At 44.9% G+C, this 105,012-nt stretch overlaps 3 protein-coding genes and 1 long non-coding RNA gene across 7 annotated transcripts; 2 read left to right on the top strand and 2 right to left on the bottom strand.

Annotated features, from left to right (window-relative positions):
- Positions 1 to 11,747: 11,747 nt before the first annotated feature.
- On the top strand, positions 11,748 to 33,152 carry FFAR4 (free fatty acid receptor 4). Its single transcript, XM_008520673.2, has 3 exons — positions 11,748 to 12,366; positions 21,282 to 21,410; positions 32,475 to 33,152. Exons 1-3 carry the CDS (start codon positions 11,800 to 11,802, stop codon positions 32,862 to 32,864), a joined length of 1,086 nt encoding a protein of 361 aa, XP_008518895.1. The 5' UTR covers positions 11,748 to 11,799; the 3' UTR covers positions 32,865 to 33,152.
- PDE6C (phosphodiesterase 6C) lies at positions 11,786 to 101,695 on the top strand. Of its 3 annotated transcripts, XM_070609402.1 has the most exons (24): positions 11,786 to 12,366; positions 21,282 to 21,410; positions 52,827 to 53,304; positions 59,342 to 59,494; positions 59,599 to 59,688; positions 60,643 to 60,783; positions 64,531 to 64,605; positions 65,597 to 65,661; positions 65,765 to 65,831; positions 70,788 to 70,835; positions 74,482 to 74,631; positions 75,221 to 75,364; positions 76,585 to 76,653; positions 80,816 to 80,962; positions 81,202 to 81,309; positions 81,933 to 82,042; positions 85,673 to 85,760; positions 94,455 to 94,555; positions 96,337 to 96,444; positions 96,530 to 96,593; positions 98,529 to 98,603; positions 98,720 to 98,803; positions 99,165 to 99,321; positions 101,361 to 101,695. In XM_070609402.1, exons 3-24 carry the CDS (start codon positions 52,846 to 52,848, stop codon positions 101,420 to 101,422), a joined length of 2,565 nt encoding a protein of 854 aa, XP_070465503.1. In that variant the 5' UTR covers positions 11,786 to 12,366; positions 21,282 to 21,410; positions 52,827 to 52,845; the 3' UTR covers positions 101,423 to 101,695. The 3 variants fall into 3 exon arrangements, with proteins under 3 accessions (XP_070465503.1, XP_070465506.1, XP_008518897.1); XM_070609405.1 differs by lacking the exons at positions 11,786 to 12,366; positions 21,282 to 21,410 and adding an exon at positions 51,908 to 52,725; XM_008520675.2 differs by lacking the exons at positions 11,786 to 12,366; positions 21,282 to 21,410 and having other exon boundaries at positions 52,819 to 53,304; positions 96,322 to 96,444.
- Positions 36,020 to 46,675, bottom strand: RBP4 (retinol binding protein 4). The gene is made up of 6 exons (XM_070609409.1): positions 44,470 to 46,675; positions 44,255 to 44,382; positions 44,002 to 44,138; positions 43,748 to 43,854; positions 37,790 to 38,002; positions 36,020 to 36,316 (listed from the first exon to the last, which is right to left on the bottom strand). Exons 1-6 carry the CDS (start codon positions 45,023 to 45,025, stop codon positions 36,279 to 36,281), a joined length of 1,179 nt encoding a protein of 392 aa, XP_070465510.1. The 5' UTR covers positions 45,026 to 46,675; the 3' UTR covers positions 36,020 to 36,278.
- On the bottom strand, positions 53,818 to 79,880 carry LOC103551252 (uncharacterized). Of its 2 annotated transcripts, XR_011537329.1 has the most exons (5): positions 79,768 to 79,880; positions 67,469 to 67,575; positions 60,733 to 60,822; positions 56,695 to 56,818; positions 53,818 to 55,564 (listed from the first exon to the last, which is right to left on the bottom strand). It is a non-coding gene; the product is annotated as an uncharacterized lncRNA (long non-coding RNA). The 2 variants fall into 2 exon arrangements; XR_544966.2 differs by lacking the exon at positions 56,695 to 56,818 and having other exon boundaries at positions 54,775 to 55,564.
- Positions 101,696 to 105,012: the final 3,317 nt, after the last annotated feature.

Genomic DNA, 105,012 nt, shown 5'->3' with positions numbered 1-105,012 from the left:
TAGCCTACCCAGAATCCCTTCCTTGTCTTTGGTCTCAGTGGTCCCACTTTTTTCTGTGGAAGCTGCACTCCCTCTGTCTCAGTGTAGATTCCAGCAACGGGCATGTAACTCAATCCCGCCCATGAGAGCCATCCTTGGAAACTGCCAAAGTGTCAGAAAAGAGTTTGCTGAGTTGGTAGGAAGTAAGCAAGAACTGCTATGGCCTCTTTGCTCCCACTAGGGGATTGATGGGCTGCCTGAAACAAACCAATCAGAAAAAAGAGTCAGGAGGCAAAGACACATGCCCGGACGCATTGTTTGGGTACCTGGAATCTTGGGGTACCCAAAGATAAATCCACCTACTGGACTTTTTGCTCACCTGAGCCAGTACATTTCTTTTTTTCTTCCTTCTTCTTCCTCTTTTTTCATTCAAGTTTGAGTTGAATTCCTGTTAGTTGTAACTGAAAGACTCCTGACAATGATACTCTTCCGTCTCAGTTTTCTTATGTGTAAAATGGGGATACTGTTCACCTCCGATGTAGGAGTGCTGGGAGATTTACATGAGTCAATGCACATAAAGCGTTTGTCACATAGTAAGGGTCAGTAGATGCTACCTATTATTTTTAAGGAGTTAGGAAAAATCGAATTCAGAAAATCTCATTATCACCCCAAAAAGAAAAAGACTGCTTCATGCAGAAAAATATAGAGAATATAATGCAAGTTGTGAGAAAAGAGAAAGAGCTGTGTCACCAACTTCCACTGGGAGTCGTCTTTTTTTTTTGGTGAAGAAGATTGGCTCTGAGGTAACATCTGTTGCCAATCTTCCTCTTTTTGCTTGAGGAATATTGTCAGTGAGCTAACATCTGTGCCAGTCTTCCTCTGTTTTGTATGTGGGATGCTACCACAGCATGGCTTGATGAGTGGTGTGTAGGTCTGAGCCCAGAATCTGAACCATGAACCCCATGCTGCCAAAGCAGAGTGAGTGAACTTAACCACTACCACACCAGCTGGCCCCAAGGGAGTTGCTATTTCTTTTATTTCTTTTTTTATTTTTTTAAAGTTATTGAAGATTTTATTTTTTTCCGTTTTCTCCCCAAAGCCCCCTGGTACATAGTTGTATATTCTTAGTTGTGGGTCCTTCTAGTTGTGGCATGTGGGACGCTGCCTCAACGTGGTTTGATGAGCAGTGCCATGTCCGCGCCCAGGATTCGAACTGACGAAACACTGGGCCACCTGCAGCGGAGCGCGCGAACTTAACCACTCGGCCATGGGGCCAGCCCCAGGAGTTGCTATTTCTTAATTTATAGTCAGGTAGAGGCTCAGCTAGCATCAGGCCCCGCCCTCCCATCTCTCCTGCGTGGGAGCCACCGACCCCACCTTCTCACACACTCCCACACACTCACTCACTGGCTCAGGGCCCCTTTTCAATGCCAGGTGATGCTGGGTCTGGGAAAAATGTTGTGTTGGCAATTGTTCAAGCAGCAGGAATTGCAAGAGAGGAGGAGAAGAGGGAGGTGAAGTGGTTGGCAAGACAGGAATGGCTGATTTTGCAATGCAGTTTGGAGAGAGAGAAAGTAAACTAGGAGAAAGTTAGCCAGGCCTTATAGCCTTGTTCCTGCATTGGTTACAGAAAGAAAGGGCATGGTGCCCACACTCTGCAAATGCTCAGTTAAGGCCACTTGTCTTTTCAGGTAGCTGGGACTCTGATGAAGCTGGGCCAGAGGGCTCTGAGGCTGAGCAAGACATCAGCACAGGAGGAGCAGCATTCACCCCCAAACCCACTCTGCAGGACTAAACAGAAAAGGGCATTATGGAGCTCACAGGATCTCAGAGGGGAGAGCCAGGGAACTGCTCTTGGAGACTCCTCGGTCTAGAACAGTGTCCTCACAGTGGGGGCTGCTCCGGTGGGGTGCCCACTGTCACTACCCCAGGGCCTAGACCCCTCGCATGGTTCACACCACTGGTGCTGGCCACTGGGTGCCAGAAACCCCACAACTGTGCCCTAAACCCTTACACCAAGATGGATTCTGTGCAGCCCCAGCTCCCTCACGTCCTCTCCTGGAGGCTAAGTCTGTCATGGACATCTGATTGGCTAAGCCTAGCGTACATGCCTTGATGTAGTGTCAGCCTTTGACCTTGGGGAGGCAGGACTCATAATGTGGGAAATTTCCCAGTCATGGGATAGGGTTCAAAAGGGCAGTCAAGTATGCGTACATCCTCAGCAGAATTTCTACAGTGTGTGTGTACACATATGAAATAGGCATATGATCCGTGTCTCAAGGTACCCTTTCCAGGCTGCTATCATCCTTAAAAATCCAAAGAACCATCACTCAAGCCCCCACCAGCAGCAGGAGCCCAGTCTCCTCATTTGGGTGTCAGCACCTCCGAGTTCAGACCGCAGCTCCAAGTTCCGTCTGGTGACCCCTGCTCCTTGCAGCTCTGCTCCTTCCAGTCGTTATCGCCCCCCTGACATGGACCCAGGTCTCCTTCTCCGCCTCCCTCTGACATGAAGAGCTGACACAGTCCTCAGAGACGTATCCAGCCCATGGGGAAGACACTTGCCTCCAATGCAGCAGAGCAGTGGGCTCTGATTTGTCACATCCTCTCCCCTTAGCACTCAGTTCTGGTTTTCCCCCTGCAGAAGCAAAGACCTATTAAAGTGGCCTTAAAGATGAGTTCAGCCACCAAACCTAGGATGCAAGGACAGAAGGAATGTTTTTTAAGCTCTTGGTTTTGGTCTTGTCCCAGGTGAAACTCCATTTTAGGAGAGAGAGTTGAGAAACCTCTCTAATGGGTTTCTCCTTTAGAAAAGCCCAGAAAGAAGATTAAGGGCAATGCCCCAGAGCAGTCCCTGTCCCACACACCAGGGTGACTGTGCATGTCAGGAGCCCCACAGGCCTGGACAAGGGGAGGAGAAACTATGGGTGGAGAATGATTCTCCTTCCTCTGCTTTCCCGGGTCTACCCTTCCCCTTCGAGTGACGTTCATGCACTGCCTGTGTTTGCTCGTGCCCCACCCCCACCCCAACTCACTCTGTATGTCACTCAGTGCTTGTCTGTTGAATGACCCACCAGCTCCTCTATGCATTCTGCTTGAGTCCCCCAGGAGAGCCAGCTACTATCCCCACCTGTCCCCCACAACATTCTGTCCAAGGCCCCCTTGGAATATTTAGTCGGTTGTTCCATATTTATCTATGTTTTGTGAATTTACCTTTAAGACAGGGAGAACATATCATTTTCTCTGAGGTCCTCAACAACTGACAGACTGCCTACCAGTGTTTTTGAATGGAAAGGAGGATGGATGGATGCATGGATGAGTGGACTCCGGAGCTGTAAGGAACAGTGGTCACTGCAGCCAGACACCACGAGGGGGCGGTGTGGAGCAGCTCTGCAAGGTCTCCCCAGACTCTTCCGCCAGACCGGGTCCGGCAAGCTTGCTACAGGTTGTTTTGGTGAACATTTATTTTCATCTGTGACAGGAGGAGTCGAAGCTTGAGAGGGCAATGGCTGTGCCCAGGGGCCCATCGCTCCCGAGCTGGGCTCTTGAGTGGGCCCGGCACTCTCCATTACAGCACGCCCAGAAACCCAGCTCCCTAGGCGCCTCTGGCCCTGATGCCGCCCAGCCCCTGGCAGCTGTCGGTACCCCTGGAGCCCTCCCTGGAGCTGCCAGCGGCCGCTGGCTGGTGAACACGTGCAGCACGGAGCAAACGCAGCTCTGAGTGCACCAGGGCCTGCTGGTCTCCCTAACCCCTCAGCGGGGTCCCTGCTTTGGTGACTCGGGCTCTCACTGGGCTCTCTCTATTCCTAACAGACAGGCCTCTTCTTTCCTTTTGGGACCCAAGTCACCTGAACTCCTATTTCCCTGGAAAGGAAGGACCCATTCTCAGCACATATCCTACACCAAATTATCCTTTTCTCCTCAAATCCTACTTCTCTCTGCCATTTCCTCTAGCCTTGCTTTTTAATTTCCTCCATCTCTTTTTTGGTGGGTGGGAGGGGTACTGGGGAGAATGCTAGGATGGTGACGGCTCTCTCCCTCCCCCGTGGCTGCACACATTTTCACAGGAGGCTCCAGAGCACCATGCCTTAGATAGCAGAGGGAGCTATCTGGAGGGCACATGAAACCTCAAAATTTCCTTTTCATTCATGCATTCACTCATTTATTTATTTACTCAATTATTAAAAACATTTTTAAGCATTCAATATGTGTCAGGTACCGAAAAAAATAACACAATCTTACATTTATTAAGCCTTTGCTATGCACTAGGAACCATGCTAAGGGCCTGACATTCATTATCTTTACACAAACCTGTGAGGGAGGTATTGTTAGTCCCATCTTGCAGATGAGGAAACAGAGGTCCAGAGAAACGATGTCACTCGTCCAAGGGAGCACAAGCTGGTGAGCTACAGAACCAGAAGTCACACCTTCAAGGCTGCCACCCCAATGATCAGGGATTTCCTTCGAATGTTCGTTGTTGGGCTATGTCTGCTCATGCCCCTGGCTCTCCCCTGAGTCTGCACCTCTGCAGGCAGCCGCAGTGGTTAAGCACACAGCCCCTCGGGTGAAGGGATGAGCAGGAGCAGCAGAAACCCCCAGGCCTGGTAAGCCTTAAGTGTATTGTAACTTTGTAGCTCCTAGAGCAGAATTCCAGAATGTTCCATCAAGTTTGATTCTGCAACTGCACATCTATACTTTGTGTTGGGGCCCAGCATCACCTCAAAGCTGTGGCTCAGAGACGACCCCTTCCAAGGTCACTGGGATGGGAGTCAGGAACAAGGGTCTGCTCAACTGGACCCTAACAAGCCACTTGAGGTAGACCCTCTCCCTTGCATGCTGAGCCCTTCTGCTGCTTCATCTGTAAAATGGGGGACTATGTTACCTGCCCTGGAGAGCTGTCCTCCAGGTGAGGCAAGAGCATGAACGCAAGAGGGTTGTATTATCACCACAAGCCGAGCTGGTGTGCCTTGACTGGGTTCTCCTGGGGGTCCAGCACAGAAGCTCCTGGCCTTTGGGACCGCACAGGTCAGGATAATTTTTTCTATTATAAATCTCAGTAAGTCACATAGAGTTGTCAACTTTTTTACGTAGAGTTATTTCTTTTTTTAAATGACTGCCACAAACCCTCTGTCCTAAAAGAGAAAGAAGTTTAACAAAAAAGCAGGCAGGACGTAATCTTGCAATTGGAAGTGGGTGTATTCAGCCTCGTGGAATATTACACGATCTATGTGTTTCTCATTTCACTTTAGACCAGTGGAAACTGAAGCAAGGATGGCCTCGGGGGGCCCTTGCTGGAGACTCTGTGTGATTTATAGGTGTCCTTCCACCTTGCAGCCAAGCCCTGCGCTGTGAGAGATGCGCCTACCGTGTCATGGGGCAGTCATGTGCGCTGCAGGAACTAAGGGACAGAATAGAAAAATAATCTTCCAGGAAATTTTCTTAATGCATATTACAAAATAGCTTGCACACCATGACTCCCAGTTTGTAAAATACCTGTATGCTTACAGACAGCCCCAGATGCTCAGAAATACCCCAGAAGGCTATACAGCAAAATCCCACAGCGTTATCTCTGCATGGAAGAATGAGGGCTACGTTTATTTTCTCTGAGTTATTTCTTGCATTTTCCACATCTTCCTGTTTTGTAATCAGAAACAGAACAAATAAAGGAGCCAAAAAAAAAAAAAAAGTGATGCAAGAGGAATCATGCAACACACTGTATGAGACCTTGGCCAGTGGTCTCCTTGGGACATGCGGAATTTCCGCGAAGCTCCATCTTGGACTGCAGAAGACTCCTTTGGCCTTGTGCTGGTGTCACTCACCTCCTGTCTTCACACATCTAGGGCTGGTCCTGGTACCTGGCCCGTGGTATATGTTCCATCGGTGTGTATTGAGAGGACTGCTGTCCTTACAAGGCCAGTCACACTGGCCAAGAGGGGGTCACAGAGAAAAGCTGCCACTTAAGTAGAAGTGGACCATCCCTAAAACGCTTTCCTTTCTGAGTCCAAAAATTTGTATCTGAAGACTTTGATTGCGTCTCTCCTCAGAAGAATGGAACAAAGTGATCCCCAAGGTTCCTTTTATGAGTTTAAGCTCCTGTCTTAGAGGCCATCTGGCTGCTATTAAATGAAGACCGTCTTTAAGACAACAGGGCTTGCGGAGGGTGGGTGTCAGGTCCTCCATTGATTAGGCTTCTTGGTGACAAGCAGCAGGAGTTAATTCTGGCCAATTTAAGCAGGAAAGAATGCATTGGAAAGGCTCCTGGTAACTCCCAGTTTAGACAGGAAGACTGTAAATGGGCTGGAGCCAAGATCAGTCGAGCTGTGGGGCCCACTGCTGAGGTTCCTGAGCCCTGCCTCCTGTACAGGCCTCTGTTTTCTCATGATTCTGAGTCTTGACAGGTTCAGTGTGGGGGTTAAGAGCATGGACCCTGGAGCCAGATGGCCTGGTTTCAGATCACACTTACTAGGACCTTAGGCAAATTCCATGACTTCTGTCTTCTGTTTCCACATCTGTAAAATGGGGATAATGAAAGTATCGACTTGCATCCATTACCTTTCGCTGTGAAACAAATTACCGCAAAACTTAGTGGCTTAAGACAACAGTAAACATTTATTCTCTCTCAGTTTCTGTGGGGCAGGTATTGGGGAGCAGCTGAGCTGGGCAATACTGTCATGAGGTTCCCATGAGGTTCAGTCTGATGTGGGCTAGGGCTGCAGTCATCTGAAGGCTCAGCTGGGGCTGGAAGATCTGTTTCCAAGGTGGCTTACTCACATGGCTGGCAAGCTGGCGCTAGCTGTTGACAGAAGGCCTCAGTTTCTGCCTAAGTGGGCTGCTTCGGTGTCCTCACAACGTGGTGGTTGCCTCCCCACCAACAGCAAGTGATACCAGAGAGAGCGAGCCAGGCATGGGTTATATGCTTTCTGTGACCTAGCTGGTGAAGTTACGTAACATCACTTCTGCTCCATCCATTCATTAGACGAAAATAAGTCCAGCCCACATGCAAGAGGAGGAGAATTAGGCTCCACCTTTTGAAGGGAGGAGTGTCAAAAAATTTGCAGCCGTATTTTACAATCACCAAGTTACCTTATAGGATTGTCATGAAGATTAAATGAGTTAATACAAGTAAGGGCATAAAACAGTGCCTGGTATATGGTAATTACCACATAAGTGTTCGATTGCAATATTATTATTACTACTGTTATTGCTGTTATTCTCCCCTACCCACACTGCGAGTCCACCTGCTCCTCACTCTTCCATCCCAGTTACCTCTGAGGCGAGGGCTGACCCCTTCTTGACTTGTTGGCTCCTAACAGCCCCTCAGGGAAGCAGAGGCTCTTTAGGACTAGGTCCCACCCTCTTTATCTGCCTCAGGAAACAAAGCTTAGTCACACTGGGACTCCAGCACGAGGCACCAGCCCCTTTTTCTATGTCTCAGTCCTTGCAGGTGCTACGAGGCTGACCCTTGCTCTCCTCTCTTCATCTCCTCAGGCAACACACTCACAACAGTGAGCTTGAGGAAATCTCCCAGGCAAATGATCAGCTTGGTGGGACATGCTTCTGCCCAGCTGGCGCCCCTATTGGACTGGGTCTGGGGGTGGGCTTTGAGGGCTTGAGCGGAAACCACCACCAAGTGGGCAGGAAGAGCGGGTGAGAAAGGCCCTTGCTGCCACAAGCCCACAAACCACAAGGCAGAGCCACAGCAAATCAGCATGAGGGCGCTCCTTGCAAAGGACACCCACCCAAGGGGTGCACACGGGGGCTGAAGTCCAGCCAGGCCCTGCCTGCCAAGCTCGGACCTTGGCCGCATCCATACTGAGGAAGGGCTGCCTTTTCCCAACGGTCTGCTCAGAGTGGGGCACTTTTTTCTAATTTACACAAAGCATTGCAGGTGCTAGCTGTGGCCAGGCCACCAGACCTCATTGTAAGATACCTGCCCGGGGCCACTAGTATGCAAGTACTTTACAACCGGGTGGCAAGTGATCGCTCGTTCCCCTTGAGTTTAGCTTTTTCATTTTCCAGTTTCTACTTGGATTCTTTTCTTTTGGCTGATGGCTTGATATGGACAGTAGGATGATTACAGGCCCGAGCACACAGAGCCCTTCCCCTTTCCCAGGAATGGCACGTTCTCTCACGCCTTCCCACTTTGTATGTGCTGGAACACCACTCAATCCTTGTCTACTTGGGAACTCTTGGGTCTCCTTGAAAAGGGAGCATGAGGAGCCTTTCTCAGAGCACGAAGTGGCCCTTCCTTCACCCCAGGAGCCTGGCTGAGGCGGTTCCTCAGCTGTGAACGCTCTGGGCAATTGGGCCTGGGATCTGGTGGGACCCGCCTTGACAAGATGGGAGGGATGGAGGTACAGAGGCAGGAGGGAGACCCAAAATCCTTCTACGGGGACAAGCACCCTTTGCATTCTGCTCTAGAGGAGATCTGAATTTTGCAAGGAGATACTCTGATCTCCGTAAGGACTTATGTCTCAAACCCAGTAGACATAGATAGATAGGTCAACAGATAGATGATCAATAGCTGCTCACGGAGAGGTTTGGAGAGGAAGCAATGGGCCAGTAAGCATTTTCATATGAACTTTATAAAACTTTTCCAGAGGAAAATTCAGAAAACCACACACAGAAAAAGATCCCTCCTCCTGTTTGGTTAAAAATGTAAAATAAACAGGCACAGAAGTCGTCCCTCAAGGTGGCCTTCCCTTTAGCTCAGAAACTAGACTGTCCCTATTTATATTTGGTGGATCCGTGTCTCCATTTCTACCATTTTATCTAAGAGGCCAAGGAACATGATAATAATAGTAATTAATGACCATGAGCAATAAATACAACTCTCACAACAAGGGCTCAGCCGGTGGTTTCCTGCCATCTTGTCTCCAAGGAACATGTGAGGTCTGTCCACCCTGACGACTCCACACCCGGCCCCGTGGACCAAGGGGATTCCGCAGCCGTGGAACGAAGCTGAGCCTCGGCGGGGGTTGGTTAAAGGGGTTGCGGAGTTTGTGGTGAAAACCCTACCAGGAAAATAATATTTCTGGCTTTCGCCACTGAATGAGACTTCACCACAGAAATCAACAGTCAGAGGTAAAGTCTGGTGAGGCCCCAAGAGGGCACAGCCTCTGGTACAGAGTTCCTCAACCTCAGCTCTATCGGCGTTTTGGGCTGGACAATTCTTTGCTGTGGGGCGGTCCGGTGCATTGTAGGATGCTCAGCAGCAGCCTAATCTCCCTGCCCTCTCCCCTACCCGGTGCCTGCGACTTGACTTGTTGGAGACTGAATGAGTTAATCAACATAGACATAGGCTGACCACATCCTTTAGCCTCCAAACCAGGGCAATTTCTGAGTGAAAGAGGGTTCTAATAATAAGTTCACCACCTGAGACTGTCTCCGCAAACAGGGATGTGTGGTCAGTCTTCCAGGTCAGACACAGTGCTGAGCACAGGGCCCGACCCAGTGGCCACAGGATGACTCTCGTGATAAGTGCTTTCCATGGAGGAGCTTCATCGAATCCCCCCCAAACCGTACGAGATAGGTACTATCAGTGTGCCCTTTTTATATATGGGAAACAATAGACGCTAAAGTAACTTGTCCCGGGTTACACTGTGAGTTGTACAGTCAGGATTCTGGCCTGGCGAGTTTCCAAGCCCGTCTGCTTGACCACTGTGCCCACGGGTGCTTGGGTGCCCAGGGGGATGCAGCGCTACTGGACAGCCATCGGACTCCACACGAACCGGTAGCTCTAGGTCCTTCACAGTCTCAACATTCAACCCATTGACAAAGCTGAGTTTTCAGGGGTTGCTGTGGTAAGAAGCAGACACATGAAAATCCACATGGAGCAGGAAATGAGAGTGGCAGGTCCAGCCTGATTCCCGGTTTTGCAGGGCTCAGAAGGTGCACCCACCCCGTTATGAAGTCATTACGGTTATTTGAGAAGGAGACAAAAATTTTATTTTTCAATTCATGTCTATTGTTCTCCCAGATGGCTACTAAGTTGTTAGAAGATAAAGTCTTATTAAGTGATTTGGACCCAGCTGCTTAATAAATCGAACGGTTAGATATTGCTCTTGGCCTAGGAGTGCCACGAAGGTGATGTGAAAGGAGAAAGTTGAGGAGCTTCTGTACTCACCATGTTGCCATTGGGAGAACTCTGGAGGGCAATGACGAAGAGGACCTTCCAGCCCACAGACCGCACCCTGGTCGTCCGCTCTGGGGAAAGCTCTCCCGTCCCCATGGCACATAGAATCCTCTCTCCCTCCTTCTCTCTCTCTCTCTCCCTCCCCTTCTCTCTGCCTCTCTCTCTCTCACATATGCGCAGCTCTCCTTTCCCTCACACAGAAACGAATGTGCCCTGACCCCAATCAGACAGTTGCCAAACCCCATCTGAGTTCCTTTTATTTCAATCTCTTGCCCTTTTTCAACTGCGTCAGGAAGCAAACTGGTTCCGTTCTACAACTTGAATGGAGTCAAGATTCAAGCTGGACATCTCCCATTGACATCTCTGCCATCTGTCCCTCAGGCAGAGATCACATTGGCAACTCAGCTGCACATGATCCAGTGATAAGAAGACACAGAAATGCACCGCCTCCCCAGACAGCGCCTCGGACTGGTGCACCAAATCCTTAATAAATACACAGAGACGATTACAAGACAGAAGGGGCCACTGGGAGGGGCCTGGTACTATGGCAAAGGGGAGAGGGGGTGAGGGCGTAGGTGGTGGGAGGGTGGCTGGCCAGGGAAGTGATCACCAGGTCTAGGGTCACAGCACCCTTTTCACTCTCTGCCTAATTTACTGTGACAGAAGACTAGACAGCAGGGATGTGGTGGAAATGTGTGGGGCAGGGACAGGGGACTTGGTTTTTATTACCTACCAGGGGCCTCCTTGGACAAGTTACTTGTTGCTATAACTCAGTTTCCTCATCTGTAAGGGAACTGGACCGCCCAGTGCTTCTCACACAGGGGTGCCTTAGCACATTCACAGCCCGTGTGTGTACTTGAGAGCCCTGGAGTGTCTGTATTGCTGGGGTGTCAAGTTTATTCAAGATTTTGGGGGTCCCCACTCTTTTTACATGAAAGTGTTTTATATCATTGCTCAGAATGCAAAATTGGCACGTTTCAATTATAGTAAGTAATAGTTGATGACATTTCACAAGCAATTAGTGTGCCAAGTGTTAATCTCTTTATATGATCTTCACAATTACCCAATGAGATACTATTATTCCCGTTTTATATATGAAAGAAACTATATATGAAAGAACAGGGAGATGAAATAATCCACCCAAAGTCACATGTGACTAAGCAATGATAAAACAAAGGATTCCCCTTCCCTCAAAAGATAAAAGACCTGGGCCCCCTGGGAGGTGCCTTGGAACCAGCACAGGCCCGCGTCATCTCCAAAAGTCCGCTCTGACACTTCTCAATCCGTTTCAGCTAAATCGGTGGATTTAGGGCTTCGCACACCGGGTCGCCCCGGAGGGTGGAGGCCGGAGAGGCCTAGCGGAGGTTTCGGGGGTGCTGGTAGGGGTTCACTAGGTGGGTTTCCCGGCCCCTAGGGCGCTCCGAAGCTGGCCAAGGGCAGGAGGCCTTTGACTTGGCTGCCGCCTCCCACCCAGCCGGGGTGTTTCCAGCCGGCGTCGCCCGGCACTTCCTCGTTCCCGTGCGCCCCAGGCTCAGCTCGCAACGCCCAGCGCCAGCGCTCCTCAGGCGGGAGGGGGTCAGAGGAGAGATGTCGCAACCGCCTCTCTCCCTCTCTTTCCCCGCCTAGGCGCACAGTCACCTCCCAGATGAGCGCGCTCGCAGACGGCTGCGGGCCGCCGGGCGCCGGGCATGTCCCTTGAGTTCACGGAGGCGGTGGGCACCGAGTCCCCGCGCAGCCTGGAGCGGACCAACCGCACCCGCTTCCCTTTCTTCTCCGACGTCAAGGGCGACGACCGGCTGGTGCTGAGCGCCGTGGAGACCGTCGTACTGGTTCTCATCTTTGCTGTGTCGCTGCTGGGAAATGTGTGCGCTCTGGTGCTGGTGGTGCGCCGACGGCGCCGTGGCACCACGGTCTGCCTGGTGCTCAATCTCTTCTGTGCGGACTTGCTCTTTACTAGCGCCATCCCGCCGGTGCTGGCCGTGCGCTGGACCGAGGCCTGGCTGCTGGGCCCGGTCGTCTGCCACCTGCTCTTCTACATGATGTGCCTGAGTGGCAGCGTCACCATGCTCACGCTGGCGGCCGTCAGCCTGGAGCGCGTGGTGTGCATCGTGCGCGTGCAGCGCGGCTTGCGGGGCCCGGGGCGGCGGGTGCGGGCGGTGCTGCTCGCGTTCATCTGGGGCTACTCGGCGCTCGCCGCGCTGCCCCTCTGCATCTTCTTCCACGTCATCCCGCAGCAGCTCCCCGGCGCCGAGCAGGTGAGGGCCGGGCGGTGCGCGCGCCGGGCTGGCAGGCGGGGATCCGACGGAAACGGTGACCTGGGATGATGATTAACAAAAACAGCAAAACAATAATAGGCCATTTGTTGCACTTAATCGTTGTGTCACTGTGCTCGGTACCGTAAAGTTTTCTCTCTTAAATTTCACTGCAATCCTGCGATGTAGGTGCTGTAAACACCCTCCAAAACGTTGTCAGTGGAGTCCCCAAAATGCCTGTAAATACACTGACTCTTTGTTGCGAGGTTAATGGAATAACGGAGGGCTTAGCAGCCAGCCAGACGGAACTTCGGGGATCCGGAATGGCTACTCGCATTTTATTGAATTCTGCTTTCTCGCCTCGGGTGCTACAGCCCCTCCTTTGCAAAAGAGGAAGCCGAGGTGCAAGAAGGAATAACCTCAGGGTATCTCACCCTCAGTCCGAGGAGGAGCTGAGATCGTGCTCAGCAGACTCAGTTCGGGCTGGGGAAAGGGTCCTGCTTTGAGAACCCGCAGGCAGGTGCGAGTGAACGGGCTGGGGAGAAAGGGCTTTGCAGACCCAGAGACGCCAGACCCAATGCTGCCTCTAGGAAGACTGTGACTTCCCCTCCCGAAGCCTCAGTTTTTCCAATTGTGAGACGGAAGGATTAGACTAGGTAACGGGATCTTGCGCTGGGAGCCTTAGATGATGGGTGGCTTCAGAGTATCCTGAGCGCCCGAAATGTTCCGCAGATCCCAGAGGCTGGGCCGATGAGCTTTATTCTGGGCAGCACGCTCACAGATGTCATTAGGATCATGGCGGGTGAGGGGGGGCTACTGTCTAAACAAGGTTCTGCGGACAGTTTCCGACCCTGGCTCCGGTGTTCTCGAGTCCCGCGGTCCAGAATCCCGGGTGCGGCGCGCACTGCTGTCCTACTGCGCGACTGCAGGGTTTGCGCGCGGAGATTCACCCCCGACGCCTGACCTGAGCGCAGGCCATGGTGGAGGACAGGGGCGGGCGGTTCTGTCATCCTGGTGTGCTGGGTTCCCGGCGCCTCGCGGGGAGGGAGAGGGAAAAGGCTTAGGTCTGTGCGCCCTGCAGGAAGGCTCTAGTCCTGGTTCCTTAGCCTCCCCGAGGGTCCGCCCGAGGCGCGCTTCTCCACGCGCTCCCTTTCCCTACAGAGGTCGCTGGTTTTCTGGCCGGGGACTGGAAAGTCAACCTTGGCCTGAGCAGGGAGTGCGGGGCGACCTGAGCAAGCCCGGCACAAACCACAGTCCCAAAGCGAGGCCTGTGCATTGACTGGAGCGGGTAGGAGGGTATGGAGGCAGGGGATATGAGATGTCACCCGGGGGAAGGCTTCTAGTTGTGTTGGTGAACACAGTCTGGGGAGGGGCTGCCCCCTTGGGTGTGTCCTCCAGAGCCTGGACACAGAGGTGGGCTTCTCTGGGGGTTTCCTCAGATCAGCCTCTCCCACAGGCCTTATACTGTGGAGTGAGGAGAAGTCTGCATTCGTGTAAGCAGTATCTTTCTTCTTTTTAACACAAATCAAACCTGAAGGTCTCTTTCTTAATACTTTATTGCTTGTGTGAAATACAGTGTGGGGTTTTGGTTTGTTTGTTTTGTTTTGTTTTGTTTTAAGGCCTCGAATGACTAACAGGCAGGAACTGTGTCAGGCCTGTGGCACTTAATCAAAGAAGGTGTAAGCCTGTGGCCACATCAGCTCAAGTGGGGGCCAGGAAAGCAGGGATTAGCTGAGCGGAGCTGGTGGAGCGCCACTGGCATGGGCAGACCAAGGACCCCAGCTTTCTGGGCAAGTCTTTCCTTCTCAGCTAAGATACACCTGAAAATCCAGGTGGGTCACATACATGCTTCTAAATAAGTGGGAGACCAGGCCCCACTCCAGACCAATGGGATCAGCTGGCGGCTGGGGTTCTACCATCAGCTTTTTGATTTTTTAAGTTATTCTTTCACTGAGTTACAGTGTTTCTGTATTTTTCACAGAATTTGAGGGATTTCTCCTCATTTTTTTCTGTAAGAAAAAAATCCCTTGAGAAAAACTCAGAGAATTAAAGCGCAAATGGCATATATCTTAAAGGGGTCTTGTGTTTCCAGACGTGTATCTTGTGCCTCTCCCTTTTACGATTGTTTTAGGTACACTCCTACTTAATGGGCAAATTATTCTGAAAAATGAGGCTCTTGTCATCTCCCTGCCAAAAGCTCAAACTAAAACTGCTGGCTGACATGGACACAGGGGGTTGTTTGAACGACAGGGCCTTCGCACAGGTGGGGGACCTTCCACATCTTGCCGCTGTGTATTTTACCCCTGGGAGGGCCTGTGTGTGTGGTTGGTGCCCTCTATAGCACTTCTGGAATGACCACAGTTGTACTGCAAGGTGCCTCTGTGGAGATCTGGGTCGCGGTGCCCTTCCCTCAGGCCCCCTTGGGGCTAGGCACACACACGTCTCAAGTTTTAGTGCAGAAACGCTTCCTTGGTCTTAAGAGCCTTTGGAGAGGAATCTGGACAAAGCCGCTGGGAGAGAATGGGCCCGCACAACACCTCAGAAGATGGGGGCCAGGGCACTTGTAATGAAAAACTGAGCCAGTCCTTTCCAGCTCTCCGTCATCCTCTTTGTCTTTTCCCCTACCTGCCCTGCCCCCTCCTGCCAGTAAACCAGCAAACAGAAAATGTCCCTGCTTCGTCAAGAGCTGTAACCTGAGCATATAGGAAACATCTTATTTTACAGGTGAGCAAACTGAGGCTCTGTGGTTGGAGAAGTAAGTTGAAAAGAACGACAAACAGTGGGAAAAAAAAGTGAAGAGTGCAGCCATTTAAAAAAAGAGACAGAGAAGGATCTGGTCTAGACTGAACTGAGTTTCACATTTAAAATTAGCAGAGGCTTGTTTTCTCAATCTTCTGCTCCCAGCTTCCTGGCTGTAGATTCTGCCTGCCCCCTCCCACTGGGACACTAAATATGGCGGTTTTGGATGGGGGACATTTTCCTACCCAAACCACCAGCTTGGAGAACGAACTAGGCCCAAGCAGACACCGGCTCCCTCCCCTTGAGGAGAGCTGGCCAGGGAAGCAGTGGCTGTCAGAGCTTTCTGCTTATCTGAGCGCCCCCTCCTCCAGACGGGACCCTGATTACCTTTGTCCATGGGGGCAGTGTGTGCCCAGCAGGCCAGAGTGAACAGACTCTCTAAGACTTCCGTGAAGGGAGGATGACATGAAAGATAATCTAGAAAGTGCTAGATAATTTGTTATTAGGAGTGTGAGGCTTTGGAGCCAAACGTTCTGAGTCTAAATCCCGTCTCTGCCACTTAAAAGCTGCGTGACAGAGGCGAGTGGTTCCACCTCTCTATACCTCCCTTTCCTTATTTGCGGAATGGGCAAGATAACAGCATTAACCTTATAGGATTGTCATGGGGACTAATGTTCAGTAAATGGGCTAACACCTGGCACATACACAGTTAAGCACTCAAGGATTGCCAGCTTTTATTAGTTTCCTTATCTTTGATTATAAACATTGTAAACATTCTTTAAACAGTGTAATTCTTCTGATTGCTGTAAAATAATAGACTGCCATTGTAAAGGGTGGACACAGCCTGACAACTTAGACATCTTAGCCAGCTCAGCTCAGCCTGTTCCAATGGAATTCCTGGCCGTGTGTGCGGTGGCCCAGGCAGGGTGGTTTCCTTCATTGGCAGGTGGAATGGACCATCCACCCTGGCCGGAATGTGCTGCCCATTTATTCTACAGACATGTACCCAGCACCCCTCTCCCCATCCCCCAGCAGGAGTCACATGACTAAGACACTGTCCTCCTTTTCAAGGAGGTCCATTTATTGAGCAGATGGTCCCAGACCCTGGCACAATTCTGTCCTCACGGTAACCCCACAGTAGGCATTCTTCTGTTTATTTTCTGAAAGAGGAAATGCCTGAAGTCACAGAGGAGGCCGAGGATGGAACCAGATTTAGTTCGGGCCTGTCCGTTGCCTCTGGTGCTCTCTCTTATGAGTTCACACTTCCTTAGGAGTGCCTGGTCCCACAGCTCCACCCTGCCCTGATTTAATACCAGGCCAATAACGCCATCGTGTCTCTACTGAGTGTGGATTGGCTGAGGAGACAAACATGGTTTGCTTGCCTTTGTAAATATTAGAGGATAGTTGTAAGAAAGTCAGTCCATCTCTTGCACTGATATTTTCTTTCTTTTCTGTTGGGAAGCTGATGGGAGAAGAGATATCCAGCTAGGGTTCCTAGTTCCTTAGAGTGACCTTGAAGTCTTCCATTTTGTTTGAAGAGGTGGGGCAGGGAGAAGAGTTTACGAAGGGGTTCCCAGGGGTACTCCGGGAAGAATCATTAGAGAGGCTGACAGGAAACAGCTGGAATCGGCTGGCACTTCCGAATAAGTCAGCCTGTGTGGGGAGGGGTCAGCATTTGAGCAGTGCCTGTAGACAGATGTCCCCAACCACAGGAGTCTTCTTAGAAAAGGAGTGATACGTCAGCTGAGTGTGAAGGTGAGAGGCAGTTTAGGCAGGCAAGGACGTGGGGGACTGGAGGGGCGTCACACGCAGAGGAATAGCCTACGTGTTGGCAAGAGATGGTGCTGGCAGGGGCCAACTGGAGAAGGGCCAGGTACACCCCTTTAGAGAGCCTAGATGTACGAGATGAGAGATGGCCTGGTCTGGGAGGAGGTGGGCCAGCAAGAATGAGATATGTGTGTGGGTTGGATAACCACTAAGGCAGATCTTAGAGGTTCCCCCTGAGTGGACAGGGAGGAAGAAGAAGGCCGAAGGCCAGTGCTCAGGTTTCTGGCAGTTTGGGGAATGGCACCTCCATGCCTTGAGTCGGTGACCACAGGAGATGGAACCTTCTGGGCATGGGACATTGGAGGCTTGCCGTGCCTGTGAGGCATCCTGCAGAGATGTCCCCAGAGCAGTGGGGCGAGTCTGGGTTTCAGGAGAAGACTGGGCTGGACAGAGTAGATTGCAGCATCATCTGCAAGAAGCAGCCATGGAAAGGATGAGATTGCCAGGGAGAGGTGGGGGTTGGGATGGGGATACATGTCACTCTTAACCACGCTTAACACCACTGTTCGTGGCCTCCCGCCTTCAGCCCTTCTGGTCCTGATCTGAGCTCCAGCCTCCCTGTTCCCCTGGGTGAAGCCCCATCCTTCCAGCTGACACAACCCCTCCTGGATGCAGCTTTCCCAGGTGGCCCTGTCACCTGTAGCTCTCTGGGCACTTCCAGCTGGCTGCCCTGTATTGAAGTTCCCCAGTGCTCTCCTCCCTCTGAGCGCACGGTAGCCTCCTTGAGGGCGGGGACCAGCCTTGCCCATCCTCACTGTGGCCTCACAGTGGCTCATCCTCCATGGTCCTGAGTGGTTGAACGAATGAATTAAAGGTCACTGTCGTTGACTCGGCTGACTCTACTTCTGTAGCTCAGTAACAAAGTAGGCCTGGCAGTTCTGGTTTTCAAATTTCCTTCTTAAAATCAGGGAACATTCCAAAGGTGCAGAAAAAGTACAGAGAATATTATAACACTCATGCCCCCACCTTCCAGATTTGACTTATTGCCAAACTCCTCTGCAAGTCACAGCCTGGAAGAGAAAACCTGGAATAAAATGACTTAAGTCAAATGGATTTTCCCACAGAAACAGAATCCTAACATCACATTAGACCTCTGACTGTGGGCCTGCTTTTTTATTTTTAGTTTTTAATGTTTGTTTTTGTTTTGTTTTGTTTTGTTTTGTGAAGAAGATTGTCTGTGAGCTAACATCTGTGCCAATCTTCCTCTGTTTTGTATGTGGGATGCCTCCGCAGCATAGCTTGATGAGCCACGCATAGGTCCGCACCCAGGAGCCACACCTGTGAATCCCAGGCTGCCGAAGCAGAGGACATGAGCTTAACCACTGTGCCACCAGGCCAGCCCCTGCTTTTTTATTTTTTCATGAAAATAAACATTGCATAACCAACGATACCATATAAAGCTTTTTAAAGAGCATAAAAATCGGTCATTTAGTCCACACAGGCTAGCCACACTGTCTCTTAGTTGGTGTATGGGGCTGCTGTGCAGAGTTCCTATCTTCCTTCCTCATCACATTCTGTGCCTGGAGTGATTGCCACAAGTCAAAAGGTGAAAAAGCATCTTCATCAGAGTCATGGAATTTGAGAGGCTCCTTGATATGAGTTTATTGTCTTTGTTGAAAAAATAGCTGGTTAGATTTGCTAAACTATCATGATAATCTATGTTTCATGTTGGATCATCACTTCTCTTAAAAATTAACTTCTCTTAAAAACTGACTTCCATTTTTTCAGTCTTATAAAAGTAATAAGGGTACATTATGGAAAATTTAGAAAATTCAGATAAGCCAAAGAATAAAAATAACTTAAGAGTCCCCTCTAGAAGCAGTCTCTCTTCCTTTTCTGGAGTGTATCCTTCCAGTCTTTTTTCTACGTATGTGTGTGGGTGTGTGCATAGGGGTGCAGCTGTTCATTCAGGCCTACACATTTTCTTCAACAGCCCTGGGCTAGTTCATGCATATTTAGGGATCTACATTTTTGCCCCTAATGTAGGGAGAACACCTTGTTTTATCATTAGACATTCTCCTACAAAATCTTGTCAATCCTGGAGCGATTTTGGCAGACATTCTGGAGAAGAATTTCGCAAAGTGTTGGGGCCTCTCGGGAGTTTTAAGAAATGGTTCTGGGGTCATCTGTTTTTCTCCCCTCCCTATACATTTTCCCACCACAAGTATAGGCATTAGAGACCAAGTTGTGTTCAGGGCTGGAGGCTGTTTCTTCTGGTTGCTCCTTCAGCACGTCTGCCGCCCACCAGTGTCCTGGAGTGAGGGGTCCGCGGTGGGCAGAGGTCTGAGTGCAAGTGAAGGCTGCACGGATTATCGAAAGAGCCATGTCACCACTCTGCCGACATTCAGAAGCTCTTTGAGAGACACGAGTTTCTTTCCAATCACCAAAATGTAGAAAGATCTCCCATCAGATGTGCACAGTGCAGGTGGGGATGGAGGAACAAGGGCTTGGAAAGTCGCATACGTTCGTGAGCCATCCCTACCAAATGGGAAAAGGCAGGAACATCCTCACTCGTCTTTTCAATCTCTGCTGTTTGACTAGCCTTAGAGTTTTCTTGGCAGGCCCCTGGATAACCTTCATGACGACTTAGCTCTTGGGGGGAAATATTGTATGATTAAAAAGGATTACACCTGGGGCTGGCCCCGTGGCCAAGTGGTTAAGTTCGCGCATTCCGCTGCCGGCAGCCCAGTGTTTCATTGGTTCGAGTCCTGGGCGCGGACATGGCACTGCTCATCAAACCACGCTGAGACAGCATCCCACATGCCACAACTGGAGGGACCCACAGCGAAAAATGTACAGCTGTGTACTGCGGGGCTTTGGGGAGAAAAAGGAAAAAAATAAAATCTTTTTTTAAAAAAAAGGATTACACCTTTAGTGTTTTAGACTATTGTTTACGAGGATGTTTCTAAGCCTTAGTTTCCTCTTCTGTGTAATGGGAAAAATAATAACATGCCTTTCAAAAAGGTCGTGGTGAGCATTTAGTGAGATAATGGATGTGAAGTGCTTCCCAGCCCAGAATAAATGCTCAGAGACTAGTAGAGGTTGCTATTTTCTATTGAAACTGAATAGAAAAAGAAGTGACTATTTGATTCTATTTTGAGTTTAACCACCCAATTATGATAGATATTGGGAAATGATAAAAATTCTTTGCCTAGTATAGCATTCAACAAATATTGGTTGAATGAATGTATGGTGCTACTTCTGGACGTTGGTTAAGAAGCCTTGTCCACCAAAAGTCAATAATATGGTCGTTTTACACAGAACATGCTCGTAAAAATATGTTCTACATGCTGGAAGTGTTTAGGACAACTTGTTTTCTAAATAGTTTTGCTCCTGTAGTCAAGCAGGCAGGGGAAATTTGTGTTTGGGAGGACACATAGATAGGTGGGTAGATAGATGGATAAATAGGTAGATATGTCTCTTTTCATTGATCTATTTATTCATTGGAAGGAAGTTGCTGCAGTAGCTCTTAGTAACTATCCAATAAGGTCCCCACATGTTTCGGGGTTTGTAGTTAGTGACAAACATCTGAATTCAGCTCAACATAGTGATAACAGAAGAGTCACAAACCTTCATGCTCTTCTGCCATATTCCAGTGGTTTTCCGTATTTTTTTTTGGTGAGGAAGATTGGCCCTGAGCTAACATCTGTGCCAATCTTCCTCTATTTTGTATGTGGGACGCTGCCACAGCATGGCTTGATGAGCAGTATGTGGGTCTGCACCTGGGATCTGAACCTGCCAACCCCAGGCCACAGAAGTGGAGCGTGTGAACTTAACCACTACACCACTGGGCGGGACGCCATGGCCTTCTATGATGCAGCATGACAGATTTTAGAGATTTGAACGTCCCTGCAATGAACACTTAATGCCTTCACATAGGCCGGGCGGCCTTCAGCATACATAGTGGACTGCACTGAAACCTCGTTCCTGTTTTTCTATGCTCGTGTGAAGCTCGTCACTTCCAATCTATGTAACCTTGGAGGGGTCAGATTTTTTTGCCTGTAAAATGAAGGGCTTGAAAGAAAAGGCTCAAATGCTTCTTTGCAGCTCAGTCCCAGGAAGTGGCAAGACCGCTGGACCTGGAGTCATACCTGGGAAACGACTCTAGCTCTTTCCAGCCGGTGACCTGAGGCCCAGTCGCCTCCTCTGGAGAATGGGAATGATAATGATGGTTATTCTGAGGGTCAGAGGCAAATGATTTGTAAGTGGGGTAGTGTGGGCAGTGGAAGAGATTTTGGGATTTCTTGTCATACCAGTTGTGTAAGAGAGCCAGGCAGCCCCCAGCAGGGACCGATCTAAAGGCCAGATAAGAAGCCAGCATTCAAATGATGTTCTCTTCCTTTCATAACTAGGAAATTTCGATTTGCACACTGGTGTGGCCCAGCCTTGCCGGAGAAATCTCCTGGGATGTGTTATTTGTTACTTTGAACTTCCTGGTGCCAGGACTGCTCATCGTGATCAGTTACTCCAAAATCTTACAGGTACCTTTGCTTCGAGCGTCGCGGCTGAATGTCACTCAGGCTCGGGGCGGGGGCGGGGGGTGCTGCAGGTGGAATCTGAGCATTTCCAGTTGGAAGTTACCTCAGGTTCGTGCCGGTCCATCCTAGTTCACGGCCCAGATCCACCCCCTCTGCAACCCTGAGGAACGAGAGTTTGGTGTTTTAAAAAAAAGTTATATTTTTGTCATTTTTGTTATTATTTTTTTGCTGATCACTAAAGTAATAAAAGCTCATTATAAAAAACTTAAGAAAGACATATAGAAATGTGTAACAGAAACTACAAATCTACTTTACTCCCTTTGTTAACAGTTCAAAATACATTTTTTAGGTTATTTTTCTTATAAATTTATATGCACACACACACTTTATGCTGTGTGTGTATGTGTGTGTGTATACATCGATATGCGTCATATATATGTGAGGAGCCATAGAAAATGGTCAACTATCGACTGTTCACCATGGGTCAACCCAATGTTGTTTTTTTTTTTTTCAAGTTTGAGATAATACTCTCTGCTCTGTAACTTCCTTTTTTCACCTAACATTATATCATAACAAGTTCCTACATCTCTGCCTCATTATTTTTAATGGTTTCATTGTCTTCCGTCACACAGATGTGACATAATTTCTTTTATGGGCCTTTGGGTTGTGTCCAGTGTTTCCCCATCACGAACAGCAAGGTAGTGAAAGAGAAGTACACTTTTAAAAACTTTTTATTGAAGTATAATATCCATACAGGAAAACACACCCAGCATAAACACACATCTGACAAACTGACCACACTCCCCAAAGCAGCTCCCAGAAACAGAAGGAGGAACAGAACATTCTAGAAGCTCCTCCTGCTACCTGGCAGTTGCTACCTCCCACTCCCAGGGAATGCGCCTTTCCAAAGCGCGCTGCGACAGGAAATGCACTCTGCCTTCCGAGGGAATGTGTGCAGGGACGCAAAGAAGACCCTCGACCCTGTTTCCTGTCACTCGAGGCAGCCCAGTTGTGTGGACAGGGTGGGCCCAGGCAGACAGCAGGGACGTTTCCCAAGCTCATTTTAGAAGGTTTTACAGTTATTGAATCTTGGTTTCATCTGATGTGAGTCATCTGGCAAATTAGCATATTGAAGTGGGGCCCTGTAGGTCCCCGCTCTCGCCGTCTGGCCACTTTAATGGTCCTTTCTCTGTAGTTGAGGATCTGTCACCTTCTTAGATGCTCAGAACGCAAAGCCAGGCCAACCTCCATCCAGGTCTGCTAATCCCTGGGCCCTGTGGAGATGGCCCCCCATGTTATTGCCTAGACTGTTCCCCACCGGTTGTTTTGTGACCCCCCTTAAGCGATGCCCCACTTGGGGCTTGTTCAAGAGTAAAAGGCAGATTCAGGCCTGAATATTTATAGACCATTAAGGTCTATGAAGTGCTTGCAGCAGGGGCCTGGCAGGTGTAAATGTTATGTAAGTGTTAGCTATTATCTTTATACTAAAAGAAGTGAGGGAAAAAGGAGAAATATAGAATGAATTTTTAAAAAATTACTTAACCATTATTTATGTAGTGTTTACAATATGTCAGGATTAAATCATTTAATCCTGGTAAGAATTACAGACCGGAAAACCAAGGCACAGAGAGGTTAAGTGACTTGCCCAAGGTCACACAGCTCATAAGCAGCAGTGTCAGGATTTAAACCCAGGCAGTCTGGCCCCAGCGTCCCAACACTTTCATTCCTCAGACATTTGTTAAAGATCTGCTCTGTGCAAAGTGTTGGTGGGGAGTGGAGATTGGTCAAGAGTGAGCAAGTCACATTCTCTATCTAGAAGGAGCTTTAACTTAAAACAAGAAAGGGAAGAGGGAGACAGCAGCACTGCTATTCAACACAGTGAAATCCTGAAACACAAGGTGGAGCGATGCTGAGACTTAGTGTGAAAACGCTTTGTGGACTGTCAGTGCTACACAAATGTGAGAGATGAATAAGGGGTAAAAGAGAGAAGAGCCAAGGGCCGTGAAAGACACACACAGAGATGTGGAAAGGGTTATTTTAATAACATGGCTCTGAGTCCTGAATCTGCCACTTACGTGCTGTGTGGTCTTCGGCAAGTTACTTACCTTCTCTGAACCTCAGTTCCCTCATCTGCAAAATGGCGATCAGAATTCCAACCTTGTAAGACTGTTGGGAGACAGGGAAGAGTTGCTGCTGGTGGAACTACGGCGTCACGCCTGCTTGTAGCAGGGGATGAATAAATTTCGTCTGTTGTTACTTGTTAGGCAAGGCTGTTCCTCTAATCTTTCTCTCAGAGCATGCTGGGAAAAGGTACCGCTGAGGTTTTTGAGAGAATAAACAGCAGGGCCCAGATTTGGAGCATGGCGAGAACAGGGAACTGACACAAGAGCAGGGGTGGTCAAATGCAGGCGCTGTCTTTGAACCCCTTCTAGGGCGGTCCCACTCCTGAGTCCCTCAGAGGCCAGAGGATTCTGGGCGGCCCCTTTCACTCCCGCCTCATACTTCTCAGCCGCCTGCCGAGGGAGGATTGACATATTCTGTGGAGAGCCTTCCCAGCCCTCCACCTTTCTCTCAGGCCGGGGCCCACCTGGAAACATTCAGGAGACCCCAGGCGCCCTGCTGATGGGGGAGGTGTCCCCTTATCCATCTGCCTCTAAACCACAGTGCATCACTTGCCAGACGCTTTGCATATAACCCATGGCTGGCCTTCAGTTCTCCCAGTTCACCCAGAACAGCTCCTGGGTGAAATGGAATATGTATCACGACTCACAGTTATGAAATGGTGCTCTGAGTGATGCGTCAAAGACACAATCTAGATCCCGTCACTTCCCTCACACATGGAGCAGAATCCAAGGCCCCCATCTGAAGGCCCTGTGTGATCCGGCCCCTGCCTGCCCCTCTCACCTCATCTTCTCCTTCTCTTGTGTCCACGTTGGCCTTGGGGCTGTTCCTCACACACGTCAACACAATGCTGCCTCAGGACCTTTGCACCTGCCATCTCCTCTCCTGGATTTCTCTTCCCCAGATCATTTAGGTGGGGAAATTTAGGTCTCTGCTTAAAGGGCTTTCCCCGAGAGAGACTCCCCATCATTCTCTAGTTCCTTACCCTAATTTATTTCTCTTCAAAGCATATACGACCCCTGTCATAGTCCATTTATGTGTATTTAGTTGTGTATCATCTGTCTTGCCCACTAGAGTGCAAGCTCCATGAGGGCAGGGACTTCATTTTGTTTACTATTCTGGCCCCGTGCCTGGAACAGAGCCTGTGGGTGCTCAGTAAACCCTCGCTGGGTGAGTGAGGCACAAACCTGAGATCACATCGAAAGGGCAACAGCACCTTCTCCTTTGGGGCAGTGGGAGAATCACCGGCCAGGAGTCACGAGACCCGGATGCTAGTCCAAGCATGTTCCCGTGTGCCCTCAGACAAGTCACTCACCTACTGTGCGCCTCAGTTTCCTCTGGAGCCAGATGGGCCTCAGTGGATTGTTTAACCCAAGAAAAGGAGAGTGCGGATGTGATAATGTTTTGAACAGACTGCCAGACTCTAATACAAAAGAGATCTAACTTGTGATTTTGAAAATCACAATGTTAATACAAATTCAAGACTTAAAAAAAATTCCTTTCCACCCCATTAACAAAACGGACTGTTGCCCGTTTCCCAGGAGGACGGTGACGTTTGTCCTCACTTTGCATCTGTGGGTTTGCCAGGCTGGTAACTTGGCAGCAGGCAGGGCGCCAGGTGGATGGAGGGTCTGGGCAGCCCCCACTAGCTTGCATCTCTCTGCCTCTGAAGATGTTCGTTCCTTGGAGACATGGAACCGGCTTATCTACCAAGCTTTGTCTGTCAAGAGCGTAACTGTAAGATCAAGTCAACATCAATGTTAATTAGCTATATTCATGGAGACACAATTCGCAAGTCACCTGAAGCCACGGGACGTGTAAATACAGCCCCCACCTCTTTCCCACCAGCTCCGCCTCTCACCTGTCACTGCTGCCTCTAACTCGGGTGCCATGTGTAGGCCCGAGCAGTGCCTCTTTCAGGTCACCCTGATCTCTTACTCCCCTAGAGCAGTCTCCCCTGAAGAGCTCTCCATGGGATGTTAGACGTTAGAAGGGGGCAGGATCAAATGAGTTTAGGAAATGCTAGTTACTCAAAGTTAAATGGATTTCTTTCCCGCAGGACTTCTCAGAGCTTTTATTATGCTAATGTGCTTCGAGACTCTCCCACACAGGAATAGCGCAGGTGGCATCACTAAATCTGTCTGCAGACCCCCTTTGCCCCACAGAGCGTCTCTCTGGACGGGTGCCCCACGGAATCTCCTTTGGGAAACCCTACTCTGAAGTCCCCACCCTGGCTGCTGGTTCCGCCTGGGCAAGGATTGAGAGCAGGCTTCACCTGGGCTCTTCCCTTCTCAGGTGCTTCAAGTGCTCGGGGCCGTGGCCTTATCCACTCTTCTGCCTTCCCTGCTTGTCTTTCCTCATGACTCAGCCATGCTGTCCACCTTCAGGGGCTTTTTCCAGTCAACAGTTCCCCGGGGTCACAGTGTCCCAGCCACTCCCGAGCGCCTCTGATCAGGCTGTGGATCAGGCTCTTGATGCTGGCTGCTGGGGCTCAGTTTACATTGTCACCCAGCAACCATGGCCATGGCCAGCGAGATGCTTCTACCCTTGGTGACAGTTTGTGTGTTTCTTGTTCCCCCTCCCCACTTGCCACACACACACTAGAATGGAAGGGTGAGGTGGGCGGGGCTCCTGTGTTTCTCTCTGTATATCCAGCACCTATTAGAGCGCTTGGCACACAGTAGGGGCTCAAGAAATATTTGTTGAATAAGAGAGTGAGCATCTGGCTTGAAGCTAGAAAACCCTCTCCTGAGAAGTGAAACCTGTTTCAGCTCACGTGAAGGTGTCAGGAAGCGAATACACAGCCCTTTCTCCATGCTGGGCCCTCATTCCCCAGCTCTGGTGCCCGCCTGCCGGTGGGGGGAAGGGAGTGAGCCCTCTGCAAAGACAGAGTCTGTTGTCTGATAATTCTAACGAGGAGGTTGTTGACTGACCAAGCAGCCCCCGAAGGAGATCCCACCACCAGAGGCGGAGCTGTGTCAGTGGGGAGCGACTTCTCCCAGCACCTGTCAGCACCGTGGCCTGGTGGCTTGGTGTGGCAAAGAGGTGTGAGGTGTGGAGAGTGTCCCCTCATGGCCTTCAGACACTATGTGGGCCTGAAGGCAATGAGTCTCAAAAAGACAGTGACTTTACAAAAAGCTAGACTGGTCGTGGTGAACACGATGCAGTCTATACAGAAACGGAAATATAATAATGTACACCTGAAATTTACACAATGTTATGAGCCAAAATGACCTCAATAAAATAATTTTTTAAAAAAACTCTTAGAAAAAAAAAAAAGACGGTGACTTTACAAAGTGACTCTCTTCAAAGGACTGGGGAAAAACCTCCGAGACTGCTGTCTTAGATTAGTAGTCTTCACACCTGAGTGAGCAAGAATTGCCAGGGGAGTGGACGAGAAGGGCAGATTTCTGGGCCCCAGTCAGACCCACAGAATGGGGGCATCTGAAGGTGGGCCCAAGCATTTGCATTGTATCGAGTGCCAGGTGGCTCTGATGCCAGGGGCGTGGAGCACATTCCTGGGAACTCTGTCGCCTCTCCTGGCAGTGGCCAGCCCCTGCCATGAAGAGTTTGGGTGCCTCCCCCTGAGGGATGCGTCCCCTACTTGACCCTGAGGCCTTGAGTAAGTCCCTTTGCCTCTCAGGGCCTCCATCTCCAGTCCCCAAAATGGAGCAATGACAGAACCTACCCTATAGGCTTGTTTTAAGGATTCAAGTTAATCCTGAAAAGTGAGTTGAGCATTTAATGTAATGTAAAAGCAGGTGAAGAATTCTGTGCAACGCCAGGGACATTTTAAACCCTGGGTAAAAGTTGACTAGTCTTGTCATCTAATGTGGGGAGGGGAGCAGGGGAGGAGCCTCATTTAATTATAATGGGAGCTTTTTCCTGCTCACTCCCAGAAAGCTGTGGGAACTGTGGACAGAAGGAAATGGTAGCATCAGTCAGTGTTAATAAAAACCCAACCAGTATTCACTTGGCCCATGAATCAGTCACAGTCATTGGCAGGCGTTTTCTAGAGCCCTGGGCCACAGACGCCACGGCACTGCCCAGCCCCCCAGGAGCCTGCCGTCTGGTGAGGGGGTCAGAGGTGAGAATGACCCGTCAACATCTACCACATAGTATATATGTCAAGTGCCACGTGAGTCTCTGAAACAAAGAGCTGCCGGATGCCAAGACGGAGAGGAACCAGAAGGCCTTCTCAGAGCTCCTGACGTTAGAGCTTGGAGTTAAAGGCTAAGCTGAAGAATTGCCATTGACGGAGATCGCAGAGGGCGGGAAGGAAGTGGTTTAAGATTAAGAGCACGGGCTAGAGTCACGCTGCCAAGGTCGGGAACCCAGCTCTGCAACTTCTTGCCTGGGTTCTATTGGACAATTTCCTTAACTATTTGAGCCTCAGTTTCCTCATCTGTAAAATGGGGATCCTCAAGTACACATGCCACAGAATGATTGGGAGAATGTAAAGAGGGAAACCAAGTGATAGGTACAGGGCCAGGTACACGGAAAATGTTCGACAAATGTGAACTTCCATCAACATCATTCATTCAAAAAATATTCACAAGATACTGTACCGAGGACTCCATCCTTATGGCAGGGCACTGTGGACAGCACAAGCGATGAGGCTGCTGTTGGAATCACCCCGTGTGTGCCCCTGCAGGCTGCACCTAGACCTAGAGTGACACCGTCCTCAGAGGTGGTGCCATGTCCCGATTTCCTACCTACCCGCCCCTGCCCAGCTGTGACTCTCCCCCGTCTATTGGCCAAAGGAGTCTTAGGATAACAGCTTTCCCCTAACGTTGATTCTACACCTCCAGACCTGGATGTGCCAATGTGACCTCCAGCATGTGGGTCTCCGATGGTGGGCTGTGTCCTGAGAAAGCCCACCCTGCAGAGCAGGCGGTGGAGGGCAGGGCTGAGGACGATGGCGCCCCATTGGAGCCTTGCACACTGGATCATCTTTAGCGCAACGGAGCTGGATTTCCGCAGATGGGGGCTTTGACATTGATCATCATAAAGGAGTGAACTTTACCAGGTTATTTAAATTCCTGAGGTTCAATTTCCTTGCCTCTGAAGTGGGAATAATAATAGTATAAATCCGAAGAGTAGTTGTAAAGATTAAATGTGACAATTTATAAAACAAATGTGTAGCGAGGTGCCTGGCGCACAGGGAGCCTCCATAAAGCTCAGGGATCCAGATTCCTATTGTTCTTGTTCCTATTGGGGAGCAGGTGGGAGGTGAAAAGGGCCTGTTCACTCAGCGTCTGTTGCCCTGGTCCCCATCACCAAGACCTGAACTGCTACCCAGAAGCAAGCAAGCAATTACTTTAATCATAAAGCAAGGAAACGGCTATCCTTTAATTAGCTGGTTAGAAGTGTTCTAAGGAGAATATTTTAAGCATTCTCATCTTGGAGTTGAACTTGCCCGAATTGTGAATGATGCTAATTACCTTCAAATTGCTTCCCCTCTTGAGATTCAAGAATCTTAGGGGAATGGGCCTAGGAAAGCCAGCACAGAGCTAACAGTGAGATTTGTGGCCATTCAAGTCTCCAGGCCATTTAAGCACCCACTGTGTGGCCAGTGGCCTGCTCCTGCAGGAAAAGCAGGAGGACATGGGACCAGACTCAGCACATGGGAGTTAGCAGCGACCACGAGCATGGCCAAGACATTCTGAATTGGATCTCTTCCCTAGGGGCGGGGGTCACAGGCTGGAACAAAGCATGTCAGGCTAACAGGCACAGTGCCCCATCACATCCTGGACTAGCTGTGCGTCGGTTTGTCCCCCACCCTCCCGCCATCACCAGCCCCTGCCCCCTACCTCGGAGCATCCTTGAAGCTGATCAAGGGATAGAGGACAGCAGGCCTTCTGCCCTCTGACTATGCCTAGAGGACAATTCGAATTAGGCAGAAGGACAGGACACTGGTTGCATCCCCAGGGCAGCCTGAACCTGCGCACTGGACTCTTTCCAGCCACCAGGGAGGTCAGACTCCCACAGCGTGTCTACCACCTTGCACCATGGAGACACACTTAAATGGCAGCTGCACCTTCTCTTTCACAGACTCAGCTTCCACGAGGTTTTTGCTCTCTGCAGTGAGCACTTCCAAGACTCCTGTTTTCGAAGTAGTTTGACTAAACCCTCTCCCAGGAGGCAGATTTCCTCACCTGTAGAATGAAGGAGGGGAGTAGGCCCTGGTTACTCAAGGTTTGGTCCTCAGACCAGCGGCAGCAGTGGCGGCACACAGGAGCTTGTTGGAAATGCTGGATGCCAGCTCTGCTCCAGACCTGCCGAGCCGGAATCGACATTGAGACAGCGTCACGCAGTGTCTCGCAGGCACAGGAGTCTGAGAAGCACTGCTCACCTGACGCTTGGGCCCCATCCCGCTCCAACACTGAGGTTTTGAGATGTTATAAAGCGTTGGAGTGTTCCAAACATACTGTGATTATGAGGGACAGTGGGATGAGAGGAGCCGCAGGGCTTTATTTTAATCTGGTCAGGCCGCCTCAGGTGATGGGCCATTTCCACGTCCAAAGCTGCCTGCTGCCAACTAACAACCAGCCTCTCTGATTGACGCTGAAGCAAGACCCTCTAACGGAAGAGACTGGACCGGAGACCCAGGGAGAAATGCCTGCAAGGTCTCCTGAAAGAAGAGTCCAGAACTTCCTTCTCAACCCATGTAGCCGAGGCTGCCTTCCTTGCCCACAATCCCTCTGCTATAATGCTGGCCCTGCTCATTAGTACAAAATATTAGAAGTTCTAGCAGTTCCACTGTTAGGAATTTACTTACTGATACGCTCACCTAGGCGTGCAAAGATATGCCCAAGGATGTTTATCCCACCAATCGTCACCTCTCAACTAGGGGCATAAATAGGAAATGGTTTTGATTTTTCAACAAATGTCACCAGCAGTGCCCTGATCGGCTCCTCTTTCTTCCTGGGAAGGGCAACCTTTAATGACACCAAAGTCTGATTCCAGAACTTTCTGGTCATTTTTGGGGTATGCCTGCTCATTTTAACCCATCAATCTCACAGTCAGTTTAGAGCTTCCCCTTCCCGACAGTGCGGGATGGGCATGGGGTGGGTGGGGGAGCAGGGTCGACTGTTCTGTCTGTGCCCTGGTCTCCCTCGTGGACAAGGAACGACACGGATGCCCTGGTGAGGTGGCTGTCCCCATCAGCTGGCTGTCGCCTCTGATCTCCACGTAGCTGGTGGTGGTGCCAACAGACCCTGCTGATCAGGGGATCATTCCCAAACAGCGCCCATCCCCCCACCCCAGGTGCTGGTGGGCCCTTCTCAGACCCAGCCTCACTTTTGGACTGACACTGGGCAGCAGCTGTCCTAGCAAATGAGCAGCCTCCGATCTCATCCACCTTCCATAGCCCCCAATTCGGGCCCATGGCAAGATTAGGATCCATTTTCAACTGTCCCTAAGAAACGAAAGGAACCCACGTGGGGGTTCAGTGCTCCCTTTCTGCCTGGCCTGGCCACACCCTTATGCCAGGTCCCATTGCCCTCTTCCCCACCCAACACCCTGGAGGGGAGCGGAGAGGGAGAAGCATGTGTTCTGCCACTTCAGCCAGTACCTACATGCCCCCCCCCCCCACAAAAGGCTAAATAAATAAAATACCTATCAATAGGGGCCTGGATAAATTGTGGTACAGCCACACTATGGAATCACTGACAAGATAAGAAGAATGAGGAGCTGATATGGAATGAGCACCAAAGTATACTGCTACGTGAAAAAGAAGCGAGGTTCAGAGCGGGGTGTGGCGTGGTCCCATTCATGTACAAAGCAGAAGTGCAGGCACCTACGATCCCATAGCCAGGCATGTGTGTGGAGGAAGAGCATTCCAGAAGGACATATAGGAAACGGTTCATTTTGGTCACTTCTAGGGAGTGGAAATGGAGGGCACAGAGGCTAGAGGCCTTATTTATTTTTTTGAGGAAGATCGGCCCTGAGCAAACATTTGCTGCCTATCCTCCTCTTTTTGCTGAGGAAGACTGGCCCTGAGCTCACATCCGTGCCCATCTTCCTCTACTTTATATGTGGGAAGCCTACCACAGCATGGCTTTTTGAGCGGTGCCATGTCCGCACTGGGGAACCGGTGAACGTGCGCGCTTAACCGCTGCGCCACCAGGCCAGCCCCCTTATATATATATTTTTGATCTCCTTCAGTATCACATTGTTTGAGTTTGTACCTTGAGCACATATTGCTTTTATACAAATAATTACTTACCTCTTTTAAAAAAAGAAATAACAGGGAAAATGTGTGTCTTAGTCTGTTCAGACTGCCATAACAAAACACCACAGACTAGGTGACTTTCAAGCAATAGAAATTTGCTTCTGACAATTCTGGAGGCTGGAAGTCCAAGATCAGGCACCAGCCTGGTTGGGGTCTGGTGAGCTCTCTTCTGGTTGGAGACTGCTGGCTTCTCCCTGTGTCTCCATATGGTGGAAGGCCAAGGGAGCTCTCTCTTGGGTCTGTTTCATAAAGTCACTAATCCCATTCATGAGGGCTTTGTCCCCATGACCTAATCACCTCCCAAGGGCCCACGTCCCAATACCATCACCTTGGGGGTTAGCTTTCACCATAGGAATTTGGGGGGACATTCGGACCATAGCAACGTGCTTCTGTTCACGTATCTCTCTTCTACACCATCCATGCAAGGCTCTTCACTTCCCTTCTTCAACTCTATTTACAACATGGATGGTTTCCTGCCTCATTTCTCAGGAGGCCAGCCAGCTGCCCCATTTCTCCAGTGCATCCTAATCACAGGCAGAGTGCCAGGCCTCTGAGAAGGCAGCTCTCTCCATACAAAGTTCCAAAGCCAAATAGCCCCAGGCAGCGGGAATGGCAGATCCCAATTCCTGGGCCCTCTGCTGCTCCGAAACCAAACGCCCCTGACAGCCTGCAGTAAAATGTGCCACCAGCTCTGTTTTGTGCTCCTGCAGATCACAAAGGCATCCAGGAAAAGGCTCACGGTGAGCCAGGCTTACTCCGAGAGCCACCAGATCCGCGTGTCCCGGCAGGACTTCCGGCTCTTCCGCACCCTCTTCCTGCTCATGGTCTCCTTCTTCATCATGTGGAGCCCCATCATCGTCACCATCCTCCTCATCTTGATCCAGAGCTTCAAGCAAGACCTGGTCATCTGGCCGACCCTCTTCTTCTGGGTGGTGGCCTTCACGTTTGCCAACTCGGCCGTAAACCCCATTCTCTACAACATGTCACTATTTAGGAACGAATGGAGGAAAATCTTTTGCTGCTTCTTGTTCCTGGAAAAAGGAGCCATGTTTACAGACTCGTCGGGCAGAAAAAATGATTTGTCAATTATTTCCAGCTAATTAATTTTTCTCTATAGGCAGAGTATGTCACTCTCCGGCAAGCCACGGTATGTTTTCAAAGGGAGTTAATTTCCAGGACCATCATGCCAGTGCACCTTTGCTTTGAGAAAATGTAACCTATGCAAATGCACATTGACAGCACCAGTAAATTAAGGGGTGATCATTCAGTAAAACACTTTTATCCTTATAAAAGAATCTGCTATGGGTTCCTTTAAAGATGAACTTTTTCAATGTGTTTATTATAATGTGATTGAATTTAATAAATTTTTATTTATGACTGCTCAGCAATCACATCTCCTACATATAAAGGCACACTTGCTGGTTTCTGCAGTGAGTCTTGGAACGGATCTAGGACTCAAATTTTTCCTTCGAAGGGCTGTGGCCACTCTATGTCCGGCCTTGGACTTGCAAGTCCTCAGATCATTCATTAATGTCAAGAACGCTAGAGGAATTTCCAAGGAACACTTAAAGGTGAGATGTTTTTTCACTGATAGGAAGTGCCATGAACCCCTTTAGGAGAAGCAGTGTCATCTTCTCTCTTCATGGAGAATATAGGATGACTCCAAAAATGTTTGAGAGTGAGCATGTGTGATTCACTTCATTGATCCACCCGTTGGATGACTCTTAAGCACGTGACGTGGCCACCAAGTGTTCTTGGTGTCGGGAATACAGTGGTGACCCGAACAACCATCGCCCCTGCCCTCCTGAAGCTTACTTACCTTCTAGGCAGGGGGAGAAACTAAACAGAAGTCAATAAATAATATAGCCTTATGGAGTGAGTTAACGTCATGAAGAAAATAGGACATGACAGCAATTTAGCTGGGGTGGGGAGAAGCCTAGGAAGACCTTTCTGAGGGGTGAAACGTGGGCCAAAAGTTAACCACAAGTAACAGCCACTCATGTGAATCCAGGGGAACAGGGCTTTGCAAGAGAGCAGACACTGGGGCAAAGAGTTATTGTGCTTGTGGGACGGAAAGACTAGTGTAACCAAAGCAAAGCAAACTATTGGTGAGCATCCTTTGCATTAGGCACTGACCTTGATGCTGGGACAGAGGCTGCCCTGCTGGAGCCCATCTATTGAAACCAGAGAAGTTACAGGGCAGGATTCTGTAGGGCCTGGGAGGCCCCCATAGAGAATTTATTCTGTGTTTAATGGGCAGCCACCGGAGGTTTGCAATTGGGGACTGATCTGACCTGATAGATGTTTTTAAATATTACTCTGGCTGCTGGGCAGGCAATGGACTTTGAGGAGCAAGAACTAAAATGGAGACCAGTTAGGCAGCTGCTGAAGTAGAAAAAGAAGTTGGGGAACTTGGAGGTGGGTGGCACCAATGGCGTTTGTGAGAAATATCTTGGGACATACTTTGGGAAGGTGTAGCCAATATGATTTATTGATGGACAGGATGTAGAATGTGTAGGAAAGAGAGGATTCAAGGATGACTCCTAGATTTTTAGCCTGACACTGGTCGGATGGTGGGGCAGGCAACAAAAATGGGGAAGACTGGGAGAAGAATAGGAGTGGAAGATCCAAGAGTTTCATGTTGGGCATGTAAGTTTGAAATCCCGGTGGGAACCAAATAGAGAACAGGCAGCTGGATGCAGGGCTGTGGAGCTTGGGCCTGAAGATACAGCTTGGGAGTCATCAGATAGTGTTTATAGACCTATGGCTTTGTGAAGAATCCCTGGCAGAGAAGAGTCGGGGAGAAGCCAGAGCCAGAGAACTCAGGGACATGCCATCACTTGGAGGTTGGTCCAATGACAGGAACATGCAGGAGCTCAGGGCCTGGCACGTCGTAGGTACTCAACAAATCTCTGTTGCCAAGTAAATAAACACCAGTAGTTGCCATCACTCACGGAGTTTCTTGAGTAGCTTCTGAAGTAATATTTATGGTGATCACAAGCTCGAGCAAGAGGACAGAGATCTTTTGTCCATCTTTAGTTAATCGATTCAGTAAATTAAAGCTGTTTTGTGAAGTGACGCGTGGCTATCTCATGGGTCTCTGGGGTTGTCATATGAAGCTGAAGAGCCGGGCCCTGACAGCCTGCTGTTCCATGTGATGACAGGCAGAGCTTTCCCACGCACGGTCACCCGTCTCCTCCCTCCTTGGTGGAAGAACAAAGCACACGGGGTGGGGACCCAGGAGCCTCTCATGGGCCCTTGATATGCCAGCATCCAGACAGAGATCTCCTCACACACGGGAGAGCAGTGCCCTTCCCCACCTCCCAACACACTTCACAGCCATGAGCCTGGCATCCCGGTGTCTGCACAGCTCCTAGTGCTCTAATCGAATCCCCACTGCAGCCCATCAGGCAAGTGCCGTCTCCCCATATTCCACAAGAGAAGAGTGAGGCTCAGAGAAGCCATGTAACCAGCCCCACATCACACAGCTAATATATATCTGAGCTGGATTTTGACTTAAAACTAAGACTCTGTGGTACCAAAGACAGATTCTTTTTCAAGAAGAGAAACTGAGGTTCCTGGGAACCCCTGGGAAACTGAGGCAAACAGCTTTGCTTGTGGTTATATACTAATGCTCACAAGTGCTGCTAATGGTGTGGGACACTGATCTGCCCCAGTCCCAGCTACTTCCACCTCCACCTACCCCCGTTCCTGCACACTCCAGGTAGGGGGCACCCTGACCTTCCTCCAGACCTGGCTTCCTCTCAAGGGAAAGGGCCTCCTCTCCCTCAACATTTTGGCACATCTGAAACAAGTAGTGAATAAGTGGTAGCAACCATGTAGGCCTGGGGGGTGTTTCTTAGAGCTCATCCAGACCCATACCTCTCAGCCCCTCGAACCCAGCGGTGGGTGAGCCTGCCATCCTGCCCACCTCATGGGCCCAGGGCTGACCGAGGCCTTGGGCTTGCTGGCCTGGCCTAGCCTACACTCACCTCCTCTTTTCGCCTTGGTGCCTTCGCCAGTCTGGTAGTTAAGGTCTTCCTGGGTTAATGAGGAAACCCCTTTTTCAGGAAGTTGGGAGAAGCCACAGTCATTAATAACGGAGATTAGGCACCAGAATTGGCCAAAGATCATAAAGAGCCAGGAGGGAGGGAAGAACGTCTCCTGGCATATGAACATACACCCTACCCAACCACCTTCGGGACTTCTCACTTTGACACACATGGGAACACAACTAAGAACCCAAACCATAGGAAACGGGTGACTACATTTTAATAAATCAAAGTCTGGAACCCTAAGCCTCAAAAGGTCCCTTAGAAAACTCCAGTAAAGACATACATCCGAGGGCAAATAGATTCACTTATTCCCACATACATTTTTATGTGACTGAAGGTTTTATGTTTACCTAGGGAAGGGGAGAAGAGAGGGCCAAACTAAACTAAGATAAATAGAGTTGAAGGCTGAGTAAGAGTTAGTGGGAAGTTTTCAAATGAAACTTGACATCCTCGATGTTGCTACAAAAGGTTTCTGTCTGATTTACCATCACAATAACCTGAAAGATAGAAAACGAAGCCATTAATGACAGAATGATGGACCCAGTGTTTGATGTAGATAATGAATATCAGGCTACGCTTGGCTTTATTCAAATACTTTTTGTAAGGTTATATCTGGATGTGGCTGTAATTCATAAACATCCCCACGGCTGTTTTTAAAACTCTTTGAATTTCTCTGGGGAAAATGGGGGCTGAGTGAATAGGACCTGCTGTATGAAGTAGTGTTCTTTTTATTTGTCTTAAATTTGCCCCACTGCATTTCAAAGGGTTGGGGGCACAACCTCCTATTTCAGGAAGTGGAGGCCAAGTCATCCTGATCTCAGCCACTCTGTTACTGGTCTTACAGAGTGGTCACCAGGTCCTGTATCATATATCACCAGGTGGTGCCACAAGAGGTTTCAGAGTCACAAAAAAACCTGGGCTTGTGTCCAATTCAGCTACCTATTGAAGATCTTGGGCAATTTTCATAATCTTTCTTAGCCTCCATTTCCTCATCTGTAGAAAGTGGATAATCAGAGCATTTACTTCGTAAGGTGTCTCTGAGGATTAAGTGAGATGAAGTGGGAAAAGGGCTTGGCCTGGAGTCTGGCCAAGGTGAAATCCTTTACCAGCCCTTCATGTAGGCTGCCCCAGGGTAAAACAGCAAAACCTTTCTGATTTATGCTTTTGGTCGGGGTTCATATCCATTTGGTGTAGTGCAGGTCAGCCAGTTAGATGACCGATAGACAAGTTCAGTTTTGTCCCTTTTTTCCTACATTTTAGCATTACCCTATTTGGATTCTGAAACCCAGTTTCCCATGAGTGAGTGAGTATCAATTCAAAATAGACTGCCTACTTTCTTCCAGACTGTTCTTGGTTTTTAAATCAAGATCAGACAAGGGTAATACCTATAAAAAGATCCAACAGTTGTTCCAAGGGATCTCAAAAAGCATAAGTGAGGAAAACCAGCTAGTCAATTTAATGGTTATTTGGTTCCCTATTAGAAAAAGAGCATTTATTGAAATCATTCTCTTTTGAATTTGCTACAGTGATGTCGCTCTTTAAGTTTTACACCAGTGGCCATGTTTGCTGCCCAGCTCTTCACTGGGACCACTCAATCCCCAAACAATATTAAGTCAGTTAAAATGTTTTTTTGGGCAGTGTAGCCAGGGGCAAAATCATGTGAACACAGACTGGGCCTAAGGGAGTATAAAAAAAGGAGGAGAGTGTCCCCTGCAGTTTTATTTAATTAAAAGAGCCAGGGTTTTGGAAAAAGGCCTCTGCCCGCTCCATCTGCATCAGCGTTGTGGTAAGGCCAGTGGAAGATGTGGTCAAGAAGGACCACCAAGACTTGGGCTCCAAGGGGACTCCTAAGACTCCCTATTTTCTCCTACATGCAGACGAAATGTGTCTCACTGGCATGCGGGCCCAAACTCTCTAGCCAATGACCCCTCAGGGAGAGCCAGGGGTGCCCTGCCCCGGCCTCCACTTACCGTTGTGAGAGATCAGCCTGTACTGCCTGGCCAGGCACAGCTCCTCCTGCCTCCGCCTCACGATTCTCTGCACTTCTGGGGGAAAGCCGTTCGGGTCGCGGGCAAACACGAAGGAGTAGCTGTCAGCACAGGTGCCATCGAGGTTTAGGAGGCGGCAGGAGTACTGCACGGCATAGGTGTCATAGTCCGTGTCGATGATCCAGTGGTCATCGTCTGCAAGCAGAAAGCCAAGAGCCAATGCCGCTCCCGCCGCGGGCTCGGATGTCAGGGAAACTCACCATGAGGCCCGAGAGACCAGTCACTTCCTGAAACTGGTTTCATTTCACTAGGAAGCAGGAGATGACGGGGAATTCTGAGAGCTTTTATAAAATTGGGAAAATGAAAAAGGACCTTTTTCTCCTTTACAGAGAAAAGTCCTGGGGAGGGGGGGACCTCATTCACTTCAATGAGTCTCTCTCACCCTGACAATAAATGTGATAGTATTTTTCCAAAGAACAATGCAGAATGCGGGCCCATCAAAACCACAAGATGGAGCTTTCTACTGTTGTCTTCTCCATTCACCCTCCAACAATATCTCTGCCTTTGTGGCTGTTGTCTGACGGCCACCAACTTATTCCCAACATCAGGATGTATCTTTTGCACTGATCTGTATTAGCTAGTTCCTGGTCATCTCCCTAACCACGTGGCCCTCCTGCCTCTCCAGCCACTGGAGGACGACACTCTGATGATCTGGTTCACGGTTTTTCTGGCTCCATCCTAATTCTGGCCTAGTAACCTGACTCACTTCTGAATGCTGGCAAAAGACAGTAGTTTTTGCCTTGGGGGCACAAGATGCCCACCCTCCAACATCAGACATTCTTTCTCAGAGCTTGTATTCTTGCCCCTGAAGGAGGTAGAGCTGAGCCCTTGAAGAATTTACATTATTCCTGAGGCTGGGATGTAAGCCATGAAGAATAAGTGTAAACAAAGGTGATAAAAATGTCAACAAAGGCAGGATTAGCGGGAAATAACATTAATGAGAACGTAGGTGAGAGATTTGCTATTGACAAACAATGCTCGAGTTTATCCAAATGCCTTATATTTGGTAAAAAGTGCTACATCTCTACTTGATTTAACATTCTCCACCACATATAACCATGACTAGGCCTTTCTGAGCACTTAATTATGTGTCAGTTACTGTGTGGGCACTTTCCAGGTTTTCTCAATTATTCCTCAGGTCAACCCAAAAGTGCACACTATCATCCCTATTTTATAGATGAGGAAACTGAGGCACAGAGAAACTAATTCACCCAGGATCACAAAGAGCAGGACCGAAGTGGGATTCCACCTCAGTCCAGAGCCCAGATGCCTCACCTCTACACCACATAGTCTGCAGGCAATCAGTAAACGGATGGGACAGGGGACAAGAAACAAGAAACAAAAAGCCTTTGTGTCTCCATCTCACACCCAGGGCATGGGCAAGTATTGCGCTCTGCTCTAAGCCGTGCTCCACGCTGGATGAATGTGGAGGAACCTAGCTCCCCCAGCAGGAGAGGGTGAAGGGAGATCTCTAACGCTTGCCCTAAGTCACCTCTGGGTACACCTCTTGGTTCTGAGAACCCCCGGGGCGCTGGCCTAGGAGGGGTTCAGCCCACACTCAAGGCCTGCAGGAGAGCTGCAGAGGAGTGGGTGCTGGTGCCCCCTCTTCGGCTCGCTCCAGGCCCACCAGGGGGAAGAATGAGCCGTCCCTGCACCTCCCAGGCTTTCCCACAGGGAGAATGTTAGAGGCCAGGGGTAGGGTACCCAGACATGTGACAGCTCAGAAGGGGCCATGCAGTTAGTCAGCAGATGGACCAGGAACAGAAGCCGTGGGGCCACCTGCTGGGCTTCACTCGAACCACGCACTTCCCTCACAGGCCTCTGGGCATCGGGGCAATCTTCCTCCTCTCCAAATGAAGTCTTTCTTCCCTAGTTGTGGGGCTTGCTGTGTTGGTCACAGGCCCCCCCCAGCAGCCTGCTTGTCAGGCACAAAAGTGGTCTCCTTTAAAACGTTACCCAGATTCATGATTGAGGTAGCTATTAGCTCAGCAAATCTGCAGCTTATTATTTATTTTTTTTTCCAGAATTGTCGCCAGAATGTGAATTCTAACATAGGAACTAAGTAACTTTCAATGCTTGGTTTTAGGAAAATTGACTACCGTTCTTGATTTTAAAAGAAGGCCTAAGTTGGTTTGGTTTATCTCCAGGCTTTTTTTGGCCAAAGATTCAGACAAAGAATTTAAATCATAACAATCTTTACCAGACTCTCCCTCCTAAGACAAGAGATGAACTGCCCGGGGGCTGCTCGAAAGAACGAGCTCGGCCCTCCAACCTCCTCACTCCCAGCAGCTGAGTAGGGGGGCCGCTGGAGAGCCAGACACCCCCAGACATTTCTGGGCAGCAGCTATCTGCACATAGTACAGCTATGGAGAGAGAGCGATCAAGGCAGCGGGCGTATGGCCAGGAGCCCTGACCCCCCACTACCATCCCAGGAAGTGGGGTTACACTGCAGCTGTGTCTACACTGTACCCACACAGAAGGGTTCAGAGGTTTTGATTGCCAGTCCAAAAGCCAAATAAAACGCCTGGTAGAGGGAGCTGTCTCTGGTGACTTGGTTCCCTTGAAGATCTGTCATCCACTGCAGTGGGCCTGGAAGGTGTCACTTCAGCTGCCTACACCTGTGTCCTCCAATCATCTAAAGCGACAGAACCAGGTGAGAAGCACCCTGCAGTTCTCAGGTCTAACTGTCCAGCTGATCTGGATGGTGCGTGTGATGCTATTCCTGGCTAATTGCCCCCCAAAATCCAACAGGCCCCGGCAAAGTGAGTGGAGTCCGAGCCTTGAAACCCAAGCAAGCTGAAAGAACTCTTTGGACTGAATTATCTAGAGAGGTGTTCTCAAGCTTCATTGTGCAGAAGGAGCATACCCAAGGAGCATACTAAAAATGCAGACTCTGGGGCCCCACCTCAAGAGACTCTGATTCAATAAGTCTGGGTTTGGGCCCACAAATCTGCATTTTTAACAAGCGCCTCGGATGATCTAGACGTAGGTGGTCCAAGGACCTTGACTTAGAGGACCTCACGTGGACAATCAGGCCTGCATCGTTTTTGAAAGGGCTCCTTTAACAGCAGAGTGAGAGACTCTATCTGGAAGGTGGACAAAGGAGATTCTTTGTCCAGGTCTTTCTGGAAGAGCCCAAAGCAACGATGCTCATAGCTAGTCTTGGTTGAGCGCTTATTATGCATCAAGCTTTCTTCGTGCATTACTTTAATTAGTCCTCCCAACAATCTTATGAAATAGGGACTATTCTTTATCCCCATTTCACAGCTAGGAAAACAGAAGTTCAGAGAGACTAATCAATGGTGGAGCCTGTAAGCAACCAAGATCTGTTGATGGCGGCGTCCTTCACCCCTGAGACATCCTGCTTGCTGCTGGTGGGACTAGGGCAGAAGGAGGCTGGGACAGAGCATGCCCAAGGCTGGGGCCATGTCAGAGTCTAACACTGAAATTTGATATTCAACTGTAGAAAATTATTCCTTTAATTTTAAAATAATTTGACAACAAATTTAATGAGCATTTGTTCCTGAGCTGTTTTCTCCGCACAAGTGTGCCTCGTTTTAAACATATCTGTGTGGTGAAATGCAGTATATGATGAAGGGGAGAGATCAAGAACGCAGGCTACTCTTGGAGGCCTTCGCATCCTCCTGACCAAGCCAGTGTATAATGCTAGACCAACGTCAAGGAAGGAAGAAATCGGCACAGAGGAATGAAAGAGGCTTTGTAAAAAACCCTCAAAATCAGGTAAAAGACAGGAAGGTAGAAGCATTAAATCATACAGTTTGTGGGGTACCTGGAAAACAGAGAGACCGTTCCTGCCCTTTGACATCCGCTGGGAAAGGGGTGTCACTAAGTGCCACTAATTAGCTGCATGCCCCTAGGCTAGTCACTTGTCTAGTGTGGGCCTCAGTTTCTTCACTTGTAAAACGAGAGACTTGAACCTAATGGTCTTTGCGGGCCCTCCCATCCCGGACCCAGAATATAAAGGTATTATTTCATGATAGAGGAGATAATAAGCAGCAATAATATCACACACTTACAGAGAACTCCGGTCTCAGAAACTGTTCTAAGTGCTTTCGGCATATTAACTCATTGCATCCTCATCACACAACTCCGTGAGGTAGGTGCTATGATCACCTTCTTTTGCAGATGAGGAAACTGAGGCACAGAGAGGCTAAGGAACACACCCAAGGTCCCACAGGTAGTGGGTTGAGTTAGGATTTGAACTCAGGCAGTCTAACTTTAACCCTGCATGCTTAACCACTACACAGCACTGCTTCTTTTCTGAAAGGCATCTAAGAAGGAATTTATCCTAGGCCTTCCATAGAGTAGTTATCTCTTTTAGTATCAATAGCAATCACTTTCAAGATTTCAATAGGGTTTTTTTTCCAAATGAAATCCTAGATAGAATCTCAACGTACAAGCAGTAAAAGCAGAACTAAGCTAGTTTGGCAGGGGCAGGCAGAGGCAAGAGGCAAAGCCTGCTTCCTCACTGGGTCCTCTCCCACCCTCCCCAATGCAGTACCGACAGAATCCTAGCCCTAAAGGAGTGCGTCTCAAAATGCTATGGAGTACTGCGTGTTTACATTTTCTAAAAATTAGTAATTTTGTACCTCCTGGTATTGATTTTTGTAATCCATTATCAGAAAAGCATATCTTTTATGCTAAATGATCCACGTTAGGAAGAGTTGCTACATTATTTGAAATAATTTTTATTACTTCTAAGGAGAAAAGTTTTTGCCCCTTGTTGAACAGCGAGTCCATCTGTACAGTGTAAATCAATACTGAAGACGCAATTTGATAAAAAATGCAATTTCATCTAACACAACTTTAGAGAAGTCCAGGAGTATGTGCCAAGTGTCGACGGGCTGCATAAAGGACACTTCCGCCCTGGATCACTGAGCTAAGAGAGTCCCCTGAAGAGCTCCCTGGGGTCTCTCTCACAGGAGAGCTCAAACAATGCTTTGTAAAAGTTGCCCTGTATTAGGAGTCCCTGCTGTTCAGGGCCACTGAATCCTGGCCTGGGAGTTGGAACCCCTGGCTTCTAACACTGGCTCTCACAGACTCATCACATGACCTTGGGCAAAGCACTTCTCTTGGCCTCAGTTTATTCGTCTGTATTTTGAACCCCCTTTGTAAGGCTAGCTCGCCATCTCTAAGATCCCATGATATTTACCCCCTGGCCTGCATTATTCTCTAGGTACCAAGTAGACTCCAGATTTGAAACTTAGGAGAAATGGGAAAAAAAGCAGAAAGAGCATGTAGATATGTGTTCTCATCATCAAGCCAATTTTTAGGATACTCTTCCGAGAGTCCTCAACACCCTGTCCCCCATCTGAGCTTCAGTGCTTGGGAGAAGGGGAAGAGGTCACTGCCACCCAGAACACTGTGCCTGGCTCAGAATCTCAGCCTTGGCAGGCAGGGCACCCGAGAGGGAGCCAGCTCTATGCACAATACCCGCTACATCCTCGGATGAGGGTCTCCCAGCCTCTGCTGGGGCCCCAAGTAGTGACGCTGTTGCACGGATTGAAGATACGGAAGAAATGCAAACCAGGTTGAGTGGTCATGTGGGCGGTCTTGGGGAGATGGGAGGTCTAAGCATGGAGTGGCTGACGGGAAAATGGCAGAAAGAGGTCACCTGACAAGCCCAAAGGTCCTTTTGAGCTTGGGCCAGGTTTATTGAGCTGCGGGGGGTGTGGGGGGTTGGGGAGTGGCGGGGAGGGGCACAGCTACTCCCAATCTCATCCCCCTAATCTCAGGCCCTGCTGAGGTTTCCTGCCATTTACAGACCATTCTTCCCGAGGGTGCCATTGGAGAAGAAACGCAGCGATTTGGCCAGGTAGGTCCCCGTCCCCAAACAGTCCTACTGAGCTGACTACTCACTTCCTTTCTGGAGAAAGGACGCTACGCCCCAGTACTTCATCTTGAACTTGGCAGGGTCCTCCGTGTCTGTGAAGGTGCCCACCATGTCTGCGCACACGTCCCAGTTACTGCAAAAGCCAACGGGATCCTGAGCCAGGCCGGACAAAGGGTTTCCTCCCTCCATCCCAACCCAGGTGCTCCGTTCCCTCCCCAGTCAGGGTTTGGCACCTAGCCCAGGGGACACCGCAGCACAAAGCCGCCCAGAGGCCACTGACTTCAAAAGACGAACTCGGCCCTTGGCCGTGGCGCTCATCTGGCCATACTCGTCCACGGAGAACTCAGCGACGATATTGTCCTGCAGGAAGAGGCCCTCGGGGTCCTTCTTGGCCATGGCGTACCAGGTCCCGGAGAACTGCGAAAAAGATGAGAGCGGGGCTTGGTGTCTGGAAGCGCACGGCCGCCGCCGGGAAGTGGGGACGCGGGGGACCGGGGACCCGGGCCACGGGGGCCACCTGGGCCGATACCTACGCGAGCCTTGTCGAAGTTCTCCTTGACTCGGAAGCTGCTCACCCGGCAGTCGCGCTCTGCGCGGGCGCTACCCAGCGCCGCCAGCACCACGAGCGCCCACACCCACTCCATCTTGCCCAGGATTCGCCCTGCGGGAGACGCGGCGATGAGCGCCGGCAGCGGGACCCCCCGGCCCCCAGTGCCCGCCCGCGCGCCCCCCCCGCGCCGCCGCTCACCGTCGGGAGCTCGCGCAGCCTGGCCGCGGCGTCCGGGCGCGCGTGGAGAGAGGCGAGCGCGCCGCGGGGCCGCCGGGCGCTTTATAGCTCCGGCGGGAGGGGGTCGCGCTTTCGCAACCGCGCGGGGTGAAGGACCGAGGGGGAGGCGCCGGGGGCCGGCGGGCCAGCCCTTGCATAACGCGCCCTGACTCACCGCCGCCCGGGTGCAGGGAGGGTCCCTTTGGGCGACAGCCTCACCTCCAGTGCCGTCTGGGGCTGGTGGAGCTGCCGCGCGGGGTGGCCTCGGCGGAGCCCAAACTCTCCAGCGGCGACGAACCGCGGGAACAAGTCCTGGCCTAGTCAGCCAGCCGCTGTGCCAGCGGCCGCCAGCTGCGGCCTGGGGTGGCCACGGGGCCCAGTTGCTCTGGCTGGAGGCTCCAGTCGGCCTGGCGGGAAGACCTCCGATGCTGCCTTGTGCGCTAGTGCCCGCGCCCCGGCCGTGCCAGATTGGACCCTTCGCCCTCTGAGGGCCAATTGTGCAGGGGTTTGGGAATATTTCGGCCAAGTAGTTTTTCATTTTATAAAGGATGTATTTTACTCTCTTTCAGGAGAGTTGTGGTGCCTTCTGGGTCAATATTTGTTCTTTAGTTTCAACATCTTTAGAAGCATTAAAACCCTCTCTGTTAAATATTCTCCAGAAACGCAAGCCTGGTCAGGACAGGAAATATTTTAGCAACCTTGGTGGTCGCCTACTTAACTCTGTGGCACCTCGCTCAAACCGCTTGGAAGCACACCTACCAATTGTTTATGATGCAATTTTATTTCAAAGCCATAGTGGAATTTTGTTTTGTTTTCAAAACAGCTAGGGTGAGTTGGCGAGAGTGGACAAGAAGGGGGAGGGGAGCAAAATTCTATAACGTCAATGGTCAGTTAAGTTAAAATGCTGTGACTGGTTATGTTATTTTGCCCGAGTGATGGCACGATTTACTGACCATAGTTTTCTCTCTCCATTCAGAGTTATAGAGTTCCTCTAATCTGACCAAGTAGTCAGAAGATGCAGCTTTTGACTGAATGAGAATTAGTCTTACGGCAAAGAAGTACCTTCTTTTTGTAAGATTCCTTGTATACAATGTCAGTTGTGTCTCCATGGCCCAAACTGGAAAGAACCAACATGAATTTGGACCATTTTGCTACAGCCAGACTTGAAATAAGAGAGGGCAGAGGAAGTGAAGGGTGGCTGGCAAACAGAGAAAGGAGTTGATTGGTCCGCAGACCAGCTCTTTCAGGGATTGGGGCTACTTCTGAGTCTCAGAGGTGTCTCTGGAGTGCCACTGATGACGCATTTAAGTCCTTACTGCCCAAGAGCTTGGAAAACTCTGTTTCTGACCAACCAGCTAACTAGGAGATCTTCTGCTTAGGCCAGTTTTATCACAGGATACATAATCCCAAACAGCTCAAATAATGTCAGCTCCAGAGCCACTTCTCCAGGGACCATGTGTGTGGCCGTACATCTGGTAGTATCTATGCACCCTAGGTGAGAAAGGACTTTTGAGCATCTCTCTAGCTTGGATCCCGTCTTCGACATTCCAGAGTAGAGGTCCTCCAGCTTCTGCTCCAACACCTCCATTGATGGAGAGCTCCTGGCTGAGCCCAACTGCCTTTGCACAGTTAATACTGCCAGAAGAGCTCTCCTAATACCCCGAGCCATTTCTCCTGGAACATATTTTGGTGGTCCTTGCACACACCGTATGTTGAATAAATGTAGGTCATTTCCGTGCATTTTTATGGGGACTGTTTTTGCAGCAACATGTTTTCATTTATTTGTTAGATGCTTAGAAGTTAGTGTAACTGTTCCTTCTCTTCTCTCTCTCTCTTTTAATGATAAATCATGAACCTTGGTGTCCCAGATACCAGCAAAGAAAAACAATTTATTTTGGCATTCCCTCCTGAATTTCTTCATGATGACAAATACGTGAATACAGGTCAACTGATGTTTTTAACTTCGATGCTTAAAAATTTAGCCTCATAAAATAATTTTTCAAATATGCATACATTATCAACAATTATATATATGTGATATCAGCAGGAAAAACGTTCATAGTGACTACTTCTGTGTGATGGGGTTAGGGACATTTAAAGGCTTTTCAAAAATTTTGCAATCTTTTGTATTTTCCAAATTTTCTTACAGTGAAAATGTATAATCTGAAAATAAAACAAATATTCTCTTTGCAAACATTTTTCTTTTTCTTCCAGAAATAAAATTATGTTTTAAATTATATCTATGGATCGTAGATAATATACACAGAAGTTCATTTCCTTCCCATACTTCATGGAGAGACAGACCATATTTCATTCATCTTGGTATCCATCCCTCCAACTTTTCCATGGGATTTATCAAGAGACTTGCACATAGTAGGTGCTCAATCAATAAATATTCATTTAATTTGTTTTACTGAAATCAGTCACTTTAGGTAAGCTTCATAAAATATTTATTTAAAAAGACCTGGTCAGAGATTACTCTTTCTAAAATATAATTTCTCAGGATTGAGCACTTCTGACAGAGGTGGCTAGCTGTTCTTCCACCAAAAAATTTGCATCCGTCTTCCATAGTGTAGCTTATTGGGAAGAAGCTGCCCTGCCAGAGGACACCTACCCGCCTCCTGCAGCTCTATAAGGCCATGTGCCTAAGTTTTGGTAGATGGGATGTGGACAAAAGTGCTGCGTGTCACTCCCAGACAGAGCTTATAAAAGCTGCCCGTCCAGTTGTCCTTGCTTCCTGTCTTCCCTCATCTGCCTGCTGGTGGAGGCTTCATCAGCCTGGGACCCCACCAGTGATTCACTTGATTTGAATGAGAAATAAACTGCCATTGGATTAAGCTGCTGAGATTGGGGGCTTACCTATAACAGAAGTTAGTATTACCTTAACTAATACAGCAGCAAACAAGTCACTAACTCCTGGGAAACATTGAAGAACGTTTTACCATAATTGAAAGAACAGCTAATGGAAGAAATTTATGTCCCTACCCTCAAAAAGATCAAGCATTTCCAACCAGCTCCATTTTACAAACTGACATTTACATCCACATCCTGACAGAGAGGCCAAGACAAATGAAAAACAAGGAAATTGGGTAGCATTTATCTTCTGACTCCATTTAAAAGATGCCAAAATGATTGGTGGGAAAATGAAAAGATTAGTTATTCAGCCAACATTTTCAGGTAGAAAGAGTCAAACTAATTTTTTCAGTAAGTTTTTTTCAGTGGATATAAACCCATCAGTCAGTTTCATCAATTTAGTTGAAAATAACATGGATCCTACCAACTGAATTATCTCTAAGATACCTGGTCATACTAACCAACTAGGTGTAGGCAGAGACTCTTGTTAGAGCAAATGAGCAAGGTGAAAGGGCCCTTTGAAGTTGGCTGCCAGGATGTGCTTGAAATCCCTGCCTTGAAAGGATGCCTTTTGGTGATGAATAGTGGTAGGAACAGCTAATTTGGCTCAGGTGGAGCTGAAGAGTGGATTCAATATAATGATCCAAAATTCACTGAGTTAATCCAGGATATTATTGTTAGTTTCACATTGGTACTTCAACCTCATAGGCATATTTTTTGACTGTTACATAAGCATTACTTCCTGTAGAAATAGTTAACTGTAGTGGAAAATTTTAGCAATGATGGAATTAAATATTACATGTGTTCGTTAATATAGTATATTACTGAAAAATGTAAACTTGTTAAGTAGAAAGTTTAAGGTAGTTAAATCATTCTTTGGTATATTCGTAGGCTTTTAAAAAGAATTTCCTGGAATTTTCATTTAACTCTTGTATTGTTGTTTAACATTTTGTATGTCTAGATTTTGAATTCCTTAAAGGAAAGGTCTTTGTATATTTCTCTGTAGCAGTTAGTAAGATGTCTTGTACAACTTATAGGTGCACTGTTTAATTTCATCCTACTTAAACCGGTAGTTTTGGGGTAGGTCACTATTATTTACTAGCTACGTGAACTTGAACAAGTTACCTAATTTCTCTGTGCTTCCATTTCTCACCTGTAAAATACAGATAATAATAATACCTACCTCATAAGGTTGTTGTAAGAATTAAATGAGATACTATGTGTAAGGGTCTTAGAAGAGTTGCTGGTACAGATTATATATTATAATGTCAACTATTTTTTGGATGAATTTTTTATTATCATTACCTTGGGGCTTATATTTCTAAAAACATTCTGTGTAAATAGAATGGAGTTTTCGCATCGATTTAGTTGTTGTTTCAGAGATGTTTTATCTAAATAAATGATTGTCAATGTCTGTAAAATCTAAGATATTGACCTTTTTCCTCATTCTGTTTACCAGTTGATGCTCTATTAAAAAAAAAATCTCTGCTTTAAATGAACTGGAAATGCTGACATAAAAATTAAGCAGTGAAGTTTAACAAAGTCAACAATTATTTTATAGTGTGAAAAAATCATTCTAAGTGGTCTGTTTGGTAATTTTTAAAAAATACTACATTTTCTTAAATTTGGGGGTTTTTTAATGATTAGGACTGAACAGCCAATAAGAGACACAAAGGCCTTGTCAGCACAGGCCAAAGACTCTGCAAGGACCCCAAGGAAGAAGAGCCGTGGGGATGATGGCACTCACTCAGGATAGGAGAAAAGGAGAAGGATTTTGTGTGTATGTGCTAAAAGACAGGCTTCCAATATTTCCCTTAAAAAAAGAAACTTTGTCTTTATAAAATGTCGTCCAATACACAAAGCAGTCACTAAGGACCCCTCTTTTCTGCTTGCTTTTCCTAACTGATCAATTGCCTAGTCCTGTCAATTGTTGCCTGGAATTATGTCTTACATTTTCCCCTTTCTTTTTCATTCCCAAGCAACCTCACTCATAGCTTATCAAAATAGCCTTAAAAACTTTGTTTATGAATGAATGAATTTCTTTATTACATAAATTATGTGTATATTCATTGTAGATACTTTAGAAAAATCACGTAAGCAAAAAAGAAGAAAAAATTAATGTGTTGAGTCCCACCCCTTTGAAATAATCACTGTTAACATTTTGGAATATGCACCTCCAGATATGTGTGTGTGCATGTGGAATTGTACTACAATACTATCTTGTAATTTACTGCATATCATAAATATTTGTTCATATTAATAGGAGTATTAATATAATAGGATTATTAATAAATGTACAGCTTCCTATTCTATGGATATAAGGCCATTAATTTACTCAGCCTCCGAGTATTGAATATCTAGGCTACTTCTAATCTTTTTCTTTTATAATCACTCTTTTGATGAACATCCCTGTAACTACATTAATCACATATATTCTTAATTATTTCTGTAAGATAAATTCATAATAGCAGAATCGCAGGGTCAAAGCCTATACACATTTTTAGGTATTTGATAATGAACCAAATGCAAGATAGCTTCTTAATCTGTATCCCAATGTCCAATATTTCTTTTCTCCAATTCATCTCCTAAGTACAACCAGATTAAGTTTGTAGAGAAGAACCCTAATAATGTCATTTCCTACCCCCAAAACTTTCCAGGGTTCAAAATGCTCAGTCTAGCCTTTGAGGCCCCTGTAATCAGGGCCCACCCCAACTTTGCAGATTCATCTTTCACTGTTTCCCCTGTTACTCTACACTCCATGCTATTGCTTCTGCTGATACCACCACCCGGAACACACTCGATTTACCCTATCTCCACCCGCTGTAGATATTATCCTGTATCCATATCCCATTTCTATACCATGCGTACTCTCATAGTCCTATGAATGTACCACACTTCTGGGATTAATCATATTCTGTTCTATGTTTCATAGCTTTTTATATTCTAGTCTTATCTCCCTTACTACACCACAAGTGCTTGCAAAGCTGGGACCAAGGCTTTGAATAATTGTCCTCTGCCTCCCCCGCAGTAGAAGTGTAACAGTCAGGATTGACTTGGTTATGCTGCAGAACAAACAACCCTCATATCTCAAAGGCTAAAAACAAAAGAGGTTTATTTCTCACTCATGATGCATGTCCATGTCAGGTGTGCAGGGGGCCCTGTTCCATGACATCCTCACTCTGGGATTGAGGAGGCCCCTCCATCTGGAACTGATGTGGCTGTAGGGAGAAGGGAGAGCTGGAGGGTCTCACACTGGCAAGTAATTGTTCCTACCTGGAAGGGACATTTATGCTCACAACCCATAGGCCAAAATTAGTCATGTGGCCCTACCAAGGCAGGAGGGCAGAGAGTATAATCTTCCTACATAACTAGGAGGAGAGGAGAATCAGATAAGGGGGAATATGAAGTCTCTGCCACAGGAGCTGGTATGGTGTCTGCTTATAATGGACAATCAATAGATGTGTTCAAAAAATGAGCAAATGAGTGAATCCAGAAGTAGTTATAAAAACAAAAGAATGCTGACTATAATAGCGTATGTTTCATCTTTAAATTAATTTGCATTTCTATGAGTAGAGGAATATTAACATATATGGGTTTTTTGGTTTTTCCTCTTAAGTATAAATCTGCATATGAAATACAGAGATGTGTTTTTCTCTCTGTTTAAAGAGGGAAGGATGGAATCGGGGAACTGTGAGCACACCACACACTCTTGAGAGAAGTAGGAACTGCACCGTAGCTGCACAAAATAACTAGATAGAAAGAGTGTCCACAACAGTGTTAGAAGAAGATGACAGTCCCATAGGAGGGACCATCAGGTGACTCAACTCCTTTGTCTCAGGAGATAAACCTCTGCATTATTCTAATTGTAATGAGATGCAAATAGGATGTTATGAAGTAAATAGTAATCTGAAGAGGACCTTCTGGAGACCAGACGCGGGTGTGACAGAGGGAGGCGCAAGAAAAGGCATGTGCTTAACAAGGCTCTCTGAGGTAGTGAGCGGCCTCAACCACAAGACGTGACAGCTCCGCAAATGCCAGTTTGAGTTCTGTCCCCCTGGGAAGACCAGGTTCTGACCAAGAATCTCTCATTTCATGACCGGGAACCAGCAACCTCAACGGATCTCTTCTTCTTTTTTGTCTGATAGGACTCTTATCACTCCAGTGAGGTAAACGTTAAGTCTAGAGAAGTAAACGACACCCATCGGGTTGCTATTTTTGAAGTGGACTTAAACATGGGTATAACAATAACTTTTAGAGTCACTGTAACGTGTGTTTTCATTCAAGAGGATCTGTTATATAATGTTTGTAGCTTTATTGAAATGCTTAAAAGACCTTGACTAAGTTTGAAATTAGCATTTAAATATTCAAGGAAATTGGTTCATGAAGTGGGTAGTTTGACTTATTAGTTGCATAATAGTGTTTAAATATTTGGGAAAATGTGCTTAATCGATGTAAAAGCTTCATAAACTGAACATTAAACAAAACTAAGTAGTGGTAAGTGTTCTTTCCACTCCAGAAGCCCCTGAGACGTTAAAGATCCTAGCAACAGACAAAACAGGTTTTATCCAGTAGATTTAACAGACTGTACCTTGGAACAAAACTGCATGAGGTCTGGCTATTACTATTGAAAACAAAATCCAAACTAATATTCCCAGCAGGAAAACCCAGTTAGCAGCTGCATGGGTTGCCTTTTACGATCATGTTTTTTGACAAGGATTATTGTTGAAATTGGGGCTTGATTAGGCTTGGCCCACAGGCAAATGTTGTGCTATGTTCGCCTCTCCAGAATAAGCCCAAGGTTTGTTCCTTTAAAACACTTCTAAGGTCAAGCTTTTAAATGAGGGGAATTGAGAGGTGAGGGCTTTAGAGAAAGAGTAGTCCAAGTAAGCTGGAAGATCATAAGACTTTTAAGAAAATGAAAGATTAATATTCCATTTTATGTTGCATTGATGCTAAAAAGCTTCCGTTTTCCCCAAAGGTTGATTAAAGTTGCCATATAAACAAACACACTTCCGAGGTCTAAATAGTTTCATTACAGAAAGCTATCATGAAAGAACAAGTCAAATTGTCAATCTATGCTGATGTAATATAATTAATGGATATGTCCACGATACTTCTTGCGGTGGAGAGCAGCCAACGTTCAATTATTTTTCTGAAATAGTTACTTCGACTTGCCACTTGGCTGACTGAGCTAAGATGCTCTAAGGATTCTCTAGGGACTTACGAGCTAATAATGCTTAGGGATTTCGTGACCTGAAGAACTCGTTAATCCTGTGCTTCCAGAATCTCATTCTAAGCCAGGACCTTCTGTCACATCCCAAGTTACAGGCAGTTTGAAAGCTCTGCTAAGCAACCATTCCGCTGGGCCTTTGGGGATCCCACGAGGTACTACTTAGGGGTTCTTCAGTAACTTTGACCAGGATGTATTTCCTTCTTGGCACTATGCCCCGGGTAGTACTCTGAGGGTCTTTCTTTCTGAACAACAGCATCAAGGCAAGCCACGCCATGGGTGACATCAGCCAAGAGGCCGTGGAGAAGTATCTCGAGGACAACCCTCAGTTTGCCAAGGAGTACTTCGACAAGAAGCTGCGGGTGGCGGCGCCAGGAGAAACCTCTGAGCACAGCGGGGCCTTCCCGGGGCTGACAGCGGCGGAGGAGGCGGCCCTCTGCGCGGAGCTGCTGCTGCTGGTGCAGGAGGAGACGGGCAGCGCCGAGCTGACGGCGCACAGGGCCCTGCAACGGCTGGCGCAGCTGCTGGGGGCCGACCGCTGCAGCATGTTCATATGCCGGGCCCGCAACGGCACCCCCGAGGTGGCCTCCAAGCTACTCGATGTCACCGCGACCTCCAAGTTTGAGGACAACCTGGTGGTCCCTGACAGAGAAGCTGTGTTTCCATTGGACATCGGGATAGTGGGTTGGGCGGCTCACACGAAGAAAGCCCTTAATGTCCCAGATGTGAAAAAGGTAGGTGACCTGAAGACAGTGGGGTGGAGATGAGGTGATGGCCGGTGGGGGAAGAACAATGGGAAAGAGAACTGGGTTCAGGGGGCCATGCTTGTGGCTTTGATTGGCCCTAACCTGGGGAGTGGGGGCAGGAGGGAAGAGGAGCATCCAGGCAGGGAGCCGCCAGATTTAGCAAATAAAAATACAACATGACCTGTTCAATTTGAATTTCAGATCAACAATGAATAACTTTGTAGGGTAAGTATGTCCCAGGTAGCGTTTGGTGTTTTATTGGGCAACCTCCCTGGGCCTGGTACCTTCCACACCTGCTCTCTTAGAGCTCCATGCTCTGGGCACTATCCTTCTGAACAACACCGCAAAGCAGGCTGCCAGCTGCGGAGATCAGCCAACAGGCCAGATGCCAAGACTCTTGAACTGCTCCCCACGCCTCTCACTCCCAACCCTTTGAAGACACTCATTTCTTTGGGATGGATTGGCTCATAAATAGATTCTTTCAGCTAGAGACCAAATGTGCAAAATGAAAAAATGATTCCATTTGAAAGTTCAGGTGTTCACATTGAGATCACTAGAAATGTGAGTTTAGGTAATGATTAAGTGCAGTTGACCATGCCAACCCCCCATAACTCAGATCTATCACGAATAAATTCCAAGCATGTAAATAGGACATTTGGACCCTTCCTAAAACAACAGCATACTGTAGAAATACAAGGCATTGTCATGCTCTTTTGAAAACAGAAAAATTAACTCTTTCTTCTTACCACTGCAATACATGTTCATTTTAGACAAATTAGAAAATAGAAATAAACAAAAAGAAGGAAATGCAAGTCGCCCATAATCCCTCTGCACAGCAATAACCATAGGCACAGCCTGGAGTTTCTCCTGCCAGCCCTTTTCCTACACAGGGACCCCGTTATTATGATTTACTGTTAACAAAAGGGGAGACGTCGATTACGATGGAACGGAGTTGAAATGCTTTCTGTGCCGGGGTTTATTGCTTGCTTGTGAAGGGGGCAGCTGGAGTGGGGAGGATAATACCCTACGTGGCTCCTGAAGCTGATTACAGGAGGAGGGCTGCACAGATCCATAAGGCGCAGGAGCTGTCAAACATTAGCAACACTCGGCAAACAACCACCGGCCAGCCCTCAGGGGCAAGGGTTGTCGTGGGCACCATAGGGTGCTCAGGCCTTTACGATCCCTCCCTCCAGTGAGTTTAAGCTAGTTGAAGTTGGCTTTTGAGGCTGACCACAGCTGCTTTAGGCGACTAAACTGATTCGCACCCTTCAGGCAAAATTCTCTGGACACCAGTTAGGAGGCTATGCCCACACACCCTGAGGTTTTCTCATGGGAATACACTTCTTGCCAGTCTCCAAGGGAGGCCATCATGAAAATTACTAGGACATCAAACTTAAGAAAGTGACATTCAAGATTTTTTTCTGAAAAAGCGTTTTAGAGAAGAGTTGGGCAAAAAGATTTTTACCATAATATTTTATTAATGAGCCCAGTTCTCAAAGTTGAGGTGAAAATAATAGAATAGAGCTGCCTAAAAGATCAGATGACCTTGGTCTGTTGCTGTCCATGGTGAGAGTCACTGCATGGACAGGGCAGTAAGGGGAGGGGAGCGGGGGGGAGGCGGGGAGGGTCTCGTCTCTCCCTTCTCCTCATTCCTCAGGACTCCTGGCTGTTGCATGTGGCACGGAGACCTACGTGTTGAAGACAGGCACCCTCCTAAGCTCAAAGGAGAGACAAAGTCCTAATTTGTTCTCCATTTCTACTGCTTCTAGGCATTTTTTTCCCCCTAGAGTGGTGCTTTTCAGCTCTGGATGCACCATAAATCAAATTGGGATCTTTCTAAAAAATACTAGTGTCTAAGATTCTCAATAGAGTAATTACACCAGACTCGCAGAGGTTGGGGCACAGGCATTCGTATTTTTGAAAAGCTGTCTAAGAGATTCTGTTATGTAGCCAATGCTGAAAACCGCTGGTCTATTGGGGGAGCAGATGCAGGAAGAGGAAGTGAATTTCCAGTCAATTGCAGAACGTTAGAGATGGAAAGGGCTCCCAGAGTCTTTAGTCCAACTCTTTCCTGGGGCAGACGGGAAGCTGAGGTCATGGGAGCTGTATCTCTCCCTGAGTCCATGGTGTGGTCAGTGAATGAGGAGGGCTGGAATAGAATCGAGGCCTCCTCTCTCTGTGTCCAGTGCTCTTTCCACGCTACCCCACATCCCTGCAGTTTTGCCACACTTAGTTTCTGTCATAAAATCTGCAAAGAGAAAGGAGATGGAAACCGATGTTTTAAAGGAAATTTCTATTAATTCTGTAACTTTTCATTGCACTTGACAATTTATAAGGTATTTTCTCACTCCTGATCTGATTTGATTCTGACAAAGACCCTGTGCAGAATGCAAGGACCATATTTTTATTTCCATCCTGTATATGTAGGAATCTTCTCAAGTCAATTAGGCAGGATGTGGTGGTTCTGAGACCATAACTCTGGTCTTCTGTGGCCTCCCTCTTTCTACCACACCTCTGACTACACACGACTTCTCTCTGGTTGGCAGTGTGGGTGCAGGTGAGGAAAGGACTTCTCACACCTAGGCAAAGAGACAGAGCCAGACACTCCTGACATAGGAGGTCTATGAAGGTGGTAACATGGAAGCCACACGGTGTAGGATGAGAGCGTCGGGCTCAGACAGACCTGGGCACAGATCCAGGTGTAAGACTAGGTAACTGTGTGGTGGATTGAGTTTCTGCACCCGAGAAATGGACGTCACCAAATGTACAAATTAAATGTACATAAAGTGCCTGACGCCTAGTAGGTGCTTAATAAATGACAGCTATGATAGCATTATATTTATGCCACGAGGGGTTTTGGGGACTGGGTGTGGGCGGCCAAAAAATGGTCAATGATTATTGCCTGTTTTTAAAACAGGTTAAAGGCAGAAAAACTTTTAATAACAGGAAACTGAGAGAAATCCTTTTCAAGTTAATCATTTCTTTTTCTATTGGGAAAGCTGTTGATTAATACTGTGGGTGGTTCTCATTCTGACTGTGGTTTAAAAGAAAGCCATGGGAGAAGTCCTGAGTTTTCAATAATTAACAGAGTGCTTATAGCTCCCTTTTCTCTCTCCGCTCTCTGCTTTCCCGCCTCTCTTTCTGACTCCTGATCTCAAGGGTTAAGGGTATTTAATCAGAATTTAACGATGCTGAGACTGGATGAGGGGTCCAGGCCTCCTGCTGCTCTAAACAGTGTTCTCCACTTGCCTTCAGTGGCTTCTTTGAAGAAGGATCATTGAGGGAGTTTAATCCGAGAAATACAGGATTTGTTCAAATAAACGTCACAAAGGATTGTTTGCTCAAGTGAAAATAAAAAACTAGAAAGCCTCATCTCACCTGATGGGTGATTTTATCCAGGGTTTTCTGATACGATAATAAGCAAGCATTACATTTTGAAACTTATAAGCCATTTTCTCCAAACTTCCAATCGAACTTAAGAACATTTCCTTGTGTTTAGAATCTAGAATAAAATAGGATCAAATGTTGAAGCTGCAGAGTGAAGTGTGTTTGCAAAGAAATGTTGCCTGGCTCCATCTCATGGTGTGTGTTCCTGGCATTTTGATTATTCTTTTAGTGCCCAGAATTGCTGTGTAAATGAAGGTGATCACCATCTGTAATGGGTACTAGATTAAGAGGAAAATGAAATACGAGCTGGCCTGGGCAAGCAGTGGATTAAGAGAAAGAACCTAACAATGTCTAGAGACGTCCTGGCCTGATGGTGAAGATGCTACAGGAAGCAGAGAGAAGTAACCGAGAGAGGAGTTGGGAAAGAAAGGTGGCTTTTGATGGCTGGGGGCAGGGAGCTGACCCTCTGGAGGAAGTGTGCTCCTGGGCATAGGAGGCCTCATCAGCTAAGAGCATCTAACTTCTTCAGTGATTAGAAATGTTTAGAAAAGCTAGAACTAGATACAAAATAGAACTTGCAAAAGAGAACTACTTCTCATCCAGGGAGGCCCAAAAAATCCCCGTTTCTCTTCCCAAAATTTCTTGAGCGCGTACTCTGTGTCAGACACTTTTCTAAGTGCTCTAGTCTTGCTATGTTATTCTAGCTTCACGACAGGGACTCTAGACAGTAGATAATATCATTATCCCACTTTCAGATTAAAAAAAGGGGACTCAGAGGCTAAGTAGCATGCCCAGGATCACACAGATAGTAAATTGAAGCCTGGTTTCAGCTGAGGAAGCCTGATTCCAGAACCTTCTTCACCATGCTGTCTCCTAAATAAATACAGAGTTGTTTGTGTGGCTCCACTTTGGGAAAGGTACAGAAGAGATCCGGGGTGAGGGGCTGCATTTGACTCCCATGGTGTCTCACATTTTCTTTGTGAATGGTCCCATTTCCAGGGATCCTCCACTGGAGTGATTCACTCCCTAAACGTACAGTTCCCTGGGGAAGACAGATTCCACTCTAGGAGATTAGGATTCGGTGGGTCTGCTGTGAGGGCCGTGAATCTGCATTTATCTGCAGATGATTCTGAGGCACAGCCCGGGACTGCTGCTCTGGGCTGAGCTGCGAGCTCTGTTGACCAGGCAGGTCTTGCTCCCTGGTGGAAATTCTGGCCTGGAAATCACACACCAGTGGACTCTCACATTTTTACTTTGGGAAGCAACGGAGTCCAGCCTCCAAGGTTTGTGCTGCTTTTAAAAGCACCACCAACAGAGGGAAATGAAAATAACATGACTTGTGAAAGAAACATCATGTTAATTTTGGCCAATAAGTCTCAGAGTCAGGCTGAAAATACAGTTCTATTTGAAGAAGACTCAGGTTCAAAGGGGAGATGGTAAGGACCCACAGAAGGCTGAGTCTACCCTCATCTAGAGTGGGTATTCCTCTACATTACAGCTAAAACGATAATTGCCATCCTTGACCTTCTTCTCAAGCCTTCTATTTGTGCGTCTCTCCAGACTCATCACTCTGCCCTTTCCATGGTCAGTGTGTTAGAATCATCTCTTGCATCTACCACATGAAGCTTATGTCTGGGATGATCCACTTCTTTTCCCCCCAAAAAGAAATAAAAAGTATAAATGAAAGACGTTAGCTTGGTAAAACATTGAAAAACTGCAAAGTATCTGGTGCTGGCAAGAGGGTGGTCCTCTCACACATGACCACTGGGAGCAAAAATTTCAACCTTTTGTAAAAGTAATCTGTGTAAGTAAAAACTATATATGCCTGTTGATCCAGCAAAAAGGATTTCCACCTTGGGGAATCTATCACATGAAAATAAAAGCAAGAATGATTAGTGCAGCGTTGTTTGCAGAGGGGAAAACTATAAATAGGCTGAATCGATGGAGGGTGGTTGAGAGGATCATGGAGCTCCCACACTGTGGAGTGGTGTGCAAGAATCTGGAAGACGCGTTCACATCCATATGCATCGGTCTGGAGGGAAGTCCTTCAGATATTGTTAAGCGATGAAAGTATTGTATAAAAGTAGAAAGGAAAATTTTATTAAGAAAGAAAAGAAAAAGCCTTTGTCCAAGCACGGAGAAAGGCTTAGAAGGAGACATACTGAGCAGTTAACACTGATTTCCACAAGTAGGTGAGAGTAGGAATTTGGGGAATTGACTGGTTTCAAGTGCACATTTTACTTTGGTAATTAAAAAGAAGAGCTCTATGAAATATGCCTTTAATCTCAGCCGTGCTCGCCTTCCCAGCACATGCTTTCTGTCCATTGTAATCCTGCATCTTTCCCTCCCCTCTTAGCACACTTTCCACTCGGCCATGACATCACCTCTTTTCTCCCGGCACAATCTCAGCCTACCCTAGGTAGGCCATAGCTAGATGGGAAATGCTCATTCTGAAATGGGCAGTTTCATTCTATGCAATCTTAGGATGGGAGTGGGTGGGAATGTTTGGGACCTCTGTGCTGAGGCCCTGCTTATCTGTTGGTACTACTTCAATTAGAGAGAATGATCTGTTGCCATTCCTAGATCTGCAGTCCGTGATTCTGTGATGCTTTGGCCAATGTGTGAATGTATCTTTCAGAACAGCCATTTTTCTGACTTCATGGACAAACAAACTGGGTATGTCACCAGGAACCTGCTGGCAACCCCGATCGTGATGGGCAAGGAGGTTCTTGCTGTGATTATGGCAGTCAACAAAGTAAATGCATCTGAATTTTCCAAGCAGGATGAAGAGGTAATGCTAACTCTTGGAATCCTGTCAGAGGCTCAGGAAATTTATTTGTTGTATAACAGAAAGAAAGATATCACACCTAATTTGTTTTTCTCTGCTGTCTGTAGGTCTTTTCCAAATACATCAACTTTGTTTCTATCATCCTAAAGTTTCATCATACCAACTACTTGTACAGTATTGAATCCCGAAGAAGCCAGGTAAAGGGAAGGGGATGTTAATCACTCCATGCTGATTTGTTCTGACAAAGGCACCCAGAGATGACAAGCCCAGGCCCCTCCCAGCCCTTGGAGGGGTTTAAACCACATGGAGCAGATCCTCTGACTTCAATCCCAGGTGTCCTCTTGTCGTCTGACCCCCCACCAGCACTACCTCTCTGACCCTCCATCTGTATGTATAACTAGCTTTCCTTTCTTCAGTTTATATCCTGGGTAGCCATGGTTACTTCATCTATGAGATGATGAGGATATGTATAGTACCACCCCACTTGGTTGTTGTGACTATTGAAAGATGAATTAGTTCACATAAAGCTCTTAGCAGTTGCTAGTACATAGTAAAGCTATTAATTTGAGAAGCAAATCACTCCTCTGAAGTCTTTTGCCTCCTTGAGCCAAAGGGATAAAGGAGAACATTGGTAGCCAGGATACCTGAGTCTGGACCACTCTCTGCACCTCAGTTTCCTCATCAGTACAATGGTGGGAGGGAGGTCAGCATGGAGGGATTCCAAGGTGCCCTCCTGTTCTAACTTTCCAGGTAAGGTTACTTCTAACTAGTCCAGGATGCATGGAAAGAGGCATGCGACTTTCTCCCAGGGCTGGCAGGAGCCAATGTGCTGCCAGTACTGGACCCCATGCCCAGGGACTGTGTCTGCATCCAATTTTAGATCACTTCACCTTTGGAGCGGAACATGTGGACGTGGGGACCAATCATGACTTTTCTCCCTTCGTAAACCCACAGCCTTGCAAAGGTCTACTCATTGTCCCACTTAGAGCATCTGAGTGGTTTGTCGGATGTGTTCGTGCTCAAAAATGGAATTGCATTGTTTAGTGATATGTATTCGCTCTGTGATGCACCTCCTGTTTCTTCTGGCTAATGCTCCATTTCTTCACAGTGTATTTTGTTCTAACTGTTTTCTTTTCAATACCTACTTTCAGATCCTTATGTGGTCAGCCAATAAGGTGTTTGAAGAGCTCACAGATGTTGAGCGGCAGTTTCACAAAGCTCTCTACACTGTTAGAACGTACCTGAACTGTGAACGATACTCCATTGGACTGCTGGACATGACCAAGGAGAAGGTTCTCACTGTTCCATACATTTGTCTCACCTAAAGTCACCTATAAAATAGACATCACATGAAATGTGATCCATTAAAAAGTGGATATACTATGTAAATAATCATGCTAGATCACAAGAACCAGTGACAAGAAGGTATGGTACAGAGGGGAAAGTGTACATTTTGGAGCAAAAAAGATCTAGACTTGAATCTTGGCTCTTCTGCTTCCTAGCCGTATGTGTCTTGACCAAGTCTTTTCTTCTCGTTTTTAAATTAGTTAATAGATTTTATTTTTTTTGAGAAGTTTTATGGTTTACAGAACAGATGAGCAGAAAGTTCAGAGTTGCCATATACGTCCTCTTCTCCCTCCCCCTAGGTTCCCCTATTGTTAACATTTTGCATTGGTGTGGTACATTTGTTACCACTGACGAATCAGCATTGATACCTTACTTTTATTCACTAAAGTCCATAGTTCACATTAAGCTTCACTCTTCGGGTTGTACAGTTCTCTGTTTTGACAAATGCGTTGTGTCACCCAGCCGCCATTACACTATCGTACAGAATAGGTTCCCTACTCTAAAAATCCGCTCTGCTCCACCTCTTCATCTCTCTCTCCCCTCTCCAAACTCCTCGAAACCACTGATTATCTTACTGCCTCTATAGCTCTGCCTTTTCCAGAATGTCATATAGTTGGATTCATGCAGTATATAGCTTTTTCAGATTGACTTCTTTCACTTAGTAATATGCATTTACTATGGCTCCATAGTTCATTTCTTTTTATTGCTGAATAAAATTTAATTCTCTGGATATATTACAGTTTATTTATCCATTCACCTACTGAAGGACGTCTTGGTTGCTTCCAGTTTGGGGCAATTATGAATAAAGCTGCTATAAACATTGTGTGGACATAAGTTTTCAACTCATTTGGGTAAATACCAAGGGATGCAATTGTTGGATTGTATGGTAAGATTATGTTTAGCTTTGTAAGAAACTGCCAGACTATCTTCTGAAGGAGGTGTACCATTTTGCATTGACACCAGCAATGAATGAGAGTTCCTGTTCCTCCACATCCTCATCAGCAGTTGGTGATGTTAGTATTTTGAATTTTAGTCATTCTAGTGGGTTTGTAGTAATATCTCATTGTTTTAATTTGCATTTCCCTGATGACATATGATGTGGAGCATCTTTTCTTATGCTTACTTGCCATCTTTCTATCCTCTTTGGTGAAATGTCTGTTCAGATCTTTTGCCCACTTTCTTAAATTTAAAAAAATTGTCAAACTGTTTGCTTTCTTTCTCAGATTGGCCCTGAGCTAATATCTGTTGCCAATGTTTTTTTCCCCCTCCCCAAAGCCCCACTACATAGTTGCATATCCAAGTTGTAAGTCGTTCTAGTTCTTCTGTGTGGGACGCCTGCCACAGCATGGCCTGATGAGCGGTGTGTAGGTCCACACCTGGGATCTGAACTGGCAAACCCCGGGCCGCCAAAGCAGAGTGTGCAAACTTCATTCAGCCACAGGGTCGGCCCCCTGCCCACTTTTTTTTAAAGGAAGTTTAGCCCTGAGCTAACATCTGCCATGAGTCCTCCTCTTTTTCTCCTCTTTTTCTTACTGAGGGAGATCGGCCCTGAGCTAACATCTGTGCCCATCTTCCTCTATTTTATATGTGGAACACCTGCCACAGCATGGCTTGATAAGTGATATGCAGGTCCGTGCCCAGGATCCAAACTGGCCAACCCCAGGCTGCTAAAATGGAACATGAGAACCCAACCACTACGCCACTGGACAGGCTCCCCACCCTGCTTTTTAATTAGAGTGTTTATTTTCTTATTGTTCAGTTTTAAGAGTTCTTTGTGTATTTTGTATACAAGTTCTTTATTGGATATGTGTTTTGAAAATATTCTCTCCCAATCTGTGGCTTATCTTTTCAATCTCTTAAGAGTATCTTTTGCAAAGCAAAAGTTTTTAATTTTAATGAAGTCTAGTTTTTCAATTTTTTCTTTCATGGATTGTGTTTTTGGTGATGTACCTAAAAAATCCCACCAAACCCAAGTTCACCTAGATTTTCTCTTGTGTCATCATCCAGAAGTTTTATAGTTTTGCATTTTGCGGTTAGGTTTATGGTCCATTTTGAGTTATTTTTTTGTGAAAGGTGTAGGGTTTGTGTCTAGATTCATCTCTTTTGCATTTAGATTTTCAGTGTTCCAGCACAGTTGTTGAAAAGACTATCCTTTCTCTATTGCCTTTGCTCCTTTGCCAAAGATCGGTTGACTATATTTGTGTGGGTCTATTTCTGCACTCTCTATTCTGTTCCACTGATTTATTTGTCTGTTCTTTCACCAATGCTGCATTGTCTTGATTACTGTAGCTTTATAGTAAGTCTTGAAGTCAGGTGGTGTCATTTCTCTGACTTTGTTCTTCTTTTCAGTCTTTTAACCTCCGTGACTCTTGGTTTACTCATATGTAAAATGAGGATGTCTCTCTTATCAGTTGTGAGGGTTAAGGATTATTTACAGACTGTTTATGTATAGGTATAGTATCTAGCACATAGTAGGACATAATAAATGAGAGTATCAATTTGAGACTTTATATTCTGAAAAGTTAAAGTTATTGTAAAGTAGAAATAATGAAATACTTAATATTATTCACATACAATATAATGTTCATTTCTCACCTTAATTAATTAATTCTGTTGGAGCGCTCCTAGTTCAACATAACTAATGAATACCATATCATTTATTACCCATGTGATTGGAAGTTATTTTTTCAGAGTAATTGTTCTAAGTGGATAAATATAAGACCAAGCAGGAGAGCTGAGTTCTGATCGTGGCTCTGGGACTTTCTAGCTGAGTGTATTGGTTAGGATGTTTTTGGCTGCATGTAACATCAGACCCAGCTAAAAGCATCATTAACGACAAGACAGTTATTACTGCATTTAACAAGAATCCCAAGGTAGGGAAGTTCCAAGGCTGGTTAATCCGGAGCTCAGTACAGTCATCAAAGTCCCAGGTGCTCCCCATTTTTTCCTGGCAAGGTGCCTACTACCTTCAGCATGCTGGTGAGGTCTCCTCTTACAGTGGCAAGATGGCTGCTGCAGCTCAAGGCATGACACACAAACATGACAAAATTTCTTACGAAGGTCGCTTTCATCACCTTTCATCCGAGGAACACTTTTCCACAGAAGCCCCTTGGCAGACTTCTCCCCTTCTTTCATTCTCCACAACTGGGCCACATACCTGCCCTCAAATTAATCCCAGGCACCTCCTGTTGACCGCTCATGGGCTGTGCAAGACCCATCTTCCCTGAACAAATTACCACCTGATACCCAAGTAAAACCAGGTTCTGTTAGCAAGGAAGAGGAAGAGAACGGATGTTGGGGAGACAGACAACACTGTTGACCACTCTGCATGACCTTACCAAGCCTCTTAAACTATCTGTATTTAGTTTAGTTATGTGTAAAAGAGCTGCTATCTGTTAAGTACTTTTCGCTATGTGTCAGGATAGGTGGTCTGTATTATTCATTTAATCCTCACAAAGACCCTTTAGTATAAGTTCTATCATGAGCTACATTTTACAGATGAAAAAGGTTAAGTGACTTGTCCACTGTCATGAGTTCATGAGCAGTACTGCTGGGAATTATAGGTCTTTTCCAGCTCTAAAATTCCCTAATTATATAAATTAACATAAAATATGCAAACACAGGAAATTCATATAAAATATGGTAGGTTATGGAACAGTTTGTTTAATAACGTTTAATTTAATTGCCTCTAGGAGTTCTATGATGAATGGCCAATCAAGCTTGGAGAAGTTGAGCCTTATAAAGGTCCAAAGACACCAGATGGCAGAGTAAGTGCAGACGTCTTTCCTTGATGACATCCATGCCAAAACCAGAGGAAGCCGTGCATAGAGGAAAAAGCACTAGCCGGAGAAGGCCTGGGTTCTAGTCCTGAAACTTTCTGAGGGAACTTGGAGTAGTAGAAAGAGCCCTGGACTAGGATACTAAGGTTCAAGTCCCAGCTCTGCCCCAAGCCAGCTGGGTGGCCCTTGTCTGAACTCATTATTTAACCTGTTTCCTTTTCTGTAAAGGCAGGGCTTGGTGGATCCACAGTTCTCAGTGCGGAGGGACGCATCAGAGCCACCTGCACAGCTTTTTCAACACACTGTGCCCGGGCCCTTCTTCTGATGTGCTGGATTGAAATCTCCAGGGAAGGGTGGGGTTAGATTTATTGCCCCCCTTGACAGGAAGCTTCGCAGGACAGGCACTGTGTTTCACCGCTGTGTCCCCAGCACACAGGAAAGGGAAGGTAAAGGGATGGACTGTGTCCAGGCCTCAGGTTCTTCATCTGCCCAAAGAAGTAGAGAGACTAGTTCCCAAGTCCCTTCCAGCTTTGACAGTGTATTGGCCGAATCCTGTTTCTGAGGCAGCTGTTCTGAGAAGCCAGTGCTGGAAGTGGGTAAGGGCTCATTGTACAGCTGGGAAGAGAAAACATTGACTGAGCTTGAGAAATTACATGATTTGTTCCACTGAAGTTATCAGTCAAGTCTTTCTGGAAATCAGTTAAAAGAAAAAACAAGATTCCCTTAAAAGCTGTTTGGGTGAATTAACTTTTAAAATTTAGTTCAACTGGCTTGTTCATGTAGATAAATGGCCAATAATATTTCCAGTTTTATTACAGGGTTGTAATGAGGACATCATTAGTTTGGTAGTAGTTATGCAGAGAAATGTGATGGGGAAATAAGGTTCTATTTAAATGAATTTAAAAGTATAACTTCATCAATGAAAAGTATTTTCTTTGGGAAATAAAATTATGTTCATAATCTTTCCATTTTGTCTTAGGAAATCATCTTTTATAAAATCATTGATTACATTTTACATGGAAAAGAAGAGATCAAAGTGATTCCGTGAGTATTGTCATAATGTGGCTGCACGAGTTGCTTTTTTATTTTTGTACACAGTGCATTTCTTTGTGTAGTAAAGATTTTCTTTCTTCTAATCATTCTCAAGGACACCTCCAGCAGACCACTGGACTCTCGTTAGCGGGTTGCCAACGTATGTTGCTGAAAATGGATTTGTAAGTTACTGAACAAATTCAAATCTTAAATAATATTGAATGAAACTCTTATTAGCTAAAAGATGGAAACAGTTGTGAAATCAAGAATGCACCAGGTGAGGGTGAGGTGGCCACTTCCTTTGGCACAGGACATGGGAGAGAGGAATCTTGGCAGTCGAAGGTAGGTTAACCAGAGGCTCCCAAACTCTATATAAAAATATTTTGTCAACACGAGAAAGATTCATCCATCCCACAACTTCTTATTCTGCAGCCACACAAATTTCAGACGTGAAGTTCATGACTATGATTCATGCTGGGTTTAGTTTGATCTCAAGTACAGTTACCTTGGTCCAGACTTTTGGAGTATGGAAAATTATTGACGAAAGAGAAAAATAGAGAGAGAACTTTGCCACTGACTGCAATGCAAAATGTAGTGAGTTGACAGAGGGAGTGCAGATTTTTGCTCTGGTTTTCAGGTGGGAGGGGTTGGGGTGGACGGCGGTCAGGTCTGGCTAAGAGATGTCAGGGGTGGGGAAACAGCAAACGAGAGATCTCTGGGAGGTCCCATAGCTCTCAGGTCAGGGGACCAGGGTCACCATAGCTTTCCCACTCAGCCTCAACCACACTTTCCTTCCTTCTCATGGCTGGTTTCTCTCCCCAGCTGGACTTCTCTGCCATCTGTGTCATTTTTTGGCATCCAGATGTCACCCTGCAAGAATATTTGATGCTTTCAACACTTCTTTATGTTCATGTTTTTCCTTCTTCTCCCTTCAAATCCAAGTTTCTGAAGTATGTTTTTAGCGTTTATTTGCATGTTTGCTTGTTCTTTAGTGTCCTCCTTGTGTTTTTGGCAGTTTTCATCAATCTTCTTGTTTAATAAATGGGCCTGTGAATTCTAGTGACTAATAGAGTCACCCAAGGATCATAGAGAAAGTGAAACAAAATCTAGGTTGTCTAATATTCCCTTCTACTGTCACAGATTTGCCTCTGCTCAGAGTGAAACTTGCTGGCTGTGGAATGGTGACAGAGTGAGGAAAATTCTGAATTGGACTGCAGAATAATCTTTACACACAGGGGTGCTTTACTTTGGGGTTTCAAGGAAGAGGCCTAAACACTGGGCTCAATGATTCCAGGACCAGGTGGCCTCAACCAGGTGACATGATCCCTTTCCCTAGTGTAGAGACATGTCAAAGGGAAGAAAAGAAAAAGAAGAGAAAAGAAATTTTATTTCTTTTAGGAATAAGCAACAATATATACTAACAAATATCATGTTTTTAAAATTGTTCCAAAATAATTGAAATTTTTAAAAAACGTCAGTCTTGCCTTGATAGTGACTTGGTGGTAATGCCCAAAACAATCTGATTCCTTCCTAACTGAATCCATAGATGCCACAATTTTTCAGCCTCACTATATAGCCAAACAGCTTGACCATTGGCCCCCATCCTTGGTTTCCTGGCAGGCCGACTACTAGGCCCCTATTTAGAGCTTTTATCACGTTTAATATTCCCAAAGCTGCCGCAGCCAGTGTAAAAGAATTTATGGCCTGATTTTTCAGGACCTCTTCTCTCCTAGGGAAACAGTTAGAGAAAGGTAATTCCTCAAAACCCAACCGATTGAATGGTTAATTTGCCAAGTCATCCATCTGCCATAAAACCAACCTGCTGAGGGATCCATGCCCGGAGCCATTGAGGATTTTTTCCAGGTTCTGGTTCTTTCGCAGATTCCCTGCACTTGCTTTCCTGCCGACCTCCCCACGAGGACAACACTAAAGAACAAGCAAATATGCAAATAAATGCTATAAGTATATTTCTGCTGGGAGCCCAAGATGGTGGCAAACTGTTGTAAATAGTTTAAGGTAGTTCTTTTATTATTATTATTTTTTTTTATTTTGTTGAGGTCACCTTGGTTTATAACAGTGTGTAAATTTCAGGTGTACATCACTATACTTCGGTTTCTGTATAGTCTGCATCATGTTCACCACCAAGTCTAGTTTCCATCCGTCACCATACATTTGTGTCCCTTTACCCCTTTCACCCCTCAGATCCTTCCCCTCTAGTTTAAGGTATTTCTAACCAAATTGCTTGTTAGGCGAATTAGCATTTCCAACGTGAGTTTTAGAGAATTGACCTTGAGCCAGTTCCTGGGACTCCGTAGTTAAGATGAACATACATCCCAGTTTGCCTGGGATAGCTTCTCTTTATACCTATTGTCCTTGTGGATTATTAATAGTCCTCCCTTTCACTCTCAAAAGTGAAATCCTGGCGCTAGCCCGGTGGCCTAGTGGTTAAGTTCTCTCCACGTCAGCGGCCTGGGGTTTGCAGGTTCGGCTCCCCGGCACCGACCTATACACAGCTCATCACGCCATGCTATGGAGACATCCCACATACAAAATAGAGGAAGATTGGTACAGATCTCAGCTCAGGGCCAATCTTCCTCACAAAAAAGAAAAAAAAGTGAAATCCTATTATATGTACTTTTGAGAGTCAGAACCTACTAAAAACATACATAATTTGTGTATAGGGAAGGATTTCTCAATATGGACACTATTGATGTTTTGGGCCAGATAATTCTTTGTAGTGGAGGGCTGTCCTGTGCATTGTAGGATGTTTAGCAGCATCCTTGCCCTCTACCCGCTAGATGCCAGTAGCACTATCCTACTTGTAACAACCCAAAATGTCTCAGACTAATGTCCCAGATGTTTAATGCTAAATGTCTCCAGGAGGGCAAAATCGCTCCTTGCTGAGAATGACTAGTCTAGAGGATGATATCAAACATTTCAGCAGACTCAGCCAGAGTGACGCCATTCCGTGGGGTACCTGCTCTAACAGCAGTGGGTTCTGGTGAGGAAAGCAAGAGGCTATGACTCAGGAGCCCCGGGTGCCTCGACTCAGTCATGTCTTGGGCAAATCCCCTGGCAAATCCTTGACTTGGGGCAAATCCCTTGATCTTGCTGGGTTTTAACGTTCTCATCTGTAAAATGAGGTTGTTGACTTGTTGACCTAATTATCTAAGAGATGGGGCCTTCACAAATTTTTTAAATGCTATTTTCTGGGTAATAAAAATGATCTGTAATTTTAACCGTAATTATTTGTATATATCTCATGCTCCTCTAAACTGTATGAAAACTTTTCCTTTTAGCTTTTTAAAACTTTTCCCTGGGTCATTTTCTCACAAACCCAGAAGGTCTTCAACTGGACCTCGCTGGACTTTGGGGCCCTGGGCACACAGAGTTCTCATGAAAGAAGTAAATCCTGACAGATATTAACTAGACTTGGTGTGGTGATCATTTCACAATATGTACGAATATCGAATCATTATGTTGCACACGTGAAACAAATACAATGTTGTATGTCAATTATATCTCAATTAAAAAAATTTTTTTAAGTAAATCCCAGCTTTGAATGGGGAAATGACAGATTTCAGTTTAGTGATTTCTTATAGCTGAAATCATTTAGACATTAAAAGCAAAAATTAGGTATATTTCTAGAATTAGAGGCATTGAATACAGGATCAAAGTAAGCTGGAATCAAGATGATGAGGAAACACAGAAAGAGAGAGAACAGGAGGGAGGGAGGGAGGGAGGGAGGATGGAAAGGATTTCTGGATACCGAGTTAAAAGCTTGGCCTCTAAGACCTGGCCCATCTGTAGGTATTCCCCAGAGGCCTGAAAGTGTGGACTGAAACAGTTGCTGCTGATGGAAGGGTGAGAAAAGAGGACTAGGCAGCTTTTTGCTTCTTTAAAACACACCTGAATGATGCTCAGACGATCAATTCATGTTATTCATTCAAATTAGATCATAAAATTAATGGATGGCACAAAAAGTCGTTCAATTCTTAGGTTAGATATGCTAATAAAAACTTTGAAAGATTTGCACATTTGCTTTGTAAGAGTAGCACAGCAATAGCTGACATGGCTCAGCCACCCTGGGAAAGCGCTTACCTGGGGCCTGAGGGGCCGGGTTAGTGCAGAGGGTGTAGAAGCCTGCTCCTACCTATCGCCAAAATCAAAATCTAGATTTTTCAGGAATTTTGAGAGCAAGTTGTTAAACTATTGGCAGCTTGAAATCGCCCATGGTAGAAGTAGTTACAACATGGAAATTGGCAAATAATGCAAATCAGGGCTTTCCCCAACTCCTCACCTGGAGCACCCATCCCACCAGCACCCTCACTGGAGACCCCACTTCTAGTTTCACCCCACGAATTTGAACAAAATCACTTAACTTCTTTGGGCTTCTCTTTCCTCCTCTTTCAAAAGAAAAGCGTGAATTTAATTACTGAAGTTCCTTCCAGCTTTAAAATGCTGTGATTTCAAGTATCCAATATAATTTTGGTGGGAAGAAAGATATAGTCTTTTATTAAGACCCATTTGTGGATATGACACAACATACAGATAATTAAAAATGACCCAAACTGGAATACTTTCTTGTCCTTATGGATGTGAGCAATAGTCTCTGAATTCAGTACTTAAAGTGATGTCTCATAGTGAATATTTACTTTGGTGTACCTAAAAGCTTGTCTGGCTTTTTCCTCCTGCTCCGTGGCCACCTTCTTCCAACATGGATCCCACATCAGAAAAAAAAAAAAAAAGGAAAAGAAAACAGAGCGTTCCCAGCATTGCTGCCACACCTGCTCCAACAGAACGGCCTTTCTGCTCAGATTTCTCCTCTCCTTGGCCTAAACAGCTAGTTGCGCTGAATTTGGAAGAAGAATCTTTAGAGGCAGGGAGAGTAAGAAGGAGCAGAGATAGATGGTGCTAAATGTCGTCCTGTGACTTAATTAGCAGAAGAGAAGCTGAATTCCATGTCCTCTTAGCACATTTGGCCTAGCTGAGGTCCCATGTGGCTAATTCGCTTTCGAGCATTCCGAGCACTTTGCAAGAAACCCTCCCACCTGATGCATTCTTTCTTGTTCTGCTTTGTGGGTTTAATGGCTCCACCACACGATGTTTCAGGACTTTTGTCTCTTCTTGCTTTACAGATATGTAACATGCTGAATGCCCCTGCAGACGAATACTTCACTTTCCAGGTAACCTTGCTCTCTGCCAGGCCTCACGGCTCAGTCCAGGGAGGAGGGGAGCAGCACAGTCTCCTCCACCCCGCCCCACCCCACCCCGCCCCCAATCCCCACAGTCAACCTGTGCTCAGGTGTGGCCAGGAGGCACACGCAGGGCTTATGTCCCCCTCACCCTGGCTGGGCCAGGGGCCAAGTAGCAGATTCTTCACTGAAGGGACAAGAGGCAGGAGGAAAAGAGGGAGAGTGAGAGAGGAGACAGGGTGTTTGTCAACTGGTGTTTGGGGGCCCTGCCCTTCTCCATTCTCCCCTACTCCTGGTCATCTAGTACCAGCAACATGCCTGGCACATCACAGGTGCTCAATAAATGCTCTCTGCATGGATGACTGGCACCTGAATTCAGCCCTCTGGGTGGTTTTCTCGAAGCCCTTTCCTGCAGCTCATGGCAACCGTTACGCGGAAAAGGAAAACTTCTTACTGGGTCCTCGGGGGTCTCACCTGCCGTCAAGGCTCTCGGTTTTATCCTTCTTCCTCCAACATCCAGAGATCCAACATGCTTTCCCCACCTGTCAGCTCTGCCACCCCCCATCTGTCACTCCCATCTCCTCCTCACCTGTGACCTCTGTTACCCCCTCCCCACCTGACCTTGGGGATAAACTGGCATTTGGCTCTGCAGCCGCTCCTTTTCTGCCTTCTGGCTCTTGTTCTGTGTCCTAGGTTTAAGGAATGTCCAGTTAGAGCCCTAGTCCTGGTCAGGAGTAGAGACTGTCCTCCCAGTGGGGACCTTGTCTTCCTGCCTGTCACACAGATACACACAGAGAGCCCAAGCTGTGCCTGGATGGGGAGGCCAACCTCCTGGAGGGCGAGGGGCGCATCCTCAGCAGAAGCAGCAAACCAGCCTGGGGAAACTTGTGCACATTTGCTTAGCGACATGGAAGATTTCCCTCTGCTCTGCCTGCTCGTCCTTCTGCTCACTGACACGGAAAACACGCAAACACCATATGGTGCATGTCCTCCAGCTCCTTGCTTCTTGTAGCCAAAGCTTACTCATGACCATGCTGTGCCCAGCCCTTACCCCATATTATGGCAATTCGGGGCCAGGAAAGAATGCACAAGCAGGAAAAAGGGGACAAGGACTTTCTAAAGTGTCCGAAACTTTAGTAGTCATTGTCTAAACAGGGAGGGAAAGGAGATGGCCGGGGAGAATCAAGGCCACGCTCTGAGGTCTGTGGACTCCTGCTTTCTCTCGTGCCACGCTGTGGCTTCCACGGGAGAAACCACACTGGTGCTCTGATGGCCCTGGCAGACAGGAGGCTGGGGCAAACTTCAGCCCATAGGAATTTCCCAGCTCTCCAAGAAACGTCAGTGTGGTGCCCATGAAAATGCACTTCTCAGGTCTCCCACTGTGGAAAGGATAACCATCCAATGGCTGCTGGACTCAGAAATCCACTGTCACAGATGCACTGAGGTCAGGCTTCCCATGGGCCACTTTCAGCTGCTGGCTGAGTGTCGCAGGGATGCTAAAGCAACCCAGCCTCCTCTGACTGACAGTGTTGGCCCTAGGAGTCCCCAGCAGACTCATAAAACAGCACTGTGGTCTAAGATGCTTCCACGCAACCCTCCCTCCTTCCCTCTCTCCTTAGCCCTGGGTCAGACCTGCATCTTGATGGTGTTCTCAGCCTCCTCAGGCTCCCTCCCCATTTTTGCTCACGGCTTTGCCCCTGTGGATTATTCCAAAGAGCAGACAAGGATAGGGCGGCTGCCCTCCCCGAGGCTTCGCCCTGTTCTGCCTTCCCCTTCTCCCACCTCCTGCTCATTCTCACTAGTCCCTTTTGCATCTGGGAAGTTAATGGAAAAACCAATGATCCAAAGCAAACCTTTGGTCAGAGCAAACCTGCAAAGGCGGTGGTTCTCAAACTATGTTCCCTGGGGACATGGTGTGTTAATTTCTTATTGCTGCTGTAACAAATTACCGCTCAGTAGCTTAAAACAATGCAAATGTGTGCATCTTACAGTTCTGGAGGTCAGAGGTCAGAAGAGCTTATTTTGGAAGTTTTAAAAAAATATACATGGGTGCTTTGGTTGTGAAGTTATTTTGCACACAGGTAATATATTTTCTGCTATTAATTTTGTCCCTAGGCCGTGTGAAGGTCTGAGTATATAAATATTTCACAGCGTTTTCCAAGATGAAGACTGAGAACCACTGTGCACTGCTTTTTTGTCCTAAAGCTTTGAAAATTAGGCAACATAAATTGAGGTTTGGTTTCTCTGCTTTTCATTCCAAGTAGAAAGATGAGCTCTTCAACTAATAAACAATCGTTTATTGAGCCCCTGTCACGTGCCCCAGGCGGTCCTATCACGTAGGTGGAATTCAACCGTTCATGGCACAGCTGTTTGGTAAGGTTAGAAAACAGCCTCAGAGACAAAAATAAACGATTCTGAAGCATTTGAAAAATATCTGAATGCTAAATTGTATGGTCCGGGCTATGGTTGCTGTTGGAATTCTGAAAAAGCGGAGTTCCGTATGGGCGAAAACGAGTCAGAGGAAGCTTCATGGGGAAGGCAAGAGTGAACCCGGGCTTCCGCGGATGCTAAGGAAGCCAAGGGCAGACAGAAGAAGGACTAACGCGCCGTGTTGAGTCCTCGGCTACCTTTGCCTTGCTACAAAGCGTGCGGGTGCTACCCCATGGTTCTCAGCCTTCAGAGGCCATCAGAGTTACCTGGGGCACTTATTTATAATGCTTCCCCAGAGATTATGAAACAAGCTAAAAAAATCTGTTTTGTGTGGTCCTTGGGTCACACTTTGGGAAACACTCCTAAACTTCTGTGTCTGCATCCCCCACGAGATGGTTATCTTGAGGTTAAGGCCTGTGATTTATTCATTTTTGTACCACAAGCAACTAGTCCTGACACATCATAGGGACTTGACAGATGTTTACTAGTTGGCCTCATCCCAGAACAAAAGACTATCTTGATGGATCAGTCAGGAAACAGAAACCACAATGAGGTATTGCATCAGAGAGAATTTAATGTAAGGAATTAGCTAAACTGGTGTTGGAGGACAGAAAAAGTGAACAGGGAACACAAAGGTAAGTGCTTCCCATCCCTAGGGCTGGGGGGACATAGAGAGGAGGGGGTTGTCAGAATACAGACACTTGGTTCTAGTACATTTAATTGAATGTACTAGGACACTTGTATGGCTGTATAGTCCTAGCCATGTTCTGACACAATGTAGGAATTGTGCGTCTAACACCCAAAGATTATTCTCTTTTTAAATTAAAAATAACCCAAGGAGGGAGGGTGGCTGTAAAGAGGTGGTGCAAGGGAGCCCTGTGGTGATGGATTAGTTCTGTGTCTTGATTCTAGTGGAAGTTGCATATATCTACACATGTGATGAATTTGCATAGAAACACACACACACACACATACACAAATAAATAGATATAAATCTGATGAAATCAGAATAAGCTCCGTGGACTGTACTAATGTCTCGTTCCTGGTTTGGATAGTGTACTACAGTTACAAGACGTTAGCATTGGGGAAACTGGGTGAAGGGTACCTGGAACCTCTCTGTACATTTCTTTTGCAGCATCCTGTGAATCTACAATTATTTTAAAATAAAAAGTTAAAAAAATAACCTAAATGTCGTTATTGTTTGTAGAAAGGACCTGTAGATGAAACCGGTTGGGTCATTAAAAACGTCTTGTCCCTGCCTATCGTCAACAAGAAGGAAGACATTGTGGGAGTGGCTACATTTTACAACAGAAAGGATGGAAAACCTTTTGATGAGTATGATGAACACATTACTGAGGTAAGTGCAATTATAAAATAATGGAGGTAAATGAAATTCATGAAATCATGGAGGAGGCATTTTTTTGTTTTTCTGGAATGATATTTGGGAAGGGCAATTAAGACATGAGTCACACATAGCTGTAGTCAATATGTTGTTATTGTGTATTTCTATTTCCTGACTTCTATAAACTGCAACATTTTCTACCAAAGTATGAACTTTTGGCTTAGTCAAAATTCTTTACAATATTGGGAAATTGGGAAAGAAGGTTTCTATCTCTTTTCTCCCCACCCCCTCTTCTATTTTCTCATCTTCCTCTTATCACCCCCAGGCCTCTCTCTGATTTTCAGGTCATGCTTTATCCTACTGGATTTTTTGTAATTCTTCTCCTCTAATAAAGTTTTCATGGTGCATGGTACACTTTGAAAAGCAAGGGCTTAGCCAATTTTATTGTCTGGTGCTAACTATTAGTATGATTTTTCTTAGGCTAAAACAAAGAACTGGGTTGTTGATGGTGGAAGGGAAATTGATAAGAGAACATGCAGGTTGTTGCTTCCAAATTAATTTTCCTTTAATTTTAGAGAATTGAATCACGTATTATCCATTTCAGACGCTCACACAATTTCTTGGATGGTCTCTTTTAAATACTGACACCTATGATAAAATGAATAAGCTAGAGAACAGAAAGGACATAGCTCAGGAAATGCTCATGAGCCAGACCAAAGCTACTCCTGATGAAATCAAGTCTATTTTGGTAAGTGGGGAATTCAGTCCTGTGGACATTAGGTGGTATCTAACCATGGATTCTGGAATTCGTCTAATTATTCAGAGGTCTGACAAATGAGAATAGGTTTAGTCCTGGTCTAAGGAAGGGGAGACAAAGAAGGAGGAGTAGGGAGATGACCTGGGTGGCCCACTATACACAGAGTGTTATGAGACTTCCAGGCTGCTTGGTTGGAATAGCACTTTGTTAAAAAACAGCTCCTGGGTATATGGGAGCTGGAGTAGTGACTGATAGATTCAAGTGTGTTAACAAGCAAAAAAATATTGTCAGGAAGGGAAATGTATTGGTCAGCTATTGCCATATAATGCGGCATAACAACCAAACACCTCAGTTATTGTTGTAACAGTAAGCATCTTTTCTGATTCATGAATTTGTGGATTGACCAGGCTTCAATTGATCTTGGTTGGGTTTGGCCCCAAGCTGTGAGTCTGATTTGCTCTATGCATCTCTCACCCTTCTTGACCAGCAGCTACCTGATAGATGTTCTCCTCACGGTGGTGACGGAACTGCAAGACAGCAAACCCAACTGTGCAAGCACATTTCAAGTGTTTACTCACATCACATTCACTAAAATTCTCACTGACCAAACTTGACCAAGGCCAGCATCATGGATGATGGGAGAGCAAGTAGATATTAGCAAACAGTGTTTTAATTATCACCAAATGAAAGGAAAATATCACACATTCACTATGTCTATTCTTTTTACTTCCATACATTTTAGAGTGTTTGCATAGGTCTAGTTTTGCTGGGGTGTTTTTTCATTTTGTTTTTGGCTTTGCTAGGTGTTTTGAGAATTAAGAGAATTTTATTTGAGAGTTTGAGATGTTGAAGATGAGAAGGTCTGAGGAGAATAAAGAGAAATTGCTATAAACTAATAAAAAACAGATGTAAGCCACTCGTTTTTCTCTTTCTTTCTTACCTACGTACAAACAACCCACATCTCTTTTTTTTTTTAAGATAGCTATTGATACATTTTTAGGGAATAGAGAAATCAATTATATTACATTATTTATTGGAGAAAACTGTTCATAATAAGGTGCTTTATGTCTTTGTATCCAGAATGCATCTTTGTCACATAACTCATTATGGCATATTTTCAATATATTTTAGCTGATTTTAAGAGGAGAAGAATCAGATACAAATCTTCTGCTTTATAGGAATTTCACACTGCAATTGCTTTTGCATTTTAGAAATATAAAGAGAAGCTAAATGTAGAAGTAATTGAAGACTGTGAAGAAAAACAACTTGTCACAATTTTGGTAAGTGTTTTGCTTCTGTCCTTAATGCCTTTTTAATAAGATATATTAGGACACACTTTCCCATTTTTCAAGTAAATGTTGAGTTTCCTCATCCCTGGTACCTTTCAAGCCTAAAAAAAGGGAGATTTCTTCTAAAGAGTCATCTTCTAGCTCCCTGTTTTTCTTCCTTTTTCTCCCCTGCAGTCCGATCCACACAGATAATTTAGAATCACAGCTAAACTAGACTGTGGCATAAGGGATTTCAGGCACAGACTCTAGAGATATCATGGCCTAGTTTATTTTAATAGCTCTGGACTTCACCATGGCCAGCCCAGAAGACACGTCAGGATTACAGTAGAACATAGACCCTTCTAGGCACAATTATCATCTCCCATCTCTAGCTTTTCTCCTGCACCCTGGAGGAATTTAGTTTTTTCCCATGGTAGTTAGGCTACCCCTATTTCTTCTGGTTGAAATTAACTTCTTTCCCACTTCATTAATTCTATATTTTATTGTGTCTGCTGTTAAAGTTCACTCAAACCCATTTTCTACAGTTTACTGTTAAAACCATCCAATAAATTATTTTAATTTCAGAGGTTATCTTTTTCAGTTCTAGAATGTACATTTAATTCTGTTTTTTAAAGATTCCAACTCTGTATTAAAACTCTTCATCCTTTTATCTACTTTGTCTATCTTCCCCTCTATTTTCTTGAATTTATTGGCCATAATTATTTTAAATTCTCAATCGCAATCCCTGAATCACCTACAGGTCTGCTTCTACTGTCTCTTTTTACTCTTGGGTTGCAGTCATTTGATCATTTTAAAGCACGCTTCATATTTCTTTCATTGAGAACCAGGCATTATGGATAAAAACTTGGAGGGGCTCTGGGTGATACTATCTTTCTGCAAAGAGAGCTTGATTTTCTTCTGGGGGATGAAGAGCATTGGCTTTAGGTTTTGTTAGGGATGGTCTATTTCAGTTTTGCCCTTACTACTGGAGTAGAGCCCTTATTTCTAGAACAGCCCTTCTGGGATCCCAACTGAAAGCCTGGGATATTTACCAAGCCCCTAAACCTTGAATTTCAGAGGCTTGACTTCCATCTGATTGACATTGAAATAGCATCACATTTATTTCCCTCATAACTACCTCATCCTGTTTTCCACTGCCCCTTTCTGATCTGTGATATAAGTCTTCTTTCTAAGGTAAGACATACTGAATATCTCCTCTTCCCATCTTTTATGGGCTCTGTCCTCCCATCCTAGCTCTTGGCTCTGCGGCCACAGAGCCATTGGCCTTTGATCCCTTTTTGAGGGTCCCATTCCCACCCTGCATATTTTCCTGTCACCTGAGCTCTTCCTCCTTCTCCTCCTCTCCTTGACTTCACCTCTGAGCCCTTTCCTCTCACACTGGGCCCAGAAGATGACCCTTCATTTTCCTCACCTGTCCTCAACAACATGCATCTTCTTGTAAAACCAAACTTTGACATCCATGACACTTAGGAAACTCTCCAGTTCTCTATTTAGAGGAGGAAGGATTTTTGTGTTGGAGAAGCAATAAAATGGACAAAGAACCAGTAGCTTTACCAAAAGATAGCCTATTTTAAATGTAAAATCTGCTCCAGGCTCATCCCAAATCATTGCTGCATAACACCTGTTGCCAATCTTCCTCTTTTTGCTTGAGGAAGATTGTCACTGAGCTAACATCTGTGCCATCTTCCTCTATTTTGTATGTGGGATGCCACCACAGCATGGCTTGATGAGTGGTGTGTAGATTTGCACCCAGGATCCATAAACTCTGGGCTGCCAAAGCGGAGCACGTGTACTTAACCACTACGCCACCAGGCCAGCCCCAAAAGCCTTTATTTTTATCAACCTCTCTGTATCATGGACTTCAAAATATCTGATTTCTGTATTCAAGCGTTATTTTATTCGTTCTCCTGTAACTGCAGATGGGGCCTGGGAGTCATGGTTCCGAGAATTTCTTTCTTTGTTTCCTGCTAAAGTACACATTTACAGTTTGGTGTGACTGACCCTGTGATACATTAAAAAGCATTTTCACACTTTATCTTTACATAACACCCTGAGAACTGTAGGGCAGATAAGAGGCTACGTGGCACCCCCCCCCCCCCCCACACACACACCTCATAACTCTCTTCTCTTACTTTGATTCTTAAAACATGTGCTATTCTCTGTCTCCCCATGAAAATGTATGTTTCAGGGGCAGCGAAAAGGTCTGCTTTATTCATTGCTGTGTCCCTAATTATTAGGCCACAGATAGGAACCAATAAATGTTCGTTGAATGACTAAATAATAAAATGAATAAATGAAAAAGAAGAGTGTGTATGGGCAAGAAATCTTGGAGGGTTCGGAGAAAGAAAGTGATGAGAAGGAGTAGCAAAGGGTTAGGGGCGTCCTATGAGAAACGGAGAAAGGAGCTTTGTGAAGTGTTACTATGGGCCCTGAATTGAATCCCCTCTAATCTTTGAGATGTGCAAATAAAATTGGAATTGCTTTTGTTTCATGAGGAAGATTGGCCTGAGCTAACATCTGTTGCCAATCTTTCTATTTTTGCTTGAGGAAGATTGTCACTGAGCTAATATCTGTGCCATTCTTCCTCCATTTTGTATGTGGGATGCTTCCGCAGCACGGCTTAGTGAGCAGTCTGTAGGTCTGTGCCCAGGACCCGAACCTGCAAACTCTGGGCTGCCAAAGCAGAGTGCATGAACTTAACCACTACGCCACTGGGCCTGCCCTCTGGAATTACTTTTTAACTAAAGCACTAAAGACAAAAATGTTACTATTATCATTCGCATTTCACAGATGAGATCACTAAAGCTTGTTCAGTCTGGGAAAGGTAGCTAATCCAAACCCAGAACTGAGCACGGGTCTCCTGACTCCAAGCCATTGCTTTGCAGGAAAAAAAAAATCTCTGCCTAAAGTGACAGTCTCAGAGTGGCACTGGTGAGAAGGGAGCCGCAGGGAGTGGAGAGGAGGTGGAGGGTGCGAGGGGCCAGCCCAGACTCGGGGGTTAGAGGACCAGAAACCATAATTTTACTTAAAACAGCTGTATACCATTTGGTGTTGAAATTTGTGTAAATAGAGTGTGAGCCATCCCCTGGGGAACCATGCACTTACTGAGAGAAGTGACCACAGCACAGCAGCGAGGACATGCAATGGACTCAGTCACTCCCCGTTGAACTGAATTGCTCCTGCACGTTTATCCGGTGCACCACATAGTCCTTGCTGCCTCCTGCCTCCTGGCACTTTCTCTCCTCCCATGGGAGCACCTCCTCCCTGCCTTCTGCCAAATCAGCTGAATGCACGCTCCTCCAGAATCTCCTGCTTTAATTCCCCCAGCTGGCCGTCAGTTTCCCCCACAGTCACAGGCCCTGGACGCTGTGCTCTGTGAGTATTCTCAGCTCGCCCTTTTTCTGGTCTGTATTGCATGTATAACCATTTCAATAAATTCAGTTCCTTAAGGGCAAGATCCAGATTTTTATTCCCCAAGCCATGTCAATATTCATGTGCCGAGTTCACTGTTTTTTTCACATAGGCCTAAATCCTAACAAGGGGTGGATTAAATGAGATGTCTCCAAGCAAACCAATATATTGCAATGTCTTCATTCATTCATTCAACAAACGTTTGCCCAGGACCGCCATGGGCTGGGCCCCACAGTTGGGATACCCCAGCAAACAAGACAGACACGATCCCACCCTTGTCAGCTCACAGTCTAGTGGGAAAGTGCCACTGAGCATGTAAAGAAAATACAATAGAATCAAATTAAGCCATTGTTTACTGTCTAAGGAATATTTCTCAAATAGGCAAAAAGAGAAGTTGAGTATTGAAAATGGGTAAGTTTGCTGCAACTGAACATTTTATTTTGCACCAAAGAAGGAAAATAGCCACTGCAGTCGAATTTGGAATTGAATTCCATCACTTAGAAAGTTTCGTAGTATAGTCCGGTCTCAGTTTCGCCATCTGGAAACTGGGGATGACCGTGCACGTTTGTTGTGAGGATAGTGTATGTAAACTGCGTAAGCCAGTGCCAGGCATGCGGAGGCTCCGTGAGGGGCACATGATGGCCTTTCATTATCATTTTGTTTTACGCCCGATTCTGGATATGTGCGACTGAAGGGAAGAAAGATGAATGTAATCTGAAACAGTCCGTGCCTGTTTCAACAGAAAGAGGACTTGCCGGACCCGAAGGCCGTGGACCTGTATGAATTCCGCTTCAGCGACTTCCCCATTACTGAGCACGGGCTGATTAAGTGTGGCCTGCGGCTGTTTTTTGAAATAAACGTGGTGGAGAAGTTCAAAGTACCCGTAGAGGTCAGACGGTGTTTAATTTAAAATGCTGTGACATTCTCTTGCTGTGCTCCACTCGGGTTTTCCGGGGCTCAAAGGATTAACTTCAGTTTGGAGATTAAATTATTACTAACTTTGTAAATATAGCAGCTTAAACTCTGTAAACAAGACAACCTATCTTTTTAGATAAGATTGTCACGGACCTTCTGACCTTTAGAATCCTATTCCAAAGTCTGAGGGGTGTTGTCTTCTTCTGGGGACAGGTTCTGACCAGATGGATGTACACCGTGAGGAAAGGATACCGTTCTGTCACTTACCACAACTGGCGGCACGGGTTCAATGTGGGGCAGACCATGTTTACTTTGCTGATGGTAGGTACAGAGTGTCATAAATAACTGTAAACCTGCACATGGCCCACTTAAGCGTGGCAAGAAGTGGATCCGGTCCATCATTTTATTTTATTTTTCCTTTTTTTTTTTTTTTTTTTTTTTTGGTGAGGAAGACTGGCCCTGAGCTAACATCTGTTGCCAATCTTCCTCTATTTTATATGTGGGATGTCACCACAGCATGGCTTGATGGGTGGTACATATGTCCACGCTCAGGATCTAAACCCACGAAGCCCAGGCCGCCCAAGCAGAGCATGCGAACTTAACCACACCACTGGGCTGGCCCCAGTCCCTCATTTTAGATCAGTAATTTTGGAATTCATGGCCACAATCCCATAAACCCCAAACTCCCCTGTACATGATGCCAGGGAACGTGGGTATCCAGTGCTTGGCTTGATCCCTCTGACATTTGTGTACTAACCTCCTTAAAGGAAAACTCAGTTACCTGCTGGGTTTCATAATTGCCCAAAATGAGCTACAATACTCACAAAAAGTAAAGCCAACTTGCTCTGAAAACACTGCAGCTCCCCTGCTCCGCTGCAGGCAGGCCTCACTGCACGTGCTGCAGAGGTGTCTGAATCCAAGTAAATATATATATGCTTCTTTAGACAGGAAGACTAAAGAAGTACTACACGGATCTTGAAGCCTTCGCCATGCTCGCTGCTGCTTTCTGCCACGACATTGACCACAGGGGCACCAATAATTTGTATCAGATGAAGTAAGTGAACACATGCGGCAACGGCGACATGTGCTAGTGACGTTTGAAGGTGCCTAAGGCTCCATCCTTTAGCCTGATCAGTTCCTCTTCGTCACGTTTAGGAATCGCAGGGCCGTGTTCTATTCCTTGCGAGCTTCAGCTCTCGTGGTGTCCACCCTTTCTCCCTGACTGCCTCCCCTTTCCTTCTGTTTCCATCTCCAAATGTGCCCCTGCCTTATTGGTAAATGCCTTCACTCCTTTTTTCAACTTTGTTTAATCCGAGTATTGAATTCCTACATTAATGTTCATTGATCTTAGGCTGACGCTCTTGTGTGTACATCCCTGGGTGATGCCCCCCAGCTCAAGCTAGGGAACACTTCTCCCTGGGCGCACCACCTCTCACGCCCCTGGTCCTTTTGTTTCTGCTGAACTCTCCTTCAGCTGGCCCTGCCTCTTAACATCATTGCCATCTTCCTCTCTTGCCTCCAGAAAGGGTAATAATAAGGGTGTGAGCTCTCAGCTCACACAGATTTGGGGTCACCGGATTCACAAGTTATTCAAACTTTCTAAGCCTCGATTTCATCATCTGGAAAATAAGAATTATAATACAGGTACTTCACAGGTAAGGTCGTTGTAAAGATTAAATGAGGTCATGCGTAGAAAGCACTCTGCTCGTGGTAGGCTCTTGGCAGTTCATAAATATTAGGCATTATTATTATTGCTGTTATTATTATGTCATTGGCAGTCTTCAAAATTCATCAGCAATGCCCATGGCCAGCCGAGCTCCCTGATAGTGGTTTTTAAGATGCTCTATCTGCCTTAGCCACACTCCGTCCTCATCTCTGACACACGAACTACCCCTCTCTGGAGAGAGTGAGATGTTTCAGAGAGACTGTGCTCTGGAGTCTGGTTTTGTGGGGTCCAACTACTTCCTGGTTGAGGGATCTTGGGCAAATCACTTAGTCCACTTCAGATTTAGTTTCTTAACTGTAAATTGGCTGTGATATTGACCTCTCAAAGACTGTTGTGAGAATCAAATGAAATTCTAAATGTGAAACTGTATAGTAGTTGCTCAAGAAAAACTTATTCAATGAATGGAAAGCGCTTGTGAGCAGTGAATTCTCACCTTCAGCAACTCTACCTATTGGGATTTGTCTTGAAAAGTGGATCTGCATTCTGGCTTTGGGCAAGGGCCGGCTTCATCTTGGGAGGTTCCAGCCCATGCCGGCCATTCTGCACTCCTGAACGCAAGTCTCCTGACCGTCACTGAGTTCTCTTCCTGCCTCCTAGTCAGTAGTGCATTAGTCAGTTCAGTTCCAAAGGAACTAATATTTATTGAGCATCTATTGTGTGCTAGAGATCAGACTAAGCGCTTGGTACCCATCACCTCGTTTAATCCTCACAGTACTCCCACATGGGAGGAACTCTTATCCCCCGCTTTGACTGATGAAGAAACAAGCTCAAAAGGGTACAGTCCACCTTGCCTTAGATTGAAAGAAGTAGCCGACTTGGCTGCAGCATCTCGCCTCCAGGTTTGCAGGAAGGATTCAGCCACATCCCTGACTTCTACTTTGGCTGGCAGGTGGGGTCTGTGTGGGTCCCTCTGTTTGTTGGTGACTGGCATGCTGAATTTCCTCGGCCATTTCTCTCTGTAAACTGGACAGCAGGAACGTGTAGTGATGGCTTTGTTCTTTTATAGGTTTCTTTGTTCCTTTTTCTCGTTTAGTTTTTCAGTTCTCTTACCTTCGGTCTCCTTCACTCTCCTCCATCTTCTCCCAGAAGGAATGCAGTTATCGGAAAAAAATCTGAGGAATTTTAGAAATTTATCTCATCCCCCATCCCACGAAGGTCTCTCCTCCACTGTATTCCCTCATGTGTCCTCTAGTCTATTCGATTATTTTCCACAGTGGAGAATCCACTTGCTCACAAGGCAGGCCATTCTATTTTTAGATGATTCTGACGTTCTTCACAATATTGAACAGAAATTGGTCTCCCTATAACTTCTATCTGTTTGTCCTAGTTCATGTCTCAGGAGCTGCCAAAATGCATATAATTTCTCATCCCCAGGCTATTCCTTCATATGTTAAAGAGAACTATCATTTCTCTCTCCCCTTTTCCTGGTTGAACACACCAAGTTGTTTTAACCAGTGCTTATATAAAGTTTCCATATATAGAAGTATAATTCTTATTTGTTATTCTTCTCTGTACCCACTCCAATATCTTATGTCATTCCTAAGTGCACGTCTCGGGGCTTGACACTAATGCAGACATGATCTGATGCACTTTATATTTAATCCTAGTTAAATTTCATCTTCTTAATTTGATTCTTTATTCCACTCAAATGAAATTGCCATTTAAATTGCACTCTGTCAGCCAATGGATTAGTTATTTTTTCCAGGTTTTTATTATCTGAAAATTGGATAGTCATGATTTCCATCAATATTCGTTCAAAATCTATAAAATTGTGCATCAGGACAAAACTGGATTTGAACTTCATTCATTTTTTAAAAATCTCCAGTGCTGACACAGAGTTGGTATTTGAATATGTGTGAAAATTATGAGCAATTATAATATTGATCAGACATAGTCTAATTGTTCCCTAACTGGAGGATTTGTTTACCAGACCTTTTAGTGGCTTGTTCATGACTCATCCCCTCCTTAAAGTTCTGTTCTTTCTGAAATAAAATGAAATGTCTCTACTAAGGCTTCCACCCATATTTCTGATTTCTTCCGTCCTTAAAATTATTTATTCCATATTTCCATAACAAAGTCTTCACATCATCTATGTAGCCCTTTGACCTCATCCTCTCTCCATCTTTTCCTTTTTTCACCTTTTTCTTTGCTTTTTTTTTTTTTTAAAAAGATTTTAGTTTTTCCTTTTTCTCCCCAAAGCCCCCCAGGTACATAGTTGTATATTCTTCGTTGTGCGTCCTTCTAGTTGTGGCATGTGGGACGCTGTCTCAGCGTGGTTTGATGAGCAGTGCTATGTCCACACCCAGGATTCGAACCAACGAAACACTGGGCCGCCTGCAGCGGAGTGCACGAACTTAACCACTCGGCCACGGGGCCAGCCCCTCACCTTTTTATTTTCAATGTTGTTTCCCCTTCCTGAAAAAGAAAGAATTGAAGAAAGACAAGGTACCAAAGACTGAGGTCCCCACTTACATAAAACTGTGACCTAACCCTTAACAAATGGGAAATTTAAGTTTAAATTTCTGTCACTGTCTTGAAAGAGGAAAGAAATTTTATTTTATAATCATTTTCATTTTGGTTCCTGGAAATTCTTAATCAACGCTTTCTGTGTGAAGAAACATAGGGTTTGCTACGTGGTCTGTAAGTCAGAGGCTCCAGAGAACCACCATAAGCTCCAGAGAACGTACAGATTTTAGATGCAGGGAGTGAAGCAAACGTTCTAGTTTAAGCAATTCAGTCATTTTATGCATTCAACAAATTAAGGTTTTTTAAAGGACATATTCTCATCTTCTAAATCTAAAAAATCTTTTCCAGTACATTACTTTTGAGCACTGAGTCATTAGGAGAGAAGGAGAGAGAATATATGAAAAAATCCTCAGCTAGTGAAGATTCTGTGTTGTATTGACTTATGTGTAAGCTTTAAACAGCTAAAATTACAGCAAATCCTTTTCCTCTTAGATCCACGTCTCCGTTGGCAAGGCTTCATGGATCTTCCATTTTGGAGAGGCACCACCTGGAGTACAGTAAGACTCTACTGCAGGATGAGGTACGTGAGCCTCTCTCTAGGCTGGCTCCCAAGCTCTGGATCAGCGCACTAACCCACAGAAGATGCTTATAAAGAAGATGGCCTTGAGTTACGGCAGTTGACAGTGTACCCATTATTGAAATCAATGAACAGAAATTGCTATACTGGAACAGTTTTTGAAAAACCAAGTTGGAAGTAGCAGAGATAGAGAAAAGAGCCATGGAAAGTCATAGAATCTCTGTGGGTCTGTGGGGAAAGAAGAAAAAACTTATGGTGGATGTGAGAGAGATCTATGCACCCTAAAATATGTATGAATGCAGAGAAGAAAGGAGGCTCCATAACAAGTGATTTTCTTACTCATGGGGCCCACACTGGAAGGCGTTGTCTTTATCTTTGAGAAAGTCAAGTCTGGTAGTGGAGGCAGGCATGAAATTGGGCTATAAGACAGAATCTGACCACTGCCATCAGAAAGGCACTGAGTTAAGTTCAGAGAGTTCTGGAGGGAGATGCCACATACAGGACTGGGCAGACCATAGGGGAGAAGGAGGGCTGGACCCAGGGTGGCTTTTATGCAGGAAGTGGCTTGAGCTTGGTCTTGAATTCACTTAGTATGTGCTACTTACCTTCCATAGACGGTAGTCATTCTTCCTCCCTATCAATTTTATTTAAGAGGTATCTAGGCTTGTGGAAAAGTTGTGGATATAATCTAGTTATAGTTTTAAAAAAAATCTCTTGAGAAAGTTCCAAACCAAAACTGGGTAAAATGAGTCATTATTAGATGGAGGGGAACCCTGTTTTGTCATAGAAGAAGAGGCTTGATTAGCATCACACACGCTCGTTAGGATCACTAAGCCCTGTGGAGAGCGCAGCTTTTCTCCGTTTCTATAAGAATCTTTTATTAAAGGCTCAGAGGAGAGAATACACTGAAATATGCCCAAGTTTAGAGACAACACTACATTCTTCAAGGCAATGAAAAGCCAAGCGGGAAAACTTGTAAGGCAGAGTGACCAGGCAGAAAAGTGGAAACAGAAAAAGAAATACTTGAGTGTTTTTAATAGCCTGTGATCGAGGCTGTGCCCAGACACAGGGACCTGGACCAACTGCGCAGGAACGTGGATTTCACAGGGCGGCGGGGCAGGCTGTGAAAAACAGATCCTGGGCTTCATTTCACACTCACTGACTGGGCTCTCTGCGGGTCCGGCCCAGGAATCTGCATTTTTAATAAGAACTTTAACAACTCTGATGTACAGCCAGAACCTCTCCCTGCAGTAGAATTTACACCATAAAAGTGATGATAATATCTGTTCCATGAAAATTAGAAGGAGTAGAATTGAAAGAAGATAAGAGTAAATTGTTCTTACCCAATTTCTTATGAGTCTTTGTTTTACTGGTTGGGACAATCTTGTATTTTCGAGTAAGAATTTTCTATACAATCCGCTATGTGATACCAAAGGCAGGTAGTGTCAAATAGAATTTATCATTTAATTTTACATTTACTTACTAAAGGAAAATATCTTTTAAAACTACAGCCAAATATTGAAATGTTTGACATTGGAGCACTCCTAGTATGTCGTATGTTTTTCCTTTTGGGATTTGAGAGTTTATAACAGAGTTACAGTTTTCCATCTTAATTTTTTTTTTTTAGTGTTATTTACCCTGCAGTCCTAACTGGTTTTGATGGCTATATAAAGGCGTATTATTCTTTCTAAAAGGAATATTGCATCCCGGTAATCCATACCACCCTGGTGAGGACCTGTCTACCATGCTATTCTACCTGCTAATTGCAGACTTTTAAGACCTGTAAATAGCGTCGCCAGGCAATGCAATCACAGAGCTTTTTATGACCAGGCCAATTGAACGCGGAAAAAAATGAAATCTTTAGCCATCAGATGTTCTCTATACATTTTTGGAAGACAGTGTAGTTCTTCTACTTATTTATTTTTTGTATAAAGAAAATATTTACATTAAAAAAACTTTAATTTTTTTAAATAAGAGAAATCCTTAGGATTTTCCAGCAATTTTGACAGTTTGCGGGCATGACTCAGACATTTTGTTTGCGTATTATTAGGCTTTGACCTAAAATGTCCGTATAGCCCAGTAGAGTTGGAGTCAGTGCTTTGAGGATTAAATCACCTGTATTCTAACCAGACAGAGATCGACCCTTGAACCTGTGCTAGACGGAAAACGCTTCTTAGTCAAATTTGTAAAAGTATAGATTTTAATACTGTAGCGTACTGTAGAAATGACAAAATAAATTGCTCAGCGTAAATAACAGAACCCGTTTATTATTCAGAACACTTCTTTATGACGTTTATGATCATTTTACTTACGGTTTTTCATGCCAACTCAATCTTGTACAAAGAAGCCATGAAGAAATGACCACATCTTGTGTGTGGTCACCAGTGAGCCAGGAACGTGTTGGCCACCTTCTCTCAGGGGTGTGGCAGCTACCACGTTGAAGACGTGAGCTGCCTGTGCTTTCTCTGGCCTCACCAGAGAGCCCTCATCAGAATGAATTAGAGCCATTTCTGCCTACCTTGGTGTGCTACACAGAATTTCTATTTTTATTGCCATTTTAATAGTAGGGAAAGAACAAAAATAGACTCTTTCTGATGGCAAGTGAAGCCAGCTGGGCAAGTGGGGGCCCAGATGGAATGGGGCTGGGGGTTAGGCCTCCAATTATGTAGATATTGAGTTTCCTTTGCTATTCATGTCTAGTGTATTCTTTATAGCCTTTTTTATATATTTATTCTTTTCCATTTTGTTTTGTTTAATTTCCTCAATCTTATGGGCTATGTCCCCCAACATTTAAGTTGTTTATTCTCAGCAGCTTTTTTTTTTTTTTTTTTTTGAGGAAGATTAACCCTGAGCTAACATCTGCTGCCAATCCTCCTCTTTTTGCTGAGGAAGACTGGCCTTGAGCTAACATTTGTGCCCATCTTCGTCTACTTTATATGTGGGACGCCTACCACAGCATGGCTTGCCAAGTGGTGCTATATCCGCATCCGGGATCCGAACTGGTGAATCCTGGGCCACTGAAACAGAACATGTGCACTTAACCGCTGTGCCACCGGGCCGGCCCCATCTGGGCAGCTTTTAATTTGAATTTCATCAACTATAATGCTTTTATTTTCAGTTTCATTTTTTTATTCTACTACTGAGCTTCACTAGTTCATTTTTAATTTTACTATTGTTATCTGACAATATCATCTTTGAATTCTTATGTATTTGAGACAATGGAGAATTATTGGTGTGAATTTTTCACGTTTCACTCGATATTTCCTTTGATATATTTTTTACCTGTCTTTTATTTGTGTTCCTTTCTTCCTTTGTTTTTTCTTAAGGTTTGGGGGGAGGGGGTGTATGAATACACTACCTTTATTTATTCAGTCAACCATTGAAAGACATTTACATGATTTCTGATTCAGGGCTATTACGTATAGTGTGGCTATGACTATGTAGTATGTGTCTTTTCATGAACACATGCATGCATTTCTGATTGCCGTATATTTGGGAATAGAATTGCTTGGCCACAGGTGTGCGTATGTTCCACTTTAGTGGGTATGGACAAACAGTTTTGCAGAATGGTTGTACTAACATACGTTCCTATCGACAGTCAGTTCCAGTTCTCTGCATCCTCTCTAAAATTTGGTGCCTTCCCTCTTTCTCATTTTAGTCATTAGGGGATGCAGTATTATTGCATGGAATTTAATTTGTATCAAATTAAATAGCATTGATCAATACCTATGAGATACAGTTTCATACGTTTATTGGCTTTTTGATATTTTTGGGGTTGCTTGACTTTGCTTTCAACTTGATTTGTGGGAATTCTTTATATATTCTGGTTTACATCTCTTTTGTTGGATATGTGTATTGTGCGTATCTTCTCTCTCTCTGTGAATTGCCTTTTACTCTCTTAATGGTGGACTTTGGTGACTAGAAGTTCTTGATTTTAATATAGTCCATTTGATCAAAATTTTTAGGAGTAGCTCTTTTTTTTTCCCCTCTTAAAAAAATCTATGCTACTCAAGGTCACAGAGATATTTTCCCCTAAAAGTGGTATTGTTCCTCCTTTCTCGTTTAGATCCACAATCCTTTTATAATTTATACGTGGTGTGAGGTAGAGATCAAGACACATTTTTTTCCATGTGAACCTAGTACCATTCATGTAAAAAGTCACCCTTTTCCACCACACTTCAGCGCTACTTTTGTCATAAAGCAGGTAACTGTACAGGCGTGACTCCGTTTCTGCCCTCTATTCTGTTCCACTGATCAGTTTCTTTCTCCTTTGTCAATACCGTGTTATCTTATTTACTATAACTCTGTAATAAGTCTTAATGTCTTATGGCATAAATTCTCTAGCCTTTTTCTCTTTCAAGATCATCTTGGCTTTTATTAACCTTTCGCATTTCCGTAATATCAGTTTATCAACTTACAAACACACACACACATACACAAACCTGTTGGTATTTTGGTTGGAATTGCATTGAGTCTGTAGGTTCTTTTGTGGTCTTTATGCAGGGGTTTTATCCTATTCCCTATTGGAAATTACTCGTCCCTTAATGGAAACAGCTCTCCGCTGAAGAATACAGGGAGAGAAGGGTGGGAATGAACTGAGGAAATCGTCAGCTTCCTATTTATTATCTCCAACACTCTTTCACCAATTCTATTTCTTTTGTGTGGGGAGCACACCTCTTTTATTTTGGTTTTCCAGAAGTTGGTAAGGCCTGTGTTGAGCAAAGTCCACAGAGCTACAGGCTCCCTGTGTTAGGATCTGGCCATTGCTGTCTGCCTTCGTCACTTCTTGTTACCCATGGCTTTCTCTTTGGCCCAGGAGACTAAGCAGTAGGAGTCAGTACAAATGTCTATCAGCATAGCTTTTCCATCAACTCCTCCTGGGCCCCTGTTCTGTGGTGTCAAACTGGATCTTCAGGGACAGCCTGATGTCCCTTGTGTGCTGTCCACATCCTGAGACCTCTTGCTCTGATTAAGGTATCACGGATTCTGCCTTTGCTAACTTAAAAAAAAATTGCATATGTATGTATGTATTTAATCCTCATTTTTTTCCAAAAAGGATTTAATGGAGTTTCCAAAAATACATATAACGTTAGAGAAAAAGAAAACGGTGGCTAATGGAAAAATAAGATGAAGCATAGTAAAGACCCCAAATGTGTATAGTGAGGTATAAACATTTGTTAGACATGGGCCACAAATTTGGTCAAGAGCTTTTTAGCAAGTGTACAAAACACAAGCAGGCTCTTTTATACGAATCTATATCCATAGCTTAAAAAGAAACCACTTAGGAGCTCTCCTTTTAGGAAACTTAGCTATGAAAGGAAGAAAAGAGAAAATGTAAAAGAATATGGAATTAAGAAAGGGTTTTTCAATCAGGAGACCTGTACATGTTTTTCGATGAAAATGAGAATGAGTGAGAAAAAAAGATAGGTGAAATTCAGATATATTGTGCTATCAACAGAGGAAGCCGTGCTGAAAAGTTAAAGGTACACCCATTTTTCTTAATTATACCAATTTTAAAAGTATGTCATTCTTCTTCCTTTTTTTAGTCTAATATTAATTTACGTTATAAAGTGAAAGACCTTTTGACAATCTGTCAGCTTTAACACAGTTGTTTCATTATTTTGGATTGGAAAAAGGAATGACTTAAATGGAGTATGACAGTGCTAGTCCTTTTTATTTTTATATCTTTCTTTATATACATAGCTTTTTCTCTCACACACATGTATATTTGGCAAATAGCGACAGGTATCCAGGTTTACAAATATGAGCAACATGCATTAAAATAATTGGTACATAAAAAATAAATATTGATTTATTTGATCGATGGTTGTAGATTATGCACTCTGTCCAATCTGACACTTGGCGGAGACAAGAAGGCCTATCCTAAGGGATTATTTATTTAAATTCAGCAGCCTGTTTTTCTCCTCTGCTAATCTTAATATTTTTTTGTGTGAGGAAGATTGGCCCTGAACTAACATCTGTTGCCAATCTTCCTCTTTTTGCTTGAGGAAGACTGTTGCTGAGCTAACATCTGTGCCAATCTTCCTCTGTTCTGTCTGTGGGATACTGCCTCAGCATGCCTTGATGAGCAGCGTGTAGGTCTGCGCCTGGGATCCGAACCTGCGAACCCTGGGCCACTGAAGTGGAGTGCAGGAACCTAACTGCTACGCCACCAGGCTGGCCCCTATAATGTTTTTATTTGGTTCTTTTTCCTAACCATTTTTTTGTGTGTATTTTAATTTTATTTTTTAAAATTACACGTTTAAGGTGTGCAACATGATGTTTTGATATGCATATACATAGTGAAATGATTACTACAGTCAAGCTAATTAACAAATCCATCTCCTCACACTGTTACCTTTTTCTGTGTGTGTGTTGAGAACACCTGAGATCTACGCTCTTAGCAGATTTTCAGTATACAATGAGTATTAAAACGACTTCGTGTGCTATTACTTTGTCTAAAAGTTGAAGGATTTCCACACAGCTCCCTTTCTCCCCAGTGCCTCAGTCAAGGATGGCTCTAAGTGTTCCTGGATCTACAGAGTATGTGTCGGAAGCACTCATACACATTACTTTTGGAACGTAACAATGTATATCAGTGGATAAAGAAAGGCTGCTACTTGCTTATGCAAATATGCTGCTGGGTCACCACCAGTCCAAAGGAAGACCACCAAAATCAGGGGCAGGTTCAGTGGGATTAAAATTCCAAATGCCCCATTTACTCCTCCTTTTTCCCCCGCCAATCCAGACCAGGTTGAAAATACCCTATATCCAGAAAATTGGGTCAGAGATCACGCCCAAGGGGCTGCTGTGAACTGTCTCAAGAAGGAAGTTGGTTTTGATGTAGACAAACTTTCTTTTTGTTTATTGTAATTTGGCATGATCATCAACAGCCATTTTTTCCATTCTATCAGTTTAAAAAGACTAACTGTAGTTGCTATTATGAACTCATTATTTTAACAAAAAATATCACAGCTTCCCTTTCTATTATTTATATCTGCTGTGTAAAATACCATTTTTCTTGTCCTGGATGTTTGTTATAGAAAGATGACTTTGTATAATATATAGTATAGTATTGAAAACTTGAGTTCTTGTCCATTTCTTGCTTTTTAACATTTCAATCTCCTCGAATGACAGAGAGCCATATTTGGTCTTGGGTTTGTAATTCTGTTTTAACTTGGAGCTAGCTTCAAAACTTTGTATAACAATAATAATGATACAGCAATAATTAAATTTTGTAGCAATTGACAGTTTTGAAATGCATTCCCAGTGACCGTCTCATTTGAGTCCACATTCCACAAACATTTAACGGTCGTAGACTGAGTGGTAGCGAGTTAGCAGCGCAGCTGTTATCCTAGTTTAAGAAAACAAATACTCGCAGATGTTAAGTGACATGTCCAGGATTATTTAACTACCAAGTGGTGAAGCTGGGAACCGAACCTGGGCTCCTTGTTGCGAGGCAGTGCGGTGCCGTGCTGCCTTGGCTTAGATACCAGCCCTGCCGTGTACTAAACCTTAAGCAAGTTACTTAACCTTTCTGCTCTGTGGCTTGTTGTGAGGTTAAGCGTCTTCATAAAGCACTTAGAACAGTGCCTAGTAAGTGGTATACCTTGTGTGAATGTTTGCTGTTGTTATTTGGGGCTTAGTCCAATATTCTTTTCTAAATTTTGCTGCCTCTGTCTCTAGGTAGGTTAATAGACTATTTCCTCTTTCTTTCCAGTGGAATTTTTCTGTATTTCGTAGAAGTCAACAATTTCATAGCTGTCAACTTCATTTGGCAAAACCACTATACATCCGTCCTTTGGCCTGTATGCCTAAAATGGTCTACTTGAAATATCAGACCTTTTGTAAACCACTCCCAGGGGGTGGCCCGGTGGCAGAGTGGTTAAGTTCGCCCGCTCTGCTTTGGTAGCCCAGGGTTCGCAGGCATGTGTCCCGGGTGCGGACCTACACACTGCTCGTCAAGCCATGCTGAGATGGCATCTCAAATAAAATAGAGGAAGATGGGCACAGGTATTAGCTCAGGGCCAATCTTCCTCACACACAAAAATAAACAAACAAAACCTCTCCTAGATTCGCAGTCTCATTTTCTAGAACACTAAGAAATGAAGCTGATCCACATGTGAAGAGAGTATCAGTGTGAAACTCTTTGAAGAAAGGTCTAGTTAAGTCTTTGTAAAATATAATTGCAAGAAAACATTTGAAGAACAACTTGGGAGGATTTCATTATTTTTTCCTGTGTACACATGAGTAGTAGTATAATTTGCAGAAGTTTTCCAACAGTTTCTATAATCACTCTGAAATTATCTGGTGGGTAATTCAACATGTCTAACAATTCGACATCTACCAGGCATTCTTTATTAAAGCTTCTCAATTAATACAAGCAAATTTTAAATCTATTGTTATTTTTTTAAATGGTCCTGGAAAAAACACTTATATTTACTCCAAAAACTTATACATTGATTACAGGAATATTTGTTCATAGTGTCTCCTTTTATAGTTTAAATTACCTTACTCAAAGCACAGTAGGGGCGTAACTTAATCGAAGAGAGAAAATTGAAAGCAAAAAAAGTGAGAGAAAGACCTAGTTTTCTTCTCTCTATAGTAGAATAGTCTTTATTTTGTTAAGCATTGTTTGGTTGTTTGTTGAATGAAAGGCAACTTAATGATTGCACTTTGTGAATTTTCATCTTACAGAGTTTAAACATCTTCCAGAACCTAAATAAACGCCAGTTTGAAACAGTTATTCATTTGTTTGAAGTTGCAATAATAGCAACTGACCTGGCTTTATACTTCAAGTAAGTACGGAACCCTCTTGCACTCTGGGTAGTTCTGCCTTCTGTAAATGGTCCCTTGCATTAAAGTTCAAAGGCATTTATTCATTTTCCTTTTGGATTATCAATAGAATACTCTCAAGATGAATGATAGTGAATTTACTAGACGTCTGGAAACATGTTTTAAAAAGCTAAGCCCCTAATATTAATTAGTTTGTTATCTGAAGAAGTTTGAATTGAAGAATATGCAGCAAGGTTGGTGCACTGCCAGAAGAGTGACGTGCCAAAACCTTACGAGGTGGCTTTGTGTCATGTTGAATTCCTCATGGTTCAGAGTCTGGTATGTAGAGCTGCAGGCATAGACATTTCATCCTGCCCGAGTCTGGGGGCTGAAATATGTTGGCGATACTGATGCACATTAACCAAACTCACAAGATTCTGACTTATATACAGCAGAGCACCAGCCTATTTATAATACTAATAATTACCGAGGAGACCAGATACTCTAAGCTTCTGCATGCTTTCTTGTCAGTGAACTATAAAGTTGCTTGCCAAAAATGCATTAGGACAAGATAACTAGTTATAGAATCTAAATATTTAAAGACTTGGATGGGCAGTATCAAATTGTGCCTCTCGGATCCTTCTTAATTAAAAATTTAATTTTTACATAGTTCAGACATGAAGACAGATACTTAGAATAATATAATTGATATCCAAATATCCATGACCCAGATTCAACAAATGCTGAGATTTTGCCACACTTGTCTTAAATCTCTCTTTTTTTTTTTTAAGGAGAAAAAAAGTGATGCAGTGAGGCATCACACCCCTACTCCACCATGAAAAACCCCTTTTTCTCCCTCACAGATGTCACTTTCCTCAGGTTGATGCGTGTTTGTTCTTTCCTCCCATGTTTTGTATGGTATTGTGTGTTTTAAAATTTTCTGTAAATGGTATCATACTGTACATACCTTTCTGCAACTTGATTTTTTCACGCACTATGTTTTAAAGATTTCCCTTGATGGTAAATGGAGATCCAGTTCGTTCATTTTAACTGTATATTCAACTGTACGAATATACTATGATTAACTTAGCCATTCTTCTATTTGTGGACATTTAGATTACTTCTAGTTTTTCATCATGGCCTTCAATCCTTCATTGTGCCTCCTTATAGATACATGACAGTGTCTCTAAAATACACACCTAGAAATGGGATCGCTGTAGGGTTTGCATATCTTCCATTTTATACCGCATTGCAAAACTGCCCTCCTGACTCATGCCAATTGAAACTCCCACCAGCAGAGTTCACGTTCCTGTTATCCCATACCTAGATGACTCTTGATCTGGGCACATTTAATCTACTTATTTGTTGGTTTTGTTAATCTGAGTATGAGATGGCATCTTATTGTTGTTCACATTTGTATTTTCTTGTTTACCAGTGAGATTGAGCATCTTTTCATATATCTTGGGATCTAATTTTTTGTTGGTTTTATGCATTACATCATCTTATCACAGCTTTGGCCTTTATGTGTATGTTATGACCTCTTTGTCACATGAAACCTGTAGTTTTAAGGTATTCACACTTATCAGTTTTTTCCCTTTATGGTTTGTGCTTTTGCTGTTTTAAACCCTTTCTGTGCCAAGGTTACATGGTCGTTCCCTGTTCTCTTATCCCCTGGACCCTTAGATCCACTATGTGGACATCTGATGCAAAGTGGGAACACGAAGTCTGAAAAGTACTTATTAAAGATACCTTTTTATCTCTGGTCTTACATGCTAAAACTGTTGCACAGCTGTATCTTTTTTAGGAAGAGAACCATGTTTCAAAAAATTGTTGATGCTTGTGAAAAAATGGAAACTGAAGATGAGGCCATCAAATATGTAACAATTGATCCAACCAAAAAAGAGATCATCATGTGAGTAGTCAGAATTGTATCCCTCTTTGGGCAAAAATAGCTTATTTCAGATTTCTATTTTAACCGTTTTTGCTTCCTTCCAAAGGGCGATGATGATGACTGCATGTGACTTGTCAGCTATAACCAAGCCCTGGGAGGTGCAAAGTCAGGCGAGTACAGCTCCGTGTCCTTTCCTGTCACACTCTCAGGTACTGTCTAGGCCCCAGGGAAGAGTGAACATGAAGACATCTGGCAGCCTCAGAAGTTTGTTATTGCTATCAATTCTATGACTATAGATTTTGTCAACGATTATCTTTCATTACCCTGGACTTGTCTTCTAAGACAACTGGTTTATCATTGTAAAACAAGAAAAAAGGAACTTGAGAAGTTAAGACAAAAATAAAATGTTCCCTGTTAGGTTTCTGTTAACGAAGAAAGGCAACTAGCTCTCAAGCGCTCGCAAATCTCAGTGAGATAAGAGGTCATTGGGTCGGGCCCCACGACAGGCCGAGAGAAGGAAGCTTGGAAAGAAAATGCTTTTTGAAAAGAATTCCTTATCATTGAACAGGCTGTGAAAAGTTTCTCTAGAATTATTTAGGGAATGTCTGAGTTTTTAGTAGAGGAGCTAAATGAGCACCAGACAAGGAGGAGCCATTAGTGCTTTCCTCTATCAAGGGTGGTTGGCTCCTACCATCTCTTCTTCAACGTGCTGTCAACTAGAGACGGCACCGTCTGTGAGTTCAGGTTTAAGGGTGCCTTCCACAGAAGTTCTTCCCCAACCTTGGGGAGAGTGGGGAGCCACTAGTTCACCTCTTGATTTCTTACAACTTGGTTGAAAGAAGCTTCTCTTTTTCCCTCAGTAACCTCTAGGGAAAACCCTGAGGAGAAGAGAGGTCGGAATTCACTGGGTTCAACTCTGAATGTGATTAATATTTGTAAAGATAGAATAATTGGATCCATTAAGTCCACAACCAGACACTCGTGCTTCTTTCACCGTGACACGCCTGCTCTTCCTCCTCTAGTCTTTACACAATCACCCAAGCCAGAAAGCCGAGGTCTTGCTTGAGTCCATCTCCCCCCTTTCAAAATCACTCCTGTCTCTCACCCTTGCTCCCACCTTAGTTCAGCCTTTCCTCCTCGTCCGTCACAACTGTGGCGGTAGCCTCCTAAGTGGTCCTCTCTCATCATTATCTCCCCAACCTTCCTGTTGCTGGAATCGTTTATAAATAGAGCTCTTCTCAGCCACTCCACCACTGAAAAGCCTTCTAAACTCCCCATTGCTGGAGGTTTTCCACCTTTTTTAAAAAAATGAAGTAAAGTCCATTTTCCCCCTACAAAAAGTTGTACAAAGGTCACTTTATAAAAGAGAACAGAACAAAGTTACCTTATCTTAAATCTCTCTTGGCCTCTGCCTTCTTGGGCTACCAGTACACTCTGGAGGAGCCCTAGGGCTCAAAGGATGAGAACCACCCGCCTAGAGAATTAAGTTCAAACTCCCCAGCAAGGTTCACGTGACCTGTCACTACCGGCCCTTAACCCACCCTCCCCGGTTTATCTCCCTCACTTTCTCCCCTGTCACTGCCTCACACTCTGGGCTCCTACGCAAACGCTGTACTTTCCGTTTTATCTCTGATCTTTACTCCCTTCTCCTTGATCCACAGCACTTCATACTATTACTATCACAGCACTTGCCACGTTGTTTACATGGCTGTCACTAGACCGAGAGCATTTTCAGGAAAAAGGTCACATTCTATTCCTCTTGGCAAGCCTGGCTCATGCCAATGTAAGGCAGACAGCAGGTGTTCAATAAACTTGATAGATATTGGGTTTTAAAAAACTGTATAGATTAACCCTCAAATATCCTCACACTGTAATCAAAAAAAGCTGTGTTCTAATCTGTGTGTGCATGTGTGTGTGCATGCCCACAGGCAGATACACAGACGGTCCTCGCCTTAAGATGGTTCCACTTGACAATGGTGCGAAAACAACTCACATCCAGTAGAAACTGTGCTAGAAACTGCATCCTTACATATCACTCATAGTAACAAAATGCAAATTCTCTATTAATAAGTCACTTTCGTGAACCAAGTCTCTCTTATTTGCAGGTGGCACTTATGGTTGCAAATGAATTTTGGGAACAAGGAGATCTGGAGAGAACAGTGCTGCAGCAACAACCTATTGTAAAAACCTTGACATAAAAATGCACTACTTAATTACGCATTATCACTACAAGTCAGTCTATTTTGTTCACTGAATCTTAGAAAACTATCTTTAAAGGATTTATTTCTCTTTCTAGCCTATGATGGACAGAAACAAAAAAGATGAACTACCTAAACTTCAAGTTGGATTTATTGATTTTGTTTGTACTTTTGTATATAAGGTAAGTAAACAAACATATTCGAGTGAAATATATAACCATCTGGATGAGAATTCTTCTTTCAAACTGTAACCAAAATCAAAAAGTCACCCACATGGAAAGCCATTAGGAGTGTCCTTGTTTCTCCAGTGTTTGAGCTATTCCCTAATCTTTCATTCAGGGGTGGACTGAAAGGTGAAGGAACTCAGATGTGAGCAAACCAAACGGACTGACTTAGGCAGGAAAGTTTCCATGGCACTGAGTTCCACTCATTTTAGCAGCTCTGAGCACTGTAACAATTCCGTACAGCTCCTTTTCTGCATATGAAAATTATTGAAAATCAACTATATGATTTAGGTAGTTTCTGACCTAAGATTCTCTCTAGGAATTCTCAAGGTTTCACAAAGAAATCACACCTATGCTGAGTGGTCTTGAGAATAACAGAGTGGAGTGGAAATCCCTAGCTGATGAATATGATGCAAAGATGAAGGTAATTGAAGAGGAGTTGAAAAAGCAGGAAGAAGGAAACGCTATCGAAAAAGGTTAGATGTAATCTTGTTTTTGCTTCTTGTACAGTAGCCAGAAGTCAGGCTGAGCTTAACCTCACATGATAAAAGCATAAACAGTGAAAGCAAATTGGAAACTTGCTTTCCTGTACACAGACTGGTAATTATAAGAAGGTGACTGGTGGTTTTCAGATTTTTTTCCCCAAACAAGATCTTAGGTATAATTCCAGATGGAAGTGACTGGTCCAGTTGAAGTAGGGATTGGGGTTAGGCTTCTTCAGCCACCTAGAAGGTGGCTCCTGGGTGTACCTCTGCAGAATACGGAGTTTTTAGAAATAATATGAAAACCATAGAATCAGTGGGATCAGAGTTAAGTGAGAAAATAATTTTAATCCCAACAGTATGCATTAGCTGTGAGACTTTGGGCAACTTGCTTAACCTCTCTGAACTGAATATTCGTCTCTAAATACTGAGGTTTTACAGATCTCCAGCCTCACTTCCAGACTTAAGGAAGCTCTACATGTAAAGTGAAGCTGGCCAGCCGAGCGGGGTGACCTGAGTGGTACTCCAGGACTTTGCCTGTGCCTCAGATGTCTCTGCCCTGTGCTGTTTTTCCCGATGAAGTTTCTACTCCTGAAGTCTTTCTGTTAGGTTTAACATTATCCTCAGAAAGCCTCTGTTAAGATGCTTAGAATCAACTATTAGTTCATGAGATGACGCAAATGTCATCTTGAAGTGGAATGCTAAAGTCACAGCTTCGTATTTTGTCTTGAGAGTTCAGCACTCAAGAGGTTTTGTAAGAAATTGTTGTTTAACAAAGAAATCATCTCTATCTGGAAAGGCCTTGTAAAACAGAAGATACAACATTCCTTTTAGATGTTTCTATTGTGTTTGGTGTATTTTAAAGAATTCAGAGAGAGAGAAAGTATTCGCTTAGAAGGTTAAGGATATCCTTCAACAGAATAAAAATGGGAGTTTCTGACACCTTGATATCCGTTCACTTAGGTATTTATCAAGGGTCTATTCTGTACAAGGCCCCGTGTTAGGCAGGCCCTGGGAAAGGGGGTCCTTGTCTCACAGAGCTGACCATCTGGTGGGGGAGCTAGACATCAAACCAAAAGATGGACAATTGATTATCTAACTATAACTCTCAGAGCAAGCATGAGGTGTGTACCTGGGGCACTGGGGAAGGATTTCCCGAAGAAGGATGCTTATGCTAAACTCTGAAGACAGTAGGCTTAGACTAAGAAAGGAGGAGGGGTTGGAGAGGAAGGGAACGAACAGAATATGCACAAAGGCCTTGAAGTGGACATAACCTTGATGCAGTTGAAGAACTTAAAAAATTGGTTTAGTTGGAGTCTAGAGAGCAAGGGGGGCCAAAGTACCAGATGAAGCCGGTAACGCTGGCAGCTCTGCCCAGAGCCTGTTGCCTTGAAGGCCTTGCTAAGGATTTGTCCTCCAGAAGAGGCAGGGGAATCATTAAAGGGATTTAAACAAGAAAGCGCTAAGATCTGATTTGCATTTCAAAAAGATGATAGAAGTAGTAATTTGTACTGAGTGAGTGAAAAGCAAAGGTATTTCCTAGTGCAATTACTCTCTATCTCAATTTTATGGCTAACGGGGTATTAGGTCTTGTCAGTGGCTCCTGACATTTTCTTTTCATAGTCAGTATATTGGATATGGATCTTTGTACTTCATTTGCATAAAAAATACTTCTGAATTTGTTTCCTACTACACTGACAAGTGTCTGTGAACGAAGAACATTATTTTGTATCTCCAGACAACAAGCTTTGTGCCTGGCACAAAGCAACAACTCAGATTCCCAGACTGCATAGTTCAGTGGCTCTCTTAAAAAACAGATGTTTAATTGGCTAATCATTTATTAGATTCTTTTCTTAAATGGACCAATTCTGAATATGAATTCAAGTTTTTAAATGGTCAAACTCTTAGTACTTGCTGTAAGTTAAATCTATTAATTAGGCTATAAAGTTGACATTACTATCATAAGAATGTTAGAATAAAAACACTATATATCCACTGACTCCCAATAATACTGCTTTTCTCCTTTTTACTAGCTGCAGAAGATTCAGGAGGTGGTGGTGATGACAAAAAGTCCAAAACATGTCTAATGCTCTAATAGGCCAACTGTCTAAATTTCAAATATTCTATCTACTTTTGAAGACAGAAAACGTTCAAAGAACGTCTGCAAATTTCATTCAGCAAACCATCAAGTAACAGAGTAAGAGGATCTTCTGAAAAGCTACCCTTGTGACCATCAAGAGAAAATATATTGCTAGCCTGAAAACCCTGAGGGTCAAATAAAGTTCAACAAAAGTGCAAAATAAGATGAAAATAGGTGCATTTTTGGTGCCAATTTGTTTTAAATTAAAAATATAAAATCCTAAAACTAGTCACCACTTCTTTTTTTGCAAGTTCTTGTTAACTGTATTCATTTGCTAGGGCTACTGTAACAGAGCACTACAGACCGGGGGGCTTCAACAACAGAAATTTGTCTTCTCACAGTTCTGGAGGCTGGAGGTCCAAGGCCAAAGTGTTGGCAGGGTTGGTTTCCTGTGAGGCCTCTCTCCCTGGCTTGTAGATGGCCGTCTTCTCCCTGTGTCTTCACATGGCCTTCCCTCTGTGTGTCTGTCCTAATCTCCTCCTCTTACAAGGACACAGTGCTATCGGATTAGTCCTGCTCATATGACCTCATTTCACCTTAATCACCTCTTTAAACACCCTATCTCCAAATAGTCACATTCTGAGGGACTGGGCGTTGGAATTTGAACATACGAATTTGACAGGGGACATTATTAGCCCATAACAGTAATAATTGTGATTCATACCTCAAATCCCTTCCTAAACCAAAAACCTCTCATTAACATATCTGAATGTAAATACAGTACAGAATGTATAATGTATGTAAATATATATAGGAAACAAAGAAAAAGGATGTCAAACATGATTCCATCTGAAATGCTTATCATCCCTTCCCTCTACTTTTCAGCCCTGATAATGGAGTGGTGAAAACCACAGCACTTCTGGCAGCATATAAACTATGTCTTCGTCCTATGCCCTTCCCTCTCCCCAGGTCTGAAATCAATTATTTTACATGTAACTAAGAATATTCTTTTATGTTCACAAGTATTCTTCTCATTGAAAGAATTATGAATTTATAAGACATTACCTGGATAATCCTAATACAAGTTAAATCAGCTAATATTATGCAATATTAAGAAGCATGTGATTTGATTAAGTGAGAACTTTACTATCAAAAGCAATCTGGAAGGACTTCAACAGAGGTTACTTTTAAAAAAATGATTACTAGAACTATCTACCAGACATTCTAAATATTGACTTGTCAAAAGAAACTAAGGACAATCAACTACTTCTACTACATGGGGCATGCCTGAACATCAGGGAAAAGATTTCTTCCTTTACTTATCTATAATCATACAACAAATTAAAAACCAAACCAAATAATGGTAATTATGTCGTAGATTTTCTTGTCAAAAGAGACCTCAATTATAATGAATCTGATGATCTATGAACCTCAAATGTTTTTATACAGGAGATACTGTTCAATTTTAGCAGCCAAGAAATAAACCACCATTTGTTACATTTTACAAGTAATTTAGTACTTAGAGTCACAAGATTGCGACTCTCATATTCGAAGTTAAGGTCCACAAGAAGAAAGACTTTTTGTCTATTTCTGACTGTTTTGCTCATAGCGCTATCCTTGCACCTCAAGCAGTGGCTGGTACAAGGTAGGTGCTCAGTAAATACGAATGAATAATACTTTGAATAAATGTCATAACAGGTATAATGAGTGTTTTTAAGTTAATAAAATATTTTTAGGGAGAAAAAACCTCAATATATACACTCAAATGAGTACTGTCTATTTAAGTGATCACCGTGAGCAAGTGATACATGTGCACTTTATTTCCATTGCTTAAAAGAATTCTGAAACTCCACTTCTAGGATTATTTTAGAACCTGCATGAGAAACTCTCCTTTTAGCCTTATGTAATTTTGGACCCCTAAATATCGGTCAGCTCAAAGAACTCCCCGTCCTCAGTCACTAGAAAGCAAACTGAGGGGTAGAGATGTGCTACCACTGAAGGTGTGCAAAAACAGACGCTTTGCTCAAGTAAGTATACGAAAGCACAGCTGCACACCACTGACAGCACCATAGCCAAGTCTGAGTAGGTATGGTGGTGAATTAATCTTTAAATTCATCATCTTGAGGCCCTTTCAAAGACTCCTTAAAAATATGACTCCCATTATCTGTCTCTGTGTATGAATGGATTAAGTGTTGTGATTATACGTACTGATCTAAACGAACTTTATAAATGAATTTGATGTCCATAAACTATACTTGCAATACCAAATATATAGATCTATTTTAAAAGGATCTTTAGATATTCTTTCTAGTCATCATTTAATTTTGCAGGAATTCTGTTTTCTGATGACCACTAAGAAAATACATATGTGTTATATATCTGTATATCTATTTCTTTTTGCTTGAGGAAGATGAGCCCTGAGCTAACATCTGTGCCAATTTTCCTCTATTATATATGTGGGATACCACCACAGTGTGGCTGACAAGCACTGTAAGTCTGTACCCAGGATCCAAACCCGTGAACCCAGGCAGCCGAAGCGGAGTGTGCTGAACTTAAGCACTACGCCACGGGGCCAGGCCCTGAATATATTTTTATCATAAACATGTTTAGCTACATATATTCTATTATTATATCAGTTTTGCTGCCAGACATTTCAACACTTTCTTCTCAGAAATCACAATTCCTTTTTATTCACAAGTAGTGAGATGAAAAAGACACAATTTCTTTCAATGAGGGGACTTCAGAACAATGTTTATCATTAAAAACAACACTGATTTAGTCTTCTGATGGTTTAGAAATGACGGCATAATTATTTCCTACATAGTTCCTTTGTAGCAACGTCCAGCACAGTGCCTCACATATAATAGAAGCCTGATAAATATTTGCTGAATTAATGAACAACTATTCAATAAAAGAAAAATCTCTGATACTAACCATTTAAAAATAAGACATTAAATTACTTATTTTGCAGTTTAATGCCAATCAGTCCATGTTTAAATGTCATTTAAAATAGTCTATCCTCAACAAAATAACTGGAATGCTATGATCATTTTCTACAGGTCCTCTCTTTTTATTCACAAATCATGCATCGTCTCCTCTATCCATCTCTTTGCTCTTTATAAAAATAGGTCTTACCTTTTTTAAAAAATAAATCATTTTGAAAATTTGATAAAAACTATGGACTCTTTCCCTAAAAAACACACATACTCCAGGAGGTTTACACATAGATTCTAGGAGTGTTCAGATCTCCTGAAGCATATCCACTGACTCTTGGGAGTACGGACCCCAAATTAAGAAGTCACAATTTATAATATATCTCTGCATGTAAGTATACCCATATTTGCATGACGGTATCTGAGACAAGCTCTATGCACACAGTATTATTTAGTTAAATTATCTTACTGCATATTCTCTATTGGAGAGTCAACTTTTGTCAACACATCCACCGTTTTAGACTATTGGGACCTCATTTGGCCCTCTGTGATACTAATTTACTTTATAAGAAATTACCTACACACTGGGAAGTCAAATTTGATTCTAACAAACTCCCTTAAGTGGTAGAGGTGAGAAGGAAGCAAGAGAAAGCAAAAACAAAGAAAAAGAAC

This window comes from Equus przewalskii, chromosome 1 (assembly GCF_037783145.1).
Source record: "Equus przewalskii isolate Varuska chromosome 1, EquPr2, whole genome shotgun sequence".
Classification (NCBI taxonomy): domain Eukaryota; kingdom Metazoa; phylum Chordata; class Mammalia; order Perissodactyla; family Equidae; genus Equus; species Equus przewalskii.
Note: the sequence above shows the minus strand (reverse complement) of the source record. Positions and strands in the feature narration are given on the sequence as shown.

Coding starts and splice junctions, on each gene's coding strand:
- FFAR4 (XM_008520673.2), top strand. CDS start 11,800: ATGTCCCTTGAGTTCACGGAGGCGGTGGGCACCGAGTCCCCGCGCAGC. Junction 12,367..21,281: donor AGCTCCCCGGCGCCGAGCAG/GTGAGGGCCGGG, acceptor TTTCATAACTAG/GAAATTTCGATTTGCACACT. Junction 21,411..32,474: donor GTTACTCCAAAATCTTACAG/GTACCTTTGCTT, acceptor GTGCTCCTGCAG/ATCACAAAGGCATCCAGGAA.
- RBP4 (XM_070609409.1), bottom strand. CDS start 45,025: ATGAAAAACTACTTGGCCGAAATATTCCCAAACCCCTGCACAATTGGC. Junction 44,383..44,469: donor GGCTGCGCGAGCTCCCGACG/GTGAGCGGCGGC, acceptor CGTCTCCCGCAG/GGCGAATCCTGGGCAAGATG. Junction 36,317..37,789: donor CAGGCTGATCTCTCACAACG/GTAAGTGGAGGC, acceptor TCTATCTTTCAG/GTTATTGTGATGGTAAATCA.
- PDE6C (XM_008520675.2), top strand. CDS start 52,846: ATGGGTGACATCAGCCAAGAGGCCGTGGAGAAGTATCTCGAGGACAAC. Junction 81,310..81,932: donor CCATGTTTACTTTGCTGATG/GTAGGTACAGAG, acceptor ATGCTTCTTTAG/ACAGGAAGACTAAAGAAGTA. Junction 96,594..98,528: donor CCTGGGAGGTGCAAAGTCAG/GCGAGTACAGCT, acceptor TCTTATTTGCAG/GTGGCACTTATGGTTGCAAA.